The sequence below is a fragment of the Coffea arabica genome, chromosome 3c, assembly GCF_036785885.1.
Source record: "Coffea arabica cultivar ET-39 chromosome 3c, Coffea Arabica ET-39 HiFi, whole genome shotgun sequence".
Lineage (NCBI taxonomy): Eukaryota > Viridiplantae > Streptophyta > Magnoliopsida > Gentianales > Rubiaceae > Coffea > Coffea arabica.
In genome coordinates this window covers 43746039-43888525 of record NC_092314.1, presented here as the reverse complement: position 1 = coordinate 43888525, position 142487 = coordinate 43746039, and the positions used below count along the sequence as shown (strand labels likewise).

General features: G+C 35.0%; 12 protein-coding genes, 1 long non-coding RNA gene, 1 other non-coding gene and 1 pseudogene across 17 annotated transcripts; 12 read left to right on the top strand and 3 right to left on the bottom strand.

The window, feature by feature from the left end:
* The first annotated feature begins 22961 nt into the window (after positions 1-22961).
* Positions 22962-24686, top strand: LOC113733772 (polygalacturonase-like). Its single transcript, XM_072083251.1, has 4 exons — positions 22962-23458; positions 23651-23940; positions 24030-24258; positions 24380-24686. The coding sequence occupies exons 1-4, from the start codon at positions 23018-23020 to the stop codon at positions 24596-24598; spliced, it is 1179 nt and encodes a 392-aa protein (XP_071939352.1). The 5' UTR covers positions 22962-23017; the 3' UTR covers positions 24599-24686.
* Positions 24687-36572: 11886 nt separating this feature from the next.
* LOC113736045 (uncharacterized) lies at positions 36573-38219 on the bottom strand. Its single transcript, XM_027262998.1, has one exon. The coding sequence runs from the start codon at positions 38217-38219 to the stop codon at positions 36573-36575; it is 1647 nt and encodes a 548-aa protein (XP_027118799.1).
* A 229-nt stretch (positions 38220-38448) lies between these two features.
* LOC113736128 (small nucleolar RNA R71) lies at positions 38449-38555 on the top strand. The gene has a single exon (XR_003459619.1). It is a non-coding gene; the product is annotated as a small nucleolar RNA R71 (small nucleolar RNA).
* Positions 38556-47668: 9113 nt separating this feature from the next.
* On the bottom strand, positions 47669-49693 carry LOC113733715 (polygalacturonase-like). The gene is made up of 4 exons (XM_027259905.2): positions 49200-49693; positions 48495-48784; positions 48163-48388; positions 47669-48056 (listed from the first exon to the last, which is right to left on the bottom strand). Exons 1-4 carry the CDS (start codon positions 49638-49640, stop codon positions 47838-47840), a joined length of 1176 nt encoding a protein of 391 aa, XP_027115706.2. The 5' UTR covers positions 49641-49693; the 3' UTR covers positions 47669-47837.
* Positions 49694-56433: 6740 nt separating this feature from the next.
* LOC140038159 (polygalacturonase-like) lies at positions 56434-58231 on the top strand. The gene is made up of 4 exons (XM_072083250.1): positions 56434-56900; positions 57093-57382; positions 57473-57701; positions 57823-58231. The coding sequence occupies exons 1-4, from the start codon at positions 56460-56462 to the stop codon at positions 58039-58041; spliced, it is 1179 nt and encodes a 392-aa protein (XP_071939351.1). The 5' UTR covers positions 56434-56459; the 3' UTR covers positions 58042-58231.
* Positions 58232-64566: 6335 nt separating this feature from the next.
* LOC113735190 (uncharacterized) lies at positions 64567-66739 on the bottom strand. The gene is made up of 2 exons (XR_003459527.2): positions 66609-66739; positions 64567-65062 (listed from the first exon to the last, which is right to left on the bottom strand). It is a non-coding gene; the product is annotated as an uncharacterized lncRNA (long non-coding RNA).
* Positions 66740-66798: 59 nt separating this feature from the next.
* Positions 66799-69112, top strand: LOC113736044 (2-alkenal reductase (NADP(+)-dependent)-like; annotated as a pseudogene).
* A 5554-nt stretch (positions 69113-74666) lies between these two features.
* LOC113735186 (2-alkenal reductase (NADP(+)-dependent)) lies at positions 74667-79271 on the top strand. The gene is made up of 5 exons (XM_027262164.2): positions 74667-75068; positions 75633-75810; positions 76237-76403; positions 78013-78095; positions 78631-79271. The coding sequence occupies exons 1-5, from the start codon at positions 74826-74828 to the stop codon at positions 79007-79009; spliced, it is 1050 nt and encodes a 349-aa protein (XP_027117965.1). The 5' UTR covers positions 74667-74825; the 3' UTR covers positions 79010-79271.
* Positions 79272-81285: 2014 nt separating this feature from the next.
* LOC113735187 (small ribosomal subunit protein uS15) lies at positions 81286-83545 on the top strand. Its single transcript, XM_027262165.2, has 5 exons — positions 81286-81469; positions 81634-81706; positions 81804-81942; positions 82044-82230; positions 83318-83545. The coding sequence occupies exons 1-5, from the start codon at positions 81447-81449 to the stop codon at positions 83349-83351; spliced, it is 456 nt and encodes a 151-aa protein (XP_027117966.1). The 5' UTR covers positions 81286-81446; the 3' UTR covers positions 83352-83545.
* Positions 83546-85353: 1808 nt separating this feature from the next.
* LOC113735184 (2-alkenal reductase (NADP(+)-dependent)) lies at positions 85354-88818 on the top strand. The gene is made up of 5 exons (XM_027262162.2): positions 85354-85718; positions 86211-86388; positions 86825-86991; positions 87598-87680; positions 88218-88818. The coding sequence occupies exons 1-5, from the start codon at positions 85473-85475 to the stop codon at positions 88594-88596; spliced, it is 1053 nt and encodes a 350-aa protein (XP_027117963.1). The 5' UTR covers positions 85354-85472; the 3' UTR covers positions 88597-88818.
* A 10528-nt stretch (positions 88819-99346) lies between these two features.
* On the top strand, positions 99347-101346 carry LOC113735185 (NADPH-dependent oxidoreductase 2-alkenal reductase-like). Its single transcript, XM_027262163.2, has 5 exons — positions 99347-99703; positions 99924-100101; positions 100217-100383; positions 100526-100608; positions 100737-101346. Exons 1-5 carry the CDS (start codon positions 99458-99460, stop codon positions 101113-101115), a joined length of 1053 nt encoding a protein of 350 aa, XP_027117964.1. The 5' UTR covers positions 99347-99457; the 3' UTR covers positions 101116-101346.
* Positions 101347-102967: 1621 nt separating this feature from the next.
* On the top strand, positions 102968-104936 carry LOC113736043 (2-alkenal reductase (NADP(+)-dependent)-like). Its single transcript, XM_027262996.2, has 4 exons — positions 102968-103241; positions 103637-103803; positions 104014-104096; positions 104511-104936. Exons 1-4 carry the CDS (start codon positions 102968-102970, stop codon positions 104887-104889), a joined length of 903 nt encoding a protein of 300 aa, XP_027118797.1. The 3' UTR covers positions 104890-104936.
* A 1880-nt stretch (positions 104937-106816) lies between these two features.
* Positions 106817-111607, top strand: LOC140004363 (2-alkenal reductase (NADP(+)-dependent)-like). Of its 2 annotated transcripts, none has more exons than XM_072082823.1 (6): positions 106817-107237; positions 107353-108054; positions 108791-108968; positions 109787-109953; positions 110064-110146; positions 110915-111607. In XM_072082823.1, exons 2-6 carry the CDS (start codon positions 107821-107823, stop codon positions 111291-111293), a joined length of 1041 nt encoding a protein of 346 aa, XP_071938924.1. In that variant the 5' UTR covers positions 106817-107237; positions 107353-107820; the 3' UTR covers positions 111294-111607. The 2 variants fall into 2 exon arrangements, with proteins under 2 accessions (XP_071938924.1, XP_071938923.1); XM_072082822.1 differs by having other exon boundaries at positions 107348-108054.
* Positions 111608-115265: 3658 nt separating this feature from the next.
* Positions 115266-120441, top strand: LOC113735183 (2-alkenal reductase (NADP(+)-dependent)-like). The gene is made up of 5 exons (XM_027262161.2): positions 115266-115572; positions 117671-117848; positions 118671-118837; positions 118949-119031; positions 119817-120441. The coding sequence occupies exons 1-5, from the start codon at positions 115321-115323 to the stop codon at positions 120193-120195; spliced, it is 1059 nt and encodes a 352-aa protein (XP_027117962.1). The 5' UTR covers positions 115266-115320; the 3' UTR covers positions 120196-120441.
* A 5561-nt stretch (positions 120442-126002) lies between these two features.
* On the top strand, positions 126003-131416 carry LOC113735182 (2-alkenal reductase (NADP(+)-dependent)). 3 transcript variants are annotated; one of them, XM_072082820.1, is made up of 7 exons: positions 126003-126398; positions 127071-127248; positions 128290-128456; positions 128592-128616; positions 128755-128873; positions 129019-129101; positions 130778-131416. In XM_072082820.1, the coding sequence occupies exons 1-7, from the start codon at positions 126129-126131 to the stop codon at positions 131154-131156; spliced, it is 1221 nt and encodes a 406-aa protein (XP_071938921.1). In that variant the 5' UTR covers positions 126003-126128; the 3' UTR covers positions 131157-131416. The 3 variants fall into 3 exon arrangements, with proteins under 3 accessions (XP_071938921.1, XP_071938922.1, XP_027117960.1); XM_072082821.1 differs by having other exon boundaries at positions 126004-126398; positions 128782-128873; XM_027262159.2 differs by lacking the exons at positions 128592-128616; positions 128755-128873 and having other exon boundaries at positions 126013-126398.
* The last annotated feature ends 11071 nt before the right edge of the window (positions 131417-142487 follow it).

Below are 142487 nucleotides of genomic sequence, written 5' to 3'. Positions count from 1 at the left end.
TGAATGCATGTTAATTGTTTGAAAAAATGCCAAAATGGAAAAATGAATTTTAGGGGGCTGTTTTGCTTTATTTTAGCCTTTTTATGTTGTTTTCTTGCTAAATTAAGATCATGGTTGTATTGTAGAAGTTGCAAGGAATGTTGTAGTATAATTTTTATGATTTTTAGTGGTGATTATAGTGTTTTAAAAAAAAATGGACTGTTTTGGCATTTTGGATACCTTCGGGTCATTTTTTGTACAAACTAATTTCGAAAATGAAATCTACGCAAAAAATCGAGTGTAGGTGTATATTTTGATATTTTTTAGTGATCGGAAAAATCACCGACAGTCAACGACTGGTGGCGGTTTGTCATTGCTGGCAGCCATGGCTGCCAGCTGATGAAGTTTCGGAAGTTGCAGAAAGAAGAATGTCGCGGATGATGCTTCAAACTAGCTTGCATGTGTTTTCCAAAAAATTTCACTTTTATCCCTAGATTTTTATATAATTTCACTTTAGCCCAAAATCTGGAATAATCTGTCAATTTTGCCCCTTCAAATTTTAATTTCTTTTGGCATGTTTTAATATGATTTTTGAGCAGTTTATTTATGCATTTTAGGATAAAATTTAAGGTTTACAATTTTGATGAATTTATTATTTTGATTGAATTTTGTAGGAAAGTGGGTTTGTAGGTTTAACATTATTTTGATTGGGCTTAGGGAGTGGTTGTTTGGTTTATTTCTTCTGGATTTTGGTTTGGGTTAGGAGATCAGAACCCACATATTTTGGCTGGGTTTACTTGGTACAAAAGATGGGCTAGCCCGCCCCTTTTCACTTGGGTTTTCTTTGGGCCAAAATGGCCTTGGCCTAAGAAAAAAAATAAAATGGCCCAGTGGCCTGTTTTCCTTGAGAAACCAGAAAACGAAATTTCTAGGGCAGCCCTTGTACTTTTTCTTAATTATACTATGGTCATAAAAACTTTAGTTTTCTTTCAATTAGGTCTCTACTTTAATTATAAATAGGTCCCTAAACTTTATTTTTATTTCATTTTGATCCCTAAAACTTTTTATTTTTTGCAATTAGGTCCTTAACAAATTTGATTTCCTAAATAGAAATTGCTTTTCCTCGTTAATTATGAATTATATTCCATTTGAATGCTTCAATTGATTGATTTCATGTTTATTTTCATTTTTTATGATTTATTTGTTAATTAAATTGGTGCCTTGATGATTTTTGTTAATTTTAGAGTTAAATAGAGCAAATCCAAACCCAATTAGCTACTACTTCAAGGGGAGGTATTTTCTTTCATAATTTAAAATCTTTTCTGTGCTCCTACATGTTTTATGTGTAATTGCATGGCTTAAGTGTTTTATTTATTTATTTACTTGTTTTATTTTAAGTTTCATAAATTTATTTTTTGATGATTATTTGAAAGACAATTGAATGCCAAATTATAATAGTTAGATTATTATTTTATTTCATTTTTTACACCTTTAGATTATAGTTAGGGTCCCCAAATGTAATAGTTAGATCTTTATTCGCTTTTATTTGTTTAGGTGCTTGCATGCTTGGGTGTTTACATGTTTACTTGCTTCCTTAGGGTCTTTGCATCTAGATATCATGTTTATGTGCTATGTGTTTTATGTGATTTCTGTGTTTACTTGCTTTTATTATATTTTATATGATTTATTTAGTTATAATAAATGTATGACGTCATTACACTAGTCCAACACTAGTGGGAACTTATAGAAATGGGTTAGTCCAATGTTAGACCCTTAGATTGTTTGTGCGTTAGATTCATTTTGTGTGACGTTCATTACATTTTCATGCATATTTTTATTTTAGAATCTTTTCTCATTTGCATGATATGTTCTATTATATTATTATCATCTATCCCTTACCCTCTATATGTGTTAATCATATCATTTAGAGTTGCATTTTATTTAAGAAATCGTAAAATAAGTAGGTTCATTTGCTTGTTTATATTAGGAGAATTATTCTTCAAACATGGAAAATTGGTGATTATAACTTTTTAGTTTAAATATCCCATCAATCCCTGTGTAAGAAAATTATATCACGAGTTTTAACCTCCCGTACCCATTATGCTGCATTTCCTTTTCCTTTGATCACTTATACCTATGTATATAATTTAATTTTCTTTTTTTTTTCTTTTGATTTCATCATTTGCATACTCGTGACCCCTTTCACGGAATTATTTTGGTCTTCGCAACTAATGCGATTAGTATCAATTAAACCCTTGAATGGATATTTTGCCCCTCTCGACATTTGTATTTGCATTCATGTAGGAAATATCTAAACGTGATAAATTTATGGGTTAGATTAAGAAAATTTTGACTAAATCATGCAACTACCTTAGACTAAGTTGAAAGGTACCTTAGGTTTGAGTCAATTGAACCTTTGCCTTCTCTTTCTTTAACCGTGACTCCCGAACTCATTTTCTCTTGTTTTCAAAAATCTGGAATTGTCGAAAAGGGTTTTATTTTATTTTATTTAAAAACACTTTTGGGTGACTTGGTATACCCAAATTCAATATCAAGTGGCGACTCCTCTTTTTTCTTAAAGACCCTTTTAGACTAAATTTTGGACCCAAATTGTCGCATTTTTTAAAGTTCCATTCTAGGTCCTCTTTTACTTATTTTAAAATAAAATCACATCTTTTGTAAACACCACCATATTTTTCATCGCGAAAAATGGGGCGTGACACTGCGCATTCGACTCCCAAACTGTATCTAACTTAAGTATTAAAATGAGATCGGGAGACAAGACCCCGTCTACTTTTCATTTGGCAGGTGAGATCGTGCGTTCGTGACTCGGCTGGTCCGACTAGAAATTTCTGGATAATATCTGAATAATAATGCATTAGAAATTTCTGAAAAGAGATCTCTAATACCTTTGCTAACTAATACTGCTGGTTCACCCCTATATCATTTTATTTCAGTCTGTTGTGTGCTAACTAACAATCTCACAAACATATGTTTCCTTTTCTCGGAAGGCTAATCTGCTTCATGATTGGCCTTTTGCTTACACATTGGCAGTTGCATAAGATCAAATAGTACAACCACTAAAATTCTTTGAAATGATTGTTTCATTTCTTTCACGAAATTATATTGGTAAACAACATTAATTGATGATTATTTGGAAATACATTATTAATCTCATTTAAACAACTGTTTATTTGAATATCAGGGCTGCTGGACCTATCTACGAATTGTAAGATGCAATAGGGGGTGTCTTAGGGATCAAAGTAGATCAGATGCTATCAAAACTGCAAGAAACATGGTGCCCTTAAAACAAGCAACGTGCATTCATGAATATAACTCGCACGTCTCTTACCACAACTTCAAAACTGCTCCTGTGCCTATCGTGAGCTTATCTACATGGACCACTATGCAATGATCTTTTATAAAAAAAAAAAAGGGCCACTATGCAATGATTAACCTTAATTTTTGGGAAGAAGTTGTCCCGAAGAGAGAACCATCTTTGTCCTTTTTCATCTTAGAATTTGCCAAAGGCAAACTTTGCATTCCATTTGCCTCTCTTGTGCAACCAAGCATGGATGATTCTGTTCCCTACCCAACATTTATGAAAGACAATTCTCTCTAGTTACAAAAAAAACCTAGTAGAAGAGGAGTCAAACTGGTTCTAAGATTGAGGCAAGCCCTAGTTACACTCGAATATCTATATAATCTATATCTATATAAATTTGAGAAGGAATTTTTAGCAACAAGTCTTCACGTATCTTCCCACTATCAATTCCATTTTTCTAGCATTTCACATTTAATTTAATTTATAAAATATATTTCTCTTAACTTCCACATCTACTCTTCACATTTGAAATTGTTGGTTACTTTTTAAAATCATTTCATTTCAAATTGTTTATTAATGTGCATGTTATCCTATTTGAATTTCAACCCATCACGTTTCCGATTGCCTTGAGTTATTTACGATTCTACAACAATTAAAACTTCTATAAGACCGTAAGAAGAGATAACAAATATAACATTCTTTCATGCTGTAAGGCCCGAAAACAACCCTTTTCTAGGCAACCACACAATGGAGCAGTTGATAAGAAAGCACAAGTGCTTGTGAGTAGAAGAGATAAACAATTTAAAAATCATAAACGTAAAAATAAGTAAATAAAAAGGAAAGAATTGCAAACCAATTAACTACCCAACTCCTCTTGAGCTTGTAGATTGATTCAAACAAGCTACTTCAAGTTGATGAATTACAATCACTCTTGTGTACAAAGGAAGGATCACTTCCTCCTCGACCCAAGCCGCACTTGGTCAAGCAAGAAAGTTTTATTATCACTCGGATAACCCTCACAGAGCTACACTCATGAAGTATTTACTCACAAATGAAAAGCTTACAATGAACCTCACACCACTAAGACTACAAATTTTCTTTGAAGAGTATTTTCTCACTAAAATCTCTCTAGATCTTTTGTATCTTCAGTGTGCCAAAGTTGTTTGAAGTATCTGACCAACCACTATTTATATAAGACTAAGAAAGTGCCTCATTAATGCTTCCAACGGATAGAAAGTAGCTGAACAATCAACTATCCGTTGGCAGTGTCGGACGTCCGATAGCAGGCAAAGAGTTTAAGACTTTTTCTTCAATTCCTTAGGACATCCGATAGGCTGATTTTCTGCGTCCGAAGATACTCAATGGTTGTCGGACGTCCGTTGCAGTCTTTTTGAGCGTCCGACAGCTTCAGCATACTTTGTCTTCTTTCAATTGCACTTGTTCATGGAATCAAATAACTTCATAACTGAAAATATTTCTTGAAGAAATATTAGTGTCATCTATTTGTTTTGTAAACATCAAAAGATAGGGATCAAGATCAACACATGCTTTCTTATTAATTTAAATAAATAAGATTATTTGCACTTCATTTTTGTTATTCACACTTCAATAACCATTTTGGTCATATAATTTTCATTAATTAGACTATATGATAAAACAAATGGTGGTATTGCAAATAATAAAAAATGGAGTGCAAATAAAGTTTCCTTAAGTAAGAAGTGGCTTCCATGCCTTTCTAATTTAAAAAAGTAGTGTGTCCACTTATATAGGAATTTAGTTTGAAGTTTATTAGTGGGAGGGTAAATAAAAAGTAGCTAAACTTAGTAAAAGTAAAAAAAGTAAATGACAATATTTTATCTTTTAACTTAGTAATCCTAAGTAAAAGGGCAAAATTAAATAGAAAATAAAAAGAAAATAATGTCGTGGATTTAAAAAATCAAGAATGGTACCATTCACGAAATCCAAATAATGAAATCACTAAATAAAAAACAAAGTACTACTAGCCTTTTAACGTGAATTTTTTTTTTTGAAATATTCATTTTTGATAAAAAAAAATAATGATAATAACAACACCAATTCTACCAAAAATTTTTAAAAAAGTAATATTATAGTTTAAGAGAAAGATATAGAACATTCAACCCTAAAATATAGCTTAATTTGTATATATCTTGCCCAAATTTGACATTTGATTTGAATAAGAGTGCAAAACCCAAATAATAAGGATAACTTTTGGTAACATTAATTATTTTATGTATTCTTATTGCTGTGTTCATATGTAAATATGTATTTGCTATGTTAAATATATATATATATATGTTAGTACTTGAGGATATTATAGATATTATCAGTTTTTCATTTCCATTTTTAGATACTAATAATTACAACCATTGTAATCAATTTTCAATTTTCATTATGATAGGTAAAGTTAACTATATTGGATCGCAGGGATATGAATTTAAAGGTTAGGTATAGGGGGAGGAGGAAGGGAAGAAAATTGTGAGGAGTTGAAAAGTGGCAGGAAAGGTTAAAAAAGAAATATGGATTCATGTCTCACATAGACTACTGACACTTACCATATCACTGATCGCAATACTCAAATTTATCACATCACTAATAACAATAACTAACTGTTAATTTAAAAAACTCGCAACTACGAAAGTCACATATCCAAAATTTAGGAGTCTGTTTGAATTACAATTTTCACAATTCTACCTATCTTATTGTTATAATGTATTTTACTCTCATAATCATTCACAAAACTGATGATCACTTACCTATTTTACCCATTTTCATTTGCCATCACACAAATTAAATAAAATGAAAAAAAGAGACTGCATTGATATATGACGTTCTACTACAAAAATTGGTGTGTGAGAGAGGAATGAAGCTCGAAAAGAGGCACAAGAAGATACTATTGGAGACTAGACTGGAAAAGGTACAAAAGCTTTGCTTTATTTTGGTATTGATTTGTTTGTTCAACTGCAAAGAATATACTACCATTAATGTGTAAGTAGTTTGCTTGCTACTCCCATAAAACGAAAATTCAAGAACTTATCCCAGATGATTTGAAAAAAGAGAAGTACACCTACAGAAGTCACATATCCAAAATTTAGGAACCTGTTTGAATTACAATTTTCACAATTCTATATCTCTTATTGTCATAATGTATTTTACTCTCATAATCATTCACAAAACTGATAATAATTAACCCATTTTCATTTGTCATCACACGAATTAAATACAATGAAAAAAGACTATGTATCATACTTTCATCATGAATGAATCCCACTTACAAACATTTCAATCAATGACGAAACCAAGATTTTTTTTCTAGAGGAGCTAAAATTGTTCCTAATATAATTATTTTTATGTGCTATGTTCAAAATAATTTTCATTTATTTAAATATGAAATTTAAAAATATCAAATTTTAATTTTAATTATAAAAGGATGTAAAAAATAAATAACTTTATTAAGAAAAAAATTAATTCAAAGGTATTTAATTTATACACACGCGCGCGCACACACACACACATACAGACTCTCATAAGCCAGAGGGGAAAGTGGGGTGATGGCTATCTTTCTTTACTTATTATGATGTTGTTAGTGTAGATCTATAAGTTTATATCTTCCTGATAAGATTGTTTAAATTCTTGATTACCATATTTCTTTACTTATGCTATTGCAAGTGTAGATCTACAAATTTAGATCTGTCAGATGGGACTGGTTAACTTCGTGATTACTATTTAATGTATTCAAACTCATTATAATTTTGCTAGTATTTATTTCATGACTTTAGATCTGTCTGAGGGGCATGGAGCCTGTAATTGCTAGCATCCGGTCCAGGTAAGACCATGGGATTTGGCACTGTAGGGATGTTAATGTTCTTAGGGTGGTATGCTCTAGGACGGTGAAGTGTCCAAAGGATCAGATCTAGGGAAAATGAGTTTTTACTATCAATCTTATAATTTCGTTTGGAAATATAGTCGTCATTGTGAGGACCCACAAATTTTCTTATTTTAAACTCCTATTACTAGTTTATTTAAATATTTAATTGACCGTTTACTCCGAATATTTTATTCCAACCTTTTTAGACCCAAATACATGGAACTATGGCTTACATGTATTTTTAAAATGACTTGTTACAAAATTTAATTTTGAAAGCTCATTTGTGAGAATAGTGAATTCGCATTTGGAGATAATATTCGATTTAAGGGTGCAATGAGTTTGAAATTGAAGACTTATACATTAGTTTTAAAATAGGTATTTTTATGTTTAAATACTCAAGTATTGGTTAGTTATATTATCGTTAGAAGAATTCTTTAGAAATTTTATTCTATCGCGCATAAATCGGAAGTACGCGTTTTCGCGTGCGCAATTAATTGAGGGATTTTGGACACTTGCTTTTAAGCTATTAAGAATGAATAATAATAGTATGAATGGAAGTGCATTAAAGGTTTAGAACACTAGTGAAACAAACTCGAAAGGAATCGAGCACGAAACGCGTGCGTGCGCGCGTGGAGGGAGAGTTGACTTTTGGAGCAATTTGGGCCACAAATTCTTAGGCTTCCTCAAGAAGCTAACAACATCAGATTTACTCTCTCTCTTCCCTCTCTCAAAGTGACCGAACTTCACAAGGAGTAAAAGAACCAAAATCTTCATCAATTCTTGCTTCATTTCTTCATCAAATCACTCCAAAATTTACACACAACTTGCAAATCACTTGGTGATCAAGCTAAGTTAGGAAAGGAATTTCATCTCACGATTTTTCTTCAGTTTAAAGTGACCGAAATTTTCTGCCTTAATCATCTAAGAAGGTATACACCGATCAACCCCTTGATTCTTGATTTATGGAGGTTATATTGCACATATGAGCTTTTAGATTCACGTGGGTAGCTTTATATTGTTAGAAATCTTGTGAGTGGGCTCTATAAAATCTCACATTGGCTTGATGAATTGATTTGATGAGATTTGATATTAATTATGTTGGATTAGTGCTTAATCTAGGAAAAATAAGTTGTATTGTGGAAGATAGTTCAAAGGAAATGAAAAAAAAATTTCTACCATTTCTGCCCCTGCCATTGCCGTGCACTTTGGTGTACTTTCTTGTGGTCCAATTGACTTATTTTTTATGTAAGTGTGTAATATAGGTTGTGTATAAAGTTTTCTCAAAAAAATTACGTGATTTGGATGAGTAAATGTTGAGATTTCGAAATTTTACTAAAACTGGAATTGTGTCCCGTATTACTCTGGCAATGATTTTGTTTCGGCCATAACTCTTTGCTTCGACGTTTAAATCAAGTGTTGTTTGCTGAATTAGAAACTAAAAATTTCCATTTTTCTAATGGTATAAAATACATGTCCTGATTCCACTTGAGCGAGCCGTACTAACCTTGTAAAGTTGACTGTTCTGTTTTTCGTCTGTACTGGAAGCTCTATTTTAAGCTGCAACTTGATGCTCAAATATGAACTAGTTGTGGACAGAATTTTAAAATGATTCCTTATGAGAAATTGTAGCCTTATGAATGTAGTTTTCAACACCACCAACCACCCTCAATTCCGAGTTTAATTGTGTAAGTGGTGGCCAGATTTTAGAGCTGCCTTTGTGAAAAAAACTCTAATTCTGGACTGATTTATAGCTAATCTTGATTTGGGAGTTGTTGTTTCGAAATTCTTGATGTTAATCACTTACCAAACGCATCTTGGATGTCTATTAGACATTGTTTACACAAATGGACTGTGTTTGAGAAGATTTCATTGGCCAAATGTTTAGAAAAAGGAAAATTTACATACAAGGCAGATTTGCCTTGGAAACTCGTAGGACTTCAATGATTTTGTTAACCAACTTTCCGTATAAATTTTTCTATGAAATTTGACAGAAGAATAGCCCCTATATGGTAGTGTAATACTGCTAAATTTAGTGCCATTCCGAGTTCATTTCGATACCCAACCAAAGTCTTAAAGTCTATGTTTAAATCTGGAAAGTTCTTGTTTAATAAGGAAATTTCAGTAATTTTGATCTACTATATCTTGGTGCTCAAAACTCCGATTCTTGTTCCACGTCTTTTTTTTAAACTTTGATTGTAACTCTAATTGAGTTTCAAATTTGAGAGACTAGTTCACGTTTTGTGAATTTTACCGAATTTCCAAAATTATCCAAAAACCAACTCCAAAACTGTTTTGATAGCCAAAACAACAACTTGAAACCAAAATTCGAATGGCTTCCATTTTAAATCATAGAAATGTGTCTTCTAAGAACTTTTATTACTTTGGAAGTAATTTTCAACGGTACCAAGTTTTCTAATTTTGGATTATAGAGAGTGAGATACGATTTTTCAAAAATTGCTCGACAAATCTGAAATTTCTGAACTTAAAGGAAATTGAGGGTTGCGAACTCTCTATTTTCCTTTGATATTGCTAAACCGTTTTACACTTGATTTCAAAGATGAAAATCAGATTTCGCTTGTATTTTAAAACCTCAATTTTGAGTCTCGATTTACGAGTAATTAAGGCTCATTTCATGATTTCTTCTTAAATTGTACACTAGTACAATCTTCTTCGATATTAGGGGTTTTGAGTGATAATATGTAATAGTTCATTATCAATTGCTCAGGCACTCAAGGAGACCTTCAAGAGGAACTTGAAGCGGACGTCTAAACACTTGTCTGATCCCTTACTCACTTGTTTTGAATAGGTGAATGTTCCATATAGGAGTAGGTAATTTGAATAGTTTATGACATGATTATGCCATGGTCATTACGTGTTAAGTGTTTACTGTACTCGGTCTCATTTAAGTAAGGTGTACTCGAATTACCCGACATAAAATATTTGAAGTGCATATTTATGTGAAATGTATTTGAATTATTTGAAGTGAATTGCTTGAAGAGACTTGTTAAGTAAAGTGTTTCAATGATTGATTATGCTACGGCTGCATAAGTCGATTGGAGTGAATCTCCTCGACTCTTAAGTGGTAAAATTGGGAAGGCCAATGGGCGGCCTGCTAAAATGATAAATGTCTACCAATTAACCGTGAACTACTAACCGTTTACCGTTTAACGTTTTACCGATCTACTTGATTATTTGATTACCGTAAATTACATGTTCATATGAAATTACCGCGTATTGCTTACGTGTTTGCGTGTTAAATGTTACTAATAATTGCTCATATGAAATTGCTCACCGTATTAAGGCAAGTATGTACTTTATCTCACTCGACCTAGTAAAATGACAAATTTTTACCGTTAACACAGAACTATTACCGTTTACCGATTTACTTGATTACCTATGCATGTTGTAAGCTCTAAACTGAACTGGGCCCTGCCCTTGGTTGCTAACCTACTCGATCCAGGATTGGGCTCGGTCGGATAGATTGAAACCCTGGACCACCGTTTCGGTATACTCAAGTACTTCCACTGGAGGGATAAGATAATGGCCAGACAAACCGAGGGTTCTGAAGTTATAAGGTGCAGTTGACCGAAATGATTCGACTGGAACACCGTGTCCTTCAATATGTGTTTATTTTGTATAAAGATAACTGTTTCATGCTAATGTGCCGACGTGCAACCCTGAGTCATACCTGTGATATGCTCAAATTACTAGTACATGATAACTGTCTCATGTTAATGTACCAATGTGCAACCTTGAACCATACATGTGGTATGCTCAAATTACTTGATTTATTAGAACTGCTAGAGTGTCTTGGAACCTCATTGGATTGTATAGCTCATTCCACGTTTTTATTTTTTTTAACAGGATTCGAGATCAAAAGTGCTCGTGAATAGTATTAGATTATTTTCTTTTAAAAACTTTAAATTGTATTACCGCAGATGGCTGTAGTAAATATTCTTTTGGGTTGTATTAAGCTTGAGAGTTGACTAATTGTAAGTATGAAGTGTTTTGGAGTACTTTAAATATATATATATATATTGAAAATATTTGAAGTATTCCTAGTTTTGAATGATAGATTGTATCGAGTCCCGGCGAGAGTTGGGCAGGCGTCCTGCCAATACCCTTGGGAGAAGTGGGGGCGTCACAGTTGGTATCAGAGTTTAGCTTTTTGATCTTTGTAGCGTATCCTAAACTTAAAAGTTAAGGATGCCGGACTGTGGGATTTTTTTGAAAGTTAAGTAACTATTTGTAGGGATGAAAATCAGAGCCACTTCACGTGGTCTTTGCGTGGGGTGAGTTTGAGCCATGTGGTGTTATGGTCCTTACTATGTGCATGAGTAAACGCTTAAGTGCTCTACTAGAAACGCGAGCTGTAAATCATGAATGTGATAGGTATAAACTCTTTATCTTGATATTTGGAAAAAAATTAGATATGTATGTGGGGTAGGAATCTTAACTTGGATGATTTATACTTGGGAACGTACGGCTTGAGTTGTGAATTATCTTATTTCGAATTCTTGTACCCAAGTACTCAATAGTTGAGGGCAATGTTAAGGACTTGAGATCTCCATTTGCGAGGAATAAGAACGAATCAATATTTCACGTAAATAGTTACAGGATACCAATAATCGTTTGGCTAAAATGGCACAATAATTAAGAGCGGGAGATGGAAAAGATCGTAGCCTAAAAGATTCTTGTGTTGGGATTGAAGTTGAACATGTTAGGGAACGGGAATCACCTAGTTTCAATTAATCTAATGAAGCACTACTTGTGATCTTTTATAGTGGGGCGATGGGAGTAGATTTAAGAGTTGCACCTTGGAGATGAATGTACTTTTGATAACAATTTGTTTACTGACTTTGACTTGGTATGAATTTTATTTGACCATAACTTGTGTTATAATTTAATGAACTCTAGTTTGTATTTACTTGCATAGTGATAATGTTATTTGTATAAGTGATTTCATTTTCTTTAAAAGTTATTACTGGTATGTGTATATAGTTCAATTATAATTTAGTGTGAGATTTATACATATGCATATAGATTAACTGTGAACATGAAAATTAGAGGACAACGGAAGGGACGTCAACCTAGATAACCTGAAAATCAAAGAGTAGATAATGGGTCTGATATTGATCAAAACGCTGAGCCAAGTGCTGGGAGAGGAGATAACCAAATAGAATTAGTTTTAACTCGCATGACGGATGTACTGGAACTCTTAGTAGCTCAACAGGGTTAGGGGGTTAGATAAAGAAATCAAAGTCGAAACCAAGAGATAGGGGAGGATTGAACTTTGGAGCGGTTTCAAAAATTCTTCCCGCCTAAATTTTCCAGAGGACCTGACCCAGAAGTGGTGTAGAAGCGGTTAGAGAATATAAAAAATATATTCAATGCCTTGAACTACACAGAGGAAAGACAAGTCATTTTTGCTATATTTCAACTTGAGGGGGCAGGTCGAGCCTGGTGGAATGTTATAAGAAATAAGTGAGAAAGAGATCAAAATCCAAGGATTTGGATAAACTTTATGCGTGAGTTTAATGAGAAATTTCTTCTTCCACTTGTCCAAGAAAAGAGAGAAAATGATGTTATAAAGTTTCGTCAAGGAACTCTGAGTGTGGCTGAGTACGAAACACAATTCACGAAATTATCTACATATGCTCCAGAATTGGTGGCTACAGAACGGAAGAGAATAAGACGGTTTATCTAAGAATTAAATTTAGAAATCCAAAATGCCCTTACTGCAGCACAAATTGAAACATTTAGTAACGCTCTCGCGAAAGCGCAATGGGTAGAGAGCATAAAATCCTAACTGATAGTCTTTCAAGCGAATAAAAGAGATGTATCTAATAGTACACTAAGAGAAATTGGACCACCACCCAAAGTTAGAAAAGGAGTGGATGGAATACGACGATCACTTCCTTCACCATTCATGATAAAGGAACCAAAAGGAATTATAGCACGAGAAACTCCAGTAGGACAGATACAATTAAAGAAAATCTCGCAGGCAAGTCAAGTCACAATGTCTCGTCCGACTCGTGGATATTGTGAAAGGACGAATCATACCGGAAAAAACTACTGGTTAAAGGGGCGAAAGTGTATGGGACGTGGGAGTATCAACCATAAACTTCACAACTGTCCAAGGAGGTATCCACGAGAAACTACTATTCAACAAGGAAATGGAACTATCCCTCGACAAGTCAATGGAAGAGGAAACCGACCAGTGGCATCTGCAAGAACATATGAAATGATCACACAACAAGATTCAGGTTTATCTGAGATCATGGAAGGTATAAATTTCGAGAACGAAATTCTTTTTATGGAGGGAAGGTTGTGAAGACCCGCAAATTTTCCTATTTTAAACTCCTATTACTAGTTTATTTAAATATTTAATTGACCGTTTATTTCGAATATTTTATTCCAATATTTTTAGACCAAAATACATGGAACTATGGCTTACATGTATTTTTAAAATGACTTGTTACAAAATTTAATTTTGAAAACTCGTTTAGTGAGAATAGTGAATTCGCATTTGGAGGCAATATTCGATTTAAGGGTACAATGAGTTTGGAATTGAAGACTTATACATTAGTTTTAAAATAGGTATTTTTATGTTTAAGTACTCAAGGATTGGTTAATTATACTATCGTTATAAGAATTCTTTAGAAATTTTACTCTATCGTGCATAAATTGGAAGTACGCGTTTTCGCGCGCGCGATTAAATGATGGACTTTGGACACTTGTTTTTAGGCTATTAAGAGTGAATAATAATAGTATGAATGGAAGTGCATTAAAGGTTTAGGGCACTAGTGAAACAAACTCGAAAGGAATTGAGCACGAAACGCGCACGTGCGCGCGTGGAGGGAGAGTTGACTTTTGGAGTAATTTGGGCCACAAATTCTTAAGCTTCCTCAAGAAGCTAACAACATCAGATTTACTCTCTCTCTTCCCTCACTCAAAGTGGCCGAACTTCACAAGGAGTAAAAGAACCAAAATCTTCATCAATTCTTGCTTCATTTCTTCATCAAATCACTCCAAAATTTACACACAACTTGCAAATTACTTGGTGATCAAACTAAGTTAGGAAAGGAGCTTCATCTCACGATTTTTCTTCAGTTTAAAGTGACCAAAATTTTCTACTTTAATCATCTAAGAAGGAATACAACGATCAACCCCTTGATTCTTGATTTATGGAAGTTATATTGCACATATGAGCTCTTCGATTCACATGGGTAATTTTATATTGTTAGAACTCTTGTGAGTGGGTTCTATGAAATCCCACATTGGCTTGATGAATTGATTTGATGAGATTTGATACTAATTATGTTGGATTAGTGGTTAATCTAGGGAAAATAAATTGTATTGTGGAAGATAGCTCAAAGGAAATGAAAAGGAAATTTCTACCATTTTTGCTCCTGCCATTGCCGTGCACTTTGGTATACTTTCTTATGGTCCAATTGACTTGTTTTTGATGTAAGTATGCAATATAGGTTGTGTATAAAGTTTTTTCAAAAAAATTACGTGATTTGGATGAGTAAATGTTGAGATTTCGAAATTTTACTAAAACTGGAATTGTGTCCCGTATTACTTTGGCAGTGATTTTGTTTCGACCATAACTCTTTGTTCCGATGTCGAAATCAAGTGTTGTTTGTGGAATTAGAAACTAGAAATTTCCAATTTTCCAATGGTATAAAATACATGTCTTGATCCACCTTAGCGAGCCGTACCAACCTTGTAAAGTTGACTGTTTTGTTTTTCATCTGTACTGAAAGCCCTGTTTTAAGCTGCAACTTGATGCTCAAATATGAGCTAGTTGTAGATAGAATTTTAAAATGATTCTTTCTGATAAATTGTAGTCTTATGAATTTAGTTTTCAACACCACCAACCATGCTCAATTCCGAGTTAAATTGAGTGAATTGTGGCCGGATTTCAGAGCTATCTTTATGAAAGAAAACCCTAATTTTGGACTGATTTATAGCTAATTTTAATTTGGGACTTGTTGTTTCGAAATTCTTGGTGTTAATCACCTACCAAACATATTTTGGATGTCTCTTAGACATTGTATACACAAATGGACCGTGTTTGAGAAGATTTCATTGGCCAAATGTTTAGAAAAAGGAAAATTTACATACAAGGCAGATTTACCTTGGACATTCGTGGGACTTCAATGATTTTGTTAACCAACTTTCCGTATGAATTTTTCTATGAAATTTGATAGAGGAATAGCCCCTATATGGTAGTATAATACTGCCAAATTTGGTGTCATTCCGAGTTCATTTCGATGCCCAACCAAAGTCTCAAAGTCCATGTTTAAATCTGAAAAGTTCTTGTTTAATAAGGAAATTTTAGTAACTTTGATCTACTATATCTTGGTGCTCAAAACTCCGATTCTTGTTCTGTTTATTTTGTTTTAAACTTTGATTGTAACTCTAATTGAGTTTCAAATTTGAGAGACTAGTTCACATTGTGTGAATTTTTCCGAATTTTCAAAGTTGGCCAAAAATCAACCTCAAAACTGTCTTGATAGCCAAAACAGCAACTTGAAACCAAAATTCAAATGTCTTCCATTTTAAATCATGGAAATGTGTTTTGTAGGAACTTTTAGTACTTTGGAAGTAGTTTCCAACGGTACTAAGTTTTCCAATTTTGGACTTATAGAGAGTGAGGTACGATTTTTCAAAAATTGCTCGATAAATCTGAAATTTCTGAATTTAAAGGAAATTGAGGGTTGCGAACTCTCTATTTTCCTTCGATATTGCTAGACCGTTTTACACTTGATTTCAAAGATGTAAATCAAATTTCGCTTGTGTTTTAAAACCCCATTTTTGAGTCTCGATTTACGAGTAATTAAGGCTCATTTCATGATTTCTTCTTAGATTGTACACTAGTACAATCTTCTTCGATATTAGGGGTTTTGAGTGATAATATGTAATAGTTCATTATCAATTGCTCAGGCACTCAATGAGACCTTCAAGAGGAATTCGAAACGGGTGCCTAAACACTTGTCTGACCTCTTACTCACTTGTTTTGAATAGGTGAATGTTCCATATAAGAGTAGGTAATTTGAATAGTTTATGACATGATTATGCCATGGTCATTACGTGTTAAGTGTTTTCTGTACTTGGTCTCATTTAAGTAAGGTGTACTCGAATTACCTGACATGAAATATTTGAAGTGCATATTTATGTGAAACGTATTTGAATTATTTGAAGTGAATTGCTTGAAGAGACTTGTTAAGTGAAGTGTTTCAATGATTGATTATGCTATGGCTGCATAAATCGATTGGAGTGAATCTCCTCGACTCTTAAGTGGTAAAATTGGGGAGGGCCAATGGGCGGCCTGCTAAAATGATAAATGTCTACCAATTAACCGTGAACTACTAACCGTTTACCGTTTTACCGATCTACTTGATTACTTGATTACCGTATATTATATGTTCATATGAAATTATCACATATTACTTACGTGTTTACGTGTTAAATGTTACTAATAATTGCTCATATGAAATTGCCTGCCGTTTTAAGGCGAGTGTGTACTTTATCTCACTCGACCTACTAAAATGACAGTTTTTTACCGTTAATCGAGAACTGTTACCGTTTACCGATTTACTTGATTACCTGTGCATGTTGTAAGCTCTAAACTGAATTGGGTCTTGCCCTTGGTTACTAACCTGCTCGACCAAGGACTGGGATCTGTCGGGTAGGTTGAAACTCTGGGCCACCGTTTCGGCATACTCGAGTACTACCACTGAAGGTATAAGGTGGTGGTCAGACAAACCGAGGGGTTCTGAAATTATAAGGTGCAGTTGATCGAAATGGTTCCACTGGAATACCGTATCCTTCAATGTGTGTTTATTTTGTATAATGATAATTGTTTCATGCTAATGTGCCGACGTGCAACCCTGAGCCATACCTGTGATATGCTCAAATTACTTGTACATGATAACTGTCTCATGTTAATGTACCAATGTACAACCTTGAACCATACATATGGTATACTCAAATTACTTTATTGATTAGAATTGCTAAAGTGTCTTAGAATCTCATTGGGTTGTGTAATTCATTTCACATTTTTATTTTTCTTAACAGGGTTCGAGACCAAGAGTGCTCGTGAATAGTATTAGATTATTTCTTTTGAAAACTTTAAATTGTATTACTGCAGATGGCTGTAGTAAATATTCTTTTGGGTTGTATTAAGTTTGAGAGCTGACTAATTGTAAGTATAAAGTGTTTTGGAGTACTTTAAATATATATATATTGAAGATATTTGAAGTATTTCTAGTTTTGAATGATGGATTGTACAGAGTCTCGACAAAAGTTGGGCAGGCGTCCCGCCGATTCCTTTGGGTTCGCTCTTGGAAGAAGTGGGGGTGTCACAGTCATGCATAGTTAATCTTTCTCAAATGGTTTAGATCTATTCTTATAGGTTTATTACTATCTTTATTATGATGGAAATATGGTCGTCATGTATAGTTAATCTTTTTCAAAAGGTCAGATCTGTTCTTGTAATTTCTTTACTATCCTTTATAATCCGTTTAGAAAAATGGCTATCCTCCATGGATCCCAAAGGATTCTGTGCCAAAGGGAAGAGTAATATAAAGTTTATTTATTTGAATTTATCTTTTTTACTGCTTTTCTTCGCCTATGGCTTTCTTTTTTAGAACAAACTCTACCTCTTCTAGTTCTTCTTCAAACACCAAACTGAAAGAAGAAATCAATATTCAAGACATCAATCAAGACATAGACAATTAAAAAATTCCTAAATATACTCAAACTGATATATATGAAAGAGAAAGAAAGTGAATGTTTTCCGTTTCAGACTATACAATTAAAACAGCAAAACAAACTATAGCCTTAGATGCAGATCATGAAGAAATCAAACTATTATCCAAAAGAACAATAGAAAAACATAAAGAAAAATGTAATTATATTTATTTTGGATTAGTACAAATCGCAGCCAAACCTCTGACAAGAGAAGGACTAGACACATCCCTATTCCTTTGTCTTAGAGATAGCAGATTCTTAAAATTTAATAATTCCCTCCTAAGAATGGCAGAAACTAGGCTTTGTGGAGGACTAGTGTATTTTGACTGTTTTCCAAATTTTACAGTCTCTTTAAAAGTCAAAAACATTTTGGATGCTTTAACATTAAACATAAAATTGTTAATTATAGAATCAAAATAGGAACTCTTCCTGTAGCTATTATTTATAGAATTCAATACAACATTATGAATTTAGCATTCAGGACAGGATCCCTAAAAACATTACAAAAGGGAGAGACAGTCCTATTCCAAACAAATCTGACTAGATCTCAGATTACAGTTCCAAGATCTATCACTTGGAATCAGATCTCATTGCCCGCCCGACAGTTGGGTCCTTCCTAAAGTAGCTCCAGTAGACCCTATACAAAATACAACAGTTTTAAGCATCCAACAATTTGCTTTTGGAGTTGTCTAAATCAAATTTGACAGATCTATAAGTTTTAGGGCATTATCTTCATCAACAACTGGTATAGATATGCTTAGATTCTCAACAGGTAGAAGATTAGTTTCAGACAGACCACTGACTCCTTCTATCTCAACTAGACTTCAAGATTTAGATCTTTCTACTAAAATTTCACAAGCAAGGTATGCAACCAACAGGCCTAACTCTTCAGAAATTCAAGATGGATCATCTGATGATCAGGATTAGGAAGGACTTCCTAGATCTCCCACATATTCCTCAATGATAGAAAGTCGTCCTCAACTTGATAAGTTAAGGGTGATATCTATGGACAAACAGAACCTCAGAACAAAATTTTAATGCAAACAACAATTATTCAAAAAGAATATGGTTCTTTGATAAATACAAGGGACAATATCGACAAAAAATACAAGAAAAATTCTATGGATTTCTCAGAAGAACAAAACAACACATTCAGTTCTTTGATTGGTTCGAGGTATATTCACAAAGAAATGGAATTGATTATCCTTTTTCTCAAACAGCAAACGTAATAAGAAGGCGTCAGACAGCTGAAGGAGAAATCCAATCAGAACTTCCACCTCCAAAGTCAATTACTTTCTCGTACAAATCAACGGAGATCAATGCCAAACCATTCAAATTCAAGAATGTCCAGGATGAAGGAGCAATCAACAGCAAGGACATCCAGAAAATCTATGAGCAAAACAATTATACCAACAAATATCTTCAAACACTTGGAGAATATCTCTTAACCCAACCTATTCCCAAAACTCCTTCTATAAACACTTCTTCATCAAACCCAATTTTCAAAACTCATAAAATACCAACCAAATTTCAAAAAGAACTTCAAAATAAATCCTTAACCCAATTAGAAAAATGAATAGCCAATATAGAACAATCTATTTCTACTCCAATGACCAAACAAGGGTCAATAACCAAGGTTCTGCAAGTGTTAATCAAACAGCTTGTACAATAACCAAAGAAGAACCTCAAGAATCTCTGACTCTAAACAAACTACATCAACCCTCTTCTTCACAAGACCAAATTACCAATTGAAAAAACCCACATAAACTATATTATTCCAAAACCACATATCCAGATATCCTTCTTGAAGAAAAATCAAATATCTTGCAAAATTCATATAATGCTAACAACATATATGAATGAACCATAGATAGAATTTTTGAATATAACATTCTTACAATCGTTCAACAAATGACAATGGTGACAACAGCTTATCGAACATCACATAACTGTACTGACCAATTAGCTGCTCATATCCTAATAACAGGATTTATTGGGCAACTAAAAGGATGGTGGGATGAACACCTCACCACAGAAGATAAAGATAACATTCTCAATGCCATCAAAGTGGATACTAATGGTGAACCTATTCTTCAAGATGGAGACACTATCTCAGATACATTGGCAACCTTAATATTCACTATTGCAAAGACCTTTGTTGGTGATCCAGGCATATTCAAAGAAAAATTATCAGAATTATTAAATAATCTCAAATGTAAGAGTCTCTCAGACTTCAGATGGTACAATGATACATTTTTAACCAGAATATATTCCAAAACAGATGGCAACAAGGCCTACTGGAAAGAAAAATTCCGTGATGGCCTTCCAAAACCTCTACGAGTCCTCGTTCGAGAAGAACTAAGGATTCGATACAATGAAACTGTACCATGGGAAACAATAACCTATGGACAGTTAACCAGCCAGATTCAACAAGTTGCACTCAAAGTATGCTGACAAGATAAGATGCTTAGACAACTTGCAAAGGATCGAGCCCAAAGGAGAAAAGATCTTGGATTCTTTTGCGAGCAATTTGGACTACCAAATTTTGTTACAAAAAACCTCACAAACAGCCCAAGCCCACTAAAGATCTTGACAAAAACCCCTTTTACAAAAAGAGATACCAGCCCAAACAACCTTTACCCATACAGCCTCCTCAAATCATATTTTACTGTAACACCGGAAGCACTGTAGTAGTTCGGCATGTTATTATGCAAACACGACAACAAAAGACAAACAATGTACTGTTGCGCGCACTGAAGCAATACTGTAGCGGCACTGTAGCAACAGTAAAAACATTGTAGCGAGTACTGTAGTATTACGAAAATTTTTGTTATAAATACCCCTCAAACCCAACAAAATTCTTACACCATTTTTTCAAGACTATTTCTCTCTGTAGCTTGAAAAAACTCTCCTCCTTCTCTCTACAAACAAGTTCTTAGTTTTTATATTTTAGTTTTTAGAATCAAACAAAGAAGCAAGTCTCGAGCAAGCTTCATATCTTGTAAGTTTTCTTACATTCTGTTGTTCTTATATTCAATCAAATGGTCGGCTGAACCGCCTTATATCCATTTAATTCTTGTTTTTACATTTTGTTTATACATGGTTGGTTCAACCGTATATACTAACTAGTGGCAGTCCGACTGCGACCCACTTCTTAACTCTTATGTTTTCTTTTCCCTCTGCTTTATTTATTTTTCTGGTTTAAGGGGTTAACCCCTCGTCCCGTCTGGCTATATATAGACTCTCATAATATATATAAACTAGAATTGTAAAAAAAAGGAGGACCAACTTTGTTTTACATAAATATTTACATAATATGAATTAAAATTTTTAAAACTTTGGGGGAGGGGGGCTATGGCTCCTATTAGCCCCCGTTGATCCTATCATTGATTTCGATGGCATCTTTAATTCCAAATTCGCAAGATTACAAAGAAAAAAAACAACCGATCACAAAATGAATTTTACATCATAGTGATCCCACTGAAATATTTTAAAAAGGTTCACCAAGTTCACTTTCAAAAAACACAAGTCTCGCTGAACATTTTTTTGTAGTACGAACTCGCGAAATTTAATAGAATTAATTAAATCACAAATATTAATTTTCATGCTAAAAGTTGATTGACATAGAAAATATTCGCACCTTTATACAAAATTATTAAATCGAATGCATAATGTTTGTAAGTATGGTAATACTAATTGTTTAGCATACCATAAAACTATATTTGAGCATAAATATTGTTTACGCTCACATAAAAAAAATGTTGTTTACTTTCAGTTATACACATTAGTTAGATTAGATGCATTCTTTGATATAAGATTACTTAGAAATGAGTGTATGTAAGAATTATTGTAACATGAGATTCTACGTAATAAGGACTATACTAACTCAAAATTCATTTCAGTTGATGCACGCATATCCTCTGATTACATTTATTATTAGATTAAGAAATTAGTGTGTTTTTTGGACTCTCAAATTGTAGCAGTTTCGAACATTTAAAATATTGACTGCTGCTATTATTTGGATGAAAATTGAATTGAATAATACTAAAACAACTATAGAATTGGTCTTTTCTTTTCTCAAAAAGATACAAATACGACAAATTAAGGTTAATTGCGTTTATGGGATGAGTAGATAAACATGTCATCTGATTGGCGCTTTTGATTTGTCCCAAGGCCCTCCATCCATGATAACGTCAGACACATGGGGTTGGAAGTGGCGTGGGTGAGTGGGGGTGTGGGTGACGGGGCTGTGAGGGAAGTGAAATGCTGGGAAGGGATGGGGGTTGAAAAAAATGATAAAGAAAGGCGAGTGAGTGGTAAGGCAAAGGAATGGACTGTGGAGAACGTGCAGGCGCGTAGACGGAGGAGTGGGGGTGGGCCGACAGAGTATCTTCAATTTCAAACGTGTGCGGTCGTTACGGAATCTGTTTTGGCGTCGCTGGTTGGCAACTTGGCGACTGGACGCCGGGCCCTCTTACGACGTCGTCTCTTTGTAAACCAGATCATGAATCTTCTGCGGTCCTTGTTCGAGACGCACTTTAAAAATGCGTGTGATAAAATTATAATATTCACTTAATTTTAATTTAATTTTACATAAATATTCACTTAATTTCCAGTAATTCTGTTTGTATCTATTTCTATAATTCAAAGCAATTAGACTCTTATTTAAAAAAAAGCTAATATTGGTATCTTTACTAGCAGTTTCACGGAGATCATTTTTCGTCTAATTTTTACTTTTTATAAAATCATAAAATCACAAAAAGGTGACGCAAATATTTTAAAAAGGGATCTTGTAGTACTACACAAAAGTACAGGAAATTATGAGTAACTTACCCTTTAATTAATGCCCTTCGAACCCTTTACTGTTCTTTTTGTAAAAGTATAAAATGAAATAAAACAAAAACTAATTTCAACCTTTGACCAGTATTTTGATGCTATATGAACTGTTCATTTTCCCCGAACAGTCAAATAATTTGTCATTAACCAACTGCCACTCTGGATAAGGGGAGAAGAACCAGCGCCATCCCTCGCTCTCATATCTTCTCTCATAGCAAAGAGCAAGAGAAATGGCTTATCCAAGAAAACTGTTTTCACTCGCATTGCCCTTCTTGTTCTTCTTCATATCATCAGCCTCCACGATCACATATAATGTGCGAAAGTTTGGAGCCAAACCTGATGGAAAGACCGATTCGACAAAGGCCTTTCTCAGTGCATGGGCAGCAGCTTGTGCTTCAGTAATGTCTGCAACAATTTATGTACCGCGGGGAAGATACTTGCTCGGGGCTGCATCATTCTGGGGAAATAAATGCAAGAATAATGCAATTAAAATACGCATAGATGGTACTCTTGTAGCTCCCTCGAATTATCGTACTATTGGCTATGCTGGCAACTGGCTCAAGTTTGAAAGAGTCAATGGAGTGACAATTTCTGGCGGAACTTTAGATGGACAAGGCAGTAGTCTTTGGAACTGCAAAGCCTCCAAGAGTAACTGTCCTGGTGGTCCAACGGTATGCACAATAAACAAACCTAATGCTGTACTCATAAAAAATTAGTACTATGATTACTTCCCAAACACAAACATTGTATATCACATGGGCTGAATAATTATGCATGATTCCAACCATTCATTTCTTGACATATTTTTTCTTGTCTATTCCTTTTTTCTCCTTCTTGTATTAATGTGGTAATATGTGCTGCAGACATTGGCATTCTACAATTCAAATAACATTGTCATCAGCAAATTAACGTCATTGAACAGCCAAATGTTCCATGTTATGCTTTACGGCTGTCAAAATGCTAAGCTACAAGGGATGAAGATCTCAGCCTCAGCCACTAGTCCAAATACTGATGGCATTCATATTTCAGGGTCCTCAGGTGTTACCATATTGGGCTCTAACATAGCTACAGGGGACGATTGCATTTCAATTGGCCCCGGCGCCTCCAATTTGTGGATCGAGAATGTTTCTTGTGGCCCTGGCCATGGAATAAGGTAAATAATTAATTTATGTTTAGCATCAAAGAATTATGGTTTTTAAATGAATACCAGTGGATGTGCATTCTGAAATTAATCTGGTGCAGCATTGGGAGTCTAGGATGGGATATGCAAGAACCTGGAGTACAAAATGTGACTGTTAAAACCGTTACTTTCAGAGGCACACAAAATGGCTTGAGGATAAAGACTTGGGCAAGGCCTAGCAATGGATTTGTTAAGAGGGTCCTTTTCCAAAATGCAGTAATGCTGAATGTGAGATACCCTATTATCATCGACCAAAGTTATTGTCCAACCAAAAATAATTGTCCAAATCAGGTAGGTATTACAAGGCAAAACGAGTTCAGATGAATGTAGTTCACTGTCTCAAGTCCTACCTGCAGCTTCCAAACTTGTTTTGTTGGCTTCCCTTTCTCAATATTTGGAGTTCCATTTTCAGGGTTCTGGTGTAAAGATTAGTGATGTGACTTATCACCAAATTCATGGAACATCATCATCACAAGTAGCTATAGCGATTGATTGCAGCAAGGACTCCCCATGCAGTGGCATAAGATTGCAAGATGTCAACCTCAGATACATGAATCAACCAGCTCAGGTATCATGCTCCAATGTTGCTGGAACATCTACAGGCTTTGTTCAACCGAAAGGCTGCTTATGAAACACTCCACATATGGAACCCGTCAACCTCATTGTACATGTTTTTATTAAGGCTAAATTTCTGTCTCTCTTATGCTGTATATATACAATGAAATTTAAGGCTTCATTTCGGATTGACAAGTTAAGGCTTCATTTCGGATTGATTGCGACTTGTGCTCCGTATAATTCGAAGTTTCACAGTGTCACTAGTGTCTTATGTATACATTCTTTTGTTTGTATAAAATAAAGGGCTTGTTTGGAACCAAGTTTTTTGACTAAGTTTTTTAGCTACTAGTTTTTTAACAACTTTAGTTACAGGAACCCAAAAAAACTTAACAAATTTTTTAACTTACACACTTCAAAATATCTAATACATAAAAAACTTCCTCTTTTCTTCTTCTTTCTCCCCCACCCTGATCCACCACACCTTCATCGCCGGCCACCACCTCCGCCGCCGCTTCCAGCTCCGGCCACCTAATCCGGCCCGGCGTTCCCTTTTTTTTTTCTCCTTCCTTTCTCCCTCTCCCTCTCCCCCTCCCCTCCCTGGCCACCCTCCCCTCGGTGCTGCGCGACCAAATTGAGGGCTCCCCTCGGCGCCACGCGACCAGATTGGGCAAAAGGGGAGAGGGAGATGGAGAAGAGGGGGAGAGAAAAGCAAAAAAAAAAAAAAAATGAAAAAACTTCCGCTGCTGGTTCTCTGGCTTTAGGAGGGAGAAGGGGAGAGAGGAGCAGGGAGGGAGAAGAGGGGAAGAGAAAAAGAAAAAAAAATATATGGGCGTGCAGGCTGCTGGTTCTTCAACGAGGCAAAGGTGGTGGGGGAGGGAAGAGGGAGAGGGAAGGAAGAAGAAGAAGAAGAGAGGAAAGAAAAGAAAAAGGAAAGAAAGAAAGAGAAAAAGAAAGAAAAGGAAAAAAAATTGGTAGGACCATGGCGGCTGGGAGGCAGAGGTAACGAGGAAGGGGGAGGGGGATGGAAGAAGAAGAAGAAGAAGAGAGGAAAGAAAAGAAAAAGGAAAGAAAAAAAAAAGAAAAAGAAAAAAAAAAGGAAAGGAAAAAAAAGTTTTTCATCTTAAAAAATTTTTCCAAAAACTTCTACAGTGTACTACAGTAAAGTTTTTCACAATGCACTACAGTAAAATTTTAGACAAACTTTCAAAAAACTCAGGTCATGTTTATTAACAAGGCTGTCCATCTTTTGCTTTCTGCAAGATGTGATTCTCAAATAACTAATTGGTATTTCAAGAAGGTCAGTCTACAAATTTATTCTTCAATGTGAATTCTATAAAGAAATAAGTTGGATAATTGAATGACTGATTTGAGAGTCACCTATTTAATATCTCTACTGGTTAAACTAAGTTTTGGAAATAACTTAGTTTGGATTGGCAATTTTTTTAAAAAAATAAAATTTTTAAATACAATGTTACAGTAATACATAAATAAAATAAATTAAAAAAATCTCATTCATACAATATATTAAATATTTTAGAAAATATTTATAATAAAAATTTTTCATATAAATTGATACAATAAAATTTTTCAAAAAAAATCCCAACAACAGCTGATCCAAATGGAGGAGACTTTCACATGTAATCTACTATCTACACGTGGATTTGGATTTGGCACAGGTTGCCGCAAAGCCCAAAGCTGAGGTCTTACTTGCAATATGGCGTTTGGAATAAAGGTGTGGTGTGATATGTATGAGCCCATTTTACGCGGGACTTTGCTACAAATAACATTTATCCCAATACAAATCAAGTAAAGCCGGAGGAATAGTAGTTGGTATAAATAAATTTCATCATTTATTGAATTTTCAATTTCACACTTATAAAACAATAATTTTGACCCCTATCATCTAATCACATTTTGTCTTTATAACCACTCATAACTATCCCAATCTAAATACCAAATTATTATAACATTATAAAGCAAAGTTCTTTAATAAAAAAATTTATGTCAATTTGATTTATGTAAAAAAATTTGTCTAAAATTAATTTATTTTAATTATTTCTAAATTACACACACATTTGGTGTGCCCTTAACACTGGTCTCAATAAAGTTCATCCCATCTACATTAGATCATCGAGTTAAAATAAAGATTACATAATATGAGCTTTGGCTTTAATTAATTTAGTCCAAAATGATTTAGGTGCTGACTAATTTGGCTTTCCTTTTTCTTCGAAATGTTGGTTAACCACAGTTTTCAAATTTGACCTACAGTGTGGGATGTTTGATAGAAAAAATAAATGCAAGGGATTTTCTATCTCATTCTTTGTTTCACTTTTTTTATTATAGCATCAATTTTTTTGCATAAATATTCTTGATCGGTGCAATTCCAAGATTGGCGCGCGGGAAAATTCGAGTAGATAGGTTAGGCATTCCGTCTATCAGGAGGAGAAAAGTAGACTAACCTATAGGAGGGTTTAGTCGAGAGTTTTAATTTTAATTTTTCTTGCATTTGGGTTTGTTGGCAGGGAGTTTTCGTCCATTTGTAAGGGGAAATTTTGTCAAATTTTTCTAAAAATAAAATAAAATAATATTTTGATTATAAAAAAAAGATTAGTAATCTTAAGCAATAAGTTAAAGAAATAAATCGAACCTGTGAGTATAGAAATATTTCTAAACTTAGTAACTCCTATACCATCTTATGTCAATTAATCTCACCAAAATAATTACCTTCTTATAGGGTTGGGTAACTATCTTAATGAATTAATTGCAACTTAATCTAGATGTAAATTTTTATTTCTTAAATCACTCAACAATATGTGAGAAAGAAATACTAGTTTCCTTTGAACACTAATATGCTTAAGATGATGTGATTACTCCTAAATACATGACACTATAAGAAAACTCATTAAATGTCAACTAATCAATATCTTGATTGAAAATTTATAATTTGAATTACCAAACTTTATGTGATGAAAAAAAAATTTTAACATCAAATATTTGGGACGTAGTTGCCACTCTCACATATATAACGTAAAAGTGAAATTATCAGCATGGTATCTAGTAATTTCTCAATAATCAAAAAACTTTATGTTGACTAAATTTCGTTGAATTTTCTTTCTATTTTTTATTTAATATAATCACTTAAGTTTATGTAATTAAAGCCCTTTACTATATTTGAGATGTGATGGGTTCTGTCAAATACACAATGCAAGAAAACTTTTACTGAAAATTCATAAGAATTAAGTAACTAACTTGTTGACAAGGACTACTTAATTTCAATCACTGAATTATATGTAATTAAAACTATAGTACACCAAACATCTAAAATGTTGCGGCTACTCTTAGATATATAGTGTGCTAGGTTTTGTAAGGATAAAAAAAATAGTCAACTAATTTTTATTTCTACAAAAGAATTTTTTAATTTCCTTTTTCCTCCCATTCATTTTAATCGCCAATTTTTATGTGTTTAAAATATTCCATGCACCAAGTAGTTGAGATGCAAGGAGAAACTTTATAATGGAAATTCTATGAAATTCAAATGTAATCAGCTACACCGATATTGACACCAAACATTTAAATGATAATATGAGACATACAACCATAAGCATAGTGTGCAAATATATTACATGATACCACATAATATCTGGAATATAGAGGCATAAGAAATTGGATATCAAAAGCAATCAATAATTACTAAAAAGATGTCTCTAAAGTTGTACTATGCTGTTTTTAAAGACTGAGGTCTGAAGTAGGGGAATACAATTTAAAGGTGATCAATTAAAAGACAACTTGATATTATTATTACCTTCCAATTACGGTGTAAAGAAAATAACCCCACCAATTACCAATAGTGGTCAAGTTTGAATCAATTTTTTTTCCCATTGTACTAATTTGAATTTGGTTTTATTAGTATTGTAGTAGTCAGGATGAGCTCGAGTTTCAGATACCGTTTGGATTTTTATTTTTTGAAAAACAAGTGTTTCATATACAACACTACAATAATACACAAACAAAAATAACTCCAAAAATATCATATCCATACAATATATCAAAAATAACTCTAAATATATAAAAAATAAAATCCACTCCATTTTCTTCTTCCTTCTATCATCACCACCTACCACCACCTTTACCCACCACTACCGTCATCCCCTTTTACCACTCCCTCCCTCTTCCTTCTCTTCTTTCCTCCTCTTTCCTCTCCCCCCTCTTCCTTCTTCCCTCCTTCCTTTCCTTCCCCTCCCTTTCCCCTGAAAGGGGAGCAGTGGGGTGTGGAACCGAAGGGAGGAGGAAGATGGAGGAGAGGAGGAGGTGGAAAAGGGAGGCGTGGTGGGTGGTGATGGTAATTTTTAAAAAAATACCATAAAAATTTTGAAACTTCTGAAAATACCCTAAAATATATCCCAAAAACACCTTCAAAAATATCACGAAAAACATCTACAATAAAAAGGTTCTTCATATACATTGTTACAGTAAAATATTTCAAAAGTACTACAAAAAATAGCTAATCCAAATTATGGTGTGTGTATGTGTAACACTCACTATCTTTCTATGTTTGAGTTAAATTATAGTTTTTCGCACTCAAAATACTATGATAATTTTAATTTTAATAATTACTTAAGCTGCCGTTAAAAAATAATCCAAGTGATGTGGACTTTATTTTTTGCTCCCACATACTTGTTTAAATGTTACAAATTATAAAGAAAAACTTGAGTTATAGATGTACCAAATAAACCTGAATTCAATGTTTAGTTTTAACAAAAGTTTGCTGTTGACTTCCATTTCCTTTACGCTTAAATACTTATCCGGCACAACTGTAACCGAAGTTTGTCTAGGTAGCTAAGTCGTGCTAAAGAATGTTGTCAAATTTTTCATGACCATGTCCATCGAAGTTTCAAATTAATATTAAAATAACTTCTAAGGAGACAATGTAAATTGGCTAGTGATTAGGTTTGCTGGTTTAAAAAATTGGGTTATTATCACTCTATCCCGTTAAACTATATCACTACTATCAGTTTACCCCCTAATGTTATCTTTTAGTCACTTCACTCCCATAAGTAATTCAACTCAACATGTTAAGAAATTTTGGACAAAAATACCCTTTTTTCTATAGCATTACAACACCATTATTATTACTTTATTCCCTTAAATTATAGTGATATAATTGATTTAATTCCTAACATTATTTTCTTGGCATTTTACTTCATCGTAATCTAACTACTATGGTAAAAAATTTTAAAATATATTTACCCTTATATATATAATTAAAAATAAAAAATTTAGAATAACTATTCTTCTTTTTTTTTCACTTTAAGAGATCCAAAAATATAAAAATAAAAGAGTTTTCTCAAATTTCTTTTTTCACACTTAGTAATACTATAAAAAGAAAAAGAGATAAGAAAGAAGGAGACAGAAAATTAGATTTTGCAAAAAAAAAGTCTAACATTATCGTATTAATTTAAGGTTGTTGGGATTAGAATTGAAATCTGGTGGTAAATAGTAAAGTGAAATAATTTTAAAATAATAAAAGTATTTAATTCTTTCTTATTTGTATTTTCTAAAAAAAAAATTGAACTCTCTACCTCTCTCTCCTCCTTTCCCTCCCCTTTCCGATCTTTCTATTATTTTAATATTAATAAGATTGCCAAGAAAAAAGAAATCAATATTTTGACTTTTTTTCTTGATACTAAAGAGGAGAAGAGCCACTCTAAATTTTTTATTGTTTTTATTATACAAAGAAAATGGTACTTTCTTCTAAAGTTTTTTAACTTACTAAGTTAGTTTAATGGTGGGATAAATTGCCTAAAAAATAACTCTATGGGGTAAATTGATAATGAAACTATAGTTTATTGTGGTAAAATGATAATAACTTTAAGGGCTAAACTTGTTATTTTACTTTAATTAACAAACTCTGTTAAGTTTAACTGTTAGTCTTGGGGGTAAAGTGACTAAAAGATAATGTTAAGGGGGAAATTGAAAGTGGCATCGAACGTTAAGGGGGCAAAGTGATAATAATCCTAAAAAATTTGGTAGATAAAGAATCACAGCCAAGTTAAATTTTTGTCTACTTTTGTGTGGTCCCTAGAAGAGACAAAGGTACTTGTCATTAGATTGATGACTAGATTTATTGAGTTCAACGAACTCTATCTAGATACATTGAGGAAAAGAAAATATAATAGTTGCCGGGAAAAATTTAGTGGGATGTCTTCTTATAAATTACCACAATGTTAACTAAGACTACAGGAGAGTATTGTTTAGCAAACCAAAATAAGATATCTAATCGTTATTTGATAGCCAAATATGTTAAACTCCAATGACAAAATTAATCTATAGAAAAAGTATGGGTTATTACACCATAAGATGTATTAAGAGTAAATTTTTTACACACTACTAATGTACATTTTCTTTTATTAATAGGTTTAGATTATACCACATAACATCAATTAAAATTTAAAATTTAAATCATACACATGTAACATGTATTCATAGCTGCTAGTGTAAAAAAAATCATTGTATTATTAGTGTATAAAATTCATATATTATTAGGTGTAAGATATTGTTTAGAGCTAATGAAGGTAGGAGGAGGGGTGGCGATGGAAAAGGGGAGGAGGAGGAGAAGAAAGAGAAGAGAAGGAGGAAGAGGGAGGGAGAAGAAGGGAAATGAGGGAGGAGGAGAGGAATGGAGAGGGAGAAGGAAAAAACAGAGGATTGGCTACCGGCAGTAGCAGGAAGCGGAAGGCAACGGTGGTGGGAAATGGCGGCCAGCAATCAGGAGGGAGGAAGAGCTGATCTGGTGTAAAGGTATGAAGGAGGAGGAGAACGGAAAAGAGAAAGAAAAGGAAAAAAAGAAATAAAAGGAAAAAGGAAAGAAGAGGAAAGAAAAGGAAAATTTTTAGTTTTTCCAAACCTTAAATACACAAAAAAATTTTACAAATTTTATAGTAAGTTACAGTAAAATTTTATACAAACGCCCAAAAAATACACCTTCCTATTAGACCCTATAGTATATATTTTTTTTATTTCTTTAAAAAGGAAGGGGTAGAATTTAGGGGGAAAATTGAAAGATTAAGCATTTGATTATGTTGTAAACAATGACTTTTTGGGTTCGCATGGATCATATAATCGCTCTCAAATAGAGTCAATATACTTGCATGTACACTTATGTTCTTTCTGTTGTACAATTGCTTTTTAACATAGTACACTAACTTGTTGATAGTGTCCAAGCTAAAGTGTACATGCTTAAAAAATGGACAACTTTTTTCAAACTAAGTACACTAACTTAATATTTGATCAGTTACTAAAGATTACATAATCCATGTTAGTGATTATTGCAATTTTTATGCATGGTAATAGCCTTTCTAATTTGCTAATGAAGCAGAACAATCTATTAAATTCTTAATAAAATCATAAACATATTTAAGACATCCTAAAAATCTTTGTAACTGATTAAAAATTTTTAATATCCTTTTGTAAAACATCTTTAGCTGCTTTGCAATCAATTTGCAACAAAAACTTTTTATCTATCAAATCATCTTGAAATTTTGTAATACATATAACAATTGATAAAATTTCCAAAACCAGAAACCCAAGATGAAAATGAAAGAAATTGGAATTTTATCTTGTAGAAATAATACGATATGATGCTTGTTTGTAAAAATTAAAGCAGGCGACTTGGCCGACCATATGCATGTGGCAAGCGTTAATACCGGCCAAACGCTTGCCACATGCAAGATGCATGTATACATAAGTCTGGAATATAAAATTTGAAATATTATTAGAGAACTTATAGAATTTTGCTTTGAAATAATCCTATCTATTACAAGGGAGTTGGGCATTTTGAAAGACTAAGGGTTTTAGAGAGAGGAGCTTGAGAGAGTAATTTCAGAGAGAAGTTCTTCTTCACTTACTTTGTTTGGCTACCTTCCTCTTCTTTATATAGAGTTGATAAGAGAGATATGCTTGAGAATATCCTTCCAATGACATCATTACGTGAGGAAGAAAACAGTCCAAATTCACCCCCAAATGGATGAAATTCAATTCGGCCCCTTTTCTCTGATTTGGTGATCAAAAGCCCCCAAATTTATGTTTTTGATGTGAAATTGTTGAGGGTTTATGACCAGAAGATATTGGGGGATGTTTTTATGGTGAAAGATTGGAAGGTTAATGGAGAAAATGAAAGATTGGCAAGAGGGGCTAGGGTTTCGGTGGAGGAGAAGAAGAAGAAACTGGAAATTGAGGAACCAAGGCCGCGGTTCTGCTCTTATCGTGAACCGATCCGAGGTCGGATCGGTTCTGAAAGCCCGCGGATCCTATGGGCTCGGATCCGTCTCACCAGATGATCAGATGAGCCCTCGGATCCAACTAAATTTTGTTGGATTCGAGCTCGAATCCCCTATTCTGAAATTTTCACTATGACACGATCCGTGGTTGGATCATGTAGAACAAGGCTCGGATCCTATAGGCTTGGATCTGGTCTTTCAGAAGCACAGACGAGCCCTCGGATCATGGTGAACAACTTAGGATCCGAGGTCGGATCTCCCAATTTCGCCTTTGAACCTTAAAGGATCCGAGGTCGGATCCGTCTGGGTTGAGTTGGATTCGAGCTCGAATCTGACTTTTTCTGCAACAATTTTAGAAACTGCAATTTTTCAAACTTTTTCTCCCTTTTCCGACCAATTCCAAATTACACATTGGACAAACTTTTTATCAATTCCAACTCCCCACGCAAATGTAATATACCATAAACACTAAATCCAACCTCTCAAAACACATCAAATACATTTACATTGCAAATCGAGTAGTGAGGTTCTTTGATCATTTTGCACTTTTACACCAAAATGGCACCTTTAGGTATGAAATGCACATTAAATGAGTCCATAAGCATTTATAAACATGTTATCATCGAAACTCACTTGAATATACTGGAAATGCAACATTGTATATATGAATGGGAATTCTAAACAGTTAAAACACAATTTAGTAAGAAAACCTCCCTTTTTACGCTTGTTCTTCAAATGCACCTCCAAGATGGATGTTAAAACTTAGGTACCTCCTACAAACACGTGAAATACATATAATTAGTCAATCAAATAACACCAAAATGTAAGAAACACATAAAAACACACAACTACAATATTATTATTGGGTTGCCTCCTAACAAGCGCTTTGTTTAAAGTCGTTAAACTAGACTCTCCTACAACTTCTTTAACTTTCCCTTGTGTTTCCTAAGGAGTAAATCACTCCTTTAGGAACCCTTTCTCCGGCCAAATAGAACTTCAATCTTTGACCATTCACTTTGAATGGGGCACCATTGTCTCCTTTTATTTCCACCGCTCCATAAGGAAATGTGCGAACTATTTCAAATGGTCCGGATCATCGAGACTTAAGCTTTCTAGGGAATAATTTAAGTCTTGAATTAAACAATAACACCTTTTGCCCTTCTTCAAAATGCTTAGGAAGAATATATTTATCATGCCAATATTTGATCTCCTCTTTATAAATTTTGGCATTTTCATACGTCTGTAGCTGGTGTTCCTCCAATTCACTTAACTCAAGTAGCCTCCTTCCACCTGTAAGATTAAAATTCATATTAATTGCTTTAATAGCCTAATAAGCTTTATGTTCAATCTCTACAGGTAAGTGACAAATTTTTTCATAGATTAAACGATACGGCGACATCCCTAAAGGTGTCTTAAATGCCGTTCGGTAAGCCCATAGTGTATCATCTAGCTTTGTAGCCCAATCTTTGTGTGATTTAGTCACAATTTTCTCCAAATGAGTTTTATCTCTCTATTACCTAGTTCCGCTTGTCCGTTGGCTTGAGAATGGTACGGAAGTGATGTTTTGTGCCTGCAGCCATATTTAAACAATAAAGAGTCAAGTTGTTGATTACAAAAATGTTTTCCTTCATCACTAACTATGGTCTTTGGGATACCAAATCTGTAAAAAATGTTCTTTTTAAGAAATCGGAGTACAACCTTAGAGTCATTAGTAAGTGAAGCGATTGCCTCTACCCATTTAGAAACATAATCCACTGCTACTAAGATGTACTTATTATTAAAAGAACTAGGGAATGGTCCTATAAAATTAATGCCCCAAACATCAAATAACTCAACTTCCAAATATGTAGTTAGAGGCATTTCATTCTTTCTAGAGATGTTACCAGTTCTTTGGCATTGATCACAACTTTTAATCCAATTTCTAGCATCTCGGTATATAGTAGGCCAGTAAAATCCAGATTGCCATACCTTTGCTACGGTCTTAGTTGTACTAAAATGACCTTTCGTTTCAAGAGTATAACAATGCATTAAAATACTGTGTACCTCTTCTTCCGGAACACATCTTCTAATTATTCCATCTGCACAAATTTATAAAAGAATGGTTCCTCCAAAAAATAATGTTTAGTATCATTTAAGAATTTTTTCCTTTGGTGGGAATTCAAATCACTTGGTATCACTCCACTAACTACAAAATTAACTAAATCAGCATACCATGGTGACTTTTGAATTGCCATTAAAAACTCATCTGGAAATTCTTCTTTAATGGATGAATGGTCTTCTTGAGGCATGTTTTCCAGTCTAGAAAGATGATCAGCGACTAAGTTTTTGGATTTTTTTTTATCTTTGATCTCCAAATCAAATTTCTACAATAATAAAATCCATCGAATTAGTCGAGATTTTGCATCTTTCTTATTTAAGAGATACTTGAGTGCTGCATGGTCGGTATAAATGATAACTTTAGATCCTACTAAGTACGATCTAAATTTATCCAATGCAAATATCACTGCTAGCAACTCCTTCTCTGTTGTTGCATAGTTGACTTGGGTTTCATTTAGCATTTTACTTGCATAATAAATGACATGAAGTCGCTTATCATGTTTTTGCCCAAGAACAGCTCCAACTGCAAAATCACTCGCATCACACATCAATTCGAATGGCAAGCTCCAATCCGATGATGCTATTATAGGTGCGAAAACAAGTTCCTTCTTCAACCTATTAAAAGCAAATAAGTACTCATCATTAAAGTGAAAAAGAACATCTTTTGCAAGTAATTCACATAAAGGTTTGGCAATTTTGGAGAAATCCTTAATAAACAGCCAATAAAATCCCACGTGTCCAAGAAAGCTTCGAATGCCTTTCACATTGGTAGGTGGAGGCCTTCTCTCAATAACCTCTATCTTGGCTTGATCTACCCCAATATCTTGTGAAGAAATTTTGTACCCTAGAACAATACCCTCACAAATCATGAAGTGACATTTTTTTTCAATTGAGTACAAGATTTGTTTCTTCACATCTCTGCAAAATTAGATCTAAATTATTAAAGCAATAATCATAAGTAGATCCAAATACAGAAAAGTCGTTCATGAAGATTTTCATGATTTTCTCATTAAAATCAGAGAAAATTGCCATCATGCAACGTTGGAAAGTGGCCGGTGCATTACACAATCCAAAAAGCATTCTTTGAAATGCAAAAGTGCCGTAAGGACAAGTGAATGTGATTTTCTCTTGTTCTTCCGGTGCAATGACTATTTGATTGTATCCTGAAAAACTATCTAAGAAACAATAAAATTCATATCCAGCCAATTTTTCTACCAGTTGATCAAGAAAAGGAAGAGGGAAATGATCCTTTCTAGTAGCTGCATTCAGTTTTCTATAATCAATACAAACTCGCCACCCAACCACAACTCTAGAGGGAATCATTTCATCATTTTTACCACGTACTATGGTTATCTCCCCTTTTTTTGGCACTACATGAATAGGAGAGATCCAAACACTATCAGAGATTGAAAAAATTACACTTGCATCCAGCCATTTAAGGATTTCTACTCTTACCACTTCTTTCATATTTGGATTTAAATTTCTTTGAGTCTCAACCACCTATTTAGAGTTTTCTTCCAACAAAATCCTGTGCATACAAATAGTTGGACTAATTCCTTTGATATCAGAAATTGTCCATCCTATAGTCTTTAAATGCTTCCTCAAAACACGTAAGAGCTTTCCTAGTTGTTCCTCATCTAGTGCAGCATTGACAATCACCGGCAATGTCTCCTTTTCTCAAAAAAATGCATATTTAAGGTGTTTAGGGAGTGGCTTAAACTCAAGCCGTGGAGCTTGCTCACACGATGGTGGAGGTAGCCCTTTGCTTAACCCTAACTCCTCATATGCATTTCTCCTTTTGTAAGGAACATGTGCCTGCAAAAATTCAGTCTTTTCTTCAACTTGTTTCTCTTGTAAGCCTACACCATTAAGACAAAGTTCAAGAGAATCATCATCAAGATTAACTTGACTCATCTCTAATACCAATTCATCACATATGTCAACAGAATAAACATGATCAGTAAATGAGGGATATTTCTCCACTTTACTCAAATCAAACTCCACTTCCTCTTCACCAATTTGAAACTTGAACTTATCACGTTTAACATCTATTATTGTACCTGCAGTAATCAGAAATGGTCTACCAAGTATAATAGGTACATTGACATCTTCCTCTATATCTAAAACAATAAAATCAATAGGAATAATGAATTTCTGCACTTTAATAAGCACATTCTCCAATATGCCCATTGGATGTCTAATAGACCTGTCAGCCAATTGTAAGAAAATATTAGTACGTTTTAACTCTTTCAATCCCAATTGCCTAGCCACAGTTAAAGGAATCAATGAAACACTCGCACCAAGGTCGCATAGTACTTTAGAGAATTTTACATTACCAATAGTGCAAGGAACTGTGAAATTTTCCGGATCTTTCAACTTTGGTGGCAATTTATTTTGTATGATGGCACTACATTCTTCCGTTAATGCAATTGTCTCACTATCTACTAATCTCCTTTTCTTAGTGATTATCTCCTTGAGAAACTTTGCGTATGAAAGAATCTGGAAAGTAGCATCAACAAAAGGAATATGTAATTGTTTGAGAATGTTGACAAATTTCTCAAATTCTTTGTCATTTCTCGAAAGCATCAATCTTTGTGGAAATGGCACCGATGGAGGAAGTTGTGTTGTCTCATCAATTTGTGGCTCACTTCCTTCCACCTTGTCTTTCCCTTCAATTGACTTGTTATCATTTCCTAACTTACTCAACTGTTTGTTTTCACTTCTTTCATGTTTTCTCACATTTTCAATTACAGGTGGCTCACCCACTTCCTTACCACTTCGGAGAGTTATGGCCTTCACATGCTCCCTTGGGTTCACCTCAGTCTTGCTAAGTAAATCTCCTTGGTTGCGATTGTTAATTGTATTAGCTATTTGCCCTAATTGGATCTCAACATTCCTGTACATATTAGTGAGTTGGTCCATTCTTCCCTCAATTCTTTCAAACCGTTGAGTAGTGGCACTAGCTAACTTTTCAATTTTATCATTTGATACATTTGCCAGCTTCTCAATTGCCAATTTCCAAGTTGGTTTGGACTCCGGAAGTGGTTGCTTCGGTTGAAAATTCGATGGATTAACTGGTCTTTGTTGGTTCTCTTGATCTTTCCATCCAAAGTTTGGATGGTTACGCCACCCTAGATTATAGGTATTGGAGTATGGATTATTTTGGGGTGGACGGTTGTAATTGTTGAGATATTGAACCTGTTCGCTGCTAGAACGCATAGAATCATCATGGTCTCCTCCATAGTTAATACAACAAGCAACAACTACTCCTTGATTAGAACTAGAACCAATTTGCCTGTTAAGCATCTTAACCACATTATCCATCTTTACACTTAACATATTCAAGGTATCTACTTCAAGCATACATGCGGTTCTCCTTGTATTACCTCGTTCGTTGGCCCCTTAATAGTTATTAGCAGTCATTTTTTCAATCAATTGTTGAGCTTCCTCGGCTGACTTTTCCATCAATGCTCCTCCCACTGCCGCATCTACATGCGTCTTTGTTGGATAAGTGAGACCATTGCAAAATGTTTGCACTATCAGCCAATCTGGTAAACCATGATGAGGACATTTTCGTTGTAATTCCTGATAGCGCTCCCAAGCTTCGTACAATGTCTCTCCTTCCTGTTGAGAGAAACTAGTTATATCCATTCTAAATTTAGCAGTTTTTTCAGGTGGAAAGAATTTATTAAAAAAATCCTTAGCTAATTCAGCCCAAGTAGTAAAAGTATTTAGATGATGAGATTGTAACCAAACCTTGGCCTTGTCCCTTAGCGAAAATGGAAACAATCGAAGTTTAATTGCATCATCACTAACACCATTAAATTTAATTGTATCACAGATTTCAAGAAATGTTGACAAATGAGAATTTGGATCTTCAGTAGCATTACCTCCATATTGAGATTGTTGTACCATTTGAATTAGTGATGATTTAATCTAAAAAATTATTAGCATTTACCGTTGCCCTTGCGATACTAGTTTGAGATTCTTGTGTCCCCGATAAAGAAAAATCTGGTAGAGTTTACCTATTTGGTTTGTTTTCCGCCATTTCTTCCTCAAACGGTAGCTCTATCAAAATTTCCTCTATCGGCTGCCAAATCTCTTGTTTCTCTTGATGTGGTATATGCCTCCTTTGTCTCCGTAGTGTCCTCTCAATTTCTGGATCGATAGGTGCAACTTCTCAATATGTTCGGTGCAAACACTACAAATAGAAATAAGAGAAATTATACAACTTTAATTGTCAAAAACTAAATTAATGCAAAATCAACTATAAACAACTTAAATGGAAATATCTAAATTAATAAAGATGATTAGGCCCTAATATTGACGCTCCTCGGCAACGGTACCAAAAACTTGAAGGGATTTTTATATCAATGCAAGTTTAAATCCAATTTTATACCCGTTGACTGCAAGTATACAAGCCGAAATCGTAATGTATGGTATGTATCGGGTTGATCCCACGAGGAGCAATTTAAACAAGTATTAGGCCCTTATTTTCTCTATTATTTAGACTTACGATAAATCTGAGCAAGAAGATTATAACGCTATTGTCTACAAATCTGGTTTAATAAATGCTAAATGCAAATGGAAAAATTTCACTGAAGATTGAATCTAGGGATGTAGATTCCACTTATGGCATAAACAACACAAATGAATAGATTTACCTCTTGTTATTATTTTTGTTTAACCAAGGATTCATTTTCAATATTACCAAATCTCATTCTCATGATAAAATGACCTAGAGCAATCCAGTTTTCCCTATTTTCATGGTGAAATACTAGTTCTACTCTGTTTTCCTTCATGAAATGCTAGACAATCCACTTAAGTGTACATTTATGTTCATGAACATACAACTCAAGCTTTACTCATGTTTTTCCATTGTTACTACCAATTCTCATTGACTAATAACAACTATAAACATGCTATTGGTGATCAAACAGCAACAAGTACTTACAATTGCACAAATGGACAAGTTAATACAAGATATAACAAGCGTAAATCACATTCAATTCATATCATTTAGCCATAAGTTTCATCTACTCCCTAGATAAAGAAATTTAGCTACTCATGAATGATATAACAATCAAATTCACAAGTTTATTAATGCAAAATATCATAAAGTACAAGTACAAGAAAGATAAAGAAAAACTTAGCCAATTAATGGTGAAACCCTCAAATTTCTGCTATGTCTTGTACAAGATGATTACAAGCGAAGTCTCCAAGTGCTTCTTCAAAAACTTCTAGCAAGAAAGAAACTTGTTACAAGAGGAAAAACTCCCTACGTATGGTGCTCTGGCTTCTCCTTGGTTCTCTGCATAAAAAGTGGTGGAAAGCACCTTTTTCCTCCTTCATGATTCTAACAACTAAGATTTTGTTAAAGAAAGTCAAAAGACATGTTGTTTTGACTTGTCAATAACTCATTTTGTCTTCCATTTTGTTGCAGAAGCATGTGCGATCGAATTCTCTCACCCAAGATAGCTGGAAAGTTGTGTAAAAAGTGAGAAAAACGGTTGTGCCACTTTGCAGAAAAGAGAAGCAGATCCAAGTCTCGGATCCGAGGGTTGAAGAAGGATCCGAGCTCGGATCATCGCTGATCCGAGGCCTTTTCCATATGGATCCGAACTCAAATCGTCTGACCTCGGATCTATTGCTCCAGAAGTACAGACGAGGGCTCGGATCGCCTTAGTTCACACGGATCCGAGCTCGGATCCGTGCTAGTCAATTTCTAGTTTTTCATTTCTTTCCTTTTTCTTCATCTTTTGCTCCTAGTATCTTTGTACTTGTATCCTCCAGATGATCCTTACATTTTCTTCATCTCGTGCATGAATTTTATATATCAATATCCTTCACATTTCACAAAATTAACGCGTTAATCCACTTATTTATCAGGTTTTGAACACTTAAACAATATTTAAGCAATTATCACTAAAAGAGTTCAAATATGGCTTTAATCTTCTCAAAACCTACCAAAAGTTCATGCCAAACTTGTACAAAATGCACGTTAAATATTCACTTATCAAATTCCCCCACACTTGAATCATTACTTGTCCTCAAGCAATTCACACACAACTTACTACAATGATTCAAGATATAAAACAATATACGTACTTTTGTCAAATTTAATTCCTCAAAACCTAGAAACCAATCATTATGCCATTTCTCAGATTACACTAAATACTCATAATATCAAGTTAAAGAAAGATAATTGTGCCTTAATTTTAACAACTTCAACTCAATCTCTTATTCTATCCTAATTTCACAAATAAGTAAATCACATAGTCAATTTTATGGCCTTTCTCATCATATAACCATCAAAATTTTCACATCTTAAGAGGGATTTAATCACACTTCATTTTACTTAAATAGTGAAAATGTCTTTTTACACGAAAATCGACACTTTTAGGTGAAGATACTCGGTTACTCAACATTTCACTTTTTCAAGTTGCTATGCATACTCTTAATTCAAAATACCTTTTTACGCGAATGTCGACATTTGTAGATGCCAACCCCCGGTTACTCGGCACCAGAATTATTGGAGTAGAACAATTATTATAATATATATATATATATATATATATTTTTTGATATAACAATCAAACTTCCCTCATAGACAATATATATATATATATATATATATATATATATATATATGCATAATTAAAGGATGAATCTGGCCTATTTTTTATTATCAATCACTTACTTATAAAATTAAGCAAAAATGAGAAATTTCATTAAAAATGAAAAATTCTAATCATAATTTTCCTTACTTAACCGAATATACTTTCTAAAATGTAAAAATTCTAATTGCATAATAACCAAATCCAAACCAAATGAGGACTAAACTTTCCAAAATACATATAACATTTTATCCAATGGAAGAATTAGGCACTTTAAGGTTGAACAGTTTGGCCATTTATTAAAAAATTGCTTTGAAATATTGAAAAATATTTTAGAAAAATTTTGACAGAGCTTCCCCATATTAATGGACAAAACTCCCTGCCAACAACCTCAAATGAAGAAACCGCCTCCTCCTTTTAGTCCCTTTTTTGGGTACAATTCTATGCATATGGCGTCTGGATTGCTTTACGCACAAGACTAGCCTAACATCCCAATTTCCCTCTTTTGGCTGCCATCACCTCCATCATATACACCATTTTGTACCATTTCTTACTTTTTAAAAAAATTTCAAAAGCGAAAAAATGAATTATTTGGTTTTTGTCTTCGTAGTTAAGAGTACAATGTAAATTAAGGTCCAAACTGATCATTTTATTTGTTATCTGCAACTAAAACTTCAACCAGAAATGAAATGTTTACAGCTTTAATAATTTTAGCTGCAGAACTTCAAAGTTCTAAAACCTTATGAAGGTGTAGACAGATATGGTCATGGATCCAGAACCGCTGGTTCCGATTTAAAAATCGATGGTTCCGGCTTTTTTTTGAATAGGGATAGTTTCAGTTACGTTCTTAAACCCCTAGTTCCAATCTGATTTCAATTCCAATTTTATTTCGATTATGATTCTATTTTTTTTTGTTATAGTTCCAGTTCTTTTAGTTATGTATTGTCACAAAATTAATTCTGAGAAAATATGACAATAAAAGTAGAAAAAATAAGAACTTTATTGTATTATCATGTACAAAGAAAAAGAAAAAATGATGCAAAAATTTATGAAAATGCCTCATTACTGATTAAAAATTGGATTGGTCTTGGACTTAATGTAGTTATAGGATTTAGACTTACTAATGGGATACAGCAATGGGTTGTTGGATTTGAATTGGAAATGCTGATGTTAAGTGCTGACTATTGATATTGAACTCTAAATAGGTCAAAATAGATTTGGGTAGTAAGTGTTTTTTCAGACTATTTGAACTGGTTCTAAACTATCGGTTCTCCGATCCAAGTATTTGGTAAATCTGAACTTGAACCTTTAATCACAGTTATAATTCCCATCCCGATTTCCAAAATTTGGTTTCGATTCTGGTTCAAACGTGAACCGTGGCCATCCCTAGCTATAGATAATTGATGGTCTAATCTAAATAAATGCATCATTGCATATGCCGGTCATGGGTCTTGTCTCCCCTCCAAACAAGCAAATTTCTCGAATCAATGCGGAACTTCATCAAGTGTCCTCAAATAAACCAAGTTTGAAATGGAGTGGAGTCAAACGTGCTCTCAATCAAACTTATGGTATTAAACTCGGTTAAATTTTGTATTTAAAAGGTGATTGGCCCTTAAAAAAGCAAATTTAAAGGGCTTGTCAGTCCTTTGTCAGTGGGAAGTTTTGATCAAGGACTCTAGCTCCTTTTGTTTTGAAAAGTTTCCACAATACCCATTTGGCTCTCAATTTACCAAACGAATACTCTCAGGTACACAAAGTTAGGTTCTGAAGAATGATGCACATGCAGATACATTTTAAAACGTGGTGAATGTACTGGTTGCTTTTACATAAAATTTCTACTTTACAGAAATGGCCCCGTGATGGTTCTGTCAAGAAATTGACAAAATCACATTTCAGAAAAGTTTGTTGAGCCTAATTACTATACATCTTCTTAACGTGTTCAATTGATCCATTTGAGACCATCATGCAGCACATGTGGAGCTTCCTTACTGTTTAATCACTTTATAGAAGTCTCCTCCATAATTTATAGAAGTCTCCATATTGGATAAGAAATCTCACAAGGCAGTTACACATTTGTATACTTTTTTGTTTCTAGATCTTTGGGCTCTTGCTGATTATCTATTCTTGATGAAATTTGTGGAAGATGTTACCGTCCCTTTTAGGTACGGTATCTATGATTCTAATCGACTTACATCTTGTCAAATCATTTAGTGATTTAAACTTTTAAAATAATTTAATAATTGATTACTCTTATTCTGTATCTAACGGTGAGTTTAATTTCATCAGTACAGTACCCTAAAGAGAAGGTAGAATTCCCCTAAATTAAGAATACAAAGTTATTTTAGCCTGCCTTAGTCAGCAATAATCTTACCTTAAAAAATTGAAATATTTCTCACCGTAAATCAATATTTAAGCTAAATTGACTCTGACTTTATTTGGCCTTACCAGGCAGGTTCATGAACTTATTGACGTGCATATGGTGAACTGGTTGTGCAAATTTGTCAAAAAAACCAAAGTCAGGAGTTCAAATTATACCTTGGAGGATGTATCTATATATTAGGAGAATTAATGTAAATCCCGGCCGCAAAATTGCATGTGGGAAGATTGATGCTGATTGCAGTTGATCTCTTTACACATGACACCAAGTGCCAACCAATCCAAATCGGTCTTTGATCCAGGGTTTAAGCAATTAATAGCCTTGATTTAACCCCCAATTAATGCTATTGGATTGGGAATTAATAGTGGCCTTTATGAGCCAATCATTGCTTAATGTGACCACAAAAATAAACAAAGAGAAGGACAATACAAAACTAATAGAGTTTTTTCTAAAAGTAATAAGAGTTTTTTCTAAGGGCAAAGAACCTGAGCGGCCATTAAACTATTGTCAGGATCATGTTTTGGCCATCGAATTATTTTTCATCAACAATTGACCACTGAATAACTTAATCAGTAAATTCGTGCCCATTTCGTCGGTAATAGCTCTTAATTTCTGAAATTAGCACTACACGTGGCAAATCACAGGGATAATTTTGTCCAATAATTTATTGACCGTTTACTTACATTAAACCCATCAACTGAAAAGAAAAAAAAGTTGTACACGTCAAGGGTGCACGGATCACTAAGTATACATAAACCCGCAATTTACATCATCACATTTCACAAAAGCAAATCCAACCAATCTCCCAAACCTCACTCCGGACCCAGAGTCATTATAGTTGGAATTCTCAAAATGCCCCATCCCGACCACCATTCTTTTTCCTTCCCTTCATGCTTCCGCACCGCCGCCGCCGCCAAGACGGTCCTTTCTGCCAATCCTAATCTCACCACCTCCCTCTATCAAACTCAACAAGGCCTCTTTGGTCTCACCTGGTCCAAAAGCCCATTCGGCACTTGTTCCCTCCACATCTACCTCCTCCTCGACAACCACCACCTTTCTTTTCCACCGTCCTCTTCCTTCCACCTTCAATTCAATCCGCGCTTTACTTTCTGGAAGAAATGAGGATCCAAAACACTTGTTGGTCTTCCAAATACAAGCTCTACTATTGCTCGGGTGTTCTGGGTCTTTCCCGGGCCAAATTCGGATCGAGACCCGACCCCGCATCCGGTTATTAAGTCGCAATTTTCATCGGGGGAGAAATACCGCTCCTTGTTGGGGAGGAGCTGCTACCGCTATGCCAACTCCTAAGGAGCATCGCTGGAAGCGGAGGAGGCGCTGCCAGTGCTAGGCCAACTCCTAAGGAGACGGCGGCTGCCGAGATCAGAAACCAGGTAATGGTTTTGAGAAGAGAGCACGTTTATGACAACAATAAAAGATTACATTACACCACCAGAGCTAATATTGGAGGCAGCCAACAAGAAGTAGATGTATCGATTGATTACAGGGCTATCGAGGGTGAAGGTGGCCCCACGTTCTGCTTTTTTTCTTTTCAGTTGATGGGTTTAATGTAAGTGAACGACCAGGAAATTGTTGGACAAAATTGCCCTATGATTTGCCACGTGTAATGCTAATTTCAGAAATTAAGAGTCATTATGATGAAATGGGCACGGATTTACTGATTAAGTTGTTTAGTGGTTAATTATTGACGAAAAATAGTTCGATGGCCAAAACATGATCTTGATAATAGTTTAATGGCCGCTCAGGTTCTTTGCCCTTTTTCTAATGGGTGCTACACCTAAATCACACCTAATCTACCATATAGATTCGAACACTAACACTTATTATTATGTCTTGCATTTACATGATTTCCTTCATTAACATTACTTTTTCAAAATACACCTAATCTACGTATAAATTCGCACACTGACAATTATTACTATATCGTACATTTATATGCTTTCCCTAACTAACATCACTTTTTAAAATAGGGCAAATTCCACTTTATCCTCCTGTGGTTTAGCGTTTTTTTACAAAACCCTCCTATGGTTTCAAAAGCTATACATAACCCCCTTATGGTTTGGATTAAAGTGTCAAAATAACGGAAATAGTCACTCGTAACGGCGTCACCTAAAATGTCAAAAATACCCTTATGTAAGGTTAAAATTTATATATTAGCCAAGGGGGGTTATGTGTATATTTTAAAAATCATAAGGGGGTTATATGGTAAAGTATTAAACCATAAGGGGGTTATATGGTAAAATATAAAAATCATAGGGGGTTAATGTGTCATGTATTTATAAGGATAATTTCGACATTTTTAGAAGTTCCGTTACGAGTGACTATTTCCGTTACTTTGACACTTTAATCCAAACCATGAGGGGGTTATGTATAGCTTTTGAAACCATAGGGGGGTTATGTAAAAAAAGAGTAAACCACAGGGGGATAAAATGTAATTTACCCTTTAAAATATGAACACCTGAAGTCCACAGACAGACCCACACCAATAAACTTTTGAATCTTTTTTTCCGGTCTACCTAGCGGGTGCTCATAGGGCACTCTTAAGATATATTTCAAGTGTTATATTTTTAAAAATATAAGATCAATTACAAAAAATAAACAAATATATAGAACAATAGGTAAGATTAAATAGGAAAACTATATAAATGCAGAAGAAGATAATAATTGGTAGTATGTATATATATATATGGTAAGTTAGATGAATATTAGATATATTAACGAGTGTCTTAAGAAACACCCTTTTGTTTTAATCTAATAAAGTTCCGAACCTTTTTTCTTTATTTAATCTTTGATAGTATGTAAGTTCAGTTATTCAGTTTGTTGTATAAAACAAGAGAGATTTGTGGATTGTGATTGGAATTGTCAACGATAGGTGGTTCAAATAGGAAAACGAGGCCAGCACGTTATCGGATGACATGCTTGCACGTATTAACATGTTGCGTTGCCATTCTCCACGTTTCCCAGTAATTTTTGTAGTCTGTTGTTTGTAGGTAGTGATGGGATACGATTTACTTTAACTTATTTTTGTAGCCATTCGATAGTATCTGTTTTTTTTATTATTTCTATTTTTTAAACCGTTTGAATATTTGATATTAGTTGCTCCACAACCTATACAAAGTGTACAGTAGAAGGGGCCTCATCATGACTTGGAACTTCTTGTTTATAAATGCCAGTGTGAATGGCTCATTTGAGTTTGTGTCTAAATTAAAATAAGTAAATATTATATACACTATAATAAATACATTATCACCGTTTGATTCATGACATGTGTGCAAAAGTTAATTCTGTACAGTTATTATTCATCCAACATTGATAGTGTATGCACTGTCAGTGCAGAAAAGATTAATTTAATTAAAATTGCTTTTAAAAAAAATTTCCATACTAATACACTTTTAAATCATAGTCTCTTTAAAGAGTAAAGAATAAAGATGGGCTGCCAGCCATGTAAATGTGTGAGTAGACATTTGCATTCAATATTTTGAGTTAGAACTCCGTGTGTAATAAAATACATCACAAAGGCCATACATACATTTCAAATTGTGTCATCTTGGGAATATATTTTTTTGCCAAAAAAAAAAAAAATTCATGGCACATGTACAAATATGTGATCTATAAATAAGAAAGAGAATAATTAATTAGGATAGTATAGTTATTAGGGTTTAAATTTAAAACCAAGTATTTTAGATTCAGATATGGATTCTAATTTGCCAAATGCTTTTTGGAGTTCCATAAACCAAATCAAATAAATGAAGGAGAGAAGATGTTAGAACACATTTTGTTGTTGTATTAATATCAAATGTGTTGCTCGCAAGGCCAGGCTCCGGTCAATAAGGCCAATACCGCCACAGGCACAAGCAAGATTTTCACTTTTACAGTACATTATAAAAAGCTAGACCGCCTCACTTTCTCAAGTGAGCTCTATATTTTCTCCTACAAACAGGCTTTGGGCTCAACTAAACCAGATGAAGATCCGCCTGCATTGATACATGAAGCCATAGCTGGTTGATCCTTGTAGGAAAGTTTGACATCTTCCAGAGTTATGCGGCTGCATGGATACTTTTTACTGCAGTCAAAATTTACAGCAACTTCAGTTGCTGATGTTCCATGTACATCTTGGTATGTCACATCACTAATCCTCACGCCTGAGGCCTGCCAAAAGTCAATGTACAGATTTATCAGCTTCCATTTCTGAATTTATCAACTTTTTTTTCCCAGAAAGATAAAGGAGTGATAGAAGGGATTCTTTTAATCATACCTGACCGCGACACTTGCCGCTGGGGCAGTAATTTTGGTCGATTATGATTGGGTTTTGGACATTAATCATTACTGCATGCTGAAACAGAACTCCGGCAACAAATCCTGTGCTAGGCTTTGCCCATGTTTTTATCCTCAGACCATTTTCTGTGCCCGAAAATGTTACAGTTTTAACTGTCACATTTTTAACTCCTGGTTCTTGCGCACTGCTTCCCAGGCTACCAATACTAAATCAACCGCAAAGTCAATATTTTAGTGACCATACGAAACAAAATTACAGCAACGACAATTAAACAATTCTATGGACTCTTAATAAGCTTCCGATTTTGATACCTTATTCCATGGCCAGGACCACAGTTGATATTCTCAACCCACATGTTGGAGCATCCGGGGCCTAATGATATGCAATCATCACCAGTGCCAATGTGAGAGTTAGTAATTGTAATGCCAGAAGATGATTGGACATGAATTCCATCAGTGTTTGGGCTGTTTTCTGGAGCTGAAATCTTTACTCCTTCTAGCCTAGTGTTTTGGCAGCCATCGAGGATGATATGGAAAAATTGACTGTTTAATGAACTTAGTCCACTGACCAAGACTTTGTTTGAATTGTAGAATCCCAATGACTGTAGCACCATAGAAAAACAAGAAACAACACAGGGGAAATGATCAATCAATATTATCGAATTCAGCTGAATATGGAATAACATTTCGCGGCACATGCTTGTTAGAGCAATTGCGGTTTTTAAGTTCATAGCACATGCCTCTTTGGTGCTTGGTAAAATTTAAAAATCACTACTATCTAGTTTTATGCGTGGGACTGTTTTGTTTGACAAATACTTTGCAAAACTGATAAAAAAAAAAAGAAGAATTAAAGCAATATTAGGTCAAGGGGTTCAAAATTTTATACCTGCAGTTAAATCCTCAGGGAAGTTAGTATTGTATAACATATCGTACCCTTTAGAGTAATGTAAATGATGTCGGTTCTTGTTTTGGAAAAAAAATAAAGTTTCAAAACAATATTGAGACTATCCAACATACCGTTGCTCCCTGAGGACAATGCTTGCCGGAGTTTTTGCAAGCCCAGAGACCAGTCCCTTGGCCATCAAGGGTTCCACCGTAAATCGAAAGTCCATTAACTCTTTCAAACTTGAGCCAGTTACCAGTATGTCCAAGAACATTATAATCAGATGGAGCAACAAGGGTTCCATCGATGCGAATGGTTATAGCATTGTTCTTGCAATTCTGGCCCCAAAATGAGGCTCCACCAACCAAAAATCTTCCCGGTGGAACATAGATTGTTGCAGGCGCAACTGAGGCACAAGCTGCAGCCCATGCACTCAGAAAAGAATTCGTGGAATCACTTCTCCCATCAGATTTCGCCCCGTAACTCTGCACATTGTACGTTACACTCTCAGCTAATGGCAAGAGGAAGAAAATGAAGAGAAATGGGACAGCAAGAAATCTCATTTTGCTGTTCATTTTCTTATCAGGGGTGGCTACTAGAATCTGTAAAGGCTAAGATTAATTTTGCTGTAATAATCTGAGGGATGAGGAACTTGAAAAGCAATGGGCGATATTTATAGGCTTGGAGTGAACGTAGGGATCGAGCAAATCACGCCATGCTGCCAATATTTTTTTTGCTTTAATTTCTTGTGTTAGTCAATGTCAGAAATGGCAGTTTAACTTTAACCAACAAAAACAGTATGAGCAAGCGTGAAGCACAAGAAGAAGAGGAAACAGAAGAATTATCGGCTGAAGTTCTTATCACATGAGACGTGGTTATTATAATGTGAAAAGGGTTTTAAAGAATTGGGAAAACAAAATGGAAGACTACTTCTCAATAATTAAATGGAAGAAATATTCTACGATCACATGGTTTGTATCCCATTGATTGATTTGCAAAATTTCGTAATTTTAAAGGAAGATCATGAGAGAAAAGTTAAGATAATGACAAGCAAACATCCCTGTAAAACTCCTTTAATTGCTCTTCTTCTTTAGCATTCCAATTCATAATTCCACGAGGATAGAGTAGCACGGATAAATGTGGGCTATGTCCTGAGAAGGAAGAAGCTTTTCCTTTTTTAAAAAAAAAAATTTAGGTTCCTTTTCAAACTTTGTTTTTGAGTAGTTGAGAGATGAAAAAAAAAACAGAAGAAAAAAATAAGAGTAGTTGAGAGATGAAGTTTGTAATGAAGGAATTATCAGTGAAAACCAATCTACTTGTTCATGCAAAATTGGCCATTGATTATAACAGTTTAATGTTAATCAAGTCAAATTGGAAAAGATTTTGAGTTGGTTAACTTTTAAAGCAGCTTCTTATAGCAGAATTTGTAAAAGCATCAAAGGATTAGCCATGATCAATGAGCACTATTGTAATTCACTGATTCAAGGAAAAAGTAGAGGCAGAAACAATCTTGATTAGGCCGTGATTGAAGGGGAATATGTACCATACCAAATTTAGTGTCCAATAGGGGAAGTTGCCAAAGTATTTTAGGTAAATAATATGAAAAAAAAAATTTTGAGCAAGAAATTGGAAGGAACTTTTCTTGAAACCCAAGTCATTTGTTTGATTTAATTTGGGAATCTCTGGGTTTAAAATCTAGAAATTGTGCATTATGCTTTTCCCTTTTGCAATATGTTACCATTGGTAAGTTATATCCAGAGGGGGTGAATCAAAGAGCAGAATGTTTTTAGTCAAAATATGTGCTCTGGCTGAAATTACTTAAACTCTACTCGAAAGCAACCAAGTAATTAAGGGTTGTATTTGCTAATTGGGAAAAAAAAAAAGTATTAGGTCTGACAACTATGGAGACCTCGGTCTGCCCGGTTCTATTAGCCCGTTCGCTCCTGTCAACAACAAACACCTCATTTTGGACACCCCCAGACGAGGTGATCCACGAAGTTACTCTAAAGAGGCGTTCCACCTCGTCTATCTCCTTGTCCAAGACTACTAACACCTCGGCTATTTGTGTGACTTGTGACTGATGGAGTAATTTGGCTACCAACAACCCTTCTAATCAGACATACACCTGTTACCGCTGCCCTAAACTGCCTCATGATGTTGGGTAGGGAATAGACCTCATCATTCCATCAACAGGCACAACTATTATAAATACTCATCTAATACTCCCAAATGAGGTACGCAATCTAATTTGCACATTCAATTTCCGAACTGTATCTAACTTAAGTATCAGAGTAAGACCGGAGGACAAAACCCCGTCTACTCTTCGTTTGGCAGATGAGCTCGTGTGTTCGTGACTCGCTGGTCCGACTAGAATTCACCTCGGCAACAACTATGTAATATCTGAATAATAATGCATTAGAAATTTCTGAAAAGGGATCTCTAATACCTTTGCTAACTAATGCTGCTGGTTGACCCCTATATCATTTTATTTCAGTCTGCTGTGTGCTAACTAACAATCTCACAAACATATGTTTCCTTTTCTCAGAAGGCTAATCTGCTTCATGATTGGCCTTTTGCTTACACATTGGCAGTTGCATAAGATCAAATAGTACAATAAAATTCTTTGAAATGATTGCTTCATTTCTTTCATGAAATTATATTGGTAAACAACATTAATGGATGATTATTTGGAAATACACTATTAATCTCATTTAAACAACTGTTTATTTGAATATCAGGGCTGCTGGACCTATCTATGAATTGTAAAATGCAATAGGGGTGTCTTAGGGGTCAAATTAGATCACATGCTATCAAAACTGCAAGAAACATGGTGCCCTTAAAACAAGCAACGTGCATTCATGAATATAACTCGCACGTCTCTTAGCACAACTTCAAAACTGCTGCTGTTCCTATCATGAGCTTATCTACATGGACCACTATGCAACGATCTTTTTAAAAAAAAAATTTTTAAAAGACCACTATGCAATGATTAACCTTAATTTTGGGGCAGAAGTTGTCCGCAAGAGAGAACCATCTTTATCCATTTTCAAACTTTGCATTCCATTTGCCTCTCTTGTGCAACCAAGAATGGATGACTTTGTTCCCTGCCCAACATTTATGAAAGACAATTCTCTTTAGTTACAAAAAAAAACTTAGTAGAAGAGGAGTCAAACTGGTTCTAAGATTGGGGCAAGCCCTAGTTACAGTCGACTAGCCATATAATTAAGAGTAAATTCCTCATAAACCGCTATGCATTTACATAATACTGTATAAATCTTTTAAATTTTATATTATTGTGTAAAGTTTTATGTAGAGTGAAAATAGATGAAATCCATCTCCTATTATGACAATTGTCCAAGATGCACTCTAAAACTGCGTGTGATGAACTTATAATATTCACTTAATTCCCATTTAATTTTACATAAATATTCACTTAATTTCCTGTGATTCTGTCTGTATCTATTCGCATAATTCCTCCGTAGTTCTATGCAAAGCAGTTAGACTCTTATTTAAATAAAGCTAATATTGGTATTTTTACTAACGATTTTACAGAGATTATTTTCCATCTAATTTTCACTTTTCGTAAAATCACAAAAAGGTGACGTGGATATTTTGAAACCTTATAGGGATCTTGTAATACTGTACAAAAGTACAGGAAAATTATGAGTAACTTTTTCTATCTAATTTTCACTTTTCATAAAATCACAAAAAGGTGGCACGGATATTTTGAAACCTTACAGGGATCTTGTAATAGTATACAAAAGTACAGGAAAATTATGAGTAACTTACCCTTTAATTAATGCCCTTCGATCCCTTTACTTTTCTTTTTGTAAAAGTATAAAATGAAATAAAATAAAAACTAATTTCAGCCTTTGACCAGTATTTTGATGCTATATGAACTGTTGATTTTCCCCAAACAGTGAAATAATTTGTCAGTAACCAACTGCCATTCTGGATAAGGGAGAAGAACTATTGCGGGCGTAATGGAATTGCAAAGCTACCAACTTTTCTATCTCCCCATTCAGTCTTTCTGCTGAAGAAAAGTTTTAGTTTTCAGCCTTTTTTGAAAATTTTTTTTTTTAAAAGTCTACGTCTTAGCCGAAAGACAAATATTATGTTATTTTACTTCTGCCTCTTTCTTGATGATCAGAATTTAAACAAATTTGTCCTCTAAGTATATATTAAGAAAAAGATTAAGCGGGAAAAGTAAGTCATTAGTAGAGTCTTAATTAATGAAGTAGGAAGTATAAGTCAACATGACTAAAATTTCAACATGCATGTGACACAAGCTATAAACAAGGAGCTACATGATTGGCTCCAACTTGGTTTTCACACCATATCATCTTTTCAGGTGATTAATTAATCATTTAATCATTTGATAATCTGAATTTATGCATTCTAGATGCTAGTATTTTAGGCCCTAGGGAATACTTAACTAGAGATTAGATTTTTGAAGGACTAACGGTACTTGCACATTCCTACGGTAAAGTACACGAAGACCACTTTTCCTTGGGCAGAAAGAATCAGAAACCACATGGTATTAGTTTCACTTTTATCAATAATTGCCTCCTAATTGATCAAGAGGGTGCTTCACATGGCTAATCTTACTGCGTATTCCAAAGCATGCAGGAGAAATGCAGAAACTAATGAATCATTGAACATGGAGAATTTAATGCGTGATCCCTCAAGTCCATACTATCTGCAATTTACCGAATCCAATGTTGATTTTAGTATATATTGTTGACCTAGTTCATTAGATGAAATCAATTAAGTGATCAATTAACCTAGAACAAATTTAGCACACCACCTTGATATATATGACGATGCTTTAACTTATAAGAACTACATATATACATTAGGCTTAATGTAACAACTTAGGAAGATGATGCCATTCTATAAGAATGGGAAGATATGCAGTGCGAACACATGTTGGTTCATTTGAGAAGAACGAACCACGTTCTTCATAAGAATTGTGCATTTTAATTTTACTATCGATATAAGAACTATGGTTGTAATAGCATAAGCAGTCTCTCGACGGTTGTAATGATTAATTTCAATTGCAATATCAGAAGGCATTTTTATTATCAAATTTTTTTTATTATCAAATTTTTTTTAACAATTATACGTGAATTATTTTAAGAAAGTTATGCCCGATGAACGAACCTCAGTTAGTGATCAAACACGTAGTAAAAAAAAATGTCAATGAGGAGGTCATTTGCAAATATCATAAATTACATTTTACAAAATTGAATTCATCTTTCTTTTGGAGGGATTATTTTGAAATTTACATTGATGTTAGGATTCAATTAGGATTGTCCAATGATACAAGTTCTAATACACACCACATTTCTATTGGGCATTATTGTTTTCGCCTAGCCCAATCATGGTAAGGGAAAAGTTCAGTTTGTATATTCTATAATTGCGTTTCCATCCTCAACAAAATAAGAATGTTACAAATGATGTGACTTAAAAGTTATAAACTATTCTTACAACATATTTTCTTCAATATAATGATCCTGCTTCAAAATGGATGTGGACCGATATGGCTGAGAAAGACGGTTGGCCCAATTCAAATTACTATTGGGCTGGATATTATAGGACGAGCTTTGTTGGACTTTCTTGGCAATTTATCCTGTGAACACAGAATACTTGGTCCAAATATTTGTTTGCCTTTCTTTTAAGAGAATGATCCACGTCACAAATAAGGTGTGGGTGCAAAAAAGTTAATTCTGAAAATTAGACACTAAAAATGCTCGAATTTGGCCAATGACAACTTGATTTTCAATTGAAAAGATAATTAATTTTTTTTTAGAAATTAATAACCTGTACAAAATTCTATCATACTAAGTTCACTAGCTTAATGAATACGGTAATAAGAACAAGGACTTTTTCTAATAAGTTTTTACTAGAAATCAGTTAATATCCTTAAATCACACTTAGGCATCATTTGGATTGAGGGAGTAGGAGGGAAAGGAATGGAGAGGAATCGGAAGGATTGGATTTTTGTTATTTGGATTGATTTTTGAGAAAGGAAATGAAAGGATAGGGAGGGAAAAGGTCTAGTTATTCTGTTGAGTTACGATTTCCATCCAAAAGTGAACAGAAACAAAGGGAAATGTAACTAAATTAATTTAAATTCTTTTAAAAGATCATTTTTTTTCTCAATCGTTTCCAGTAAATCAACACTTGATCTTTTCCTTCCTTTCTTTTCCTTAATCCGAACAAAAATTCAACGTTTCCTTTCTTTTCCTTCCATACTCAATCCAAACAAGATAGATGAAAACCAATCTCCTCTACAGCCATATCAACTGTGGAATTAAGAGAAAACTTCCTTCCAAATCCAGTAAGCACACACTCATACTACGTTTTTTGATTACCTGGATAATCCAGTTTAATAAGTTCTGCGGGCTACATACAAGGTTAATTCAGTTAAACCATAAAGCTAACAACTATTGGTGTATATAACCTATTGATGTTTTGCACCTCCAGCGTCCAGATTTATTTTTGTTAGACACGGCAAGATAACATAACGAGCTTATATAATGATGTCTTGAAGTCTAGACGTACTTGTAAAATTTTTGAGACTTCCCGGTCAAAGCAAGAGAAAATTAATAATGTTCTAGTGTTCTTCATGTGGTACTCCAGCCCATGTGCCATCTATCCTTCTAAATTTCTTCTAATTACCATCTTACTTAGTCCTATGCATCTGGTAGTTGAATTGGTAATCTGTGGGCACAGAAATCATAGGCCTTTAATCATTTATAAGCTGATTGTTATAGGCAAGAACTTATTAGGCAACTAATGCAAGTGCTTATGTTCTTAATTTTTTTTTTTTTTTTATCAAACACTAGGGCACATGCTAATATGCTATACGGTTGTACTTCTTGTGTCCTCTCTCATTTGACCATTAATTTCTTATCTGAGAGCATGAACCAAAATTTAGTGAAGGCAGCATGTGATCTTGCTTATTGGCAGTAGTACTAAACACAAAAGTCTTCTTCACATTCTTTCTTGCTTTTTTCTAATCAAGGTCAACTGCACTTGTCCCTCACAATTGATGCATCTCGAGGCATCAGAATGAATTGTACTCATAAAATGCATGTTATGTCAAGATTATAAGATGCATGACTTATAAAGAACAAGCCCTCTTTACAACTTAATCATTGTCTTAATTAATCATATGGGCATTCATCAAAAGTGGAACAATTACAGTTGAAAAGCAAATGAAACGTCCAAAAAAATTAAAAAATGTAATAAGTAAAGATGATTGGGCTGAGGTTGCATGCCTGCATGCAGTGTTGGATGCCTGTCTATAAAAGGGTTCTTCAAAGCTAGATCAGTACCAGCACCATCCCTAGTTCTCATATCTTCTCTCATAGCAAAGAGCTAGGGAAATGGCCTATCCAAGAAAACTCTTTTCACTCGCATTGCCCTTTTTGTTCTTCTTCTCATCATCAGCCTCCACGATCACATATAATGTGCAAAAGTTTGGAGCCAAACCTGATGGAAAGACTGATTCGACTAAGGCCTTTCTCAGTGCATGGGCAGCAGCTTGTGCTTCAGTAAAGTCTGCAACAATTTATGTACCGCGGGGAAGATACTTGCTCGGGGCTGCATCATTCTGGGGAAATACATGCAAGAATAATGCGATTAAAATAAGTATAGATGGTACTCTTGTAGCTCCCTCGAATTATCGTACTATTGGCTATGCTGGCAACTGGCTCAAGTTTGAAAGAGTCAATGGAGTGACAATTTCTGGCGGAACTTTAGATGGACAAGGCATTAGTCTTTGGAACTGCAAAGCCTCCAAGAGTAACTGTCCTGGTGGTGCAACGGTATGCACAATAAACAAATCTAATGCTGCACTCATAAAAAATTAATACTATGATTCCTTCCCAAACACAAACGGTATATATCACATGGGCTGAATAATTATGCATGATTCCAACCATTCATTTCTTGACATATTTTTCCTTGTCTATTCCTTTTTTCTGGTTCTTGTATTAATGTGGTAATATGTGCTGCAGACATTGGCATTCTACAATTCAAATAACATTGTCATCAGCAGATTAACGTCACTGAACAGCCAAATGTTCCATGTTATGCTTTACGGCTGTCAAAATGCTAAGCTACAAGGAATGAAGATCTCAGCCTCAGCCACTAGTCCAAATACTGATGGCATTCATATATCAGGGTCCTCAGGTGTTACCATATTGGGCTCTAACATAGCTACAGGCGACGATTGCATTTCAATTGGCCCCGGCACCTCCAATTTGTGGATTGAGAATGTTTCTTGTGGCCCTGGCCATGGAATAAGGTAAATAATTAATTTATGTTTAGCATCAAAGCATTATGGTTTTTAAAATGAATACCAGCGGATGTGCATTCTGAAATTAATCTGGTGCAGCATTGGGAGTCTAGGATGGGATATGCAAGAACCTGGAGTACAAAATGTGACTGTTAAAACTGTTACTTTCAGAGATACACAAAATGGTTTGAGGATAAAGACTTGGGCAAGGCCTAGCAATGGATTTGTTAAGAGGATCCTTTTCCAAAATGCAGTAATGCTGAATGTGAGATCCCCTATTATCATCGACCAAAGTTATTGTCCAAGCAAAAATAATTGTCCAAATCAGGTAGGTGTTCCAAGACAGAACGAGTTTAGATGAATGTATTTCACTGTCTCAAGTCCTACCTGCAACTTCCAAACTTGTTTTGTTGGCTTCCCTTTCTCAATATTTGGAGTTCCAATTTCAGGGTTCTGGTGTAAAGATTAGTGATGTGACTTATCAGCAAATTCATGGAACATCATCATCACAAGTAGCTATAGCGATTGATTGCAGCAAGGACTCCCCCTGCAGTGGCATAAGATTGCAAGATGTCAACCTCAGATACATGAATCAACCAGCTCAGGCATCATGCTCCAATGTTGCTGGAACTTCTTCAGGCTTTGTTCAACCAAAAGGCTGTTTATGAAACACTCCGCATATGGAACCCGTCAACTTCATTTTACATGTTTTCATCAAGCCTAAATTTCTGTCTCTATTATGCTGTATATATACAATGAAATTGCTGCTATACCAGCACTGGAAAGAGCTTAAGTTTGGCCTTCCAGTGTTGCTAAGTTGGCTTCCCCCCCCCCCCCTTGCCCCAACAAAAACATCAAAAAAATACGACTAATCTTCCTTGTACAACTAGAAATCAAGTGTGTGGTAGTTATTGTTGAAAGACATTAGTTAGTTTCTTTCTATTGAGATTCAAAATCAAGCTATTTTATCTGATTTTACTCAACTTTGTTGACAAGTTAAGGTTCCATTTCGGCTATATAGGTTTTGTTTTCCCTTTTTCTTTGTACTTTTACTTTAGATTTTTAGCTAACATTCTTCTTCTGAGAGCAAAGAACAACATTCGTATAATGATGGTATCAACGAGATAATCTTTTGTTATGCTCTAGCCAATTTAATTCCTCGAGTTAGTGTATTAAGTTCGATAGAAAAAAAAAAAATTAACGTCCTTGGTTTGTTGAATTTCCCGCCTAACGAGCCAATTTCACGCATAATTATGATTACTTTCTCATTTCAAGAAACGATATTGGGGCAATTTCAATATTAACCCAAAAAAAAAAATTTTAAAATTAGTGCCTTCAACTGTATCTTTACTCAAAATACATTCTTTTGTTTGTATAAAATAAAGATTGAACCCCTACACATTAAAGGTCATGTTTATTAACAAGGCTGACCATCTTTTGCTTTCTGCAAGCTGTGATTCTCAAATAACTAATTGGACATTTCAAGAAGGTTAGTCTACAAATTTATTTTTCCATGCGAATTCTATAAGGCAATAAGTAGGATAATTGAATGACTGATTTTAGAGTCATCTATTTAATATCTCTACCAGTTTAACAAAGTTTTGGAATTCAAGAGTTTTTCAGAAATTAGTTTTTCAAATACTATTAAAATTTTTTAAAAATACTTTAAAAATTACCCTAAAAAATAATCTAAATTTTTTTAATATTTAAAAAATATCCCAAAATATATTCTAAAAACTCTTCTACTCTTATATATCCCAAAATATTTTCTAAAATATATTATAAAAACTTTGCTACAGTAAAAAATACCCCAAAAAACAACTAATCCAAACGATATCTTTTCAGATATATTCTACCATCTACATGTGGATTTGGAATTTGGTACAGGTGGCCACAAAGCCCAAAGTTGAAGTCTTACTTGCAATGTGGGGTTTGGAATAAAGGTGTGGTGTGATATTTATGAGCCCATTTTACATGGGACTATTCAGTGAGAATCTGTTTGTCAAGGGGCCTTCGCTACAAATAACAAGACCCAATACCAGACAAGTAAAACTGGAGGAATGGCAGTTGGTACAAATAATTTTCATCATTTATTGAATTTTCAATTTCACCCTTGTAAAAAATTAATTTTTACCCCATCATCTGATCACAGTTTGTCTTTATAACCACTCATAACTATCCTAATCTAAATACCAAATTATTATAACATTATAAAGCAAAGTTCTTTAATAAAAATTTTATGTCAATTTGATTTATATAAAAAAATTTGTATAAAATTGATTCATTTTAATTATTTCTAATTACACGCACATTCGGTGCGCCCTTAACATTGGTCTCAATAAAGTTCATCCCATCTACGTTAGATCATCGAGTTAAATAAATATTACACAATATGAGCTTTGGCTTTAGTTTAGTCCAAAATGATTTAGGTGCTGACTGATTTGGCTTTCCTTTTTCTTCGAAATGTTGGTTAACCATAGTTTTCAATTTTGACCTACATTGTGGGATGTTTGATAGAAAAAATAAACTCAAGGGCTTTTCTATCTCATTCTCTGTTTCACTTTTTTATTATATCATCAAATTTTTCTGATAAATATTCTTGATCATATGATTAGTATTCTTAAACAATAAGGTAAAGAAATAAATCGAACCTAAGTATAGAAATATTTCTGAACTTAGTAACTCCTATGCCATCTTATGTTAATTAATCTCACCAATAATTACCTTCTTATAGGTTCAATTGGAACCTATAGTATATCTTTTTTTTTAATTTCTTTAAAAAGGAAGGGGTGGAATTTAGGGAAAAATTCAATGATTAAACATTTGATTATGTTGTAAACAATGACTTTTGGGGTTCGCACGGATCGTATAATTGCTCTCAAATAGAGTCCATATACTTGCATGTACACTTATGTTCTTTCTATTGTACAATTGCTTTTTAACATAGTACAGTAACTTGTTGATAGTGTCCACAGCTAAAGTGTACATGCTTAAAAAAATGTACAACTTCTTTTAAATGAAATACACTAACTTATTGCTCATGTCCACAGCTCAACCATATGTTCTCAAAAAAGTACAAATAGAAGAAAACATTGCTTGACTTAATAATATATAAATATTTGTTCAGTTACGAAAGATTACATAATCGATGTTTGTGATTATTGCAATTTTTATGCATGGCGATAGTCTTTCTAATTTGCTAATGAAGCAGAACAATCTATTAAATTCTTAATAAAATCATAAACATAATTAAGACATCCTACAAATCTTTGTAATTGATTTAAAATTTTTAACATCCTTTTGTAAGACATCTTTTGCTGCCTTGCAATCAATTCACAATAAAAACTTTTTATCTATCAAATCATTTTGAAATTTTGTAATACATATAACAATTGATAAAATTTCTAGAATCGGAAGCCTAGGATGAAAATGAAAGGTGTGAGACCCCGAAATTTTACTTCTCTTTATAACTCTTATTTGAACTTACTTGCATTAGATTCTTGGTTGTTTTAATGGTTGAATTTGAGCCAAGGGAGTGAATTTTGTTAAGAAAAGTTTCATAATTTCAAGTTGTTAAAAAATCTAGAAATTTTCACAGGAGGCTCTGCGCAGCTTTGGGAAATTGGTTATAACTTCGTATAGGAAAGTCAGAATTGAGTTCCATTTGTTGCGTTTGAAACTAAACTCATAGGGCTTCCTATGGTGAAAAATTTAGAATTTGATTCAATCTCTATAAATTCCAGCAAAGTTGACTGAAAAGTCTGCCCTGCACAAGTAAACATAGGAATGTTGTAGTAAATTATGGCTCAATTTGGACTAACTTATGAGCTAAATTTCTTTGATGTGTCTTCTAAAAATTATTAGTGTTTTAAGTCTAGTTTTTAACAGGTCAAGTTGTATGAAATGTTTGACATTTATAACTCAAGTTATGCTTTTTCTAAAGGAATGTCATAACTTAGGGTTTTTGTGCATACTAGGGTTTTTGGTGTGTTTTTGGTGCATTTTGGTAGTGTGATTAATTGGTGAGGAGTGTGTACTAAATTTGGTGGTTAAGAGTGAGTTTTATATAAGAGAAAGTGTGTGATTAGAAGTTCTAATAATAAGTTAGTGAATCATAAGTTAAAACACAAGTACGAGAGAGTTAAGGAAAATATGCTTGAATCGACGCGCACCGTTTGCTACCAATCGAGTACACCACTTGAATACTACTTTATTACCTTAATCTCCTTGTTTTTCATTGAGTTAATCAGCCCTAAATATCTCCTCCAAACAGCCGAAATTATTGACTAAATAAAAGAGAGGAAAAGAAAAAATTTGAGATTAAAGCTTGAGGCGACACTTGGCAACCATCCAAGGGTTGTTTGACCAACCAATTTCCTATCTTCTTATCACCAAATTAACTTCATTTCTGCAATTTCTGGTTGAGCTTGAGGAGAGGAAAAACCAAGAGAGGAAACTCCAACTCCAACCTTGAATCCATCTTGGTTTGAGAGAAATCAACCAATCCAAACCGATTAACCTTTCCTTTTAGTGCTTGGAAGACTTGGGGTGCTGAAAGTTTAGGAAGAAAGTGGTTTGTTTCATACCTACAAGGAGCTTTGGGAAGGTATCATGCTTGAACTTGTTTTTCTCTTGTTAATCTTGCTAAAGTTTGGATAGAAATCCTTAATCTTGGATTGTGATGGTTGAATTCCTAGTTTTGGATGATAAAGTGAAATGGTTAGCTAGGGTTTGAAATTTTCAGTTGTCATTATTGTTGTTTATACATTACATGATGTGGATGAGCTTGGATAGGGACTTGGGGTAGTGATTCAAGACATGAATGTGATTTTTAAGCATTGAAGCATCAAATTCCAGAAATTGTAGATAAATCTGCCCTGTTTCTGACCTATATATTCATCCATGTTAGAGGCCGAATCAGGTCTAGGTTAAAACATGAAAGTTGTAGCGAATGGAGTTATCTAGCTTTCTACAAAAGTTCAGCTCAATCGGAGTATTGTACCATGTAAAATGACTAAAATACTCCTGACTACCAAAAGCCCTATTTCACATGTAGCTTTCTGTTTTCTTTGAGATTGCACATTTTGACCTTGAAAATGCATGAATTAGGTGTTCATGTCTACATAAAAAATGTAGCTCTCTGTCTTAGCTTAGAAACAACATAAAGTATACCCCAATCCGATAAGCGTAACTTCAATTGTGACCGAAACGCCAAGAGACGTCAAACCTGCTGTTTTGTTATTTATCTTTAAAATTAGTTTCCGGACACACTACTAGAATTGTCTTGTAATGAATGACATTGAGTTTAGTTGAAGAGCTATTGTGTTAGCATTGCTTATGCGTGACTTTGGGCTGAATTGAGGAAAAATAATGAAGCCATAAATGGCTGAAAAATAGCTAAATACAAAGGGCATGCTGCCCAAATTTTCACTCAAGAGTTAGGCGTGTGTACTCGCAATTTGAGCAAAGATTTGAGGTTGAATTGAACTTGGATTGTCTATGGTATTCGAGTATTCTTTCGTAAAGGTATATAAGATGAAATTTGGCCGAAACTCGTACTATTGGAAAAATGAAAGTAGTGACCATTCAAAATATGTTTTTCTCGTCTTTTAAACTCAAATGCGAATTCCAAAGTTTTAGTTGCTTCTTTAGCAACACAAAAAGAGCGAGCATGAATTTTCTAGAGTTTGATAAGTAACATGAATACTATCTAAATGAGTTTCATTTACTTGATCTTCTTGAAGCGAAACTCCTATGCTTCGAACCCTAGTTGATTTTAAGCTCTTAAATGATATTGTATCGCAGATTTGGACTCCAACCAAGGGGTTACTCTTGAACGTGATTTTGACAAGCACTAAATCTTTAGTGAGTGCTTCCAAATACATGATTGAACTTGATACTTGATTAAATTCTTTACCAACGTGATCGGATAAGATTTGCTTGGTTTGGTCGGGCAAGTGTGTACTTTATCGCACTTGACCTAACTCAACTAATCACTTGATATCTCATTCATGTTTATGCAAGTGACTTGATTTGCATTGACTTGTACTTGTATTTGTACTTGTGCTTGATTTGTAAGTGCCGAGCGGCAGTATGTACCACATTCGATACAAGTGGGAGGTACCTCTCATTCCTGTCTCCGTACTTTTTCTTTTGACTAAGTCGATTGGTCATCGATTATGTTGATTACTTGAAAACCCAAACCCCACTGACTAGTTAATCGAGTCGAGCCGGCAAGGGCTTGGTCGATTAGATAACGAACAATGGGTCTCTTGTTTTGTCGAGTGAAGTGATACCTCATCGACTAATCGGTATACTCGAGTATTATCACCAGTGTTTAGTTGGTGTTCGGGCCCGGTAAGGGGGTTGAATGGTGGACGGATTGGTGTGAAATGAAGCACTGCTAGATTGGTTATTTTACTTGAAAGTTAACGGAGTGTCAACTAATACTAGATCAAGCTCTGGTGAAACAACGGGAATTTGGCTCCGGAGAGCCATCTACATCCTTATACTTTGATTGTTATTCATAGTGTTATTGTTTCTTTTAGAAAAAGAATTTTACACTCGCTCATTTTGAGATTTGCTACTTGAAGTGTTATTGTTCACTTTTATGAACTTGTTATACTCGCTATTTTGCTACTTTGATATGTGCACTTTTAAATAATGGTTAACTTGCTATTTGAAATCTCACTGAACTTTAACTCACCCTATTCTGTTAAATTTGTTTTCCTTACAGGGGATACGATCAAGGGCATGAGACTGGTACAAACTAGCATAGTCTAGTTTTTGTAATTTTGCGATTGTACTTACGCTAGTGCTCGATTAGGGTTGAATGTATCTGGGATTCAGTTCTTTTTTTATAATTGGGATTATACGAATGTTTGGAATAGAAATGAATGTACATATACGTTCCAAGTTTGGGAATTGTTATTTCCTTTACTCTTGAGGTTGTAACCTATTTTATTTGAAGTGAGTGAGTGAGTCCTAGTGAGAGTTGGGCAAGCAGTTCGCTAAACCCTAGGGTACGCCCTAGGGGGAGGTGGGGTCGTCACAAAAGAAATTGAAATTTTATCTTGAAGAAATAATACGATGCAATGCATGTTTGTAAAAATTAAAGCAGGCGACTTGGCTGATCATATGCGTGTAGCAAGCGGTAATACCAGGCATATGCAAGATGCATGTATACATAAGTCTGGAATATAAAATTTGAAATATTATTAGAGAACTTACAGAATTTTACTTTAGAGCTTGCTCTTTCTTGAAATAATCCTATCTATTACAAGGGATTTTGGGCATTTTGAAAGACTAAGGGTTTTAGAGAGAGGAGCTTGAGAGAGTAATTTTAGAGAGAAGTTCTTCTTCGCTTGCTTCGTTTGGCTACCTTCCTCTTCTTTATATAGAGTTGATAAGAGAGATATGCTTGAGAATATCCTTCCAATGATGTCATTGCTTGAGTCATCTTATCTTCTTCTCTCTGGTAATCTGAAATTTCATTGGTTGTTTGGATTTCTTCTTTATCCGACATTTTGATTGGCTGGGTCACACTTTTATTAAATTGGGATGAAAATTCCTTAGCAATCATCTTCATTTTCTCGAGCAGGATCTTGAGAAAATTTCAGCTTTTCTTCATCATTAATTTGGGATAGGCATCGATCAATTTTTTCTTGAAATCTTCTTTACTGGTACTAGCTGTCATGAGGGATTAGAACTTATTTTTTTGTAGTAAAAAGTTCTTGATTTTTTGAGAATGCCTCCATATCCTACCTCTGATGCGTCTATTTCAACTATCATAAAATGCATGCAAATGAGGAATTCCTAAAAATGGAAGATCCTTAACAATTTGCTTAATCCTTTGTACTGTTTTAGTATGATTTTCGATCCAGACTGGAGGATTCTTTCTAAGTCTTTTATATAGTGGTTCACAAATTTGTCTTAAATTCTTAGTAAAATCAGAAATCTCCATTTGACAAATGAGTTTTTTGGATGTTGACATAAAATTTTACTGTAGATTACTATAGAAGTTCTAGAAAAAATGTTTAAGATGGAAAACAATTTTTATTCTTTTTCTTTCTTTTTTTTCTCTTTCTCTTTCTTTTTGTTCTTTCTTTTTTCTTTTCTTTCTCTCTTCTTCTTCTCCCGTCCCCGTCCCCTTCCCCCTCTCCCTTCCCCACCACCTCTCTTTCGCCGCCGAAACAAGTAGCAGCAGAAACAAACATGGCTTTTTTCTCTCTCCCTATCTTCTCTCTCTCCCTCTTCCTCTCCCTTCCCCACTAGACAAGCAATAGTAGAAACAAATTTTTTTTTTTTTGCAATTTTCTCTCCCCTTCTCCCCTCCCTCTCCTTCGCCAGACAAGCAGCAGCAAAAACAAATATACTCAATCTTCTCCCATTCCCTCTCCCTCTCCCTCTCTCTTCCCCTCTCCCTCCCCCGCTACCCCTACCCCTCTTCCTCCCCCGTTACCCTCCTATTCCTCCCGGTGCAATCTGGTCGAGTGAATTTGGTCTCGCAACTAGATCAGACAGAAGAGGAGGGGGAGGATGGCAGGGGAGAGGGAAGGAGAGGGAGAGAGAGGAGGGGAGGGGAGGGGAGGGGAGGAGGAGAGGGAGGAAAAAAAGAAAAAAAAACAGGTAACCAACACTGAAACCGCCGTTTTTAGCATCGGCTAGTCTTGGCCAGCGCCAGAGGTGGTGGTGGGTTGAGGTGGAAGAAGAAAGGAAAGAGGGAAATTTTTTTATATATATATATATTTTGGGTATTTTGAAGTATGTAATTTAAAATTTTTGAGAAATTTCTTAATGTTACTATAGTTAAAGTTGTTAAAAACTTGTAGTAAACAAACTTGGCAAAAAATTCCTTTGCCAAACAGGCTTCTAACTACAACAACCTAAAAATCTTTGTAATTGATTTAAAATTTTTAATATCTTTTTGTAAAACATCTTTAGTTGCCTTGCAATCAATTTGCAATAAAAACATTTTAGTTATCAAATCATCTTGAAATTCTGTAATACATAGAACAATTGATAAAATTTCCAAAATCGAAAACCCAGGATGAAAATGAAAGAAATTGGAATTTTATCTTGAAGAAATAATACGATATGATTCATGTTTGTAAAAATTAAAGTAGGTGGTTTGGTCGATCATATGCATGAAGCAAGCGGTAATATCAGCCATATGCAAGATGCATGAATGTATAAGTATGGATTATAAAATTTGAAATATTATTAGAGAACTTACAGAATTTTGCTTTAGAGCTTGCTCTTTCTTGAAATAATTCTATCTGTTACAAGGGAGTTAGGGATTTTTAGAGAGAGGAGCTTGAGGGAGTACTTTGAGAGAGAAGTTCTTCTTCAGTTGCTCCATTTGGCTACCTTCCTATTCTTTATATAGAGTTGATAAGAGAGATATGCTTAAGAATATTCTTCTAATGACGTCATTGCTTGAGTCATCTTATCTTCTTGTGTTTGGTAATCTGAAATTTCATTGGTTATTTGGATTTCTTCTTTATCCAACATTTTCAATAGTCGGGTCCTACTTTTATTGAATTGGATTAAAAATTCCATGGCAATCATATATATATATATATATATATATATATAACTAATAAAATAAACTACAAAAAGTAGAGAATGTAGGGTAGAACAGATAAGGAAATAGTAAGAATATTTCAAAGGTTACAAATGAGACTTATATGCCCTCTATTTATAGGTGAAACAAAGGTACATGTACAAACATGAATATAAATACAAGAATTTAGTACTTTAAATACATGAATTGAGTAGTTCCAAACTACGAGAAGATACATGAATGTACAAATGAACATTGTAGGGTAGATGAATGCTGTGATGTATTTTGGGGAGATAAATGGACATCTACACTTATTACTTTATTAATTTCATAACACTCCCTCTTATATATCTATGCCACAAAGAATATGTCTCGTTAAAATCTTATTAGAAAAAAATCCAATGAAAAAAATGCCCTAACGAAGAAAAGAGAGTAAACTATTCTTTTGGATATTAATATTATATATAACTCCCCCTATTATAAACATTATTTGAGATCGTAATAAAACCCAAATTTGATGTAAAATTAATTGCCAAATGGAGTTTGGTATAAGGCGTGGCCTGACATGCATAAGCCTCTTTTACCTGGGACATCCCAAAGAGGATCTTATCTTCACTCCATCGGAGCCTTTTCTACAAATAAGAAGGCCCAATGCAACTTAAGTAGCGCCATTGATTCGACCTGTAGAGTATGACCATTGAGCTCGACTGCAGGTTGCATTGATATATGGGCTTCTGTTGTAGTTCAGTCCGAAATGATTTTAGGTTTCAATCAATTTGGTTTCCCAGGTGTATGAGAAAAATAGCCAATTGTTTGGATTACTATTTTTGGAGTTTTTGTAGGATATACGTAACGATTTAATATATGTGAGATAAAAAGATGATTAAGAAATATGTTTATAAAAAACCTAAAAATTTTTTGAAAAAAATAGCAATCCAAACAGAGCAACATGTCAAGAATATTAATGCATAAAATATCTAATTTGATTCTCAAATTTTTTTTTCTTTTCTTTTCTCTCTTATAATGTTTGGAGTCTCTCTTAGATTATTTTTAATGAAAAAAAGAAAAATTAGTTCCCAACAGCTTCAATTTCGACCGGCTGGGGCATTATTATTATTTTTTTAAAAAAATTAATCTTTGAAAAGCAGTCCTAAAAATAAGACAAAATTACTTCTCGTTAAAGTACAAAGTTTTCTTGAATCAGAATCCACCACTAATACTCAGTCAATCCTTACTTTAGAAAGCCAGAAAAGTCCATACTCTGCAGGAATATGTTTCTGCAATATTTATCACTTCTACTACTGGGCATTGAAAATGTAACAACAATAGCTTTTTACTGTATTTTAAAGGTCTGGCTGGTATTACTGCCTATGGGGGATTTTTTGACGTTTGTCACCCCAAGAAAGGAGAAAAAGTATTTGTATCAGCAGCAGCTGGTGCAGTTGGTCAGCTTGTCCGGCAATTTGCAAAATTGACAGGTTGCTATGTTGTTGGAAGTGCTGGAAGCAAAGAAAAGGTGATATTCTAGCCTTTTCCAAGCGTTTGCTGATCTGAAATTTTATGAGGAAGTACTTTTTCGTGATGGAAAATTTATAGGAAAGCTATGAACTGCATGCAAAACAATTAAATTCTGATAGGGATGTACATTTCTTTGTGCTACAAGGTTGATCTTTTGAAGAACAAGTTCGGATTCGATGATGCTTTCAATTATAAGGAAGAGGATGACCTCGATGCTGCACTGAAAAAGTGAGGATTTCATCTCCTATACAAGCTGCGATCTAAAAATGAAGATAATATTTAGTACGTATTAGTAAATAATCATAATTTTTTTTCTTGGCATAGGTATTTCCCCGAGGGAATTGATATATACTTTGAAAATGTTGGGGGGAAGATGCTGGATGCAGTGCTCCGGAATATGAACATGAACGGTCGAATTTCTGTTTGTGGAATGATCTCACAATTAATACAATCTTGAAAAGCCTGAAGGAGTACACAATTTGATGTGGCTCTTTTACAAGCGAATTACCATGCGAGGTTTTTGCGCTTTCGATTTCTATCACCTCTTCCCAAAGTTTGCTAATCTATGTTGAAGATATTGCTGGAGGCCTCGAGAGTGGCCCTTCTGCCCTTTTAGCAATGTTGGGAAACAACTTGTCTTGGTTGCTCGAGAGTGATCCATATCCAGTTTCAGCAATTTCTTCAGCTCACTGCTGTGGCTTTTGATAATGTGATAATCTTATGAACTGGGAATTTTGTTGTAAAATTCAAAGCCTGAATTACAAATTTTAGTATCAATAAAAGGATTTTTAAGGTTTCAATGTAACAGTAGTGAGTGAATTTGGTCCCTTGAGTTGACCAAGATAGTAGAGTTAGTGTCATACCTTCCTGTCAATTCGAATTCAAACTTCTCTTGGGACATCCGTCCGTTGCACGGGACTTGTCTAATGCGTCTTATTTCTCCATGTGGTTAACGGGTTATTAATTGCATGAGACGAGTTTTACTTAGTACGCACTTTCAGGTAGCGACTGTGGTTCCTTGTCAACAAAAATAGTGAGTGAATTTGGTGTGTCTGTTAAAGTTCCATATTGAGGCTTTTAAGTTGTCGTGGGTTCTTTGTGTTCTAGCATTCTTGAATCAATTGCTTATTGCCCGATAAAAAGTCCAAGGTCAAGGCCAAAACCCAAAAAATCACAAAGAATACAATAATATCTTTATTATGTCATGAATTTATATAAGCTGTGTATGTAACAAAATAAGATCAAAAAACACTCGATGGTTATTCAACTATGCAATGGATGAGTACCGATCTAATACAAAAGATTTATTTACAAAATTGCAGAAATTAAGGCTTGAAATGTAACTTGGGAAATGTTGTGGGTGGATCTATGATATTTTGGAACGATCAGAGGTTAAAGTTGAAACCAGGAAAAGGTTTAGGGCATAAAAGCTATGAAACATATATAAGTCTAATTCGTTTCTGCCTCGGTGAAACCTTACCCCAAAATTTTAATAGAATCTTTAGTATATTGTGATTTATGTGTATATTTTATAAAATAAGAGAATAGTTTGATTATGAAAATATAGTTCCCAAATATTATATTTGATTAATTTACACCATCCATTTTACCCTTTTTTATTTTCAATAATATTATGTGTAGGGAATGTAAACTATTATAGTATAAGTAGAAAATATTTAAAAATATATAAATTTGGGAAAAAGAAACCTAACCTTTTCTAGTAACATTACATTTTTAAAATTTTTTAACAAATATCTTCATGTCTATTAGCTTTCATGCGTATTGGCTTCAAAATCAATAAAAGACTACCCTTTGCACTTCTTATAGGATCTTAGGGCCTGTTCTCGAGTGATTGTGATTTTGTAAAATTGATTCTTAAAATCAGATTTTTTTTTATAATAACTCATGCGTTCTCGTTGATCATTAAAAAAACCATTCTAATAAATGCATATGTGTTCTCGAAAGAGGTTAGAAAACTAATTTTGACAAAAAGATGACTATATTACCCTTATATGCTACATAAATGAATTTTGTACTAATTAAATAATTTTGATGGAATTAATTACTTTTGTTATGAAGATTAAATTGAGGATGAATCTAGAAATGAAATGAGAACAAGAAAGAAAATAGAAAGACCATAAAAAGTTACCTAAACATTAGGTAACTTATTAATTATGTTGAAATTTAAAGCATAATTTTATCTATGTGAAAAAGTAAGTCAGAATCAAAATCTAAAAGCACCTCAAAACCTGTACTTGATTTTCAGAATTTTAGTGTCAAAAAAATGTAAAAATCAATTTTTTTTTAAAAAAAGTAGTTGAAAACAAAACAAAATAGCTTATCAAGAATTAAAAGCTAAAATAAAATTTTCAAAATCAGATGAGAACAGGCACTTAGTCTTTTGCAATCTTACCATAATCACATTTTATAACTTATCAAATAAATCCAACATGGAATCTCAATTTTATAAACTTTGGTTAAACTAATGAAGGGCATGAGGACATGTTTTGTGAGAAATTGTTATCCATGCTAGTTAGGGGTTTTAGAGTTACATTGGTTGAGATAGGAAGGTAAAGAAGGGAGAATAATCAACAGGCGAGTATGATTACATAAGCTTGGCCATAAACAAATGAAAAAAAATATGGGGGCTAACCTATCATATACTTTTTTATTTTTATTTTAGTGGGGTAAGTTTTTTTTGTATAAAATTAGATATTTTTGGGAGAAATGGTACTGGTGTCACCAAAAAAAAGAAGTGCTAGAGAGATGAATGGTTTTTAGTTTCAAAAGTTTATAAATATAACAGAAGAAACATCATCAAAAAGGGAAGAAAAAGAAGACAATATAAAAGATATGTTTTGCTGCATTGCAAGGATGGTTGGTGGCATTTTTTATAGGAAACATGTCCATTGGTTGAAGAAAAAATGTATTATTTCTTTCACCTGAATTCTACTTGTGAAACCTCCGCTTGCATTGCAAGCATGGTTGATGGCATTTTTTTATAGGAAACATGTCCGCTGGTTGAAGTAAAGATGTGTTCTTTCTTTCGCCTGAATTCCACTCTCGAACCGTCTTCAAAACAATAGAAGTTTTTGGTAGTTTTGATAGAAATTATAGATCTAGACCATGATTCTTAGAAGAACCATAATTGGTTCCATCATTTCCAACAGACTTATAGAATGCTTCCAAAAAAGAGCAGATTTTCTTTTCCATTTCGAGCATATTCTTATATTCTATGATTGATTTTTGCAGCACCTTCTTTTATCCTGTTATTAGTCACATCCTTAAGCAGTATCTTTTAGCAATTTTTAACAATCAATCATTGACATCATGGCAAAAAAATTATAATGTTTAAATACGTATGAAGATGTGTCTAGTTCAGCCTTATCCCTGTGGTTACACTCTTTTTTTTTTTTTTTTTTTATACGGAACGAAATATATGCTTATTTGATCTAATGAGGAATAATCAAAAATTATTAATGAAACATTACAATGTGAAAAATATTATTAAAGGTCTAAAAATGTCTGGATAGCATCTAAGCATTTTATAGTTTTGGAACATAAATTTTTGAACATAGTTTGTTGGAGAAAATCATTTATATATCATACAAAATTCGGAAGTTTGGATTGTAGTTTATATATCATACAAAATGCCTGACTTAAACAACAAATAATCAAGCTAGCTAGGGCTGACCACTTTCCATGAGTATATTATCTTATTTGCTCATTGGAGACAGAGAAGGTTGTTTTGTTGAAATTTTTGTTTCCAACCTTGGATCAAGAAGAGGCATAAACTATGCCTATGCATACCTTATGAATGCCAAATCACAATACGGTACAAGAAGACAATATGCAGTGCACATAATTATCAACAAATCAGAGGCATTCCTGATTCCACACAATAGTGAAATATGCCTAGTATGGGAAACAAAATACTGCAAGTGATTTTTCTTTTTTAATTGTTCCACAAAAGCAAGAAATTGGAAATAACAAAAGACGTGAAAATTGAAGAGCATGTGTCTATGTTCGTGCGCCAACTATTCATAATCCACCAACACAATGATGATAAGTTGATTTTTTTTTTGTCATCATTATTTTATTTATATTATGCTATTCTATTTTAATCTAAAAAGGAGGTCCAATTGGATCTACAGAGATCAATTCGAACTGAACCATCACCGAACTTTATAGGTGTATGAAACACTCGTATGAATTTTTTTAAAACAATTATATATTATTGTAATTGATGAAAAGTAGAATTTAAAAATTGATCGCCCGTCCCAGCAGATCTCAAGGACATGGTAGTGGCCGACAGCCTTAATGATAATGATGATAAGTTGATGGGTTAATTTCACTTTGTCCCCCAAACTTTGGATAATTATCCACTTCAGTTTCTAAACTTTAAAATAGGACACTTAAGTTTCTAAACTTATAAATACCTCCCACTTAAGTCCCTAAACTTATAAAATGGGACACTTAAATCTCTAAACCCTTATAAAATGGGACACTTCGACCACCAATGGCTTTCAGGATTTGTTAACAATTTTCCTTAAGTGGGAGGTATTTATAAATTTAGGGACTTAAGTGTCCCATTTTGAAATTTAGGGACTGAAGTGGGTAATCGTCCAAAGTTTAGGGGGACAAAGTGGTATTAACCCTAAGTTGATGACTACAAAACAATAACAAAAATGGGGACTAGTTGATGGTTTGTGGCGATGTGCCCCTGTCAAAGTTGGAGATTATTGGGGATTTGGGACCTTTAAAATTGTGAAATGGCAATTTCACCACATAATGCACACATTTTAATGCATTAATTGTCAACACTAAGAAAAACAGATGTAACACTACTTGCATGTCGATGTCTCGGCATCTACATTTAAGGGAGTTTTTCTGAAAATCCAGTAAAAGGGTGTAAATATATCACTAGCATCAACTCATAAGCAAACCAAGAAAACCGAAAGGTCTCTCTGGCTTTTTGAAGGGATTTCATTGAAATGCCATTGCATCTCTTGCATCATTAACAGATGTGCTTGAAAATTAGCGTAGATAATTCATGGAAGCGATGTTTGCACTCCTCAATTAGCCTCCAAAGAGTGAATTACACTAAATGGGAGTGTCAATTCTTAGTGAGTGAGTGAATTAGAGTGTTGGAAGCTAAATGGGAAATGCAAATGTCAATTCTTATAATTCATGGGTTAATTACACTTTACGTTCCTTTACTCTAAATATATGCACTTTACCTCCTATAATGATTAGTTGAATGTTAATGATAAACTTTCTATCCAAGATATTGATAAAATGACATTAATGCCAATACATAATGGTTGTTGGATATTGCTATATTTTAAGTTAGAATATGGAGCGCTTTTTGATAAAAGTACCGAGCCACATGATATGAAAAAGTAAAACTAAAATAATGGTGAAATACAAAAAAAAAAAAAAAGGTTAAAAAATTGTGTTGTAGAGTTAAAAGGTTTTAAGAGCATCTCCAAAACTCCTACACTAGATGTCCATCTCTTCTCTTTCTTACTATAAATTTAGGAAAAACAACAATTCATTTGATAATTTTTGCTTACCTACATTTTCACCAAATTTACACGAGTCAATAAAATGTGAATTGAGATTTTATAAAAACATTTTCCACTTTTATTTTATTTTTTAATTACTTTTTTATACCATATAATCACATAAAAAATGCATGGTAACAAAAAAAAAAATTCTCAAATACCCTTCAGTCCGAATGCATAAACCAAGTACCATTTTTAGTACTTAGATGAACAATTTGAGTTGCTTAGACTTTTGTAAATTTTGCAATTTTCTTATTATTGCTAGAAGGTCAAATGCATGGTGCAGGTGTACTCAAATGGATTTAGCAACTATTGAAATATGTTATTTGTTAGGGTTACATTTATTATAAATGTTAATGAATTAGTTTGTGATATCTTGATCAAGTAAAATATACCTTTATTCTAACTCCGATAATAATTTAACCATGACAGATAAAGCGTATAAATATATTTAGAGTTTAAGGAGGCAAAATGTTACTAGGAGTCAAGTTCAGAGGGCCAAAGTGTAATTGATCCATAATTCATCCGGGATATTTTGCCTTGAATAATGTCCTCTTTTTCTTCATCTGTGTCTATCCTTAAAAAAAAAAGATTAAAAAAAAGGTCCCTTTCTTTCGGTTATCTTTGTCATTTTCCCTTTCCCACTGGCGTCGTTACATACATCAAATCTCAGTCATTTCCTCTATAAAAACCCAGGACTTTCTGCTCCAAAATTCTAGCACAAAAACTCAAATTCACTGATCTAAGTATATACAGTGTCCAAAAGCAAACATTCCACTCCAACCCGATTGATCTTTAAGCAATGGCAGAGGTTGAAACAGTGAAGAACAAGCAAGTGCTGTTGAAAGATTATGTTACAGGGTTCCCAAAAGAATCAGATATGATCATCAGCACAGAAAATACTATCAGCTTGAAAGTACCAGAAAACTCAAATGGGGTTTTGGTGAAGAATCTCTACTTGTCATGTGATCCTTTCCTGAGAAGTTTAATGCAAAAGCCGAAGCCCAATAGTAAATCCGTATTTCCTGGTTTCAAGCCTGGCTCTGTACGTGATTTTTCTCAATCTTTCCTCTTTTTTGACTGTTAATGGTTTAATTTCTCATTTTAATTCTGAGATTAAACCTTTCTACGCTGTTAATACAGATGGAGTGCTGGTAATTTTATCTACTTAAGATGTTAATTGGTTGCATGATTCTACTAATGATCAATTGAAACATGTTTAAATTTGGGCATGCGCAGCTTAAGGATATCTTACTTCTGCTTACTTTTTGGCGATTGAAAAAGATTGTTAATTGTGGATTGAGAAGCTAAAACTCTGGTAATTTGCTTAAAATCTTGTTGAAAAGTAAGATCTTTTTGCAGTCCAAAAACTTCGATGGATAAAGAACTTACTCTGCCAAGAGAGAATTACTAAACTCTTGAGTAAAAGATCTGAATGCTCCTAGAGCCCTGTTCTGTCTCTATTCCTTTATACATGGAAACTGAATAAACTGAAAATAATTAACTAAAATTGGTAAAGTGTCAGTTGTGATTCATGATTGTTGTCAGTAGTCCAATTCAAGGTTTTAAGTTTGCTGGACTTAACTAATTATACTGGTGATAACTGCAGCCTATCCATGGCTACGGGGTAGCTAAAGTTGTGGATTCCGGCCATCCTAAGTTTAAGAAGGGTGACTTGGTATGGGGAATGACTGGATGGGAGGAGTACAGTCTCATTCAACAAGCTGATTCACTTTTCAAGATCGAACACACCGATGTCCCACTTAGCTACTATACTGGAATTCTGGGTAAGTTCCATGCTTGATTGATAAGTACAGTATTTCTGGACATGGGAATTTTCCAGCTAAAAATGTTGATGTTATGATTTTCAATATTCTTGCATTTTTCTGAGAACAAGAACTCCATAGCAACATATTTGAAGGAACTCAATGTATCGCTGTGGAGCATTAGTTTGTGAATTCCTAGTGATTGTCACCTATGCTTGCCAGTTAGTCGAATAATCAACATCAGACACTGCTTCACATTATGGTTCCTAATTGGGATACTTCTTCAATTGTATTGGCTGCACCATATTGTCTTATGTCCCATATTTTAGTGTAGTATTAAGTTGTTTAAGTCACTGTCTTAAGAGAGAAACTTCATTTACTTAGTGGCTAGTATTCTTTTCTGCAGTCCTTTGCTTTGAAATTGTAAAACTTTTCCACTTTGTATAGGTATGCCTGGTATTACTGCCTATGGTGGATTCTATGAGGTCTGTCATCCCAAGAAAGGAGAAAAAGTATATGTGTCTGCAGCATCTGGTGCAGTTGGCCAGCTCGTTGGACAATTTGCAAAACTGATGGGCTGCTATGTGGTTGGAAGTGCTGGAAGTAAAGAAAAGGTAGATGACCCTCCTTTGCTTTGGTCCTTCCAAGTTTTACAGGAAAATCCGTCAATTTGAACCTCACATCTCAGAAAATTATGCTGTAGCTACAATCAGCATGGATATAGCTGCTACTTCTATTCTAACTAGTGGCTGTAGTTAGTCTCAATTTGCTAGTTTCTCCCTTTAGTTTTGTGATCAAAACCTGTTCTTCTGCAATCCAATTCTCGATGACTTTGTTTTTTTTTTTTTCCCGAAACGATATTAGAACTATATTGATCATCAACTAAACTTTACATTTGGGGCAAAGGCCCCTCATTTCTTTACAAAAGTGCTCAACAGCACAGAGGATTGAACCATTCCTCATCATGAATAATGCCTAATGCATAGTCTCCAACTTTAATGCTAATATGATTATCAACTTTAGAAATTGCACAAAAAGAGCACATGTGAAACAGAGCTTTCAGGCTAAGAATATCATCAACTAGAGTATACAGTTTGATATTGGAAGCTCTTCCGGAACAGATTTGCTGAATGAGTTGCTTGTTGCAGCTCTGTATGATGACTTTCCTCCAGCCTTTGACTACTAATTTACTCATAGCTAGCTTGATAGCCTCAGCTTCGTCCAATTGTGGACAATTGTAGCTTCTTTCATGCATTGCCCAAGCCGCCACCACCACATTTCCTTTTGACATAGCAGTCACCCCTATTCCCACCTCGTTACTGTTCGGTTTCCTTAGAGCTGCAATCTTCACTTGGACCACCTCTGCATCCTCCACTTCTACTCTTTGAAACTGGTTTGCAGCTGTTTCTACTGTGCTCAACTGCTCTTTGTCTTTGTACACTTCACAAAACTCTATCCACTCCTCTTGAGCTTTCTGAATTGTTTTCAAAGCATGCCTTTGGTTGTTGTTGAATTCCCACTCATTCCTACTTTTCCATACTTGCCATAAGATATTCACCGTTAGACCCAGATGTTCATCACCAGCCTGTCTAGATCTGGCTCCTGCAATTTCATTCCACCAGTCCTTGAAACAGCCTTGTTTCTCCCTAGCCCCCTCCCATTGCACTGGAGCTATCTGCCATACTTGCTTGGCCTGTCTGCAGTTCAAGAGCGCATGGTCCACAGTTTCCACCCCCTCCCCACAGACTTTACAGATGGGATCTCCTTTTTGCGTTCTACTAAAGATTACTTCATTGACTGGGAGAGCATTGTTGATGCATTTCCACATGAAGGTCTTCAGTTTGTGCTTGATGTTTAATTTCCAAAGGCAAGACCACATCTGTTTCGATGACTTTGTTTGCCAGTGCTTTTTCTTTGTTTTCGGGCACAGTGAACTTGAGAAAGGGAACGGATGTGATTCGGCCCTTTTCATTACTTTGATCATTTTAGTATCTTGCTGAGGTCTGAACACCATTTGAGCTATTTACTGTATTACCTGATACATGTTTGAACTTCATCTTGTCAGCCTCCTCCATACTACCCCTCTTTTCCCATTCCCCTTTCCCCGGCAAAACAATTAGAAAACAAAGCAAGACAAAATTTGTAAAAATATCATCCACACTTCATGTTGGCCATGGACCCTTTCTAATCTAACTTACCTGCACTTCTAATGCATATGACAAGGTTGATCTTTTGAAGAACAAGTTTGGTTTTGATGATGCTTTCAATTACAAGGAAGAACATGACTTGGATGCTGCTTTAAAGAGGTATGTAATCGACTTTTTGTCTTCTAGATTTTCCTTAAGACAGTCATTTGGTGTCTAAATTTTCCTTGGAAAAGAAACTACAGACAAATGACACAACAGTCTAGTTCAATAACTCAAAATATCTACTGCAGCTCAGCCAAACCTGTGAATTTTCTATTAAAATATTGTCAAGCCAACACTTTTCATGAGCTTTTGAAGATCTGCCATAAAGAAGAGCAGAAAAGAAAAAGAAAAGCAGGAAATACCCAATTTTCGCATAAATGTTTGAACTTGATCTGCTATACAATCCCTCTTTCCTTTACTCGAGCATATGTATGATTACATAGTCTTCTCATTCTAATTTTCTGTTTCAATGTCATAAAATGTATGAAATCCAGATAACGTACAGAATCCAACCTTAAGAATTTGATTCAACCAGGTTCTGCTTGCAAAAGATTCATGCATTCAAAATTTCTGTGGCTAGTATTTGGTCCATTGGCTAAAGTGAATTGAATGCAATATCGGTCATTAATCATCAACATTTGCTTCAAATCAGGCATTTCCCTGAAGGAATCGATATCTACTTTGAAAATGTTGGGGGAAAGATGCTGGATGCTGTCCTCCTAAATATGAACATGTTTGGTCGAATTGCTGCTTGTGGAATGATCTCACAGTACAATCTTGACGAACCTGAAGGAGTAAAGAACTTGATAGTCGTCATTCCGAAAAAACTTAACATCCGAGGATTTACTGCTTCTGATTACTTTTCCCTTTACCCGAAATTTCTGGATCTTGTATTGCCTCATATCCGCGAGAAAAAGATAACATATGTGGAAGATATTGCTGAAGGAATTGAAAGTGTCCCTGCAGCCCTCATAGGTTTGTTTAGCGGCCGCAATGTTGGGAAACAGATTGTTGTAGTTGCTCGTGAATGAATTCTGCACAACACTTCTGTCAATTTGTGTGGTGGTTTTCTGCTATAAACTAACCTATCAAGTAAAGCTTCCTCCTTTCTACGAATGATGAGGGGCTTCAGTGGTGATCAGGTTCAGAATGGAAACTTAGCAGGTCTTATCATTGAAGTCGAGTGTATCTTTTGTTTAACCTATAAATAGTTCAAAAGTTTTCGGGTTTGAAATTCAGAGTCATATGTTTGATTTACTCCCTTGGAATTTAATCATCTGCTACATTGTTGAATTGTTTGATATTCGCATCCACAAACTTTCTGAAATACGAAAGAGAAAGAATGGCCCCAAGAACATAATTTGTTAATAGGTTCAGAAACTAATGTTAAAGTTATTATTATGTTACAACATGGCTTCACCTATGGCGACTGTTTGCTGACAAAAGTTACAATCATATCCACTCAGCTTCACCAGCAACCTATGGGCGGCTGTCTAGTTACGACCAGTAAGACTAGGCTACAAAAATGGATCATGACAATGAAGTCGTTGATTCAGAACCAGATTCAGAAGAAGAAGAAGAAGATTTGAAGTTGACTGAACCTTCAAAGACCGCTACAAACGACAGGGAACTTGCTTTCTATATGCAGGCATTGGAGGGTACGAGGCAGGCCTTTGGTGGAGCTTCGGTCAACGGGGAAACCTTACCTTTTCCTGAGGCCACCTGATCTTATTACTATGCTGAAATGGTCGAATCCGATGCGCTCACAGATGGAGAAAGTTAAGGACCGACTGTTGGCAGAGAAAAGAAAGATTGAGGAGAGTGAGGAGAGAAGAAGAAAGGCAAGGGGATAGAACAAGAAAATAGCCAAAGAGGTACAGGCAGGCACAGAGGCTGAAGGAGAGGGCCAAGCAAATTAAGCAAAAGAAGGATGAGATATATTATAGAGTCTGTTAAGAAGTGGAGGAAAAATAGGCAGCACAGTGGCTTTGCAGGAGGTGACAAAGATTGCGACATGGATTTTGTTTTTTGTTTTTTTTTTACTTTGGGGTATTCCAGTCTTTTGGCCAGACTAATCCCTTAAGGTTCTGTAAAATTTTGTTCCAAGGATACACAGCGAGGCAGCACAGAGGGATCGATTACGAGTGCTGCTGGTAACTACTAGATTATGGAACCAGTTGAACTATCCGCGAGAGGATGGATTTTGCTTTTGAATAAATAAAAACTGTGACTCCATTGGATTTGAGAGGAAAATTATAAATTCAATATAGCTGTCTCTTATTCATGTAGTAAATTTAATATAATCTACGTAAGAGGAAGGTTAAAGCAAGTTTTTTTTTATGGGGGGTACCTTTTGGCTTTTGGCAGTAATTATTAGGTGAAAGAAGTATTATAATAAATTAGAATTTATTTTTTTATAGCTTGTGAGTTTTAAATGGATAAAAAAAAAACTCCTTTTTGTTGATTCCTAGGCCAATTACAAGAGCTTTATTCAATTCTCTAAAAAGTATGTAAATCCTTAATTGGTACTAATTAACTTCACAATTTTATACAAATTAAAAGATGAAACTTAGAAGTAGGGTTGTCAATAGGGTCAGACTAGTTCGGACCATTTGATAAGAAAGAAAAAAAAGCTCAATAAGTGTTATGTTTAACAGAATTCGGTAGAGTTTAAGTCTAAATAATAGGTCCAAATTAAATATGAGCGAATTTGGATCTCACTAGACTCAAATCTAGTTAAGTCCCCACCCATTCACATGTAAAGTTATATGCATAATATCTGTGCAATATGCACAATATATAATGTCAAGGCAATTAGAATTGGTGTAAACACTTTTTGTCATCTTTGAAACATCCAATTTCACCCTTATAAAACTAGATTTTTACCTTAGTCACCTAATCACATCTCGTCAATACAATTACTCATAATCATTTTAAATATCAAAAAATTACTATAATGACGTACCCCAAAGTTCTTTCATGAAAGTTATATATAATTTTTTTTTTTGTGTATGTAACAAATAATACTTATACAAAATTAATTCATTTTAATTGTTCCCTAGATGCCCTCAACACTAGCATATATATAATTGCATATTAAATTTTTTTTTCTGAAACGATAGAAATTATATAATTGCATATTAAATGATGTATATAATAAATAATTATACATACTATAACATTAAATGATGACCCGAGCTTGAACTTTCTAAACTTCTTTAAAAAAAAAAAAAAAAAATTTCTAAACTAGACTCGAACCTAAAAATCCAAAACCTTTATTTATTTTTTGAACTGAGGCCCAATTGACACCCCAATCTATATAGTATGTTTTAAACCCTAGTAAGTACTGGTAGCTAGCAACATATCCAGCATCGGGCTTGTGGCCAGTCGTATTCGTATTAGGTAAACGCCGTTCGTGGTTGAGCACCTCCCCTACCACCGCCGCAGCCGCCGCCGCACTCCATCAGCATGGGTCGTATGCACAGTCGCGGGTCTGCTTCATCTCCCTCTTCTCAAACAAACAAACAAACAAACAAACAAACAAATGCAATTTCTTACTCATGCTCTTTTTTGCTGAATTCGTTTGTAAAGCAAAGGACACTGACTTTTTCCTCTTTTTTTTGTTTTTAAATTTTCCGGTGGTTGGAAAATCCAGTAAGGGTATTTCTGCATCGGCTCTTCCTTACAAGAGAACGCCGCCAAGCTGGCTGAAGATCTCGTCCCAGGATGTTAGTAGTAGAATTTCGTTGTGTTGCTAATTTTCTAGGTTTACAAGTTCTTATTGTTCTTTTTTTTTGGGGACTTTTTTTTCTGGAAAATTGATAGGTTGAAGATAACATCTGCAAGTTTGCAAAGAGGGGAATGACACCGTCTCAGATTGGTGTGATTCTTCGGGACTCTCATGGTATAGCGCAGGTCAAGAGTGTCACTGGCAGCAAAATCTTGCGTATCCTCAAGGCTCACGGTATATTTCAAAAAAAATCATTTTCCTTATTGCATTAGCATTTCTTTGTTTGATTTTTTTTATAACAATATTGTTGTTTTTTTTCTTGGTTCGGTGGGTAGGGCTTGCACCCGAGATTCCAGAGGATCTGTACCATCTGATCAAGAAGGCAGTCGCAATCAGGAAGCATTTGGAGAGGAACAGGAAGGACAAGGATTCCAAGTTCAGATTGATTCTGGTGGAGAGCAGGATACACCGCCTCGCTCGTTACTACAAGAAGACCAAGAAGCTCCCTCCCAACTGGAAATAGTATGCCTGCCCTCTCATTCCCCCCCTCCCCCCAACCCCCCTTTTACTCCCTGTTGATTTTTTTTTATCGTCTGTTTAATGTGTTTGTTTAGCTGATAATTACATGTTCTCTGTCGCAATGTGTTTGTTTTCATTTGTATTGAGATGCCAAGATGCCAGTTTGCTCGTTGGGCGTCGTGTTTTCATTACTACCTACTGAGATGCCAGTTTGCTGGTTAGGACTTGTGGCTGTTTTAACTGTTGGGGTTTTCCTGTGCTTCTTCAAGTACCTCTTTGGTGATCTGGCGGAGGAAATGGGAGATAGGTTTTCAGTGTTGGTTTTGTCCTGCATCCTTAGCAAACTACTGGGCAACAATTTTTCCTTTGAAAATCATATAAAGTGTCATTCATGCTTGCCAAAATAAAAATCTGATCTGTATGAAGTTTCCTCCTCCAGCCTCCATGATGCACACTTTGGAGAGCTTTCCACACTTTGGAGAGCTCCATTTCCACACTCTTTGCCACCCTCAATCATCTTTAAATTCTTAATCATAATCTCTTCCGCTTGTATGAAATGGTTCCCCATTTTTTTGCCTGTCAAGGCAATCTTCACGTTGTACCGTTGGAACTGTCCACAAGATAGTCAGAAAGTCAGCATTGGAGCTCTTGTTGGTTTGGAAAGAATTGGTTTGTGGAGCTGATTGAGGTTCCTTCCTCGTGTGTTGTCCGGTAATTTTGAATAGAATTGGTTTATGGAGTTGTTTGAGGTTCCTTGCTTACCTGTGTTGTCCGGTAGTACATGTGGCTGTCCTGCGATTCTGCAATTGTTTTTCATTGCATCCACACTATTCTGCAATGGTTTTTCATTGCATCCACAATCCATTTGTACGTTTGGAAGTTGTTTTCAAAACATATTTTGGAGAATTAAACAAGTGTGTGATGCTTTTGGTTTTAGTGGAGCATGCTATACTTGACAACAGTCTGAATAGTGATGAATATCTTTTGGCAATGGCCCTGCTTTTGACAACTATGCTTGGTCATTACGTTAATGCAACTTGCTTTCAGTTTATCTTTTTGAGCAGATGCTGATAAAACTCTTCATTTGCAGTGAATCTACTACTGCCAGCACCCTTGTGGCCTAGGCTCAAGGAGATGGCTTGGAGCTTTTGGGATAGCAGATATTCATAAACTCTATTAGGAGTGGCATTTTACTTTCCATTAGCTTGGGAAAAGTTCTTTGTTGAGCCAAATTTTGTGACGTGATCCTATTGTGATACTTGACAGTGGATTACAGCTCAGGATAATTGATGCTTTTAATGTTCTAGATTTAACTAAATACTTGCAGCCGGGAGCTTTATTTCCTGTTTATGTTCATTCATGATTTACTTTTGCTTGTGATGTTAATGCAAACAATGCTACCTTCCGTGGGTGATGCTACAAGTTGAAGTGAAAAGCATTTCTCTGCTTACAGGCTAAAAGGGGTTTTGTTGTGAATGTATGACGATTAGGCTATGGAAAACAGACTTCTAAAAGTAGTAGTATTTTCCGTTCCTTTTGAATAGAAGTTGAAAAGATGGGATGTGCTTTAATATGGGAAGCCACTGGGTTGATGGGGGCATATTTACTCCAAAATTGGAAACTATTCAATCTTTAAGGGCATTAGGCTCTCAAGGCCAAATCATGTTTGGTTCCATCCAAGGCCCTTGAAGCAGTCTTTTATTTTTACTGCCCCTTGGTTTCAAAATTATTCATTTTCGCATAAAGGAATACTTTATCTTTTGACAAGAAAAAGGAAGAAAAATTTGCTCCAACATATAGGCCAAAATGAGATTTTGGGCTCTCAAGCAGGAGGCCGAAACCTTGTAATTTGCAACATGAAAATTAGTTGTAGTCTAAAACATCAAAGTAGGTATGCTTAATTTGACCTTTGTAGCTTCTACCGTTCTTTCAATTCTACCGTTCTTTCAATTCTACCGTTAGATGAATATGTATCCAGCAAGAGAATTAGTTGTAGTCTAAAACATCAAAGTAGGTATGCTTAATTTGACCTTTGTAGCTTCTCCTGTCTTTCAATTCTATCCAGCAAGAGAGGGATGAGAATTAAGAAGCAGGAACGGTGGATGAAAATTAAGAAGCAGGAACGGTGGATGAGAATTGAACCTCCAAACTTCTAATTTTTAAAATTTCAATTTTAATTGCTATAAATAATCTATTGTATTTGTTTATATATGAAGGGAAATGTAAAAATTTTATTGTCCTTGATTTATTTGTTGGAAATTTGCTTGCCCAAAAAAGAAAAAAAAAAAAAAGGCGAAACAAGAATTATTGTGCTGTAGAAACTAGAAACAGAAAGCAGGTGAATTAAAAATGGTGGGGAAAGTAAAAAGGGGGAGGTTAGTGATATATGAATTTTAGAAAACGAATTTGGTGACGTAAGCTATGAGGAAGCCTTCCCCCAAAATGGTGAACTTAAGCTATGATGCAGCTTTCCTCCAAGTTCCAATTTAAAATCTTAAAAGAATCATGTAGTGCGATTAGACATAACGATTAAAGTTGACAAAAGGATTAATATTATACTATTATGTTTTAATTGGTTAAAGGGGTAAAACTTGCCGGTTAATAGTTGAGGAGCCAAAAATTAAATTTTGTAATAGTTTGAGGGCCATTCTTTTTAGTGAACTTTCTCATTAGTTTCCTAAAAATTAGTTATATTTTGCAAAATAAAAATTAGTTTCCTAAAAATGGTATCTACAATTGTCCAAAAAACAGGTTCATCCAAGAGAACAGCTACTTCCATGAGAGCCATAAGGATTGACATGATCCTGATATCAACTATGCATTATTGAGACCCCAAACACAGTTCTACCATGGGATGAAATGATATCAATGATCAAAATTGGAGAGAGTTTAATGTCTCTTTTCTGTTTTATTTATTTATTTTTAGATTGAGGATTAGTCAATCTTGTACAAGCTTTAGTTAATAATTAGCCTTGACCAATACCCTCTTTTTCTTCATCTTTCAAAAGAAATAAGTAGAAGTCATTTTGTTTCTTTTATCTTGCATATTTTTAACTTTCTATATCCAGCTACTGATGTCATTACCTACATCAAAAGCTTAGACATTTCCCTCTATAAAAACAGAAGAGTTTTGCTCCAAAATCCCAGCAAACAAACCTGAAAAGAGTTCACTGCTCTAAAGTATATACAGCGTCCACAAGCACACACAACACACATTCTGCTGCAAATAGATTGATATTTCAGCAATGGCAGCAGAGGTTGAGGTAGTGAAGAACAAGCAAGTGCTGTTGAAAGACTATGTTACTGGCTTCCCGAAAGAATCAGATGTGATCATCAGCACAGAAAATACCATAAGCTTGAAAGTGCCAGAAAACTCAAGTGGGGTTTTGGTTAAGAACCTCTACTTGTCATGTGATCCTTTCATGAGAGGTCTAATGCGAAAGCCGGCGCCCAATCGTAGAACCCCGTTTCCCGCTTACAAGCCTGCCTCTGTATGTGATCACATCCTCAGATTTCTTGCAGATACATTATTTTTCTTGTTTGTGCTTTAATCTCTTGTTTTAATTCTCTGAATCGGATTTTATATGCTGTTAGTCCAAAGCAAGGTGCTGGCATTTTTGTCTACTTGAGATGTTAGTCAGTTACATGATCCGGCTAGTAATCAACCGGAACATGTTCAAACTTAAAAGATTTTAGCTTATGGATGCCCTTTTCTCTGCTTGCTTTCTTTACAGAGATTGAGAAAGATTGAGATCCTTTTATATGTCAAAAATTTAGTTGGAAAAACAACTTACTCTGCTACTAGAGAGGAAGATAAGTCACCAAAAAACTTCCTTGAAAAGATTTAGAGTTTTGAGTAGTTTCAAAAGAATTAAACGAAAGTACTGACGGGTGCAAGTTGTCATTTATTGTGATTGTTGGTAGTTGTAGAGTTCAAGATTTGAAATTTTGACGCTTGACTATTTGTAATGGGGTAACTGCAGCCTATTTACGGGTTTGTGGTAGCTAAAGTAGTGGATTCAAGCCATCCAAAGTTCAAGAAGGATGACTTGGTATGGGGACTGGCTGGATGGGAGGAATACAGTCTCATTACAGAAACTGATTTGCTTTTCAAGATCGAGCACACAGATGTCCCTCTTAGCTACTATACTGGAATTCTTGGTAAGTTCGATGCTTGATTGATAACTACTATATTTGTTAACAAGTGAATTTGCAGCGCAAAAATTTAATGCTCTGATTTTTGAAACTATAGTATACTCTGATAGCAAGAAATCCACAATCTAGTATTTCTAGGAATTTCATGTATCTGTATGGAACATTAATTTGTGAGTTGTTTGATAATTTTCACCTATGCGCTAATGAATCTAATGATCAGCCTTACACTGCTTTACATGACACTCAAAAATCATGATATGACTTTCAGTCTATTGGCTGCACAATTTTTGCTTTATATCAGAAATTTAGTCTAGTCTTAAAGTTGTTTCAGTCCCCATCCTATTCATCTATGTTATTGAGAGATAAACTTCATCGACATAATTGCCGCTGTTACTTTCTGCAACATTTCACTTTGAAAGTAGAAAAGCTTCACTTTGTTTAGGTTTGGCTGGCATTACTGCCTATGGTGGATTTTATGAGGTCTGTAATCCCAAGAAAGGAGAGAAAGTATTTGTCTCAGCAGCATCTGGTGCAGTTGGCCAGCTCGTTGGACAATTTGCAAAGCTGACAGGCTGCTATGTAGTTGGAAGTGCTGGAAGTAAAGAAAAGGTAATTGACCACCCCCTATGCTTTGCTCCTTCCAAGTTGTACAGGAAATATTGATGAACTTTAGCCTCAGATCTCAGGCAAACATTATGTCTGAATGATTAGCATGGATGTAGCTACTATGAAATATCAACTGTTTTTAAGAATTTCTGTTAAATGTTTGGCACAATTATCAACTTCTATAACCTCATACCGAGTTGAATTTGCAGCCTGCTACTTCTACTCTTAACTACAGGCCGTCAGTAGTCTCAGTTTGGTAGTTTCTCCTTTAACTTTGTGATCAAAGCCTGGATCTTCTGAAATCAAGTTCAACTAAAAGTTTGATTATGAGAATTTGGAAAATCTAGCCAGTGTGATTTGGCTTTTTTAACCATTCCGATTATTTGATTTGGTATGCTACTGAGGTCTGCCACCATTTGCAGTCCCTTTGCTGTGTTACCTGGTAAATGTTTGAACTTAATCTTGTTTTCCTACTCCATTCTCCCCCTCTTTCACTTTTCACCCTGCAAAACAAACATAGAAAACAAATTTGTGAAAACTTCAACCTCACTTGATTTTAGCCATGGTCCATTTCTAACTTTCATGTGCTTCTATTAATTATTTGACAAGGTTGATCTTTTGAAGAACAAGTTTGGTTTTGATGGCGCATTCAATTACAAGGAAGAACATGACTTGGATGCTGCTTTAAAAAGGTCAGTAATCTACTTTTTTCTATTCTATCTTTTCCTTGGAATAATCACTTGATGTCTAAGTTTTCCTCAGAAACTACAAACAGATGATTCACTAGACTATAGTTACATGACTCAAAATTTTTTTAACATAATCTGTGACTCTTTAATTAGGCTTTCTATACAAGTATTCTCAAGCCAATATTGTTAGCAAGCTTTTGAAGATCTGCTATCAACAAAAGCAGGAAAGAATAAGAAAAGCAGAGACTAGCTGATTTTCAGATAAATGTTTGAACTTGATTTGCTATACAATCCCTCTTTCCTTTACTCGAGCATATGTATGATTACATATTCTTCTCATTCTAATTTTCTGTTTCAATGTCATAAAATGTATGAAATCCAGATAACGTACAGAATCCAACCTTAAGAATTTGATTCAACCAGGTTCTGCTTGCAAAAGATTCATGCATTCAAAATTTCTGTGGCTAGTATTTGGTCCATTGGCTAAAGTGAATTGAATGCAATATCGGTCATTAATCATCAACATTTGCTTCAAACCAGGCATTTCCCTGAAGGAATCGATATCTACTTTGAAAATGTTGGGGGAAAGATGCTGGATGCTGTCCTCCTAAATATGAACATGTTCGGTCGAATTGCTGTTTGTGGAATGATCTCACAGTACAATCTTGATGAACCTGAAGGAGTAAAGAACTTGATGTGGCTCATTCACAAGCGAATCAACATGCGAGGATATTCTGCCGCTGAATACTATCCCCACTACACAAAATTTTTGGATCTTGTGTTGCCTCATATCCGCGAGAAAAAGATAACATATGTGGAAGATATCGCTGAAGGACTTGAAAGTGTCCCTGCAGCCCTTGCAGGTCTCTTTAGCGGTCGCAACGTTGGAAAACAGGTTATTGTAGTAGCTCGTGAATGAATTCTGCTTAGCACAGAAATTTTGTCACTTTTTATCAATCTATAGAGTGGTTCCCTGCAATAAACTCTCCCTATCCAGTTCAGCTTCCTTTTTCTGGATGATGAGGGAATACTGTTGTAAGGTTGAGAATGGCTACTTAGAAAGGCTACTATTGTAAGTCCCAGTGCATCTTTTGATTGACTTCAGAGTATATCAGAAAGTGTTTGAAGGTTTCAATTTCAATGCCATAAGTCTGATCTACTTCTTCCAATCTTGTTGTATGCTACATTGTTAAATTGTTGCAGGATCAGGAGGTATCGAAGCATTTTTAGTATTGGCATCCATGATTCCTCAAGTATTAAGCATCCAACTTGACATCAATTGGAGATAAAAGATGAAAGAATGGCCCAAGAACATTATTAATTTGTCCAGAAACTAATGTTAATGTAGTACGTATTCACATAGGGACATTCTGAGTAGCTGGTCTAGTAGGTACAGGCTTACAACGATATAATTTTTTTTGTGGTGGTGGGGGGGGGGGGGGGGGGGAAGAGAGAGATCAATTCTTTTTTTTTTAATAAAAAATACATATAAGAAAAAATTCAATATTTTTATTAGTTTAAAATTATTTTAATCCAGATGATGTTAAAGTAATACGATAATATTAGATTCTTCCCTATTTTCTTTTTTTGCAAAAATTTAATTTTCTATCTCATTTTCTCCTATTTCATTTTCTTTTCCTAGTATGAATAAGTGTGAAGAAAAAAATTTGAGAAAATTCTTTTATTTTTATGTTTTTGGAACTCTTAGGGTGAAAAAAACGGAAGAATAATCATTCTAGCTTTTTAACTTTTAATTATATATAAAAAAAGGTAAATAACCATTAGAATTTTTTTGAACATACTAGTTAGGTTAACAATGAGGTAAAACGCTTAAAAAATAATGTTAAAGAGTAAAACAATTGTATCACTATAATTTAAAGGGCTAAAGTGATAATGACAATGTAGTAATGCTGTAAAATAAAAGGGTAATTTTATCCAAACTTTGTTAATACGCTGAATTGAATTACCTATGGAGGGTAAAGTAACTAAAGATAACGTTATGGAATAAATTAATAGTAGTGATATAATTTAAGAGAGTACAGTGATAATAACCCTAATCTTTTACAATAATATACAATAAATGTGAATACGTACATACACACGATAATTTTGGTTAAGTATAATTTAGATATACTAATAGTAATAGCTCTTAACCTCAATAGCATTTGCCGTATATGCATTAAAAGAGACTTCTCATGAACAGGATGATTTGGAACATTTATATATTTCTAGTCAAAGGGTTTATCAATTCGTTGAACAAACTTCAAACTGGCATCCTTAGTTACTTACATGATAAGCCATGAATTAGTTTCAGTTTTCTAGTTTTTTTTTAAGTCAAAAATCCCAAGAAATCTTGAGACCTTGTCGCAAGCCCCTAAGAATGGTAGATGGAGAAAAGCAATTGTCAATATAACTGTTTCTAAATGGTTTAACAATTCGTAAACACAATATAATCTATTACAAAAAATTATTTCTAATTTTGTAACAGAGATATAAATATTAAGTTACTATTCATGCAGGCCTTTACACGTTAATAAATTTTGTCAGAATTGCGTGATGATATATCAACTTCAGATTCTAGTTGTTTTGTTGTGTTAGTGACCAAAATCTCGATCTCCAAACCTATTGATAGCCGTGTAGCCACAACCATGTAGCTGCCGTTAATCCCCTTGATGTAATGCTAGTCATGGGAGGGACATTTCAAAATTTTCTTCCAAGAACGAATACTTGTTCAAAATGATTTCATTTCTTTTGTTGAATGATGATTAAGGTTTTACCTGCTTTTTCAGCTGACGAATTAGTCTGCTATATTTGTTTATCTGTAAAGGGAAACGTAGAAAATTTGGGATTCTTGATTCATTTGTTTGATACTTTCTTGGCAGAAGCAACTAAAAAAGAAAAAAAAGAAGGATTATGGTAAGAGGGATTATTGTGCCGAAGAAGCAGAAATTAGGTGAATTAGATGGTAGTAAAGAGCCTAAGAAAGATATGAAGAACGAGGGTAGTGGTATAGCAATTCTAGAAAACGAATTTGGTGGCTATAATGAGGTGATTGCGGGTGGTCAAAGTGCTATCGAAAGAGGGTACATCGAGGAGAAGAAGGAGAAGAAGAAAAAGAAGCACAAACACAATGAAGGTGAAGATAATGGTGATGGTTTACAAGGGGGTGGAGAAAGGAAATGACGGTGGGAAACAGTTTGATATTGATGAGGGAAGGAAGCATGATGGGAATGTTGTGGAATTGGTTGAAAAGAAGAAGAGAAAGAGAAAGAAGACTAACAGTGTAGGCTCTGGTTATCATGTTCGAGAGAAAGATTTTGAGGATGCAAAGAGTGGCAGGATGAAAATGGGGAGGGCGTGGAAGAATTAGTGCAGGTTCCGAATGGGGATGTTGCTGAAATGGTTGATAAAAAGAAGAAGAAAAAGAAGCAAAAACTCGAGGTGGATATGACTGCTTCACAACAAGATGAAACTTATTTGGCAGAAAATGAAGTGCAGGAGAACAAGAATCAAAGTGGAGAAAGGGTTACTCTTGAAGCATTTGCCGAAGACTCTGAATTGGACAGTGTTCAGAAGCGAGAAAAGAAGAAGAGGAAGAGACACGAGAGAAAGCAAAACGATGTTTCGAGTGCTTTGAGCAGGGGAGTCTGGCTGAAGTGCAACCAGAAGGGTATGCTAATGCAACTGTGAATGAGGAAGTGGTTGCAGATTTGAAAAACTGGAGTAAAGGGAAGAAAACAAGTGCCAAATTGGTGGATAATGGTTCGGAAGACCCTAACCAAAGAATAGTAAGAGAAGAGTAAGCTTTTCAGCCCCTTCATCTGATGATAGCTAGTGTGGGCAACCGGTTTTCAAAAGTAGAAGATGAGGTTGTGAAAGAAGCTGTCCTTGAATGCATAGAGGCACATTGCTTAGGTGAAGAAGGTTTGAAAATGGCCTTGAACTGCATGTTGTACCCTGAAGTCAGGAATTGCTGGAAGAAAATAGGAACTTGCTTAGCAATCGGCCTCAAAGTGCCATCTAACATCATGCTCAAGTTTTGTTTTGAAGGGATGAAAAACATAAATGGACTGAAGAAGAGATCAAACCGGTCCATGAGTTCCAGGAGAAACATGGGAACCAATGGAAGCATTTGGCTGATGAACTTGGCAAACATGGGATTCACGTGAAGGATGCTTAACGCTGAATAAGAGTTAAAAATTTGAAGAGAGGATGCTGGTCTCAGGAGGAGTACCAGGTTCTATTTGATTTGGTGAACGCAGATCTGAGAATGAAGCATTCTGAAGAAAAAAAATCCAAGCATGGTATGTTCCGGGACAATATTCCTTGGTCCGCATTTAGTGATAAATTATCCACTTGAACTGATGCAGATTGCGGTATGAAATGGTACAAGCGGTTAACATTGTCTATAGTGGCTGAAGGGTTATGGGCTCATGCAGATGATTATTGCCTAACTGATGCACTTTTCCAGTTGGATGTGAGCTGCACTTAAGATGAAGATTGGGCCAATCTTCTTCATCACAGACCTGGAGATGTATGTCGGAATTGCTGGAATCAAATGGTTCTTCATATAGTGATCGTGGGAACAGGTCATTTGCTGATCGAGTTGAAGTTTAGCAAAGTGATAATGTTCAGATTTACTTAAAGCTAGAGAGGCCTTGGATAGCCAACCTGTCACACAGTTTCACTAGTTACTGCACAATGTAACTCAACTTTGTCACTGAGAGACAGAGAACTTTCTACTGTTGAATGGTTTTGTGAATAAGCTCAGTAGTGTAGCATCTACACCTCTGAAGAGATCAAAGAAACTACAGTGCTACCAGGCTTTTATTGAACAATTAAATATGTAGCATCTGCTAAGAATTGTTGTCAAGCAAGCGTTTTGTATTGTACTTCCTTTCATTTATCAGTTTTAGGTAGTATGCTTTAGCAGGAATTTTAACTGACTGGCATTTATTTAGATTTTCGACTCCATCTCTTCTCAAGTATCTGATTTGGGGTATAATCAATCTTATCTAATGTGGATCTGTAGTCTTCTTGAAATTAAAATTGCCATCTAAGCCATGCTTTAACTTTTCCGAATCTTCCAATATTCATTCTAACATGCAACATTTTCATTTGAGAGCTCATAGAATTTCCATACTGAAGCATGAATCTACTTAGAAACTTCGCTACCTCAACTGTCCCCAAGTCCTCTTCCTCAACCAAATCCTAGGCCCAAGCCAACCGCATCACTCATCTCCCATATGGTTTACAATGTCAATTTCAGCAAGGAAGAAGCTGCTGAGAGATTATAAGAGGTTGCAGCATGGAGATAATAGAATGCTCTGAAATGCTGTGATATTCTTTTCCTGATGATATGCCTTTGAACAAAGGTGTGTCCTAGTTGACTTAATTCGTTTGAGGATTAGCCAAATAAGCCCCCAACTGTGATATTTCTTTCTCAGATGTTTCATCCAAGTACTTGCGCAGATTTCGGACGGAAGTACATGTTGTAATATTCTAGAATATCAGCACAGTTTATTATACAATGTCATGGGAATACTTTCATCCATCGTGTCTCTATTGCATGATCTATATCCTGATTGTCCTAAAAATTTGAAGCTCTAAGCATGTTCAGTGAGACTAACTGTGGATATATCTGCAAGAAGAGGGAAAATTTGGAACAGAGCTGGACAGCTGACCGATTCTTTTCAACGTCTGCATATGTTTGCAGTATCTCATCCTCAGTGTTTAGGCCTGTTTTAAGTGTCATTTGCCAATTTGAAGGCCTTTGTGCTCCCTTTCTTGAAATAGATTTTCATAGTTCTAGTCTTACCATGGTTGATAGGATTGTTTATTACATATGACTTGCTTTACTGCTCTCTGGTGTACCTCTAAAACAAATTTCCTGTTGTAGTTGGCCTTATAGACAGACTTTTGGTATAGATATTTGCAAGTGACATGATGAGTGAGAAAATATTGAACCATGAATACTGTTGTATCCCCTGTACTGTCAAGCTGACCTGCTATGGCCAATTGGCATAGAGGATTTAGGTGGAGAAGAGTGTATTTTAAGGGCTTCTTTAGCTCATTCGAATCTACTTTGATTCAGGGGAGAAAGGAATGTTTAGATGTGGCTATTGCTTGCATGAATTTGTTAATCAGCTTAGGGATATTTTGGTTAACTGGTTAATGCCTTGGTTATTGCTAAAGATTCTTTCGGATTGGTGAAGTTCCAAATACTGAATCTGAACCACCAGGAATTTGCTTATACTCTTACTTGTAAATCGACTGAATTTGATGGGAAAAGCGAGCTATTTTCGGAGGGGAAATTTTGAACTGAGTGGCAAGAGTCTATATTTGTAAGGTTGTTTACTACTGCTTGTGCTTGGATGATAAGTCCCAGTTTATGTGAAAGAATTCTGTCAAGAGAAACATGTTCTGACTGAATAAAAGAACAAAAAGGGATCCAAAAGTTTTAGTTGTCATTTTGTATGGGGTATGGAAAGTTTTGGATTTAGGTCATACAAACTTTAGGTGGCATTTTCTTGCATCACCAAAAGCATTTCGTGGTTTCACTTCCACTGTCATGAATTTGATCTTTCTGTTGCGATTTCCTTCTCCTCTCTGATTGAATGCTAAGCTTGTGAGGACTGTTCTTGGGGTGCCAAATTCGGTATCCAGCACAATTAGAGCCAGAACTTTCTCAAGGCATTTGCAGCTGCAGAGATTGAGAATTTCACCCAACCTGCCCTGACCCCAAGGCCATTATATACATCTGGGGCCAACAGGATATCTCCTCTTGGAATATTATATAGGCGCAAATTGCCTTGGGTGCTTGACTTGGATCCTGCGCATACATAAGTTTGTGTAACATGGTTAAAGTGATAACATTTGGCATGACAATAGATGTTAGTAGTATGTCCTTTTGGAATTTGATTTTGACCAAACTCAAGATGAAATGAGCCTAAGTTGGGTTTTGTTAATTGCACTAACGTTAAACTGGAGTTTCAGTTTGACCAAGCACAAGAAGAAGTTATTAGCCCAATGAGTATATATATCTATTTATACTCCTTATAAAAGTCACTTGGGATCCTCGGTGACATATTTTCTATGTCAACCCAATGCCACCTATAATATTGCGCCAAGTGTCCCATTATTATTTACAGTTTAATTTTTAATAATTCAACTTGGTTTGGTTTAACACAAGTGTAAATAATAACAGGACACTTGGCACAATATTATAGGTGGCATTGGGTTGGCATAGAAAACATGTCACCGAGAATCCCAAGTATATAAAAGTAGGGCGGGTACGGTGGGTCTAGGTAGATCATGAAAGTTGGATGTGGTCTTAATTTTTTATTACGTCCAAAATACCCTTCCTTCTCTCTAATTATTAGATTTATTTTATTGTTACCATGATAAATAAATGCAGCAGTTAAACAGGAAAAATTTGTGATTTTACTTAAATTTGAATTATGAAGACAATAAACATAAAATAAAACACTCCAATCTAACATTATATTCAGACTGCCAGAAGCTTTTATATTCAGTTTTTATCCTATTAATCTTGTCACATTATATTCAGACTGCCACATGTGACAAGTTACTATTACTCACTCTAGAGCTTCTTACATTCTACCTTAATAGTTAACTTAAAACATTGGAGTTACGCTGGGGGTATAGCCCCACTTTACTACTCCCTCCGCCCCACAGTCCTGTATTCCTTTTTCATCTGTCCCAAATTGTAGTCCACTTTCCAATTGAAGAATGTAGTTGCATTTTAATTTTTCTAAAATACCCTTATTCAATGTAAGTAGTTGTTACTATAAACCTACCCTATTTAATGAGAGTTGATTCTTTTTTTACCATCAATTCAAGTTCCCATAAAATTGTACCATATTTAATGTGAGGGTATTTTAGGAAAATAGCAATCTAAATTTACTTTTCTAATAAAATTAACTACTCCCTCCGTCCCACTTTGATAGTCATGTTTCTTTTTTCACACAGTTTAAGAAAAAGTAGTTAACTTTGTTGGAAAAGTAAATTTAGATTGCTATTTTCCTAAAATACCCTCACATTAAATAGAGTACAACTTTATGGGAACTTGAATTGATGGTAAAAAAAGAATCAACTCTCATTAAATGAGGTAGGTTTATAGCAACAACAACTTGTATTGAATAAGGGTATTTTAGGAAAATGAAAATACAACTACATTCTTCAATTGGAAAGTGGACTGCAATTTGGGACAGACAAAAAAGGAAAACAGGACTATCAAAGTGGGACGGAGGGAGTACTTTTTCTTAAACTATGTGAAAAAAGAAACATAACTATCAAAGTGGGACGGACGGACGGAAGGAGTATTTGTTACTGGTAGATGACCTTTCCGAGGCGTCTAAAAGGCCAATCCATGCTTGCACAAATCCCTTTGTCCTAAGGGGCTTTTATCGTTTGTGTTTTGTGTCAATGATTTTGGCGTGGCTATTTGAAAAATGAATTAAATCAGATTTAGGGAGAACAACAAGTGTCAAAACCCTGAAAGTGCCGACCATCCAATGCATCACACAACAAGTGTCACATTTTGCGTATATTTTTATTATTACGAGAAGGTGGCTGAGGAGCTTTATTAATTCGGAGATAATCTCAATCCATCGTAATTATTGCTTGCTTACAAAACCAGAAAATCAGGATGGACCCAATGACCACTACTAGCTCATAGCAAGATAACCTTAAATATGATGGAAAGCTATGCTTAGGTCAATTTTTGTAGTATTTATAAATTGAAGCCCATGTTTACGTGTCTAAATTTTTGTGATCATCTGACTTATTATGGCCAATCATTACTTGTTCGTGTGGCCCCGTTTCGCCGACTATAAAAAATTTTCAAAAGTTTTTTTTTTTATGTTGATTATTATTAATTAGGTTAAGTCCTGATTGTGGAGGATTGGATTGAACAGTAAGATGAAAGTTCTGACCAAGAAAAAAAAAAAAAAACCTTGAGTACTATTTGTTACTTTGTCATCCTCCATTTCTCTATTTTTTTCTCCATTTATTTGTTAGCAAGTTAATAAATCCTAATATCTCATGGTAATGTTTAATGTCAAAAGTTGAAATCAAAGACTAGTACAATGATTGGTGCATAAATTCTTAAAATTTTCAAGGCTGAGTATATTCCAAAATTTTGAGCTAGGAAGTTTCAAGTGTTTGGAAAATATACGAATTCTAAATATTGTATTATTATTATTTAAACCTTTATTTTATAAGTATTAGTGAATTTCATATATTGACGCAAATGTTCCTCTAGATTTTGACATTATAGCTTAGACCTTTACTTTATAAGTATTTATAAACCCTATTTGGTGCTCTCACACTTGAGATGTACATTTATCTCTTTCAAATTATAATAACATTTTTAAGACAATTGATTAAGAAGATGAAAATAAGAAAATATTAAATTACGATGTTACAATTAAAATTTCACAAAAATATTTATATGCATAAGTGATATTATATTTTGTGACCTTATAATCACGTGTAAAGCAGATGACTTATTACTAGTAATTCAAAGACAAACCGAGATTAACTTTTCAAGAAACGCCTTTTTTTTTTTTTTTTGTCCAATGCGATTCTTTAACAGCAAATACTGTACACCGCACACTCTATAACTCCAAATGATGCATGTTTTGGATATTCAGAGTTCCATAACTCCAAGTTACACATGTATATGTATGGTCAATTTTCTCCTCCTACGCGAGCCGAAATTTATGAAAGAGCATCCTGTAACAGGCATGAATAATGTCCATAATCTCAGGTTGGCTCATGCTGAAAGGTCAACTTTATCAAGCAAGTCTTTTAGTTTCTTAGTATTCAATTTTGTTTAGAATTTTAGTATCAAAGATCAAACTTTATCACACAAGTCTTTAGTTTCTTAAATTTCAAATTTGTAATGTGTCGTATATGTTGGGTAAAAAGCAAAGAATTGGCAAATATTGTGACAAGAATTGGCTTCAAATCGCGATAGAAATCACTTTCCTTTAGGCTTTATTTGTCCGGTATAACGTGCAATAACCTTGGACAAATATCCTTTAGGATAAGATGAAGTTTTGTTTGTCTTTCACTCTTGCACAAAGCAAGACAAACCCTTTGTGAACTAAGGAGTGCTTTTGAGAGAGTAAGGATAGTAGGAAAGTGATTTTCTGCCGCAAACCACTCTCTACTTGACCTCTTTATATAGGAAGATTGTTTGGGAAATAAAGGATCTCATTAAACACTTGTATGAACAGATTCAAAGTATTGTGTATGAATAGATTCAAAGTATTGTGTACACATTCATGCACTTTAATTCATGCATCTCATGATCATTAGATCAAAACATGAATCTATCCTTTCATTCAATAATTCCCATATACATGAATACATTCATAAATGAATGTACATTTTAGAAACATTCACAATACTATACATGTACCAAAAATCAATGAATACACATTAATTTCATGTATGTACATCATACAAATTTTGAAAAGTTTCCAACAGTATATATGTTGCATTGAGACGACAAGTCTATTTGGAAGGAACCTGTTTGACTAGTTGCTCAAGTACCAAGGGATTTAGGACCAATTGCAATATAGATATTGATACAGCAAATTTATAAAAGAGAAAATCATTCAAATCATCTCTCATATTTTGCGAAACGAATTTTTTCATCTTTTTATTTAAAATGTTAATTTTATGTTCTTTATAAATTCAAGTTAGTAAAATTTAGTCGCAATCTAAATTTTCAATTACTTTTTGGTCTGAAATCACCACGTGACCCATATGCAATTATTTTTTATATACAAAAAGGTCGGCTCCCAACCTTTTAGTAACAGAAATGAATATAAAATGTATCAGATCTCACTTTTTTAGGGAAAAAAAATTAGTATGGTTTAGATCAAATTCTACTTCTTTTGGGGAAAAAAATAAATATTGATCGGATCATTTTCTGTTTAACTACAAATGAGATCTAACGTTTTTGCTTCAAAAAAGACCCCATGTGTTGATTCAGGGTAAAAAGTGATAAAAAAACTTAGGTTAAAACTAAATTTTATCGACTTGATTTTATAAGGGATGTAAAGTTGCCATTTTAAAATAAAGGATGAAAAAATTCATTTGATAAAATCCTTTAAATGATTTTCCCTTTACTAAAATCACAAACACTAACGCAACATGTAAATATGTAATAAAACATCAAATTTTATTATTTATCGCGTCCAGCATTTAATCCTAGCCATCCAAATTCAAAATTATCCGTCTTCCACCATGAGCTGTTCTCTGCAATCCCACTATTGTGATTGTAGAGAATCTAGATCGGTTACATGGATTGCCAACTATGATTACACTGTTAAAGAAAGATGAGCAAGCAGTGGAGAATATCAAAACCTATGATTACTAAAGCAAGATTGCCTAGTATAGATGCGTTGGATGAAGATGATGGCATAAATGACGTTGATTTGATGAAGACAAACACATTTGTTTTTTTTTTTCTTTTCAAGTTGTTAACTTATGATTTGTGCTACTTTTTTTTTTTTTGTCATGCATGATGTTAATGTCATCTTGGACTATTCTTATTTGACTAGTTAAACTAATTTTTCTTGCAAGGACCTGCCATCAATTGAATTTTGCTTTTGCCTTGCCTCCAAAAAGATTAGCCTCACCCAATATCTCTTCCTTTTGAAATACTGTATATAAAGGAGGCAAAGCTTTGCAAGAAACACATTAACCAAAATATTGAGCAGTAGCAGAGTAATAATTGAGCAATGGCAGAAGTTGAGATAGTGAAGAACAAGCAGGTGCTGCTGAGAGATTATGTTAGTGATTTCCCCAAAGAATCAGATATGATCATCAGCACCGACAGCACTATAAGCTTGAAAGTGGCAGAAGGATCAAATGGAGTGCTGGTTAAGAATCTGTACCTGTCAAGTGACCCGTTTATGCGCCGTTTCATGCAAGTGTCTCAGCCTGCTCGTAGTAAAACTGGCTTTATTCCTTACACCCCTGGCTCAGTATGTACTGTTTCTTGAAAATATTTCCTTTCTCCTTTCCAATTTTTCTGTGCTTATTTTGAAAGAAATGTCTTGTCAATGTGAATGGTTTGAGGGGCATGAAATATGAACACAAGTGCTTAATCTTTGCTTATCATGCTAGTTATGAGTTGTGATGACATGAGTGGCATATCTGGAGATTTAATTTTGCATTGATTGATCATATTGCTATAACGTGCAGCCAATAAATGGGTTTGGGGTTGCCAAAGTAGTGGATTCAGGGCATCCAAACTTCAAGAAAGGTGATCTGGTATGGGGTATAACACAATGGGAAGAATACAGTCCCATAGCAGAACCTGACTCTCTTTTCAAGATTGAGCATACTGATGTACCTCTTTCCTACTATATTGGACTGCTCGGTAAGTACCATACTTAAAAAATCTTTTCGGCAATGTGCATATTTCTATAGCTGCTGCTGCAATTGCTTTAGTTCATTTTGGACTGAATCTAATGCCTTTCGAAAAAATTATAAAGGTATGCCTGGTCTTACTGCCTATGCTGGATTCTTTGAGGTTTGCAAACCAGAAAAAGGAGAAAAGGTTTTCGTATCTTCAGCATCCGGGGCAGTTGGTCTGATCGTTGGACAATTTGCAAAATTGTTAGGTTGCTATGTTGTTGGAAGTGCTGGAAGCAAAGAAAAGGTGAATTGCCTCCCTTGGTTTGCCTGATACTGATAATATTAACGTCTCTTTTGGCTCTTTACAATTGATCTCTTCCCCAAAGAACTATATTACTTCTGGAAGCATTCTAACCTTGCACATACATTTTTAAAAATTTGAAAAGGTTGATCTTCTCAAGAACAAGTTTGGATTTGATGATGCTTTCGATTACAAGCAAGAACACGACTTGGATGCTGCTCTGAAAAGGTATCTATTCAGTTTGGCCTCAACTGAGTCCATCTAATCTGGCTAAACCTCTGAATGAAGCTTGATTTGGACCAGGCTACATCAATGATTCAACTTATTAAGGATTTAGTATCTTTTCTCTCTTTTAGGTGCTTCCCTGAAGGGATTGATATCTATTTTGAAAATGTTGGAGGAAAGATGCTAGATGCTGTGCTCCTCAACATGAGAATGAATGGTCGAATTGCTGCTTGTGGAATGATCTCACAGTACTACTCTGACAAACCTGAAGGAGTATCCAATATGATGTGGATTATTTACAAGCGAGTATACATAAAAGGATTTTCTGTGTTTGATTTTTACCATCAATACTCAAAGTTTTTGGACACTATATTGCCTCACGTCCGCGAGAAAAAGATAACCTATGTTGAAGACATTATTGAAGGTCTTGAAAATGGTCCTAAAGCCCTTATAGATTTCTTCAATGGCCGCAGTGTTGGGAAACAGCTAGTTGTTGTTGCTCGTGAATGACCTGCAGTTCCATTCTGGAACCATTCCAGCCCCTGTTCCATGTTTTCCCCTCACTTATTAGTTCTAATTGTAGTAGTAATAAACTCTGCTCAGGCTATATTGCCCGGATTCTGAGGGTTCTATTCTAGAATTCAGATGGGCTACTTGTAAAATTTTGTATTCGTATCTGGTTATACTGAATAAGTACTTTTACGACCTGTGCAGTCGTCTCTTTTTCTTAGAGATTCACAAGCTGGAAAACTCTTGAATTGCTTCTTGGTCAGACTTTCCGGTGTAAAACTGGCATGCATCATTAAACAAAGAGTAAATCACTAATAACCCTCTTGTAGTTTCATCTATTGTCATATAACTTCCGAACGTTCTAAAATATCGATTTCACCCCCCTATGATTTCATGTAAACTGAAAATTTAACAAAAAATAGTTTATGTAATGTCATTAGTTAAAATATTATGATTTCACCGCCCTTACTTAAATGTTAAATCAAACAACGACGCAGCCACTTTGTACAAAATCATAGAGAAATTACGTGGATAAATGCAAAACCCACAAAGGCTAATGCGGATATTTATGCAAATTATACTATCTCCGTCCCACTTTGATAGCCTCGTTTTCCTTTTTCGTCTGTTCCAAATTGTAGTCCACTTTTCAATTGAAGAATGTAGTTATATTTTAATTTTCCTAAAATATCCTTATTCAATGTAAGTTGTTGTTACTATAAACCTACTCCATTTAATGAGAGTTGATTCTTTTTTTACCATCAATTCAAGTTCTCATAAAGTTGTACCATATTTAATGTGAGGGTATTTTAGGAAAATAGCAATCTAAATTTACTTTTCCAACAAAGTTAACTACTTTTTCTTAAACTGTGTGAAAAAAGAAATGGAACTATCAAAGTGGGACGAAGGGAGTAAAAGATTTAAGTGGATATTATTATTTCATCACATGTACTTTTAGAGAGTTTGTGGTTTAATCGTTATAACTGATTATGCACTCTGACCATTTTTCACTTTACATAAAACAATGGGAGGTTACATGGCTATTTTGAAACCATAGGAGGTTATCTAGCATTATGCAAAACCATGGGAGGTAATATGTAATTTACCCTAAAACAAATTTTAGTTAATGGTACCTTACCAGTCGTTGTAAATAGTAGTGAAGCTTATCCAGAAAGGCGCCCTTCCCTAATGTCTAAGTGGTATGGTTTACAGTCTCTGAATCTTTCCATGATTGTGGATAAATTCATGGATACGAGGTAATTTGGCTGCTGTCAAGTCTCGGCCTCCTAATTTTTTCTTTTTTTTGTGACTCTCAACATGCCCTGATTCAAATCACTTTGGACCTAGCTGACACATCAAATCACGAGATACGCCACGGTCCTACATGACGCATCCCAACATAAGTCACGAGGGTTCAAATCCAAGGTTAGATTCAAACTTAGGACCAAAAAAGTCCAAAGAGTTCGCTTACCACTAAACTATCTGTGGGGCTTAGCCTCTTTAAGTTGGATTTGCAAGAACCAATTAATGATTTGATTTTGACTAAAATCAAGAAAAGATGAACTAAAATTCCCATGCTGAACATTGACTGAGTGGCATGTGAAAAGTGATGCTTTTACTATTTACTTTCCAGATGTTAATCTTAGATAATGAAGTCAGCTGTGACGATCAAACGATGCTCCCTTGTAATTGTACAATGATTGATATAGATTATAGAAAGCTCAAGACTTATTTGACTATTCCAATCCCAGAAACATATTTGAAGAAGCAAAGCTTCCCAATAGTTGCTAGTTTTCAGAGCGACAAAAAAGTGGAAAAAAGACACTATTGTATTGAGCACCACTGAACTTCTGCGATGGCAGAAGAAAAGGCAGAGACGGTGAAGAACAAGCAGGTGCTGCTTAGAGACTACTTAAATGGTTTCCCAAAAGAATCAGACATGATTATCAGCACTTGCAACATAATACGCTTGAAAATCCCAGAAAACTCAAATGGGATTTTGCTCAGGAATCTCTACTTGTCATGCGATCCTACCATGCATGGTCTAATGAGAAAGCCCGAGTCTCCTAGGAGAACTTCCATCCCTCCTTGCAAGCCTGGCTCTGTAAGTGGTGTTGATTTTATAGCAGGTGCTTTTTGTTGTGTCAGCATGTTTGCCAATTTGATCCTGTTAAGGAGAAAGAATGTACTTTTACAGGCCTTGTCGAGAAATTCAAGGATTTAGAAGTAACAGAGGGGGAAAAAACCCTGTAGAGTTCCTAGTACTTCATTTATTTTATTTTATTTTATTTTTGAGTTGGTGAATGAATTAGCTCAAATCTCGATGCACATTGGGACAACATAAATATATATATATATATATATATATATATATATATATATTAAAATCTTGATTGCACTTAACTTTGTGTTTAAAAGAAAGATTTCAAGATCACTCTAGACTTTTGGGAATCTTGATGAACCTAGCTGCAGTAAATTTTCACAATATATGGCATTCAAAACCTAGTTTCTTCTTCTTATGAAGGGATGCCTGGTCTTACAGCCTATGTTGGATTCTATGAAGTCTCCAATCCCAAGAAAGGAGAAAGAGTATATGTATCGGCAGCATCTGGTGCAGTTGGTCAGCTTGTGGGACAATATGCAAAATCTATGGGATGTTATGTTGTTGGAAGTGCTGGAAGCAAAGAAAAGGTAAATGGCCTCAAATATTCAACGGAATATTATATATGGAAGTAAAATGAACATGAACCTCACAACTCTGTTTGAGCACTTTCGGACAATCACTGGCAGGCTTATCTGATCTGCTGCACTTCAGGGTTCAGACGTATGTTTGTGACCTTTATTAGCTCGTTTAACCTGATCAACTAATTCTTGTTTGCATCACTGATCCAATTTGTCAAGGTTGACCTTCTGAAGAACAAGTTTGGATTTGATGATGCTTTCAATTATAAGGAGGAGCACGACTTGGATGCTGCTTTGAAAAGGTGCTTATTCATCTTGGGATTAACTTCTAACCTAGTTGTGTCAATGAAGCTTCATCGTATATCGAAGTGCTTACGGAATTGATGTCTTCGCCGAGTTCTTGTGAAAAAACAGAGAGAAGGGTAGATAATAACTTGAATGCTGCATGCTGCGGTTGGCAATGCATAATGATTGCAATAACAAAAACATCATTTTCTGATCGGCTGTTATCAGAAAGGGAACAGAATGAGAACAAGTGGACACAGCCGGCCCTTTTTGGATACAGTCTCTTGTTTATTCATTGGAATTTTAAAAGCATATCTTGTATCCTTTTCCTAGTGAGGGTTCTTCTCTCACATTTTGGTTTTATATTTCATGGTTCATCTTTTCTAGGACTGCTGAGTGCCATTAAAGATAATAGCAATTTGTTTACTCAGGTACTTCCCTGATGGGATTGACATCTACTTCGAGAATGTTGGAGGAAGAATGCTGGATGCAGTACTTCTAAACATGAGAAAGCACGGTCGAATTGCTGTTTGTGGAATGATCTCACAATACAATCTTGAACAACCTGAAAGTGTAAGCAATATAGCCTGGCATCTATACAAACGCGTCCGGATGGAAGGATTTACTGTTTTCGAGTACTTACACCTTCACTCGAGGTTTTTGGACTTTGTACTGCCTGACATCCGAAAGCAGAAGATAACCTATGTGGAAGACATTGTTGAAGGGCTTGAAAATGGCCCTGCAGCCCTTATAGGTCTCTTTAACGGTCGCAATGTTGGGAAACAACTAGTTGCAGTTGCCCATGAATGATTTCTGCAATCCTTTAGGGTAAAAGATTTTGGCTAGTAACCATCATAAGCCGCCTTCTTTTCTTTTTTTTTTTTCAACAACTTTAAAGCAATATAGGTCACTGCATATCCAAGCAACAATGACTGGATTTCAAGTCAAAGGACCAGAGGCAGTAACGGTTGCAGGTGCAACCATTCCTGAAGGTTATGTGTATTTTGCACACGGCGTAACTCTGTTTGTATATGGTATAACTTACTTTTAATAATGTATAATTTTAGAATAAAATTTTGTGAATCCCACACATGTTATTAAAAACAAAGGTACAAGATAAAATTTGGATCGTATAATTTTTTTTGGTCAATCTTGGCTAAATGTATCACAACACATACATGTTTGAGCATGCAATGGCTAATTTGGTGCTTCGTTTATTATACTGTTCATCATCGGGTCAAAGATATAATGATTTGTTTTCCTAGAGATTGCCTTTCTCCTAATTAATACTGGGGGAGGTAGATTCCAATTGACAACTCTTTGCATTAAAGAAAGGGTAAATTACACTTTATTTCCCTATGATTTAGTGTTTTTGTACATAACTCTCCTATGATTTCAAAAGTTATACATGATTCCCTCATAGTTTGGATTAAAGTGTCAAAGTAACAGAATTTGCAATTTATTAACGGAGTTATCTAAAATGTCAAAAATACCTTTATATAAAGTTGAAAATTATTTATTAACCACAGAAGAGTTATATGTATATTTTGAAAATCATAAGGGGTTATATGGTAAAGCATTAAATTATAAGGGGATTATATGATAAAATATAAATCCATACGGGGTTAGTGTGTCATATATATTAGATTTATATAGTTTGGTCACTTCAACCATTTTAATTTTTAAACAAGGATAATTTCAATATTTTTAAAGATTTCGTAACGATTTGATCATTTCCGTCACTTTGACACTTTAATCCAAACCATAAAGGAGTTGTGTATAGTTTTTGAAATTATAGGGCGGTTATATATAAAAATACTAAACTATAGGGGGGTAAAATGTAATTTTCCCTTAAAGAAAACTTCATTACTGTTTACATTGTAATAAAGAAGAAGATAGAAGGTTGAAATTGTATCTTCAGATATACTGAGAAAAAGTCTCACGCCCTTAGTGTATTTGTTACTAGAAATTGCATTTGGTGACAAAATGCATCAAGCTATCAGCCATGGCAACAACTCTTTAATCAATGACAGCAGTAATGACATTTTATCTATTCAAATAAATAAACAAACAGCATCACGAGTTTTATCATAGTAGGCCGTACCAATCATGGTTAACAATATTGGCCGATACCAATACGTATCGGCCGAGTCGTAACCGAAATAGAGGGGATTGGTACGATGCCGATTTCCGAATCGCGAATATGATAATATCTACGGCGGCTCGCTCTGACTCAACTAATATTGGCCAATTTGAATCTGTGATGCATGGTACGGTCTCTATATCTAAGTCAACTCGGAATCGATTTGGATATATTTTTTCAAATTATGTCTTTTTTGGTATTTTCTAATTTTAGTAATTTTTTCAGATTTTTTAAAAACTTTCATGTGTTATAACATACATATCATTCGATATTCAATCGATATGTCGTAATGGACGTGGAACAGCCGAGACCGTAACGCGACCATGGTCCCAATACATATAAGGAAAAATTAAGGGCTATGATTTGGACACAGTCTTCTTAAAATACTCAAAGGTTTATTCATGCATACGGTTGGTCATTGATCAAATTTTTAAAAAGTTGAGACTTGGAAGTTTGACCGGTGAAAACAACTTCTGCCCATTTGTGGATTTCATTGACGTCATGCAACACATCATAACCTTTTCTGGTTCTCTCCTATATGAGCCAGCAAATTTCTGCTCCATACAATCACAAAACTATTTTTCAGAGGTTGTAAGAGACCACAGCTCAAGAATATTTGTGCTCCTGACCATAGTAATAGTGGGAAAATGGCAGAAAAATTAGGGTGAATTCTTAGTTTATGATGAAAAAAAAAAAAAAATTCTACAACGAGGGCGTTTCCTGGAGGGGCTTCTGTAAATGGGGGTCTTCGCATTTTGAGAATGCGAGCTCACTGAGCTCGCATTCCGGAAATGCGAGCTCACTGAGCTCGCATTCCGGAAATGCGAGCTCAGTGATTTGTGTCTGCTTTATTCAGTATGCTGAGTTTCAAATGATTAAGAATGATCCAGGATGGGAGGAGGATTTTGGAGGAGAGGAGGCAAAACACCTTCAGCTGTTAAATGGGAGGACAGGATCATAGAGATTCGTGAAGGTTCTTGGTCCTACGTTTCTAGTTCGATCGGCAAAGCCCCTGGTATGTGCTTTAATGTAGCTCTTTCTCACTGCTTCCACCTGTTTTGATTCTTCAGTTATGCTGTTTCCTTCTCAACCTCCGTGCTTATTTTACATGCAATTGTCATCTAGTGCAGAGAAAGTTGTAGGCACTGCAACACCTCAAGAACCACCTGAGGAGTGGCAAGCTTCATGGAACATCTCAACAGGAAATGAACTATTAATACGTTGGGCGTCTCCGACATCCAGTTCAGGCTTGAATTTTGTCATAAGAAACAAGGAACCTACTGACAGGATGGTACAGCCCATTTCCGGAATCACTGATTGTCAAAATCCTTTTTTGTTTTAATTCAAAAATATAAATCTCTGCCTCCAAAAAAAAAAAAGCAAAAAAATTTGCATCTCTGTAATGCGAGCAATTGAGAGCTCGCATTCCAGGAATGCGAGCTCTCAACAGAGCTCGCATTCGTGAAATGCGAGCTCAGGAGAGCTCGCATTTCACGAATGCGAAGACCCCTCCGACAGAATTCCTCGCCACAGTCACCCCTTTTGTAGAATTTTTTTAAAATTCATCACAAACTTAGAAATTTCTCGAAAAATTAGAGATGGTGAAGAACAAGCAGGTGTTATTGAAAGACTATGTGAGTGGTTCCCCAAAAGAGTCCGATTTTATCATCGCCACTGACAAGAAGACAAGCTTGGAAGTTCCTGAAAGCTCAGATAATGGGGTGTTGCTTAAGAATCTCTACTTGTCTTGCGATCCTTACATGAGCCTTCTCATGCCAAAGCCTGCAAATTCTACTTTCGAGGATGGATTCTCTCATTACACTCCTGGATCTGTAAGCCTACAATTCTGGCTTCCTCTCGCTTTTATTTCCTGTTCTATTTTAAGTACATGTTATCATAGCATGAATTGGCCATTGGGGTTTAGACTTTTTAACTTAAAGGTGTGTGTATTAATACTGAGGGGCACATTTGTTTAGGTTGATAAATTTTGGACATAACAGACAGTCACAAATGATTAAACCAAAGTATTAATAGCTCGTGGATGCGGGGCATGACATTATGTGTAGTGATTAGTTTTCGTGTCAACTTGTTATGGTCATTTCTGGTGAAGGGAAAATTGACTTGTTAGAAGGGACTGTTTAGAAAGTAAAAAGAGAGTGACATCTGATGATCTCCCTCAAGTTAATTAGGAACAGGGGAGCCTCTAATATGACTTACATCTTTCATGAATTTGAAAAGGTTCACCTTCCGATACCTTGGTGTCATTCTCTTTGGTGGTTGAGGTGCACTTCTTCGTTTCTGGATTCATGTATCTAATACCTGAAAAACAAAGACAAAATCAAGTTCATGAATGTTTTTGAACACCAGTTTGTGCACAGAAACAATTTGGAACATTCTCATGTTTGCTGGAATTTGTTATAATCACAAGAAGATCCTATTCGAATGCAATGCCTTGCTGTAATGTTAAAAGAAGTGATGCAAATGTGTTTTTGTTCTATGCTTATGGTAAGTGATGTAAATCACAAGTTAAATTTTGCATCTATTAACCATAGTGGTGATAACATGCAGCCAATAAATGGGTATGCGGTATCTAAGGTACTGGATTCAACGCACCCAAAATTCAATAAGGGTGACTTGGTATGGGGTATAACAGGATGGGAGGAGTACAGTCTCATAGCAGAACCTGATTCTCTTTTCAAGATTGAGCACACAGACATTCCTCTTTCCCATTACACTGGATTACTAGGTAATTTCCACTCTTATTTCCTGTTATATGGAGATGCTGTAGCTGATAATTGTCCAACAAATTTGATCCCTTTTATAACTGTGAGAACTGGAACTGCATTTATGTGTTCTCACTTCTTAGGGGAGTATGCCTGTGCAGGCTTCTGAGTGCAGACAAAGTTGCAGTTTGCTTAAGTTTCACAATATATATTTGTTTCATGTTATTCATTTGGAATTCGGATGTAATGTCCTGATACCTGACATTTCAAGCATATTCTGTGGCTAACTTAGGGAAGGAGAAAGAGTTTACCAAACTTTTGTTCATTAATGAAATGAAACCTTAGAAAAACTTTTGTCAGAAAAGCATTTCACCAGTGTGGTTCAGCTCGTAGTTTTCGTCGAGTTTACTTAGACATTGAGGATCTGTGACTACAAACAGTAGATTACAAATTCACTGATGCAAAACCATTTATTAGATAAAAATGTTTTGTTGGGCCAAAAGATGCGAAAGGAAAGAAAGACATGAAAACTTGGCTTCTAAACGGAAATAGTAGGAGCACCTTGATGAATCTGAAGATGTGTCTTTCACAATTTGCATTTCCTAGACTGCTTATCTTTCCTTCCTAATTTCTTCACCTCTCTTCTCCCCCAGTTTGCATTTGTGCATGAGAAACCTGATTGACATCATTATAAGATGATTGGATCTTAAAGTTTGGGAATCTTTAATTCTTCTTAATATGCTGCTATAGATCTTTAGTACCTATAAAACCTTTAGAAAACAGGAACACCAGCTCCCATACCATTCCTTGTTCTAATATTGATACTTTTGTATATTGAAAGGCATGCCTGGCATGACTGCTTATGTTGGATTCTATGAAGTTTGCAAACCTAAAAAGGGAGAAAAAGTATTTATATCTGCTGCAGCTGGTGCTGTCGGTCAGCTTGTTGGACAGTTTGCAAAATTGGCAGGCTGCTATGTGGTTGGAAGTGCAGGAAGTAAACAAAAGGTACATTAAGTTTTACCTGTTTGTTCGTTTGAACTTGAACAGAGAACTTTTGTTTAGCAATGCATATTTCTTTCTTGAACTAACTTCCACCTTACATTTAACATGACTAGATTGATCTTTTGAAGAACAAGTTTGGATTTGATGATGCTTTCAATTACAAAGAAGAACAGGACCTTGATGCTGCTCTGAAGAGGTATGTATAAATTTTTCCAAATTTTGAGGATTGGATTGCTTAATAATTAAGCTTTTCTCTTTTCCATGGTAAGCATATCCAAACCTTTTCCTTATCAGAAGGTTCTTTGTTTGTGGTTACTATCATCACTGCACCTGATTCTGATCAGGTTCCCAAGTGGGTATTCTTTGCGGTGAACATATTTAGTGAAGTGCCCCAACCTTTTTTCCCCGTCAAATTGTCAAAACCATCGCGAGTTTTTATAATGAATCTGCTTTGGCCATAAACTGGAAAGAGATGTCATCCAGTGCCTGATTTGATGGTATCCTCTTTACTCACATAGCTTCTCCTTCCATCTATGTTGCCATATCCCGGACAACAATGGCCAACATCAGCTTTTGTTCCCAAATTCTGAAACTCATATCTTAAGTACTCCATAACCATAACATATCCTCATATCTAAGCTACCACAAGATCATTTTTACGCTCAACATTGAAGGCTGTGAATTACGACATTGCAACCAAGAAATGCCAAAGGACAAACAGAAATGTTGAAGTTTTATAAGCAGGAAATGGTAGAAATCAATCAAAGAATATCGTTCTATCCTAACTCAAAAGTCTTCAATGCAAAGATTTGAAACAGTTAGGCAGTTTCCTCCTAGATCAATCAAGGCCGGATCCCTGGCCTTAGTTATCACATGAGATCAGAGTACCAGATAATCAGATGCAGCAAAATCAGCTGCTGAGCCTCCAGCAGTACTGAATCAAGAATACATCGATTTCTTGCAGGTACTTCCCCGAAGGAATTGATATTTACTTCGAAAATGTTGGAGGAAAGACATTGGACGCTGCGCTCCTGAACATGAAATCGCATGGCCGAGTTGCTGTGTGTGGAATGATCTCACACTACAATCTTGATAAACCCGAGGGAGTACATAATTTGGCACATATTCTTTACAAACGTATTAGAATGGAAGGATTTGCAGTTTATGAATACTATCACCTATATCCAAAGTTTCTTGACCTTGTACTGCCTTATATCCGAGAAAACAAGATCACCTATGTGGAAGACATTGCAGAAGGCCTCGAGAATGGCCCTGCTGCCCTTGTTGGTCTGTTCAGCGGTCGCAATGTTGGGAAACAGGTGCTTGTGGTTGCTCGAGAATAATCTCAACTTCCATTTTGAGAGAGAGAGCAAGTCATTTCTGCCTAGAGCACACCAACTTCAGTGGCTTTTCACCCTCTGATTCCACTGATTTGAGGTTACTTAATCGCATGATTTTTAAGGTTTTTGTAAAGTTTCTTCCAGAGAATAACAGATGAAATGCAGTAATCCACTGTTGAAGTAAAAAATCCTGCAACCAGCATTTCCTTTATAGCTTAATCTAAATGTTTTGATATTCAGCTTACTTAATTTGCTGCTTGCTATTTGGCCCTGGATACTAGAAAACACAATATAAGAGGTTAATTTATTTAGACAAACATTAGGCTAATTGTGACTGATTTTGTGTTTTGTGCATAATGGATTGTCTGCCCTATGTTGGTTTCTCCTATGTGGTGTGATTGTAGAAAAGAATTTTGCAATTCTTCCTAAAAAAGAAAAGTAAAGAAAGATAAACAAACAAATTTTGCAAAAAAAAAAAAGAAAGAAAGAAAGAGGGAAACTTTAATGTTATTTTTAAAAGTAAATTTTATACACACTGATAGTGTATACACTATCACAGTTGGATGTACGACACATATGCAAAATTTAGATTTCAAATTCAAATTCGAATTATGTGTCATGCATCCAATGGCAATGTTTTAAAAATCGGACCGTTAATTGAACCGGTGAAGTGAAAGGGTCGAGGTTCAACCGGTCGGAACAATTCAACCTCGGTTCAATGAATTTTTTAAAAATTTATTTATATAAATATATATATGAACAAAATAAGACATGTAATGGATTAATTTAATACTTTATATGATGAAAGGTTTACTATTTTTTAATAACTTGGATTTTTTAAAAATAAATTTTTTAAATTATAACTTAAAACAAATAAATTTCATCTCAATTTCAATTATATCTAAATCCAACCCAAAAATATCACAATATTTTGAAATTATACAAAATTCACGTCTATGAGAATTTAGATATTGTGAACTTAAATTTTAATTTACGTTTTAGAGATTGCAATTTAAAAAAGGAAGTTTGGAGTTCGAAGGAAGTCAAGAAAATCGAAAATAGAAATGTAAACTTGATAAGAAACAAATAATGAGATAAAAGTGAGTGGTTGTAGCATTAAATAATTTGGGTTAAAAAAATAATGATTTTTTAACTTTTTTCAATTTAATGGACAAAAACAAAATTAAAAAATGGAAGAAAACATCAATAAATTAAAAATAAAGAGGTTTGATTAAAAAGGGAGTGACAAAAAAAAAACAGAATAGAGAGAGAGAGAGAGATAGTTGAAAATTAAAAAGAAAGAGCCATGAGAGGATGAGATTTTGTAAGAAAAATGAAAAAAAGAAATATGAGTGTTTGCTTTATATAAATAAGTTATCAAAAAAAACTAATAAGATGTGATGGTGCAACGGTTAATACATTGGTTTTTTATTACAAAGGTCTTGAGTTCGAATCTTGATAGCTGCATTTTGCAAAAAAAAAAAAAGAAAAAAAAAGAAGGTTGAAAACCGGTTCAATCGCGATTTTTACGGTTCAACCGGTTCTTGACCGATTTTCTAGTAAAGTCAACTATGGCATTGAACCGGACCGGTGCCATAGCCGGTTCGCGGTTCAACCGGTCGAACCGGCCAGTCCGATCCGATTTTCAAAACATTGTCCAATGGTGAAAGTATATATACTGTAACCAATATTTAGTTTGATTCATACATTGGAATTAGCATCATTCCAATTCCTGATGCTTGGTTTGATGAGTGTTTCAGAATTAAATGCAATTAAATTTCAAATTTACCCCTGATATAACAATTCTTATAAAATAAAAGAATTACACATGCGATAAATTAACATTTCCATAATTGTAACTACAATAGTTATTAACTTTTTGATAAAACATAAGAAAATCATAAATTTTAAAAAAATTAATACCAGAAAATAAATGTAGTGGCTGCGTTAACAAGGAGTAAATTCCCAAAAATAGGGAGTTTTTAAACTAACTTCCTAAAGGGTGGCGATTTTTAAGTCTCTTCCCAAAGGGTGAAAAATACATCTAGCGAATGCGTTCTTCCAAATAATAACGCAACTTTCAAATACGTTATTTTAATTTTCATAAATTTGTTTAAATATGAAAAATTGGTTAAATAGCACATAACATACCAGCTCTTTATGAAAAACTAGCAGGTTTTGTAGTATGTTTTGTACCAATTCTTTATGGGAAACATACCAACTCTTTATAGGAAAAATTGGTTAAATAGTGGCCATATGAAAACTAGTATGTTTTATATTTATAAATTAAATATGTGAAAGTAAAAAAAAAAAAAAAAAGAAATAACGCATAAGATACCAGCTCTTTATGGAAAACTGGCAGGTTTTGTAGTATATTTTGTACCAACTCTTTATAGAAAACACACCAGCTCTTTATAGGAAAAACTGGTTAAATAGCGGCCAAAGGAATACTAGTGTATTTTGTATTTAACATAAATTAAATATGTGAAAGTTAAAAAAAAAAAAAAAAAGACCAGCTCTTTATGGGAAACTCGCAGGTTTTGTATTTAATGCCCATAACTATGAAACTGAAAGGTATTTAGGCAAATAATAAAATTGCAACCTATCACTTGGTCATATATTTCATGCGTACTCTCTGACTGGATTTCAAGCCAGAGCAACCCATTAGTGTTAGACAGTGACTATGAGTATGACTGAGGATCCATTCATTGTGTCTTATAAGAAGTGACACCCTGGTTCAAAATTGTCCAGTACTGAACATCAACATTTGCTAGTTTAGTTGCCATTATGCCAGAATTTCTTTGCAGATGCTTGATTAATTTGATTAGCTAGTAAAAGAGAGGAAAAAGGGAAAAAGGATAAGAGTGGGAATTATAAGCTGGGATTTTTCTGCTAACATGGAGATGATGTTTTTCCGTCCAGATTAAGAACGTCAATTATCCTAAGTTGGCTCGAACTGATTAATTAACGTCTCATTTGAGTCCCTAAAGTATGTTAAAGCATGCCAAATGTATCACAACACATCAGAACCATGGCATTTGGTGCCAATATTTGACAACTTCATTAACTGTTTGCATTAAAGAAAACTTCATTAACTGTTTACATTGCAATAATGAAGAAGATAGAAGGTTGAAATTGTATCTTCAGATATACTGAGAAAAAGTCTCACGTCCTTAGTGTATTTGTAACTAGAAATTGCATTTGGTGACAAAATGCATCAAGCGATCAGCCATGGCAACAACTCTTTAATCAATGACAGCAGCAATGACATTTTATCTATTTAAATAAATAAACAAACAGCATCACAAGTTTTATCATAGTAGGCCGTCCCAATCATGGTTAGCATATTGGCCGATACCAATACGTATCGGCTGAGTCGTAACCGAAACAGAGGGGATTGGTACGATACCGATTTCCAAATCGCTAATATGGTAATATCTACGGCAGCTCGCTCTAACTCGACTGATATTGGCCGATTTAAATCTGTGATACATGGTATCGGTCTATATATCTGAGTTAATTCGGAGTCGATTTGGATATATTTTTTCAAATTGCGTCTTTTTTTGATATTTTCTAATTTTAGTAATTTTTTCAAATTTTTTGAAAACTTTTATGTGTTATAATATGCGTATCACCCGATTCAATCGATATGCCATGATAGATGCGAAACAATTGAGACCGTAACACGACCGCAACCTGCGATGACGAACCATGGTCCCAATACATTAAGGAAAAATTAAGGGCTATGATTTGGACACAGTTTTCTTCAAATAATCAAAGGTTTATTCATGCATACAGCCATTGATCAAAAATTTCAAAACATGAGACTTGGAAGTTTGACAGGTGAAAACAAATCCTGACCTTTTCTGGATTTCATTGACGTCATGAAACGCATCATAACCATTTCTGCTTCTCTTCTATAAGAGCCACCAAATTTCTGCTCCATACAATCACAAAACTATTTTTCAGAGGTAGTAAGAGACCACAGCTCAAGAATATTTGTGCTCCTGACCGTAGTAATAGTGGGAAAATGGCAGAGAAATTAGAGATGGTGAAGAACAAGCAGGTGTTATTGAAAGACTATGTGAGTGGTTCCCCAAAAGAGTCCGATTTTATCATCGCCACTGACAAGAAGATAAGCTTGGAAGTTCCTGAAAGCTCAGATAATGGGGTGTTGCTTAAGAATCTCTACTTGTCTTGCGATCCTTACATGAGCCTTCTCATGCCAAAGCCTGCATATTCTACTTTCGAGGATGGATCCTCTCATTACACTCCTGGATCTGTAAGCCTACAATTCTGGCTTCCTCTCGCTTTTATTTCCTGTTCTATTTTAAGTACTTGTTATCATGGTATGAATTGGCCATTGGGGTTTAGACTTTTTAACTTAAAGGTGTGTGTATTAATACTGAGGGGCACATTTGTTTAGTTTCATAAATTTTGGACATAACAGACAGTCACAAATGATTAAACCAAGTGACAGAGTGTCGAACCTGTGCAATAATAAATACCTGCTTAAATAAAATATAATTTCTGTAGATAGTGATAAGCAGGGTCGAATCCACAAGGACTGGGGATAATTTATTTCTTTTAGAGTCCGAAGTATGGGTGGTTTTTGAAAATGAGAGTAACTAAATTGCTTGGAATAAATTAAAATAAAATAAAACAATTACAACTCAAACAACTAATTATCACACTAAAAATAATAATGGATGAACTCTAGCCAAGAGACAACTTCGGAGATGGTTTACTTAATTCGATCACAGATGCAAGGATTATTCCAGTTACTATCTGATTAATTAGTTATAGTTGTCATACACGCGATAAACAACCAACTCTTCCTCAATTTGTCGATAGCCAAAGTACGACCGTTGACTATTTCTCTAATCAGGAAATAACCCTAGGTACGACCATAGAAGTTCAATTCCCTAATTGCATGAATAATTAGAAGAGCCTAATTCTAACCAATCAACACGCTACGAGGGTCTCTTTAAGTTAGCCTGTCTATCTCCCTGACACAAACCCAATCATGCCAGTTGCCACCAGTTTAGAATAATTAAACAATTACGGATTTAACTACCCTAATTGACTTCAGGTTATTGAATTAATCTAGAATCCGGGTCTTGGATAATCGAATAATAAAACAACCATATGAACATAAAAGCAGAAGATAGGCTAATACCAGTGAATAATGAAAATAAATAAAAATCAATTCGATCTCACAAATTTAGTAGAACCAAGTCCTCCGTTGTTTCTCGACTAGACGAAGGGATTTAATTCATCTTCATGGAGGAAATCCCATGCAAAAGTGCAGAAGTAATTCTCTAAAAAAAACTCAGCTATGTTTCCGTCCTCCTCCCTTTTATAGAAGAAAACGGCAAAGCTATAGTTCTAAATACGAAGGAACTAGCAAGGACAAAAACAAAACGAAGCTCTCATATTCTAGAACAAAGACTACTTTTGTCTAGTGGTCCCCGCCGAATTTAGAGAAAAGGGTGCAATCCGTCAGATCAAGCTCTCTACCGAATTTTTCTCCTTTTGTTTCCTATTGCTAATCAAAGACTCCCGTCAGCACAAAGAAAAGGAATTCGTTTCTTCTTCTCCTTGTGGGCCAGCAACCGAAAAAGGCTTCCTTGTAACATCATATGGGGCCCAACTGTTTGAAGTCTCAATTTTATAGTGGAAAGTCCCTCATTTTTTTAGTTTTCTGTTCCATTCTCTGAAATTTAGTCCAGATACCAAATATAAGTAAATATTAATAATTAAAATAATATTTGATAAGAATAAAGGAGAAATTAATAATAAAATAATCAACAATTAACACCCTATCACCAAGTTGTTCATAGCTCGTGGATGCGGGGCATGACATTATGTGTAGTGATTAGTTTTCGTGTCAAACTTGTTATAGTCATTTCTGATGAAGGGAAAAATTGACTTGTTAGAAGGGATTGTTTAGAAAGCAAACAAAAGAGTGACATCTGATGATCTCTCTCAAGTTAATTAGGAACAGGGAAGCCTCTAATATGACTTGCATCTTTCATGAATTTGAAAAAGTTCACCTTCCGATACCTTGGTGTCATTCTCTTTGGTGATTGAGGTGCACTTCTTCGTTTCTGGATTCATGTATCTAATACCTGAAAAACAAAGACAAAATCAAGTTCATGAATGTTTTTGAGTACCAGTTTGTGCACAGAAACAATTTGGAACATTCTCACGTTTGCTGGAATTTGTTATAATCACAAGAAGATCCTATTCAAATGCAATGCCTTGCTGTAATGTTAAAAGAAGTGATGCAAATGTGTTTTTGTTCTATGCTTATGGTAAGTGATGTAAATCACAAGTTAAATTTTGCATCTATTAACCATAGTGTTGATAACATGCAGCCAATAAATGGGTATGCGGTATCTAAGGTACTGGATTCAAAGCACCCAAAATTCAAGAAGGGTGACTTGGTATGGGGTATAACAGGATGGGAGGAGTACAGTCTCATAGCAGCACCTGATTCTCTTTTCAAGATTGAGCACATAGACATTCCTCTTTCCCATTACACTGGATTACTAGGTAATTTCCACTCTTATTTCCTGTTATATGGAGATGCTGTAGCTGATAATTGTCTAACAAATTTGATCCCTTTTATAACTGTGAGAACTGGAGCTGCATTTATGTGTTCTCACTTCTCAGGGGAGTATGCCTGTGCAGGCTTCAGAGTGCAGACAAAGTTGCAGTTTGCTTAAGTTTCACAATATATATTTGTTTCATGTTATTCATTTGGCATTCGGATGTAATGTCCTGATACCTGACATTTCAAGCATATTCTGTGGCTAACTTAGGGAAGGAGAAAGAGTTTACCAAACTTTTGTTCATTAATGAAATGAAACCTTAGAAAAACTTTTGTCAGAAAAGCACTTCACCAGTGTGGTTCAGCTCGTGGTTTTCGTCGAGTTTACTTAGACATTGAGGATCTGTGACTACAAACAGTAGATTACAAATTCATTGATGTAAACCATTTTTTTATATAAAAATGTTTTGTTGGGCCAAAAGATGCGAAAGGAAAGAAAAAACATGAAAACTTGGCTTCTAAACAAAAATAGTAGGAGCTCCTTGATGAATTTGAAGATAAGTCTTTCACAATTTGCATTTCCTAGACTGCTTATCTTTCCTTCCCAATTTCTTCAACTCTCTTCTCCCCAGTTTGCATTTGTGCATGAGAAACCTGATTGACATCATTATAGATGATTGGACCTTAAAGTCTGGGCATCTTTAGTTCTTCTTAATAGGCTGCTATTGATCTTTAGTACCTATGAAACCTTTAGAAAACTGGAACACAAGCTCAGCTCCCCTACCATTCCTTGTTCTAATATTGATACTTTTGTATATGGAAAGGCATGCCTGGCATGACTGCTTATGTTGGATTCTATGAAGTTTGCAAACCTAAAAAGGGAGAAAAAGTATTTATATCTGCTGCAGCTGGTGCTGTCGGTCAGCTTGTTGGACAGTTTGCAAAGTTGGCAGGCTGCTACGTAGTTGGAAGTGCAGGAAGTAAAGCAAAGGTACATTAAGTTTTACCTGTTTGTTCGTTTGAATTTGAACAGTGAACTTTTGTTTGGCCTCTTATATTTCATTCTTGAACTAACTTCCACCTTACATTTAACATCGACTAGATTGATCTTCTGAAGAACAAGTTTGGGTTCGATGATGCTTTCAATTACAAAGAAGAACAGGACTTGGATGCTGCTCTGAAGAGGTAGGTACAAATTTTCCAAAATTAGCAGAATCTGACAATGTAATTGAATCTTTTTGAGGATTAGGCTGGTCAATGCTTGAGCTTTTTTCTTTTCCATGGTAACCATATCCAAACCTCTACCTTATTAGAAGCTTCTTTTTTTGTGGTCACTACCATCGCTGGACCAGATTCTGATTAGGTTCCCAAGTAGGTATTCTTTGCTCGAGAATTCAATGAACATGTTCAGTGTAAGTGCCCCAATTTTGTTTCCGCCACAAATTGTCAAAACTATCATGAGTTTTTATCATGAATCCGCTTTGGCCATAAACTGGAAAGAGATGTCAGCCAGTGCCTAATTTGATGACATCCTTTTCACTCTCACAGCTTCTCGTTCCCAAATTCTGATACTTATTCCTTTAGTACTCCATAACCATAGCATATCCTCATACGTAAGCTACCACAAGATCATTTATAAATGCTGAACATTGAGGGCTATGAATTACCATATTGCAATCAAGAAATTCTAAACGGACAAACAGAAGTTTTGAAGTTTTTATAAACATGAAGTTGCAGACATAAATCTGAGATTGTCATTCTGTCCTAAGTCCTAACTCAACAATCCCCTAAAGCATGCAAGCCAAAGAATTTATACACTTCAGCACTTTCTTTGCAAATCAATCAAGGTGTGATACTTAGCCTAATCTGTTAGCACATGAGATCAGGGTGGAACATAATTAGATGCAGCAAAATCAGCAGCTGCTGCGCCTCTAGCAGTACTGAATCAAGAATACATTGATTTCTTGCAGGTACTTCCCCGAAGGAATTGATATTTACTTCGAAAACGTTGGAGGAAAGACATTGGACGCGACGCTCCTGAACATGAAAGTGCATAGCCGAATTGCTGTGTGTGGAATGATCTCACAGTACAATCTTGATAAACCCGAGGGAATACATAATTTGGCATCTGTTCTTTTCAAACGTATTAGAATGGAAGGATTTGCAGTTTATGAATACTATCACCTATATCCAAAGTTTCTTGACCTTGTACTGCCTTATATCCGAGAAAACAAGATCACCTATGTGGAAGACATTGCAGAAGGCCTCGAGAATGGCCCTGCTGCCCTTGTTGGTCTGTTCAGCGGTCGCAATGTTGGGAAACAGGTGCTTGTGGTTGCTCGAGAATAATCTCAACTTCCATTTTGAGAGAGAGAGCAAGTCATTTCTGCCTAGAGCACACCAACTTCAGTGGCTTTTCACCCTCTGATTCCACTGATTTGAGGTTACTTAATCGCATGATTTTTAAGGTTTTTGTAAAGTTTCTTCCAGAGAATAACAGATGAAATGCAGTAATCCACTGTTGAAGTAAAAAATCCTGCAACCAGCATTTCCTTTATAGCTTAATCTAAATGTTTTGGTATTCAGCTTACTTAATTTGCTTCTTGCTATTTGGTCCTGGATACTAGAAAACACAATATAAGAGGTTAATTTATTTAGACAAACATTAGGCTAATTGTGACTGATTTTGTGTTTTGTGCATAATGGATTGTCTGCCCTATGTTGGTTTCTCCTATGTGGTATGATTGTAGAAAAGAATTTTGCAATTCTTCCTAAAAAAGAAAAGTAAAGAAAGATAAACAAACAAATTTTGCAAAAAAAAAAAAAGAAAGAAAGAAAGAAAGAGGGGAACTTTAATGTTATTTTTAAAAGTAAATTTTATACACACTGATAGTGTATACACTATCACAGTTGGATGTACGACACATATGCAAAATTTAGATTTCAAATTCAAATTCGAATTATGTGTCATGTATCTAATGGTGAAAGCATAGTTATTAAACCCGGCCCGGCCCGACGGTCGAACCGGTCAAACCGGTGGACCGGTCATTGGACCGGGCCGAGTTTGGAATCAGATCGTTTGTGCACAGAGACCGTTGACTTAGTCAACGACCCGGCGGTCGAACCGGGTTAAACCGGAAACCCGGCCGGTTTTGGCCGGTTTTGTCACTAACCGGATTTTGTGGAAAAATTATATTGCTATTGTTGGGACTCGAACTTCCGACCTTTGCCCTCACACTACCGCTTGCTTACCACCAAACCACTTCTAAATATGTTGATATAATAGCTTTAGTATGATATATAAATGTTTTTTCAATTCTATCTTTTTTTCTCTAAAACAAATTTATTTGGAATCTTTTAATAAAAATTTATTACCCTCCAAACTCTATAAGTTATAAAATGGATTCCAAAAATAACATATTACATAATTCATTTAAAGACAAATATTATTTTTAATAAATTTTTACACTTAAAATTCATAAATAAGCTAGATAATTACACTAAATATACATAAAATTTTACACTTGAAGTTTGGTATATTAATAAATAACTTTATATTTGGTTGATTCTTATATGAATTAATTATTTTATAACAAATTAAATTAAATGAGCTTTTGTTATGACATTATTTATTACAATTTATATCATATATCTTATATAAATAATTATGAAATATAATATTTAAATATATGTAGTGACCCACCGGTTCAACCACTCACCCACCGGTTCAACCGGTAACCCGTTGACCCACCTCCTTCGCCGGGTTCCTTCCCGGGTTGGGTTTAATAACTATGGGTGAAAGTATATACACTGTCAGTGAAGATTAATCTTATTTTTAATGACAATCCCTCTCTTGACCATGTAAGATTAGATAAAATAACACTAAGGGGCTGCTTGTTTCACAGATTGGAGTCGGAAATGGAAATGAAATCATAGACTCTGGTTTTGGAATTAAACTTTTCATTCCAATATCTAGTTTGATTCACACATTGGAATTAGCATCATTCCAATTCCTGATGCTTGGTTTGATGAGTGTTTCGGAATTAAATGCAATTAAATTTGAAATTTACCCTTGATATAACAATTCTTATAAAATAAAAGAATTACACATACGATAAATTAACATTTCCATAATTGTAACTACAATAGTTATTAACTTTTTAATAAAACATAAGAAAATCATAAATTTTAAAAAAATTAATACCAGAAAATAAATGTAGTGGCTGCGTTAACAAGGTGTAAATTCCCAAAAACAGGGAGTTTTTAAATTAACTTCCTAAAGGGTGGCGATTTTTAAGTCTCTTCCCAAAGGGTGAAAAATACATCTAGCGAATGCGTTCTTCCAAATAAAAACGCAACTTTCAAATACGTTATTTTAATTTTCATAAATTTGTTTAAATATGAAAAATTGGTTAAATAGCACATAACATACCAGCTCTTTATGAAAAACTAGCAGGTTTTGTAGTATGTTTTGTACCAACTCTTTATGGGAAACATACCAACTCTTTATAGGAAAAATTGGTTAAATAGTGGCCATATGAAAACTAGTATGTTTTATATTTATAAATTAAATATGTGAAAGTCAAAAAAAAAAAAGAAATAGCGCATAAGATACCAGCTCTTTATGAAAAACTGGCAGGTTTTGTAGTATATTTTGTACCAACTCTTTATAGAAAACACACCAGCTCTTTATAGGAAAAACTGGTTAAATAGCGGCCAAAGGAATACTAGTGTATTTTGTATTTAACATAAATTAAATATGTGAAAGTTAAAAAAAAAAAGAAAAGAAATAACTCATAAGATACCAGCTCTTTATGGGAAACTCGCAGGTTTTGTATTTAATGCCCATAACTATGAAACTGAAAGGTATTCAGGCAAACAATTTTACAAATAGGTACAAGGTAACCAGAAGCCCACCCAAATTATACCAGTATTCACGGATCAAATAACCAAAATATCAAGAATCGACTGACCTTTGTTTCTGAGCTTCCATTGAATGCGTAATTCAAGAAAACACAGTGAGTAGCGTGAGTGGAATAAAAGTGAGAAGGTAATGGGTCCAAAGCATAGCATTTTGGTCCAGTTTTAGTGTTATTGTGTCAGATTCCCTTCTTTTCTTTTTTATTTTTAGCTAACCAATGAGCAGCCTGAAAAAACAGAGAAGAAGGAAGAGAAAAGCTTGCATACGGAGAAGAAAATTGCAGAGGCAACGGAGAAGAAATTTTGGATAAGAGATGAAGAAGAAGAGAGAGGAAATCTGATAAAGAAGAAGAACAGAAGGTGTTGCGTGTGATGGAGAGAAAGAGAAGATATGCCCGTCATAAATATTGTCTGAGGGAATCAGTTGAGAGTTTTGTTCAAAACCTCCCAATTTGCTCGAGAATGAAGGAAGTCTGATTTTTTAGAAATGATTCCAAAGATTGCATTCCAATAGGTTTAAGTCAAGTAACAAATAAGAGGTTTATTCCATTCTGTGATTCCCAACCCTTTAACCAAGTAGCCCCTAACTCTTCACTAAATTTACAACCAACTTTATGAAGTTATAATTAAAGTGAAGAGGAATGACATTTTTATACTTCACGTGAGTTTTAAAAAAAAATAAAAAGTCAATAGCACTGCAATTAACAACCAAAAGAGTACCATTAGCATTTTCCAAAGAAAAAATAGAAAAAAAAAAGCCCTCTTTACTGCTTGGTAATCGATTAATTAATTTTACAAGTTACGAAAAAAATTCTAAATCAAATCTAAATTTGGGGACTCTTAAAATGATTGAGAAAAATACGAAAATGATTAACCAATTCAAGAAAGAAATTTCCTTCATAATGGTAAGAGACATGCAACTAATAGTTGTTGTGGATCAACATTGGACAGTACAAACAAATTTGAAGGGCAATTGATTACAGCCGGGATAAAAAAATATTTAGCCAAACCAGAACTATTTCTAAGATAACTTTGCGAAATTCCATTTGCTGGTTTTTGCAAACTAGTTGAATTGTATTTTGGATAAATTTAAAATTCATTATATATTGCTCAAAGAAGTCTTATTATGTTTTTTTTTACTACATTATCTCTAACCTGACAAATGAGGGGGGCAAAATGTATATATTTAAAACTTAGGGTGGCAAACTGTGACTACTCTATACTTTCAGAAGGGCAAATTTTTGTTAACCCCAAACTAAATGTAAAATTTTTTTAAAAAAATGTTATTAGTTTGATATTTTTGCATAGTTGACAATATAAAAGGGATGTATATCCTTTAACAATGAGAGGCAAATAACAGGTAATTATAGATAATGTCATTGCAATCACTTTTTTTTTGATATTTTTATTTTTTGACTAGTCGTTATCGAGAGTTAAACATATATTTTTACAGTTGAGGATAATAAAATGTGATTATTTCTAAAGTTTAGGGGGCAAAGTGTTATTAGTCCCTATATCTTTCTGCCGTGGTACTCTAAGCCATGACTTGAGTCGAATTTCGAGGCTAAATTCATGATCTTATCTTACGCTAAACCCCAGTGGGTGGGGACCGTCGAGTGTTTATTCACAATTTTCTTCTACAAAAATTTTACAACAAATTGGGATAGAAGGACAAACTTTGGCAAATATTCAACTATAGCTTAAATTATAAAAATCAACAATTATTTCGATCTAAAGTTTAAAGTACAACAACAAATAATAAACCTGTACATGTACGTACAACATATAAGTTTTAAGAAGGGGATAATTTTAGAAACATCCCTTGAGTTTTTTTTATCAATTTCACTTAGCACCCTCTTAATTTTGAAAAATATCACTTGCATCCCTTACGTTTAACTTTTCGTAACACTGTCAACCCATTTCAAGATGTATTATTTAAAAAAACTCATTTGTTTTTCAAAGCTTGAAGTATGTAATAAAAGTTGAAAATGAAGACAAATTGTATAAAGGTGTAATTTTGATAAACACAATATAATAGTTGGTATTTTGACATAAAAAAATTGGTTTTAAGAATATATTCAAAGTGTTTTCAAGACAAAAAAAAAAGATTATTCCTTTATTGTGAAGTGTTTTTGGTCAATTTGAGGAGTTTTTCAAATTCAAATAGTTTTTAATTCTTTTAAAATTTATTGTTTAGGTTGATGGCTTGAAAACTAGCAAAAAAGATAAAATGTTCATGTTTACAAACTCATTTGAGGTTTTGTCAATGAGAAAATTTATTTTTTAATTCAAAAGGTGCTTGTGGATGAATTTAAAGATTTATGAATTATGTGCAAGCTTTTTGAATTTTCTATTTTTTTTGTCTATATCAATGGCTTGGACAATTTAAATTCTTAACTATATATTTAGAAACTTATTTGAGGTGCTTTTAAAGTGTGAAATGTTACGTTCGTCATTGTAAAATTCTCAAATAACTTTTGGATTTTCTACTTAAAATTTTATTATATTTCTCGTGTAGACTAATAACACGAAAATTATTAATAAGTCTTTCAACCTTATTAACGCCTTGTAATTCCTAATCAAAAACTTATATCAACCGAGTTTTCAAAAGCTAAGGGATTAATTAGATTTGTTATGGAACGGAAATGATTTACAAGAAAAAGATAGTATTGGAACGGAAAAATATATATTTCTATCCACTAATGAATTTTTTAATAATATATTTTGAAATTAATTAAAAATGTTACAAATGGGCATTGGTGAAATTACCACAATACCCTGTTAATGACCAACAATTTTTAGAGTGAATATCACTCACATTCCAAAAAAGATACTAACAGATGATGATTAAAGTAATAGTGAATATCATTCACGTTCAAAAAATAGAAATACATTTGAGTTGAGTCGAAATTTGAGCTCAACTTATAATAATTGAGTTTGAGTTCGTTGAATTTTTAATTGAATTTAAGTTCTAACTCGTACTTGGGCTCGTGTCTCATCAAATCTAATTGAGTTCAACAAAGCCTGATTGACCAATCTTATGATTGTGTCTGATCAATCCTAATCGAGTTCAATCTAGCTTAATCGAGCTCGTCCACCCAAAACAAATATCTTTTCAGAAAATGTACAGAATAAGAAGATAAGTTTTACTAATTGACAATTGGTTGTCGTGGAATTGAAGTAATTGCAGGTAAATTGAGACCTGCAACCGTTTGTCATCCTGCTTTCTCATGCACCCGTTCTTGACACGGCTTTTTAAAGACGTCATATCTTACATCAAGACCTTTGTTCTGTACTTCTGTGTTCTCCTATAAGAGCCAGAAAAAGCTAGACAGACTTTGCTGCTCCAAAGTGCCAGGTCTATGCTGAACCAAAGTGCTGCAATGGCAGAAGAAGCAGAGGTAGTGAAGAACAAGCAGGTGGTGTTGAAAAACTATGCAACTGGATTCGTAAAAGACTCTGATTTCATCATCAAAACAGACAGCACCATGAGCTTGAAAGTCCCAGAAAGCTCCAGTAAAGGGGTATTGGTTAAGAATTTCTACTTGTCTTGTGATCCTTACCTGAGCTTTCTCCTGCAAAAATCAGATTCTTCTCTTGAGGCGCAATTCTCTCGTTTCTCCCTTGGCTCTGTAAGTATAGTTTTCCTTCCTGCTGTCAGTGTTTGAAGTTTGTAATACTATGTTATTGTTATGCTATCATAATCTCTCGATGTAGACAATAATTGTGGCGTGGAAGTTGAATGCATCGTTCATTGTCTTCTGTTAGAGGTAATTGGTTAATAGCTAAAAGGGCTTCTTCAGAAATCAGGGTAAGGTTAAAAAGTTTCTGATGGAGGGAAACCTTTCAATAGGGTCTAGCACTTTTCCTGAATTTGTTAGTAACTAACTGCAGTACATGCATTTTTCTTGGCCAAATCGACCTTCCAATAAATTATGATTTTGTTTATCTTTCGTCATTGAGGAACATTATTCAATTTTCTAAGTTTGATGACAATTTACATGTCAATTGAGAATCTAAACTCCTAGGAATATGCTCAAACTTATCTTGCCAAAAAAAAAAAAAAATGAAGTTCAAGATGTTAGAATAAATGAAAATTAAGGTAATAAAACATCTTTTTCTTTTGTAAACCTCTGTGGAAGCTTCTCATTTGACCACAATTTGTTATTCCTCACCATCAGATCTGTCGGCTGATATTTATCGTAGAGCATTGAATAGAATGATTTTTTGTTGCATTTTTGACAACTGGTGTATCTGAAATTTTATGTTTGTATCTGTTTTACTGAAATGGTGATAATTTGCAGACAATAAATGGATTTGGGGTAGCTAAAGTAGTGGATTCAAGGCATCCAAAGTTCGAGAAGGGTGACTTGGTGTGGGGTATAACTGGATGGGAGGAGTACAGTCTCATAGCAGAACCTGATTCTCTTTTCAAGATTGAGCATACAGATGTACCCCTTTCCCATTACACTGGACTTCTAGGTGAGCTCCACACTTGCTGAGTGATGTCATTTTGCTATCGGAGATGTAGCTGAAAATTATAGAATAATCCAAATTTGATTTGCATAACCTTGAGAACTAAAACTTGGTAACTATGTTTTCAGGAGACTTTTTCTGTGCATGCAAAATCGATGCTTGTGAACTTGTGCATTTCTTTTTCAGTTTCATGAAATTTCATTTTCCAGTGTGTGGTCATCTGGTGCTATTGTGTTTCATGCATATTATGTGGTTGTGCGTTTTCCCATGATGTTCTTCTTTTGGATGTGTTTTTGCACTAGTGGTAGCATTTCATCGTCTTTCAAGGTCAGCCACTGAATTTTCTGCTCTCCAAGTTCTCTGGACTTCAAATTTCAGTGATGCCCTGATAATGTTTACCCTAGGAAAAGTGAAAGAGGGTACTGAACCTTCTCTACTTGACATTTGTGGTTCAGCTCACACTTTTTTGAGTTTGCTAAGATAATGAAGACGTGCGACTACTAGTTGTACAAGTATCAATCTAAATTTGAAAGACAAATAAAGTTTTCTCGACCAAAAGATAGGACATGAGATATGAAGACATGTTAATTGAAATTTTGGTTTTTAGGAATCCCTTGAGGAATTTAAAGATATATCTCCATGAAAAGCAGTACCTGGATAACTCTAAAATCTTTCCCCGCCCATGTCCTGAAACCACCCTCTAGCCCGTGGCTCCTTTAGTTTCATCCCATAATTGGGATGGCTATTATTTTTCCTTTTCAAAGGAAGGATATATGCATCCCTTGGTTATTTTAAACCCCATCTTAGGACTGCATTTGTGCATGACAAACCAGCTTTGATACGGTTCAATCAACAATACAGGCAAATGATAGGATGTTAACTTTCCAGGGTCTTTAGTTCTTCATAAAAGACTTTCATTATTACAAGAACTAGTGTTTTTCTTAAAAGACAGCTAATCACCTGTAGCACTAAAGGAACCCAAAACAAATAGCATCACATAATCCTTTAGCATTTTTTTCATTGATATTAACACTATGTCTTTTGAAGGTATGCCCGGTTTGACCGCTTATGGTGGACTCTTTGAGGTTTGCAATCCAAAGAAGGGAGAAAAAGTATTTGTATCTGCAGCATCTGGTGCTGTTGGCCAGCTTGTTGGACAATTTGCAAAATTGACTGGCTGCCATGTAGTAGGAAGTGCTGGAAGTAGAGAAAAGGTATATCACGTCTATAACTTCTTATTTCTTTCAAGTTGAATGTTGCTTTTTTGTTTGTTGTACAGACTACAAGGTACATTAGACCACCTCTATCTTAGGACCATTTCTGACAGTTGTTTCTTTGGATAACCCAAGTGTACACATGGTTCTGTACTGCAGAGTAAGTTAAATATTTCGTGCAAGTTTTACCTTTTTGACCTGATGTTGTGTCTGACTCTGCAACCTGCTACGTAGTCTTCATATAATTAGAATTTCATGTAATTAAAAGCTGCCTTTGAATTTTGATTGCAAATTCCAGAATTTCTTGTCATCCATGTCAGGGCAGATGGTCATGTGCTTCTGAGTTTTCATGTTTGGCCACTGGCTTCATTCTCGGTCGAAATTGCATTTAGCATCTCAAGCATTACTCAAGACCCGGTTGTTGATTTTGAGTAACTTTTCATCCTGATATTGGTCTTATTCCACGCTCTACAGTTGGACCTTGTATTTGTCTTTGTCCAGCTAATAATATTTTTGATTCATATATGTGTTCTAACTTCCGCTTTAAATTTATGTTGACAAGGTTGATCTTCTGAAGAATAAGTTGGGATTTGATGATGCTTTCAATTATAAAGAGGAGCAGGGCTTGGATGCGGCTTTGAAAAGGTATGCCTAACATTAACATATTCTAATTATGTGTTTAAAGCTTCTGAGAATGAACTGTTAATTACATACTTTTTATACCAGTGGCAGCTTTACAATGCTTTACCTTAAGAGCACTCTAGGAAATTCGTGTGCAATAATTATCTTCAATGCACCCACTTTTTGATGAGGCACAACCATAGTTTGAGATCATTTAGCCTCACAACTTCTTCTGCTTGCGAAAGATTGTGACTAAAATCATAGCAAAGCTAATATTAGACTTTCATGAAGGTTTTCTCTTGTCTTTCTCTTGTAAAATCTTGCGTTCTGTTAAGGGATAAAGCAAATAAAGTACATGGTTAAAGACTCTGTAATTGGAATCATCTATGGGGTAAGTGGAGTCCCATATTCAAAAAGACCCTGTAGCTTCTTGCTTAAAGAACAGAATCTATGCAACCAAAGTTTCTTGTAAAAAGCCCCAATTTGGTGATAGGTTCCCCTTTCCACAAGCATCCAGTATTCTGGTATCCATGTCATGTAACTTGTTTGCCTTTAAACTAGAAATCTTTCCAAGTACCTAATTGGGTGATTTCTTTTTCGTATTAAAAAATCTATTATTTCTATCCTGCCATAGCTAGAGGCACTAATTGCCAAAATCAACTTGTGTAGCCAATCTTTCAAACTTGTTCTCCTCAGTTGTAATGACATCTTGCATTCCAACTATAAGATGTGCCATATATGTTCGACATCTCTGAGGTATCTGACCAAATTTTTAGTAGGGAAATCACAAAGAACATTTAAAGTTTCCAGGTTTTGTGAGCTATGACAGTAAAAATTGGATGTAAAAGAGATGACAAAGAACATAAAGATTGTCATGGTGTCCTCAGAATTTAGAAGCAAGCAAAAGAACTAGATCAGTCAGGCACTCTTGTCTGAAATGAAACAAGATGGAATTATTAGCCTGATCAGGTTTCTGACTAGATCATGTAGCAGATCAACACATGTAGCGTTCATCAACTGCTGCTGTCCTAACTGTACTCTTAGTGGTTGGCTAGAGCAGGCCAAACCAGCTTGTCCTGTCAAATTACTGACCTTACTCATAATAGTCTGACTACAGATCATACTGATTTGGGAGAACTTAAAGCAACAGCTGCAGAATGCCACCTACAATACCTGTTTTCTGTTTGCTAAGCAGCATTAACAATATGCTGAACCAAACTTTTTCTACTGCATATACAAGAGGCCTATGGTTCATTTGGAATGAGGAGCAGAGGAACACCCCAAACAAAAAGAAAAGATTAAAATTAACAAGAACCAGAAATAAAGACAGGATAACTATGAAGGCTGCTTTCCAGTCTTGTCCAAGTTTATACCAAGTGGCTGTCAGAAGCACATTTTATTTTTCCAGTGCCCCTTTGTGGAATGACTTTGAATGTTGCCCTTCAATTTTCTATCCATGGACAGTAATACAATAGAAACAGAAATACCTAAATAATGAAAACTTTTAGGTTTGATTGACATTACTTGTTTACAAAAGCAATACTTGTTCCTCTTTCTTCCATTGTGTCCAGTGACTGTCATGATTGCCTTAACTTTTTAATTGTTATGCATAGAAACATCAATTTAACTTGAGGTCGCAATGGCCTAGTTAGAGTGCAGTAAGCATTGATATAACTTGATTGATTGAATTTCTTTTGCAGGTACTTCCCTGAAGGAATTGATATTTACTTTGAAAATGTTGGGGGAAAGATGTTGGATGCTGTGCTTCTCAACATGAGAATGCATGGACGAATTGCTGTGTGTGGACTGATCTCGCAATACAACCTAGAGAAACCTGAAGGACTATATAATGTGGCTTCTATTCTTTTCAAGCGTCTTAGAGTGGAGGGATTTGCTGTGTTTGATTACCTTCACCTCTATCCGAAGTTTTTGGACCTTGTACTCCCTCAAATCCGAGCAAAAAAGATCACCTACGTAGAAGACATTGCAGAAGGCCTTGAAAATGGTCCTGCTGCCCTTGTTGGTCTGTTTAGTGGTCGCAATGTCGGGAAACAGGTTGTTTTGGTTGCTCGTGAATGATCTCAGGTTCCTTTGACCATCCCTTTGTACATAGAGTATATACCTCAGTCTACAGGCTATTAGCAATTTAATTCCACTAGTTTGAGCTCTCATGCGTTTGTGCACCTGGAGTTCTTTGTGAACTTTATCAGGCCAGATAATACAGTGCCAAGTTGAAGTCAAGGATGAGTAAATCCTGATTTCGATTTGTTGCCATCAGAATCTACGCAGATATTTTCTGTTTCTCGTTTCAGATGAATAAATAAGCTTACCTATCAGAACACTTGTGCATCTTTGAATTGTGCTTTCAAGATTGATTTTTTAGTTTCCTAGATTATAAATTAAGTTTCTAGCAATGGGGAAAAATTGTTTTCTAATTGAAAGGCTGAAGCTCGTATCTTGATCATCATGGGAAATCTCTTTTGGCTTTTCTTTTGTTGGCTGCTATGGCACTTATCGGTAGGTTTTCTATTTGCCATGCCGAACTCCTTTTCTCTGGAAGATAAGGATTAACGGAAACCTATAGTCTCTAAAAAGTAATGAAAAACAATAAACATATATTCATCTAGTTGAGCTGGTTGGGAAGGGCCTCTTAAAATTCGTTATGAAGACTAGGCCGAAGGTTCAAACTTCTTCTGAAACGTAAATTCATCTAACTGAGTTGGTTACTCCTTTCAATCACTAAATTATATCTTCACCATCTGATTACATTATACCCATATTGCCAACTAAAAATAACAGATCACACCTTCGTTGCTTAAGCAGTTCATTATAAAGAGTATCGATTTTGCCATTTTGAACGTTTGTTTCTCAAATTTCGTTGGCTTTTAGCACTATAAAAACCAAATTCTGCAACCAGGGATCCCTTTTTATTTTGTCTTAGTATCTCATCTGATAAAGGAATCCTATAGCAGTTTATGTAATCATTCAATTGAACAATTTCTTGCATAAGTGAGATATGCAGCCATTTGTTCAGCTTTCTTTCACGCTTGTTTGGTTATTGGACAGACGTCATATCTTACATCCATAGCTTAATTCATCCTCTCCTGCAAAAGCCAGCAAATATATGTTTCAAAAGTTCCCTCACTCCATCTAACAGGCATTCACAGAAAAAATTGCAAAATTTTCTGCTATCTACCATAGTGATTGATAGTGATGCAATGGCACAAGAAGCAGAGGTGGTGAAGAAAAAGCAGGTGATGTTGAAAGTCTATGTAACTGGACTCCCAGGGGAGTCTGATTTCAACATCAGGACGCACGCCACCACAAGCTTGACAGTCCCAGAAAGCTCAAATAATGGGGTGTTGGTTAAGAATCTATTCCTGTCATGTGATCCTTTTATGCGCCTTCTCATGCGAAAACCAGAATCTTCTCTTCAGGATGTACTCTCTGGTTACTCCCCTGGCTCTGTAAGTATAGTATATCTTGCTTCCTGCTATTGGTCATTGAAATGTGTAGTTCTGTTTTGCCGTTGTGTGATGCTGGGAATGATTTGTATGGGGTTTGGACATTAGGAAGTGAATGCATTGTTTACTTTATTCTCTTAGAGGGAAATAGTGAAGTGTTAAAAGGGCTTCTTCAGAAAGCAGAAATGGTTAATTTTTGTGAGCTGAAATGGAGCTGACTGCACTAGAATAGGAAGGTGACGACAGTTAGAGGTGGCAAATCAACCCACTTAACTAGATTTACCCATACCCGTCCATGAATAGATGGGTATGGGTATCTTAAATTTTTGTATATGGGTATAAATGGGTTACCCAATAATACCCATTTATTAAATGGGTATTATTGGGTAACCCATCAAACCCAATTAACCCATTTAAAATTCTCTTCCCCCTAAGTCTTTTCTTTTTCCCTACCTTTTTTTTCAAATTTTTCATTTTGTCATAATGTTAACATTATTATTATTATTATTATTATTATTTGTTGGTTTTATCTTATTATTTTATTTTTTCTTAGTTTGTTAACTTGCTCATTTTTTAGCATTACCAATTTATGATAAATTTTAGCCTATTTTCTTATCTTTATAAAATGAAATTTTAAATTTATATATGAAAAAAATGTTAGGGGTTCAAAATTTTTGGATTAAGTTTTGATATTAATTTTTATAGTACTTAATTCAAATTTTTATATTCGTATTATTCAATTATTAAATAATAAGTAATTTTGTGACATAGAGTATAAATAAAAAAAATTGGTAATTAAGTTTATTGAGCATTATAAGTAAATATTTAAAACTAATGATGGGTACAAAGAGTGGTATAAATTGATAACTTAGTTTGCAAAAATGAATTTAAATGAGTTTGCAAAAAGTTAAAATAAATGAGTTATAAATGGGTAATTGGGTTACCCAATTCATTTTTTGACTTACCCATTTATACCCATCTAATTAAATGGGTATAAATGAGTTGACTCACTTATACCCATTACCCATTTTACCCAACCCAAACCCGCCCAAGTCACCCATTTTGACACCTCTAATGACAGTGAGAGAGGCAAAGCAGAGGCAAATATTTCTGGCTCAAACCATTTCCTCTGAGTGAGAGAAGTGAAATAATGCATTTTGTTAAAAGCGACAAAGAGAATGGAGGATAAGGGTTTCAGAGAAAGATTTTGATAGAAATTGTTTCCGATTTTTTGGGTTAAGCCTAGTGTTAGGGAAAAAGAGGATAAGAGCCAAAGATGAACATAGAGAGAAAGCTGCGGAACTGGAATGTGTATTATTTCAAACCTAACTCTAGTTGTACCATACTCAACAGACCAGAACAAAAGGAAAAGGAGGAAAAAAAATGACACAAGAACAATTAGATTAGAAACTTAACTACTCATTGATCGCTCTCTTTCTTAGATGTGTTGCTTTTGCCGAGAGGCCCAAAAGCTGTAAACCAGTCCTAAGGGTCAAGGCCTGCATAGCGGGAATAGACACCTGTGTCGTAATTTTCCCCGTGAATTATGGGGCCTGTTTGGAAGCTAGTTTTTTGCCTAAGTTTTTTACCTACTAGTTTTTTAACAACTTTTGCTACAGGAACCCCAAAAAACTTCTCAAAGTTTTTTATCTACACACTTAAAATATCCAAAACACAAAAAAAAAAAAAAAAAAATCCCTTCTCCTTCTTTCTTCTTCCTCCCCACCGAACCCACCACCTGCATTTGAGCAACCTCTCAACAGCCTCCCCATAAACTCCATCGCCTCTGAACGCCCCCATCGCCAATCCCACATCCCCGCTTTGCTCCTCCGTCTCACTCCCTCCTTCGCGACCACCACATCCACTAGCATTTATGGGCCTCACAACAACCAACGTCGCCCCTTCCAATTTCACCCCATTTGATAGCTCCATCTGCGCCTCGTGCTTTATCCTCATCCTAACTGCAGGCACAATCGTCCGGGGGGAGAGGAGTGGCGGGGGCAGAGGGGGAAGGGGCTGAGGGGGTGGCGGGGGAGAAGAGTTGCAGGGCTGAGGGGGAAGGGGCTGAGGGGGTGGCGGGAGAGGAGTGGCGGGGCAGAGGGGGAAGGGGCAGAGGGAGTTGGGGAGAGAGGGGAGGAAAGGGATGGTGGGCATAGGGAGGTGGCGGGGGAGGGAGTAGGAGGGGTGGCGGCCCAAGGGGGTGGCGGGCAGAGGGGGGAGGAACGGGGAAGGGAGTAGGAGGGGGTGGTGGAGGAGAGGGGAGGAAAGGGGTGGCGGGGGAGGGAGAGGGAGGGGGGGAGAGGAGAAAAGAAAAAAAAAAAAAAAAAGAGGTGGTGCTAGCAGAGGAGCGGAGGTGGGAGGCAGAGGTAACGGGTAAGGGGAAGAAGAAGAAGAAGAAGAAGAAGAAAAATGAAAGAAAGAAAAAGAAAAAGAAAGAGAAAGAGAAAAAGAAAAAAAAGAAAAGGAACAAAAAATTCACCCTACCAAAACTTCTACAAATTTTTTCACATTACAAAAACTTCTATAAAAAAATTTTTTACCTTACAAAAACTTCTACAAAAATTTTTTAAAAACTTCTACAGTGCACTACAGTAAAGTTTTAGACAAACTCCCAAAAAATTCAGGTTCCAAACAGGCCCATGGTTTCAAGATAAAATAAAACATGATTAGAATAGTGAGTAATTTATAGGGGATGGGAATTAGTGAACTATGGTTTCAAGATAAAATAAAAAATGATTAAATAATGAGTAATTTATAGGGGATTGATAGGGTGCTAATTGTTAGTAATTTTATTGTTAATTTCCCCCTTTGTCCTTGCCAAATATTGTTTAAATTGTTAATATATACTTATATTTGGTATTTGAACCTATCTACAGGGAAGTTGAACTGAAATATACTAAAAATGAGGACCTGTTGAGGAAAATTGCTCCACACGTGAAGACTTCAAAGAGCTTCACAAACCTGGGCCCACAAGGTGCCACAGACGGATTGCATCTTTTTTGCTGATTAGAAGTTTTCCTATGAAGAGGAAACTAATATCAAGGACTTCGCAGAGCTCCAATTCTTTGGCCTTTGGACTCTCAATTCAATGGGGACCACTAGATAGATAGCATTGAGTCATTTCTTTTGGCTTTAAGGAAACAAACGTACAGAGGAGAAGAAAGGCATTAGTCTTTGTGGCTTGTTCCTTATTCGTGGGGACCACGAGACAAGAAGTAGTTTTTGTTTTAGAATAGGAGAGCTTCGTTTTGTTTTTGCTTCTAGCTAGTTCCTTCGTATTCATTACTTTATATATAATTTTGCCGTTTTCTTCTAGGGGGGACGAAGACATAGCTTGTTTTCAATAATTACTTCTGCACTTTTGCATGGGATTTCCTCCATGAAGATGAATTAAATCCCTTCGTCTAGTTGAGAAACAACGGAGGATTTGGTTCTACTAAATTTGTGAGATCGAATTAGTTTTTATTTATTTCCATTATTCACTGGTATTCGTCTATCTTCTGCTTTATGTTTATATGGTTGTTTTATTATTCGATTATCCAGGACCCGAATTCTAGATTAATTCAATAATCTGAAGCCAATTAGGGTAGTTAAATATGTGATTGTTTAATTATTCTAAACTGGTGGCAACTGACATGATTGGGTTTGTGTCAGGAAGATAGACAGGCTAACTTAAAGAGACCCTCGTAGCGTGTTGATTGGTTAGAATTAGGCTCTTCTAATTATTCATGCAATTAGGGAATTGAACTTCTATGGTCGTACCTAGGGTTATTTCCTGATTAGAGAAATAGTCAACGGTCGTACCTTGGCTATCGACAAATTGAGGAAGAGTTGGTTGTTTATCGCGTGTATGACAACTATAACTAATTTATCAGATAGTAACTGGAATAATCCTTGCATCTGTGATCGAATTAAGTGAACCATCTCCGAAACTGTCTCTTGGCTAGAGTTCGTCCATTATTATTTTTATTGTGATAATTAGTTATTTGAGTTGTAGTTGTTTTATTTTATTTTAATTTATTCCAAGTAATTTAGTTACTCTCATTTTCAAAAACCCCCCATACTTCGGAGTCTAAAAGAAATAAATTATCCCAAATCCTTGTGGATTCGACCCTGTTTATCACTATCTACAGAAATTATATTTTATTTAAACAGGTATTTATTATTGCACAGGTTCGACACCCTGTCAATTTTTTGCGCCGTTGCCGGGGACTGGTGCCAGATTAATTTGTTTCTTTTTGAATTCATCTTGTTTTTATTTTTTTTCTCTTATTTTTTTTTTATATAGTTTATGACTTCTAACACTCCGTATTTTGGTGATAGACTGAATTTTGTTTCCAGGGAAGGCAATGAGGCTTGTTTTTTTGCTATGTTTGCATATTCAGAGGCACTAAACTCTATTAGAGAAAGAATGACTGTTGCAACCTGTAAAATTTGTTATGACAGGGATCATTCAACCGGTATGTGCCCCGAATATTAAGATAATCTGAGTGTCCCACTCAATAATTATGGAGATTTCTCACCCTGGTCTCAAACGTGGTATAACCCTAATCCAAACGGGTATGATCAAGGATGGTGGGATAACTCCAGTTATAATTATACAACAGGGCCAATGAATTTTCAGCAGTATGAGTCTCAAGAATCATCATCTATGTCAGGTATGTCTCTTGAAGAAATAGTTGAATCAATAGCTACTAATACATATCAATTCCAACAGGAGACACAAATGAGAAATGGGATGATGAAGGATGCAATGAGTAATCTGGCAGATCAAATATGTCTATTGACATCCAAAATAAATCGATTGGCTTCTCAAATTGAAGAATTGCCCTCGAAAACCATTGTTGATTTTGAAGAAAATGAGAGTGCAATTTGCTTGACTAGTGATGAGGAGATGCAAAAGTATCAAAATGAGAGATCTACAGATGCAGTTGAAAAAGAAGTCGAAAAGGAAGAAATGGAACCCCAACCGCAACCCATTCAAGTGAAAGAATCCAGTGAAGAATCATCAAATGTGGTGACACCACCTCCATTCCCTTACCCGCATTTTCCTAATTCTTACTCTATGATTTCTGTTAATGAGATTGATTTTGTTATACCGGAAGTTTTTGAGTCTCATGGCAGAAATAAGTTACGAGTAGCTATGGTCAAATATCTTGAACCGTTGAGTGTTCTTGATGGAGGAGTGGATGAAGAATTGAGATCACTACTTGATTATTTGGCGTCATCTACTAGTCCAAGGAAAACCGTAGCTCGTGTGCTCAAAAATTATTCTATTTACGAGGGTTATCAGGACTATATAAAGGATGAAACATTGAAACGAGCCACAAGATTTTATCCTCCCTGAGCAAAGATAACAATGTTTAGCCAAAGATATTAAAAAAAGGCACTTTTTGGGAGGCAACCCAAATATTGATTTTATTGTTTTTCGTTGTTAAATTCTTTAATTATGTCGTTTCTTATTTAGGTTGTGGTTGGTCTTAATGTTTTTCTCCACTGTGGTCAGGACAGCAATCTTGGCGTGCCCACGCGGTGTTTGTGACTCCTGAAATCAGTGGACGTTTTATAATCTTGGTGTGCCCACGCTGTGTTTAATGACCCAAAACCCAAAAAAAAAAAATTTAAAAAAAAATTCACATTGAGAAAATTCAAAAATTCAAAAAAGAAAAGAAAAGAAAAGAAAAACTTCAAAAATTCTAATTTTGAAAATTTAAATCCGGAAAAAAATTGGAAAAACATTGAAAAAAAAAACTCCCAAAACCAATTTATTTTCTTTTATTTTTTTCTTTTTTCTTTTCTTTTTCTTTTTTTCTTCTTTCTTTCTTTCTCTTTTCTACCTCTTCTTCCCTGCTTCCTTCTTCTTCTTTTCTTTTTCTCTCTTTGGCCGAAATCCCTCGCTGCCGCCGTCGCGTGCTGCTCGCGCGCACGAAGCTTCGTCCACCGCCTCTTCGCCGGCTCGCCACATCTCCGCGCGCAACTCCAAGCGCGCCGCTGCCTCCAAGCCTCGCGACAACCACCAACGCGCGCCGCAAAAGCAACGCTGCCGCCGCCTCTCGTCTAGCCCAATTCCTCGCGCACCACTCCACCTCCACCACTCGCGACGCACAGATCAGTGCCGCCGTCGATAACCCAACCTCCCTGGTGCCAGGTTTTTCTTTATTAATTTTGTGGTCTCCGATTTCGATTTCCTGATGTTGATGGGATTTTGGTGATTGCGATTTCATTGAGTAAATTTGTTTGGATTGCATCTGTGTTACTGGAGCCTGTGGGTTGGGCTATGTCCTGCAGCTGATTTGCCTAGTCTGATATAACTGTCGGTTATTTAGGCTCTTGGAGTATTGTCTGGTGCTGTTTGTATTTCTTAGTGGCTTTGTTTGGCCATTTGATTTAATTTTTTCCTGTGCATTTACCAGTGGTACTGGCGATGGTAATTGTTTAACATTTGTTTATCCTGTGTTATTAGTTTTCCAATTGATCGAGTTGTGACTACTGGGCATTTGTGATTGAGTCGTTTCTGTCCAACCTATGATTGAGTTGTTTTAGATAGTGCAGGAGATGATTTGAGCATTTTCTTTGGTTAATTGCTGATTTTGGCAGGTTGAATGGGGTAATTGACTGTCCAATTGGAGGTGGTTGTTACGATTTTGGGTCCCATTATGTCTAATTTGCTGTGATTTGTGTCTAATTGTGGGTAATTTGCTTGTTAAATTGGGAGGTGCCTGTAACGCTTAAATTTGCTTATTGAAGTTAGTTGCCTCTGATTGCCTTGTTTAGGAGCATTTTATCCTTTTGGTTTCCTTTACTAAGTTCTTGGGAGCACTTGTTGCACTTTGGATTGCATTGATTTTGAAATTGACTACTTTGGGACCGCAAGTGCTTATTGATTGCCATTGCTATAAGTGTTGGGGTATATGTATGTCCTCTGGGTGGTTGAATTGTGCATTTTATTCGTTGGATTGGCTTTAAAATTGTTATTGCTTTGAATTTTCGGTTTCCATTATTTGTTGGCAATTGTAGTCTCTTGTCGCTTAGAGTGATATCTAGAGTCCATGGTGAAGCCACAAATGGCACCAGCTCCAGATGCGAGTTGATCCACAATTTTCACCTGAACTGCCCCTATTTTGATGACTTCAAGGAAGTACCGTCGCTCCTCTCCTTCCTTCTGCTTTTACGTTATCACATTGAAGGCAATGTGTTATTTAGGTGTGGGGGGGATATCAGTTGGGGTGCTAGTATTTTTGGTTTTTAGGTTCTAGAGGTTTTTCCTTTGTTTTAGTTTGATATTTATCTCCTTTTTTTTTTCTCTAATGGTCAATCTTCATATGAATACCAAGTTTGATGCTGGATTGTTGTATCTAATTATGCTATTGCCAAGTTTATTAATAAAAATGTATCAAGTTGATGTGGTTGAATTCAGGAACATCTCTTTGATGAATATCAAGAAATTGCTTAACTTTTCCAATTTTTGGTTAATTTTTCTAGGCATAGGGAATGATTGTTGGCATTTTTCATGTAAATTGGTCCAATTATTAATTTTAGTTCTCCATGTCTGGAAATTTGAGGCTGGCTGCTGTTATTCTTATGTTGCTTTTAGATATCGTGCTATATGGTTGTAAATAAGAGTTGACTGTACTCCGCTAGTAGTTACTACTGAGTAATCGGGGATCTTCACCTAAAGTGTTGATTTTCGCGTCAAAAGATAGTAGTTGCTATGAGTGCGTGGTCTCGTAGCAATTAGAGCTGAGTAACCAGGCTCCTCCATTTGCCAAATGTTGGAGTTCGCGTCAAAAGACTCTAAGGGCTATAGACTAAGTCTTTTGTTACTCGAACAAAAAGAAAAAAAAAAGTAAAGTAAAGATTGTGTTAGTATGCGAATAAATCAGCTTGCCGGTTTGTGAACTTAATGTCGAGATTTTGGTTAACAGTTAGACCATTTGCTGATAAATGTGAGCAACCATTCCTTTTTCTGAAATTAGTTTGCTTTAAATTGGAGGAGTTGGTCGTTGGGAAGCTAACCGGGGTGGTTTTTCTTGAATCTTAACTTGTGATGCTTGATATATGTCTTTCTGGGTATCTTGGCAATACGGTAGTTGGAGCAATAGCCATTGTCAAATTTTGGTGTTCAATTGCTATTCTCATGCTTGAGGGCAAGCATGGTTCAAGTGTGAGAAGAATTGATAGGGTGCTAATTGTTAGTAATTTTATTGTTAATTTCCCCCTTTGTCCTTGCCAAATATTGTTTAAATTGTTAATATATACTTATATTTGATATTTGGACCTATCTACAGGGAAGTTGAACTGAAATATACTAAAAAAGAGGACCTGTTGAGGAAATTGCTCCACACGTGGGAGACTCCAAAGAGCTTCACAAACCCGGGCCCACAAGGTGCCACAGACGGATTGCATCTCTTTTGCTGATTAAAAGTTTTCCTATGAAGAGGAAACTAATATCAAGGACTTCGCAGAGCTCCAATTCTTTGGCCTTTGGACTCTCAATTTGGTGGGGACCACTAGATAGATAGCATTGAGTCATTTCTTTTGGCTTTAAGGAAACAAACGTACAGAGGAGAAGAAAGGCATTAGTCTTTGTGGCTTGTTCCTTATTCGTGGGGACCACGAGACAAGAAGTAATTTTTGTTTTAGAATAGGAGAGCTTCATTTTGTTTTTGCTTCTAGCTAGTTCCTTCGGATTCATTACTTTATATATAGCTTTGCCGTTTTCTTCTAGGGGGGACGGAGACATAGCTTGTTTTCAATAATTACTTCTGCACTTTTGCATGGGATTTCCTCCATGAAGATGAATTAAATCCCGTCTAGTCGAGGAACAACGGAGGACTTGGTTCTACCAAATTTGTGAGATCGAATTAGTTTTTATTTATTTCCATTATTCACTGGTATTCGTCTATCTTCTGCTTTATGTTCATATGATTGTTTTATTATTCGATTATCCAGAGTCCGGATTCTAGATTAATTCAATAACCTGAAGCCAATTAGGGTAGTTAAATCCGTAATTATTTAATTATTCTAAACTGGTGGCAACTGATATGATTGGATTTGTGTTAGGGAGATAGACAGACTAACTTAAAGAGACCCTCGTAGCGTGTTGATTGGTTAGAATTAGGCTCTTCTAATTATTCATGCAATTAGGGAATTGAACTTCTATGGTCGTACCTAAGGTTATTTCCTGATTAGAAAAATAGCCAACGGTCGTACCTTGGCTATCGACAAATTGAGGAAAAGTTGGTTGTTTATTGCGTGTATGACAACTATAACTAATTTATCAGATAGTAACTGAAATAATCCTTGCATCTGTGATCGAATTAAGTGAACCATCTCCGAAGTTGTCTCTTGGCTAGAGTTCGTCCATTATTATTTTTATTGTGATAATTAGTTATTTGAGTTGTAGTTGTTTTATTTTATTTTAATTTATTCCAAGTAATTTAGTTACTCTCATTTTCAAAAACCCCCCATATTTCGGACTCTAAAAGAAATAAATTATCCTAGTCACTGTGGATTTGACCCTACTTATCACTATCCACAGAAATTATATTTTATTTAAACAGGTATTTATTATTGCACAGATTTGACACCCTGTCAGGGATGAGAATTAGGTTCGAACGTAGAATAACGGGTCAGGTTTGTACCCATATGTTCTGGACAACCAGTCAAACTCGAATGCAAGTCGAAAAATTAAACAAGTCAACTGTTTTGACCCGAACACGACTCGCTAATTTTGCAGATTGCTCGAATCCGATCTAAATAACATGTTTGAAACTCAATCCTAGTCATGAAGTCACCATTAGACCGGGAGGGCACCAACGGTAGGGCACTTATGAAATACCATATTGGTGCCACAGCCTGTTAAAATATGTGCAACCTGCTTTTGACCAGATTAACATGAATAGGGTCCAAATCTTACTTTCTCATATGCTACCTACTGTTTATC

Excerpts from the sequence above, each read along its gene's own strand:
- LOC113733772 (XM_072083251.1), top strand. The coding sequence starts at position 23,018 with ATGGCTTATCCAAGAAAACTGTTTTCACTCGCATTGCCCTTCTTGTTC. Across the intron at positions 23,941-24,029 it reads GGCCCTGGCCATGGAATAAG|CATTGGGAGTCTAGGATGGG; the intron begins GTAAATAATTAA and ends AATCTGGTGCAG. Across the intron at positions 24,259-24,379 it reads AAAATAATTGTCCAAATCAG|GGTTCTGGTGTAAAGATTAG; the intron begins GTAGGTATTACA and ends TTCCATTTTCAG.
- LOC113736045 (XM_027262998.1), bottom strand. The coding sequence starts at position 38,219 with ATGGATAATGTGGTTAAGATGCTTAACAGGCAAATTGGTTCTAGTTCT.
- LOC113733715 (XM_027259905.2), bottom strand. The coding sequence starts at position 49,640 with ATGAACAGCAAAATGAGATTTCTTGCTGTCCCATTTCTCTTCATTTTC. Across the intron at positions 48,785-49,199 it reads ATTGTCCTCAGGGAGCAACG|TCATTGGGATTCTACAATTC; the intron begins GTATGTTGGATA and ends ATGGTGCTACAG. Across the intron at positions 48,389-48,494 it reads GGTCCTGGCCATGGAATAAG|TATTGGTAGCCTGGGAAGCA; the intron begins GTATCAAAATCG and ends CGGTTGATTTAG.
- LOC140038159 (XM_072083250.1), top strand. The coding sequence starts at position 56,460 with ATGGCCTATCCAAGAAAACTCTTTTCACTCGCATTGCCCTTTTTGTTC. Across the intron at positions 56,901-57,092 it reads ACTGTCCTGGTGGTGCAACG|ACATTGGCATTCTACAATTC; the intron begins GTATGCACAATA and ends TATGTGCTGCAG. Across the intron at positions 57,702-57,822 it reads AAAATAATTGTCCAAATCAG|GGTTCTGGTGTAAAGATTAG; the intron begins GTAGGTGTTCCA and ends TTCCAATTTCAG.
- LOC113735186 (XM_027262164.2), top strand. The coding sequence starts at position 74,826 with ATGGCAGAGGTTGAAACAGTGAAGAACAAGCAAGTGCTGTTGAAAGAT. Across the intron at positions 76,404-78,012 it reads GTGCTGGAAGTAAAGAAAAG|GTTGATCTTTTGAAGAACAA; the intron begins GTAGATGACCCT and ends GCATATGACAAG. Across the intron at positions 78,096-78,630 it reads TTGGATGCTGCTTTAAAGAG|GCATTTCCCTGAAGGAATCG; the intron begins GTATGTAATCGA and ends GCTTCAAATCAG.
- LOC113735187 (XM_027262165.2), top strand. The coding sequence starts at position 81,447 with ATGGGTCGTATGCACAGTCGCGG. Across the intron at positions 81,470-81,633 it reads GGTCGTATGCACAGTCGCGG|TAAGGGTATTTCTGCATCGG; the intron begins GTCTGCTTCATC and ends TGGAAAATCCAG. Across the intron at positions 81,943-82,043 it reads GCGTATCCTCAAGGCTCACG|GGCTTGCACCCGAGATTCCA; the intron begins GTATATTTCAAA and ends TTCGGTGGGTAG.
- LOC113735184 (XM_027262162.2), top strand. The coding sequence starts at position 85,473 with ATGGCAGCAGAGGTTGAGGTAGTGAAGAACAAGCAAGTGCTGTTGAAA. Across the intron at positions 85,719-86,210 it reads CCGCTTACAAGCCTGCCTCT|CCTATTTACGGGTTTGTGGT; the intron begins GTATGTGATCAC and ends GGGTAACTGCAG. Across the intron at positions 87,681-88,217 it reads TTGGATGCTGCTTTAAAAAG|GCATTTCCCTGAAGGAATCG; the intron begins GTCAGTAATCTA and ends GCTTCAAACCAG.
- LOC113735185 (XM_027262163.2), top strand. The coding sequence starts at position 99,458 with ATGGCAGAAGTTGAGATAGTGAAGAACAAGCAGGTGCTGCTGAGAGAT. Across the intron at positions 99,704-99,923 it reads TTCCTTACACCCCTGGCTCA|CCAATAAATGGGTTTGGGGT; the intron begins GTATGTACTGTT and ends TATAACGTGCAG. Across the intron at positions 100,102-100,216 it reads CTACTATATTGGACTGCTCG|GTATGCCTGGTCTTACTGCC; the intron begins GTAAGTACCATA and ends AAAATTATAAAG.
- LOC113736043 (XM_027262996.2), top strand. The coding sequence starts at position 102,968 with ATGGCAGAAGAAAAGGCAGAGACGGTGAAGAACAAGCAGGTGCTGCTT. Across the intron at positions 103,804-104,013 it reads GTGCTGGAAGCAAAGAAAAG|GTTGACCTTCTGAAGAACAA; the intron begins GTAAATGGCCTC and ends CAATTTGTCAAG. Across the intron at positions 104,097-104,510 it reads TTGGATGCTGCTTTGAAAAG|GTACTTCCCTGATGGGATTG; the intron begins GTGCTTATTCAT and ends TTGTTTACTCAG.
- LOC140004363 (XM_072082823.1), top strand. The coding sequence starts at position 107,821 with ATGGTGAAGAACAAGCAGGTGTTATTGAAAGACTATGTGAGTGGTTCC. Across the intron at positions 108,055-108,790 it reads CTCATTACACTCCTGGATCT|CCAATAAATGGGTATGCGGT; the intron begins GTAAGCCTACAA and ends GATAACATGCAG. Across the intron at positions 109,954-110,063 it reads GTGCAGGAAGTAAACAAAAG|ATTGATCTTTTGAAGAACAA; the intron begins GTACATTAAGTT and ends TAACATGACTAG.
- LOC113735183 (XM_027262161.2), top strand. The coding sequence starts at position 115,321 with ATGGCAGAGAAATTAGAGATGGTGAAGAACAAGCAGGTGTTATTGAAA. Across the intron at positions 115,573-117,670 it reads CTCATTACACTCCTGGATCT|CCAATAAATGGGTATGCGGT; the intron begins GTAAGCCTACAA and ends GATAACATGCAG. Across the intron at positions 118,838-118,948 it reads GTGCAGGAAGTAAAGCAAAG|ATTGATCTTCTGAAGAACAA; the intron begins GTACATTAAGTT and ends AACATCGACTAG.
- LOC113735182 (XM_072082820.1), top strand. The coding sequence starts at position 126,129 with ATGCTGAACCAAAGTGCTGCAATGGCAGAAGAAGCAGAGGTAGTGAAG. Across the intron at positions 126,399-127,070 it reads CTCGTTTCTCCCTTGGCTCT|ACAATAAATGGATTTGGGGT; the intron begins GTAAGTATAGTT and ends GATAATTTGCAG. Across the intron at positions 128,457-128,591 it reads GTGCTGGAAGTAGAGAAAAG|TGTACACATGGTTCTGTACT; the intron begins GTATATCACGTC and ends GGATAACCCAAG.